The 118,409-nt window shown below is 39.7% G+C and overlaps 9 protein-coding genes across 9 annotated transcripts; 6 read left to right on the top strand and 3 right to left on the bottom strand.

The window, feature by feature from the left end:
• Nucleotides 1-9,094: 9,094 nt before the first annotated feature.
• Nucleotides 9,095-10,364, bottom strand: LOC108124344 (mitochondrial 2-oxodicarboxylate carrier). The gene is made up of 2 exons (XM_017239958.3): nucleotides 10,212-10,364; nucleotides 9,095-10,130 (listed from the first exon to the last, which is right to left on the bottom strand). Exons 1-2 carry the CDS (start codon nucleotides 10,224-10,226, stop codon nucleotides 9,177-9,179), a joined length of 969 nt encoding a protein of 322 aa, XP_017095447.2. The 5' UTR covers nucleotides 10,227-10,364; the 3' UTR covers nucleotides 9,095-9,176.
• A 29,113-nt stretch (nucleotides 10,365-39,477) lies between these two features.
• Nucleotides 39,478-59,428, bottom strand: DIP-zeta (Dpr-interacting protein zeta). Its single transcript, XM_017240405.3, has 10 exons — nucleotides 59,216-59,428; nucleotides 55,090-55,717; nucleotides 51,843-51,949; nucleotides 47,188-47,404; nucleotides 46,073-46,231; nucleotides 45,877-46,005; nucleotides 42,115-42,265; nucleotides 41,882-42,024; nucleotides 40,259-40,390; nucleotides 39,478-40,110 (listed from the first exon to the last, which is right to left on the bottom strand). Exons 2-10 carry the CDS (start codon nucleotides 55,376-55,378, stop codon nucleotides 39,878-39,880), a joined length of 1,560 nt encoding a protein of 519 aa, XP_017095894.1. The 5' UTR covers nucleotides 55,379-55,717; nucleotides 59,216-59,428; the 3' UTR covers nucleotides 39,478-39,877.
• A 5,886-nt stretch (nucleotides 59,429-65,314) lies between these two features.
• On the top strand, nucleotides 65,315-66,238 carry LOC108124354 (uncharacterized). The gene has a single exon (XM_017239969.3). The coding sequence runs from the start codon at nucleotides 65,447-65,449 to the stop codon at nucleotides 66,185-66,187; it is 741 nt and encodes a 246-aa protein (XP_017095458.2). The 5' UTR covers nucleotides 65,315-65,446; the 3' UTR covers nucleotides 66,188-66,238.
• A 7,527-nt stretch (nucleotides 66,239-73,765) lies between these two features.
• Nucleotides 73,766-75,136, top strand: LOC108124259 (uncharacterized). Its single transcript, XM_070276888.1, has 3 exons — nucleotides 73,766-73,986; nucleotides 74,046-74,744; nucleotides 75,133-75,136. The coding sequence occupies exons 1-3, from the start codon at nucleotides 73,766-73,768 to the stop codon at nucleotides 75,134-75,136; spliced, it is 924 nt and encodes a 307-aa protein (XP_070132989.1).
• Nucleotides 75,137-75,513: 377 nt separating this feature from the next.
• On the top strand, nucleotides 75,514-76,644 carry LOC138925729 (protein toll-like). The gene is made up of 2 exons (XM_070276887.1): nucleotides 75,514-76,502; nucleotides 76,579-76,644. The coding sequence occupies exon 1, from the start codon at nucleotides 75,514-75,516 to the stop codon at nucleotides 76,468-76,470; it is 957 nt and encodes a 318-aa protein (XP_070132988.1). The 3' UTR covers nucleotides 76,471-76,502; nucleotides 76,579-76,644.
• Nucleotides 76,645-80,504: 3,860 nt separating this feature from the next.
• Nucleotides 80,505-83,329, top strand: LOC108124258 (protein toll-like). The gene is made up of 2 exons (XM_070276885.1): nucleotides 80,505-80,649; nucleotides 81,057-83,329. Exons 1-2 carry the CDS (start codon nucleotides 80,505-80,507, stop codon nucleotides 83,327-83,329), a joined length of 2,418 nt encoding a protein of 805 aa, XP_070132986.1.
• A 5,647-nt stretch (nucleotides 83,330-88,976) lies between these two features.
• On the bottom strand, nucleotides 88,977-90,900 carry LOC108124301 (esterase B1-like). Its single transcript, XM_017239910.3, has 4 exons — nucleotides 90,873-90,900; nucleotides 90,541-90,817; nucleotides 90,330-90,480; nucleotides 88,977-90,274 (listed from the first exon to the last, which is right to left on the bottom strand). The coding sequence occupies exons 1-4, from the start codon at nucleotides 90,884-90,886 to the stop codon at nucleotides 89,085-89,087; spliced, it is 1,632 nt and encodes a 543-aa protein (XP_017095399.2). The 5' UTR covers nucleotides 90,887-90,900; the 3' UTR covers nucleotides 88,977-89,084.
• A 2,106-nt stretch (nucleotides 90,901-93,006) lies between these two features.
• Nucleotides 93,007-93,538, top strand: LOC108124302 (kunitz-type serine protease inhibitor homolog beta-bungarotoxin B5 chain). Its single transcript, XM_017239911.3, has 2 exons — nucleotides 93,007-93,165; nucleotides 93,226-93,538. The coding sequence occupies exons 1-2, from the start codon at nucleotides 93,084-93,086 to the stop codon at nucleotides 93,495-93,497; spliced, it is 354 nt and encodes a 117-aa protein (XP_017095400.2). The 5' UTR covers nucleotides 93,007-93,083; the 3' UTR covers nucleotides 93,498-93,538.
• Nucleotides 93,539-106,712: 13,174 nt separating this feature from the next.
• Nucleotides 106,713-108,526, top strand: Or30a (Odorant receptor 30a). Its single transcript, XM_017239986.3, has 7 exons — nucleotides 106,713-107,259; nucleotides 107,315-107,453; nucleotides 107,504-107,774; nucleotides 107,828-107,927; nucleotides 107,982-108,083; nucleotides 108,137-108,244; nucleotides 108,300-108,526. Exons 1-7 carry the CDS (start codon nucleotides 106,903-106,905, stop codon nucleotides 108,399-108,401), a joined length of 1,179 nt encoding a protein of 392 aa, XP_017095475.3. The 5' UTR covers nucleotides 106,713-106,902; the 3' UTR covers nucleotides 108,402-108,526.
• Nucleotides 108,527-118,409: the final 9,883 nt, after the last annotated feature.

Here is a 118,409-nt window from a genome sequence, read left to right as displayed (position 1 = left end):
GTTGCCCGACTGCCTAAAAGGCTGCAACACTTTTGCATGCCGAACATTATCCGACGTCCTCTGGTTGTTGAAGTTGTTGTTATAGTTTTTGTTTTTGCTGTTTTTGGTAGCTGCAGTGAGGCATTTAATTGATTGATTGTTGCCCGTCTATGTCTGCATCGATTTGGCCATGTTCACTCTCAGCCAAACCCTTCTACAGGCTCGTTTTGGATGTTTCATAACCATAGCCCGTGCAACACTCCCTAACGCCCATCGTCTCCTGCTATACCGTTATCAAACTTGGTGGCCTTTGCCACATGTTGGCATATTGTAGTTATTGTTGTTGCTGCCAATTAGTGTTGGTGCGTCATCTGTGCCAGTGTGTGTGTGTGTGAGCTCGCCATCAATTAATTTTTGTATTGTTGTAACTTTGTTTTTTTGTGGGCTTTTTTGCAGCATCCGGTGGGTTGCATGGGGAATCCCCCTTTTTGACTGATTGGTTTCTTTTCGATTCAATTGTTTCGTGTATGAGAGTGAGTGGAATGTGAAATGGGAATGGATGTGTTTGCTAAACAAAAGTTACTATTATGAATTTGACATCCAAACGGTGAAGAGTCTCGCCATTTTAGTGGAGACTTTGATGGGAAAAATATTTAGAAAAAATTATAAGATATTATGAAGAAGAGTACAATAAATTGGTATCAATATTTATTTTAACTTTAAACTACATTTTATTATATCAGAATTTGTATCTAACGAGAATAAGAAGAAACCCATCTAGAAGAAAACCAAACTGCAAAAATCAAAGCAACTCCCATTTAATCTTTAAAACCATCCCCATTTGTATAGTTTCCATGTCTTCCAATCCCCCACCCGGACCGAAAACTAGTTGGAAACTCCCAAAAACTAAATTAAGTTTAACTTCAACTACAATATGTACATTTGATTTATGCATTGAAAGACCATAGACCAAACCCCACCTTGGTCCCGACCTCAGATTTTCCCCCTGCCACCCAAAACGTAGACAGGAACCCTCTGATAACTAAGCCAAACCTATTCAACTTTCACGTTCGCATTGTTTGCACAAGCACGAAAAGTTATTAAGATGCATAGACGTGATTTTGCATGTTTTAAAAAAGAATACATAATGCCAGAGATGGGTTGGGGGACCAAAGACAACGCAATCGAGGGGATTGGTTTAGTTGAGACCGGGTCTGGGACTAAGACAGAGCCTGAAACTGGGATCTTGACTTGCACTTTAAGTACTTTTAATTTACTAAACAAATTTCCATCCACAACGACCCAAAAATGTTGCATTCAAGAGGCCAAAAGAGGCCCATTAAGTTTCCTCCATCCTCGAATCCCAAGCTCATTGACATGCCTGAGACAGGAATTGAATTAAAAGTTTTCGCTTCTTTCGAGGAAATAGAATAACGAGAAGTTTCATTGTTTGGCTTCATTCTAAAAAAGTTTGGCGCATTTAAATTGATTTGTAATTCGTGGTTAATACAGTTTTTTTTTTTATTATTATTATTCTTTGGTCATTTTTATTCAATTTCACATTGTTAGTTTCCATTTTTTCGTTCATTTTTCTTTGCAGTTTTCATTATTATTGTAATTTGGCACGAAAAGCAGCCTGACAGTTATTTGGTGGCTTTGGACGAACAAATGTGGCAAATTAAATATGTATTAAATTTGAACATTTTTTCACAATTTCTGCGGTGTGGGCTTGATGCTTTGTGAATTTTTAGAATGTAAATCAAAGAAAAGGCAATTTGTATAATGATAATAGAAAATTTAACGACCTGATTTAAGAGACTATAGCAATATTGTATATTTTGCATAAAAAAGGGTGTTTATTGAATAAAAAAACTTGTGTATGGATTATTCAAATTCCATTACCTTTTCAATACAAAGTTTGAAGTCGGAAAGCTATATTATTGAATTTAATTTGCATAAATAGGTCCATAGTTTTAGATTGAATAAATTGTTTCAAGTGTTCAAGTATTTTTCAGCTTTCATATTTATTTGAGAATATTTTTAAAAGAAAGTCGATTTGTCCTAAATTTTCATTTTAATATAAACCAATAAATCAAGAATAAATGAAAGGAAATACTTATTGTATTTAGGCTACTATGTAAATTGTCCTTACAAATTCATATTCTCAGAAAGGTGTCCATAATTTATGAGTGTCACACATAAAATGAAAAGTGAAAATTTCTTAGAACAGTGAAAATGTATTTAATCCTGCCTGAAATTCCTGGGCAACCAAATCTGTGCAACTACTTGAATATTATTATTTTAATATTTGCCTAAAACGTTTATCATATTGTGACAAAATGCCAAGAAAGGGTGGTGCTTCGCAAGCTTGTGGTTTTGTTGAGAGATTAGTGAAATGCCTTCAGTTTGGCCATTTTCTTATGGTTTGTTTGTAAGTCATTAAAAGGATATTTAGCCTATTTGCTGCTAATTTGTAGTCAACCAAAGGAACTTTATTAGAAAATGATGGTGTTAGGGAAAGTGTGCAGTGGTTTTGGGATTAAATAAGAACAATTTAAGGGCAATGTAGAATATCTCGGTGGAAACTCAATGCCAGACCTTTAGTGCATTAAATCAGGATATATTCTCTGCTGACACACCCCAACCCCCACTTCATTTCTACTTTCCATTCCCTGGTGCACAACTTGCAGAATTTATGCATGACAGCAGCATGACTTAATCCTTGCCAAGGCGCCAACGTGAGCTGTCAGATGCTGGGAGAAAGTGCGAGAGATTTTGCAGGGACAGGGTATTAGAGTGTGACGTGTTTGTTATTGTCAAACAATCGCTGAACAAAACACAACAAGGCTACAGTCTCTTCAGCCTGCTTATATTATTATTAACACTAAAACCTTAAACGATAAACACAGCGAGCGGCAGCACAATTTTATTCAATTCAAAAGAGGCAGTCTGAATTTCAAGTATATTGTAGCAAAATCAGTTTAATGTCTTGCAGCTTAATCGTTCGAGCTGAAAATTATTATTCACTTCGTCAAAAGTATCACTTCATAAGGTTATTGTTTTTATGCTTCTGCATTTAAGCACATTAAAAGTGAAATGCAGGAAAAAATTAAAATATTAAGGTTGAGAGAGAGGGGAAAAACATTTTATTGGAGGCGACAATGAAAAATCGCTGCCGCATATGTTCGACAAAAACCTGACATTATTGACTGTTAATATCCTGGAAAAGAAGAACAAAAATTTGACTGAAAAACGGAGGATTAAATGCACTTTTATTTAAAAAATATGAGATGATTTTTCAAAGTATTGTACGGATATTTATCTAAGTATATTTAGTTGTGCTTTAAAATAAGATTTTAATATATATTTTAAAGGTATTTAAATTATTTTTTTTTTACCCTTGTCATTATACCCATTCATAAAGTGTATATAGAAATCGATCTGGGTGCAACATTTCAATAACTGAAACGCCAATTAAAATTGTACAATGGGTTCTCGGCCAGGCACTGACTGCAAACATAAAAAACCAAAAAAAAGGATATGTGATGTAGGTCCGGCGGTCGGTGAGGGACAAAAATAACACTGGACGAATGTCAGTTAAACGAACAAACAGCAAAAAACAAACACATGCAGACATCTGCATTGACCGTGGTTGACACACACCCATGTGCATATATATCTATATGAATATGTGAGGGCTGGCAGGAAGCGCCCGCACACAAGTGCGTCCTCTCATATCCTCCAACCTGGCACATATCCTGTGACGCGCCGTTACGCGCTTGGTAATTGGTATTGTTTGCCTGAACGCGTGTCCACTCTCCGGGAATGGTTGCCAGAGCTGCCACCCACACCATACCCCATCCATACACAGCTTCTCTGGCAACCGAAAAATACAAAATGGAAACCAATGCAATGCACCACAGGCATGGGGAGCAAAAAAGGGCCAGGGAATGCATAAACAAGCAACTAGCGACTATTAATTTTCAATTATAAGGATGCGTCGGAGGATAAAGCAATTTGGCCAGCGTACAGTTGTGCTGGGAAAAGTCAATGGCCAACCGGAAGCGTGGGTCACTGGCCTGTCACTTTCGCTTTCGGTGACAGCTGTCAAAATATTTGTCCGAAAACGTTGACAGAACTGCCACGATATGGGTCAGCCAATGGACAGCAGATGGGAAAGGATTCGACGGAAATGGCTGAGTGACTCTGGTGATGCTTTCAAGGACTCTCAATGGAGAGTTTAATGGAAAATATAAATGTGGATTTTCTTAATTATAAAGCCCTGGGGGAATCTGTCGTGAGAGTTGAACATTTCTGGGTGTTGGCATCAATTATTTTCGCCCACATATCCAATTACCAATGGCCACATATGATTATTGTTACAGTTACATTAGGCAGTTACCGCCTACTTTTGACTTTTGGTCCTTAACAGAGGCAACCGAATGTTTGAGCCAACTTGTATGGCACGAAACATGCTCGAAGCTCAGACAGAACTTGGCTAAAACAAAATAAACGTTCAGTTCCATGGTGACTGCTTTTGGAACTGCCACCACTACGCAGGACTACGCTCCTTTTTAGCCAGACTATCATTAAAATTACGTAGTCCATGAGCTTATTTTTTCCCTGCCAAATTGAATTGTGGTTTGCTTTTTCATCGCATATGCTCCGCCCCAAAAATACACTTACACTCAGCCACCCAGCCAGACACATCCTTATTAAACCTCCCTTGACACAGACTTTCACATTTTATTTCATTAGCGCGTAAAATTCCATTTAATTAATATATATAAAATAGTTGTTGTTGGTCAGCAGTTGCTACGTCTACTTGCGGTTCAATTTGTGGAATACAGAGCCAGACATGGGCCGGCAGGACCTCAGCCTCCATGTCCTCCTCCTCCGCCGTCCTCATCCCAAATCCCCCCTAGGGCTCCATGCATTTTATTTCATTTTTGCTTGAGCATAAAATGTTGAAAGCAGCCGTTGCACGTGCGCAGCATGTTTAATTATCTCCAAATGTGGATGCGGATGTGTGGCAGTTACTGAGTGGGGCGACGGCGTCCTGTGGTTGCGGCTCATGTGGTCAGTGTTTCAAGTCCAAGCTTAATGACCTCGCCCTGGATCTGGGTCTGTTTAGTTGCCATTAAATTACACACGAACTAGCTGCCCGGCTGCAATTTCAAATTGTGCAGAAATTTCGAAATGGAATTAAAAGTTGGAGCTGAAGATTAACTTGATTGGCCAGAAAAAGGCAAATACGTGTTTAAAATTACTCATAAAGTATTTAATTTATGATATTTCCATTTAATCTTTATATTTCCATTAAAACAGCACTCTGCATAGGTTTTCTAATATTTAATTTTAATTTTTTGATCAAATTAAAAAATACTTTGCCATGCTTTGCTGGTAGAGTTAGGAAATAGACAGAAATAGAGAGAACGCATAGACTAGGAGTTTTATATACCAGATTAAATTTAAGGACTCTGTGACAAAATGTTACTTTAATTTAAGGATTGTCCTTAAAAAAGTTTTATTTTTTTTTGAATCTGAAAAAAGTGCAGAAAATTTGTATGCAAGCCTGACTTCCTAGCGTCTAAAGAGTCATTTTCCTGTGCTTTTGTTTGTTTTTTTTTTGACCAACCATATTAATATGAATGACTGTCATGGCTTGGTTTCGGTGTTGGTGTCTCTGCCTGGGTGTGCGTGTAATTATGGCGGTGTGCGAGAGTGTGTGTGTGCAACGGAACGTTAAATGTGCACGTGACAAGCGTGTAATGAGGAAGTCTTCAGTCTTGGCTCGTCTAGGATGCTAGCCAGCCAATATATAGTCGGAATGTGTACTATATATGAGGCAATGTCGTACCATGTTACGCATATATCCGACTCTACATATATTTCAATCATTTTAAGTGTGTTTGTGTTACAACGTCAGCAGGACAGAAAAGCCAACGCAGGACCTCCTTCCACAGTTCAGTGTCCTGGTGTCCTGCTGTCCTGGTCGTCGTTGTCGTCTGAAAATTGGACAATGATTTATGAGGCGTTAAGTCAAACTTCATATTAATTTCATTTCATTTTCAACCGCCCTCAGAGCTCCGCCCTCAGCCAGTGACTGCTTTAAAGTTGAAAATGAGCGCCACATGAGACACGTAAAATACGAGAATAAAAGCCAGTCAAGAAGGATAAAATCCTTCGGAACATTCGATAGCTAGGCGAGCGAAGGTGGTCCAAAAACGTGTTATGAATTTATGGAATGCCATTGGAAAAGCTTAAAGACGAATTGGTGATGCTCTAGAAATTAAATTCTAACAAAAAAAGAGAAGTATTAGCTACAAATGACAATTTTCTTGGTAAAAATTAGGACTCCTTGGCGTGAAGTGCTTGTAATTGTAAGGGATAGAGTATTTCAAATTCTCTGTAAACTTGAATAACCAACGATATACCTCTCAAAACTGAAACGAGCACACATTTAAACATTTGAAATTTGGAAGGGCGTGTCCTGGGTTCTGTGGGCCTTTTTCCCTCAAGCATAATCATATTTTCTACCAACAATTGTATAACATGTGTAATTTGAGCATTTCATTCGTTCATTCATACATTTATTCGTTGGCAGACATCCACAGACACATGAACATCCACCTACACCCACATACACACATCCTCATACCCATCCAACTGACTGGCTTCTTTGTGTGTGCTGTGCTGTGAAAATAACTTGTGGCATGCTTTGAGGCGTTTATGTGGGAAGCCAGAACTTTGAACACCATCCCCCCAACCCACCCTCGTTTCGCATTCTCCAGTGGTTTTTGCTTTTTCACACTCTCCGATGCCCCCACAAGCCCCCTATCCGTACTGCCCCTGACTCTGGTTATTGGCCACTGAAGCGTTAACCATGGTCAATAAAAAATTTATTTAGACAACCACAAAAGCAACACAAATTTTTGCTGTTTCCTCATAAAAAAAAATGTAGATTTTCCGTATATATATTATCCGCAGTTGGAAAAAATATTTGGCAGGCAGCACAATACGACGAGACTAGAGCTGAAAAAATACTTGTAAATTGTGCTTTCTCTCGTTGTGATGGTGTCGAGTTTTGGCATTTGATTTATTTGGGACGTTTAAATATTTCAAATAATTCATATTTTATTGACTAGACATGGCCGGTGGAAGGAGCGGATGGCAGAGGCTCTACACATATTTGGCCAAAACACTGGCCAAAGCAATTAAATTGTATTGTGCACTTTTGTGTTAATTTAATTTACTTTTTGAAAAATTTTCAAAGCAAATTTTGGGTATAGCCATTGATTGTGATAGGGAATATTGTGTATTTATTGGAGGTTTACTTTAAATGGGTTTATTAGAGAAAGGAATATATCAGTCTTACTATTTATAAATCTAAATGGAGCTAGTTCTATGTCTATTTTATAAAGATTAGTCCCTAACATCTAACTGTAATAAATTCAAATCCATCTACTAAATCCAGCAACAACCGAGAAACACTTGGAGCTGACAAACAATTAAACAAACCTAGAAACAAATAGCAAACAAACAGCAAAACAACAAGAGAACAAAACAATAAATGCATTTTGGGTTGCATTTTGGGTTTTCTGGGCAACGAGAATGTCTCCAGGGTCAATTTCAAATGCATTTACATAGCCCCATACACACACCACACACACACACAGACACTGGGGACACAAACACTGAGGCAGACGGCAGAGACACACAGACACGGACACTCGAAATATAGATTAGTGTAATTACTATACCATGGAAAATGACGTCGACATGAACATGGCAAACGGCTCAAGGGCATTTCCACTCCATTGGGAATGAAAATGATTGGGAATGGTTGGGTGTTGGGTTAGTGGGTGGTGGTGGGTGGCTGTGTGAGGTTGACGGAATTAGGCACGACTGGTGCATTGGATATTCTGCTTTTGATTTCATTTCATTACGCATTTGCAATTTCGACTATGAATAATTGAAAATGTGCATTGCATACTTTAAGGCCCGAAATTGCCATTACAATTGAACAGTTTGATGTTGATGTTGCTGTTTTTGTTTTTGCAATTGCAGTTACAGTTACGGTTGATGTTTTTGGCTAATTCAGCTGAAATATGCTTATTACGCATTAAAACTAATTAAGCATGAAACTCTATTTGTCAACCCCCTCTCTCTGGGCCTATGAATTTCAAAAGTTCTAGTATACCGACTTGTTTATGCCCAAAATTTGATTGATGGCAGCCAGTGCCGAATTGCCAGGCATTCATCATTGATTTGTGCGAATAAAGCAGCTTAATTGCCCTTTCGATTTTAGATATGATAAGGACATTGCTCCCTTCGCCGCAGCTTCCACTTTGTTTCACCTTAATGGCTCTTAATTGCCATTCCTCTGCCAACCTGCAGGACTCTTCAATTACCACGCAATTAGGTGCAAGACTCGAGTACAATAAGACCAGAAAAAGGAAAGGTGGAAGGACACCGCCAGTAGCTCACTTAGAGAGCGTCCGAGCAAACACTTGCCAACACTCGGCATAAATTAATTATAATTCCCCTTGTAAGTGCTCCGTGTAATTGTAATTGTTGTTATGGCTGGCTTATAATTGTCGGTCTTGTTGATGCTGTTTCAGTTACTGTTTTTGGTGTTTTTGGTCTTCCTCCTGCTTGTCGGTGTCGTTGTCGTGCTAAACAATTAAGTGTAAATTGTAAAACATGCAGAGCTGCGGTCTGCGGTCATGTCTGGGTCTGGGACTGGGTGTTTCGGAATGTTTCTGTTTCTGTGTTTGTTGGGGGCGCTGTGGGCGTGTGTCTCGGTAGCCACACCGCCCACCGGAAACGGAAGCTGAAACTGAACACACAACAAAACTATTTGAGGTTTCTCATTCAACCGAATTTTTCGATAGTCGACACTTTATTGGCAAAATTTGTATACAGAGTTCTGCAATCATGGGTTCGGTTGCTGCTGAACTGATTTTAAATAGTTTCTATAGAAAATATTTGCCTAATTGTTGCCCAAAAATGGATTTAATTGAAGAATTGACTTAAAGAGGGGTATGTCAATTGATAAAACATTTAAATTATATCCTTCCTGATAAAACTAATAAGTTTTGCTAGAATAATATTCTTATTATGTCTGTTACTTAAACACGTATAACAATTTGCACAATTTTAATAGATTGGTATAAAAAGTCCGTAATAATAAACTATTCTGCGAATGATTCAATAAGTATGTCGTAAATGTATTCATAGGCCACTATTAGGAGGGCTCCACCTGGAACAGCCCTTGCCAATGATGGAGCAAGACCTTTGAACAGTGCCCGGACACCCTCCTCCCGAATCGTAGTTCTGAGAGTTTGAACAGTTGTCCGATACTTGATCTCTCCCTTGACCGGCTGCGGACCCTGGATCCGGGATTTTGCCAAGTCTAAGGGCAGGCTCAGAAAGCTGCCAACGCCACTGGCAAACATTCCAAGAAAGCACTTAAATAAGAACTTCTCGATGGGATCCTCGGGAATGGTGCCACTGTGAGTGGCACTGTTGTAGATTCCAAAATAGCCAAAGTTGAAAATGGCATTGCGGGCCACGAGGGCATTGAAGCCGCGATATAAACCTTTGAAGCCAAAGCCTTGTTTGCGGATCGTGTACTTTACTACCGTCATGGAGTCCAAGTGCTTTTCCCGGTGTGCCTGCTGCATGATCTTGACCACCTCGAAAGGATTCGTGAGGATAGATTCTAGGCCGCCAACCAGTGCTCCTGTCATTGCATATGTCAGTGGTGTCGGTGTTGGGCTTCCAAACTTAAGGTGTGGCGTGATGGCCTCGTAGGCCAGGAACTTAAAACCCCTCTTCGGTGTTTCCACACAAATCGGCGGCACGATTCCCTTAAAAAAGGCGCTCAGCCCCTCATAACGATACATCTTGGCAATGGCGTCCAGGGATCCATGGTAGGTAATCTCACCGTGGAACGGCTTGTCTCCCTGCAACTGCATCCTGTTTTTGATCACGTTTAGGGGATGGAAAGCGACTAACTCTAGGAAGCCAGCGGTGCCGCCGGCAATGAAATGGAAGGTGGCTCGCCTTCCTGGCGGCTTCTGAAATGGCACGGATGGCATTTGATGAGCAAGAGGTATTTTTGAATTTCGCCCGCAATCATTTTGCTAAATCATCCAGGGGACAGATTGAAAAAGAAAGAAATTATGTGGAACTAAGTATTAAACTTATCTTGTTTTTTTTTTTACATAGTATTTTGTCATGAAGTTTATTATTCACAGACTCCTTGATTCGATAAAAAGTAAGTATAACTTAAATCTTCTTCTGCAGGAACAGCTCTATTTTGCTATAAATCTGCTTAATTTAATGAGAACTAATTGAGGTCAAATAGTGACATGCCTAGGTTTAGCTCGATTCGGATGGCCTTCCTTGTTATTTTTTGCTTCAGTCCCCATCACTTACCCTGGCCCACTTGATTGCCCAGTTCCAAACCACTCTCTAATGTATCTCAGAGTGCCATGTTAATGAATGTCAAGTGCACTCCGTGTAGGAACAACCCTTTAGCCCGGTAACCCTGCCCCCTTGGCCCGGCCGGTGTGGTGCGGTGGACTCCTGGGCGATCTCATAACAACAATTATGCTAATGTGGCCCAATCCGGGACGTCAATCCAGCATAATTGCTAACAAATTAGTCATGGTCGCACAGGCCAATTGCAATCCCAGTCCTCTGCTCTTTTGGTCCAGTTCATCAGTGTGTGTGTTAGTGTCTAAATGTGTGTTTGTGTGGAGTCCTTTTAGTTACCTCCCAGCCCCTTGGCCAGGCGAAATTTAACACGCGAGCGCTGCCAAGTGAGGCAGGAAGTGAAGGAAAGGCCAGAGTGGAGGCCAAGGGACTACCATTGTCTATGTCTAGGTGGCTAGGTGTGTATCCTGGCAATTTGCTTGTCACGCTCCGCAAATGTAGACCAGCTCCTGGCCGCAACCAACTGTGGAGCCTTCTGTGTCCTACAACAAAGCGATGTGAGAGCTGGAGCAAATGAGTTTCATTTCCATGTCCTTCAGCTGTTCCTTGACTTGCCTTGTTGGCCTCAAGTACCTTTGGCACCGGTTACCCAGGTCGTTGTTCATAAGTCAGCCAGCTCATTGCCTTTGGCAGCTCGTCCTCCTGTTCCTCCTGCTCCTTTGCTTCCTGAAATCCTAGCCCGAGGTGGCTGCAATTTTGATGAAGGGCATTAAATTCATATTAGAATATTATAGCACCGAGCAGAGCACTTAACTAACTCAAGTGGCGTCAATTTGTTGCTTAAGCTGGCCCATCTGGAGTTGGCCAAGTGACTAATGATGTGGCTATTAGGGAGTGAAGCTCTCTTTATTTTGATCAAGAGATGGGGTCAATAGACGCGAAAGAAACTCAACAAAAATATCATTCAATATTGGACACCTTTGAAATGAAGTTTCCACATCAACACTTTTGTTTTCTGGACATTTTCCACCACAAGCATGAGCAATGGAATCCTATCCTCCAGCGGGGGACAGCTTTCACTTGGACAGCTTGGTATTCCTCAAATGGATAGAAAAAGGGAAAGAACCCGCCCACAGCTTTCACACCCGCTGTCAGCTTCCCATCCAGACATCTCCTTGTCATTTTAAAGCCATTTGATGTATGACAAATCAAATTTGACAAACTGCCAACAGTTGTTTTGCATCTTTGCAACATTTTTCACATCAGCCACCCTCGGCAGTGGGGGCCGGTGGGTCGGTGGACTGGTGGGTGTGGTTCACATGTGAAATCAACTCCATACTTAATACAGTATAATGGCAGTGGGAACACCCCTATGAGGGATACACATTCGTTGTGAGGGAACAAAAAATTTACATACTCATGCTTTGCAATACGCCGTGTGACATGCAAAAATGTAACTCAGGACTTTGGAGATGCGAATCCCTATTCGTGCGAGGATTAGGTTCCTGCTCGACGCATGTTCATTTTAATGCTCTTTGATTAAAGACAATGATGTCGAAGTTTGTAAACTCATTTGGGGCCCAAGGAATTCCGGGGCCCACGTCCAAAAATTGCGGCAAACTTCTCGCACACACACGGGGGAAATAAAACGAGTTTTGCTCGCCTTCGGTCTTAATTTTAGGGCTTATTCGAGTATGCACTCCATTTCATATATTTTAAATAAAAAGTCAAGCGATGTGTGCACTCCGTCGTCTGACAGTCAAACCGAAGTCGGATACGGCAGAAGGACACAGACCTGGGAGAAGGATGTGGTGGCAGGAGAAGCCGGAGAAACGTGAGCTCAATCAAGCGCCTCTGACTGAAGCGAGAAAGAAAGTCCGACTGGGGAAATTTACAAGTCACACACGAGCGTACAAAAAATATAGCTCACAAAAAAATGGCAGCGGCAAAGGCAGCGCAGGGCAGGACAACCCACCTCCAATGCAATGCAATGCGGTTGGGTTTTCCCTCATCTTTTCACTTTGGCCATCGGGGGAATGAATTTTGCGAATCGGAATGGAAATGTCGGCGGCGGAAGGAAACTGCAGACTGCAGTCTCGAGTCTCAACTGCATATCGCATAAAAAATTAAAAGTCGCCAGCGTAAGAAATAAGAAATATGCAATTTGCTCGATTTGTGCATGATTTCTCATTGTTTGCTCAGTGAAAGGCAGTTGGAAAAAATTTGGGACCTCATGTTTATCAAAATTAAGCAATAATGGTATAAACTTTATTTAGCTTTTGACAATTAACGTAGGATGATATATCCCTTTCAAATCCTTTAAAATCCATATAATATTTTTAATATTTTTGTTGACTGTAATCCCTTGGATTCTTTTGCAACATATGTATGATGAACTGCAATTCATGAGTATCCTGCACTAGGAACCCCTTTTTTTCTTGACATAGACAAACTGTTATCGATACAACTCGCGCACTCTTCCCGAAAAAAGTAGACCCCAAGGACATAGTGTCAGTTTGGCAAGTTATTGCACTGCACTTGGTCCATTCCCAATCCCTAGCCAATGACCAAACTCATTTCCATGCCCATCTCCATTCCCCAAAACTGGCTTTTTGTCGGTAGTTCCAGTTGCCTTGGAGCGTCTTTGACTTCGGAAACGCTTTTTTGATTGTTGTGCTGCGATGTTCGACTGCCGTTTGACTTTGTGCATGAATGACTTTGAGTGTAACTTGGACTGCATCTGGCTGGCGGGGATTTTGGACCAGGGGTTGCTGCTAGGGGCTGCTACTACCTGAGCTTTGTACATTTTAGATGACGGTAAAGTTGTCCAGCGACGGGGTTCTAGACGCATGTTTCAACTTTCGTCGTTCTCGTTGTCGTTGTCGTCATGTTAATGCCAAGTTTGGCTGCCCCAAATCAAGTTATCTTCCTGTGTCTGGAAGTGAGTTAAGGGTGGCTAGACACAGTCTTAATTCTTTAACAAGAAATGGTAAATAAAATACCTCCAAACAAGCTAACATCTTTAAGTCACCTACATCAAGTAAAGATTAAATCCTGGTGGCTTTTTTTTTAATTTTTAAGATTTGAAAATGCATCATGCACCTCTTATACCACTTCTACTGTGTATAAAGTTTTAGGGCAAAAGTTAAGTGTGTGTGCTACTACTCCGACAAGTAAATTAGTAATCAATATGTGGAGATTGAAGGAGCTCCTCTCTGAGGTCCGACTCTCCCTCCTCTTGCCCTCCAATCCTTAGATGCAACGCTAATCCCATTAGTTGCACATGCTATGGAAGCATTCTGCCTCCTACACGCACTTGACGTGGCTTTAATAAGCTCCCGGCCAGGGCTCGGAGAGACGGACCCAAAAAAGAGGAACCCACTGGCTGAGGCACTCGAGTTTAATCAAAAAACTTGCCAGAGTCTGTTGATGGAATGCTACAAGAGCGGGCCACATCTACAAGCCATCTTTCAGCATCTTGTGGCACACATAAAGCACTTTGTATGCATGTCGGGCCGCCCTAGACGCCCAACCTCATCTCTTCGTCCTGGTTTCGTCCTGTGTGTTATGAATATAAATTTATTTCCCACGTCACAACACAAACACCGACACTGGCAAGGAATCAAGTGGGTGGCAGGACGCCGGACTCAGACATTTCACACATCGCGCATAATAATAATAATAAACGATAACGAAATTTACTTCCTAGGAAACCACGAGCACACAGTCTCTCCCTTCAAGGAGATACACTAAATGCGGATGCGGATGCGGATACGGAGGCGGATGGGAGGCCACAAAGCGCATCCTTCCCATTTCCGGCACGAGCTCTTGTTATGAAATTTTATGCCACCCAACTAAAGGAATAGGATAAATAGGAAGCACATGAATTGTGCACTCCTCGGTCATGGGTTTTAATTTCGCTAATGCAGGAAGAGTCCTTGGCGGATCCTTTTTCGGGGGCTTACACGTGTTAAGCCCCAGGCTGGTAAAACTAATTTTTACAGATAATCTACTGGAGTGGTATCTGCTTTTTATGGAATCTTAGTTTATAACTATAACAAAGGAGATTTAGTAACAATTTTAAAGTGGATGAGATAGAAGAGAACTTTGTTTCAACAAGAAAGTCATCAAAGAATTAAAAGGATGGTCTCTATTTAAAAATCCTTCAACAAGCAACTTCAAGGACCAATTTAAAGCTTTTCCCAGAGTTAGGCAATCGTATCTGGAATCCTACAAAAGGCGGGACCACATGTGTTCGCCATTTCTCTAATACTCGTGATATAAGTTTTCATTATGCGTCTGAAAGTTAAAGAAACCGGCGTGTGACGTGGCAGCCACCGTATGTCCGTGGAAGGGGCAATATTACGAGTAGGATGATGACGTTGACAGACCTTCGACGAACACCAGAGCTCACCAGACGACGCCCGAGATGGCTTAAAGATTCACATTTTTCCTCGATTCGGGCCTTGGTATGCGGAAGCCAAAGCTGAAGCTGTGAGCTGAAGCGACGAAATCGCAAAGAAACTCATCTAGAAAATTGTCAAAGTGACAGCTGTGCGAAAGTATTGTGACATGTGTTTAAATGAGCTGCATTTGCCAAGGATGGCCTAGTACTGTGGCAAAAGCCCACAGATACGGATACAGATACTGTTCTCTGGCGGCTTAGATACTTGTGGGTCCTTAAAGCCACTGTGGAGTCAACTTAATTTCACTTTGCATGAACTTTTTGAATGCCAAATGCAAACATTTGTACTGCCTGACAGACGTTTAGCAAACAGGCAAACAAACAAGCTAACATACACAAATGAGAGGCCAGAATAGCCAGGGATGGGGATGGTTGGATGGGTGGCTGGGAGCTGGGTGTGGACCACTGCGGACCACTGGTCTGTGGAGCTTGCATAATTTAAATGTTGCCTGCACAAAGTTAACTATTTTTGTGGCGTGCCAATGGATTTTCCGGCCCTCCATCATCACCCAAAAACCCATCCTTTTTTTCGTAAAGTTAGCGCCAATTTAAACAAGTTGCCAGACCTAGTTGGCCCAAAACAGTGTCTCTCGTCCCACCGTTTTCCATTTTTTGGTTATACTATATATAGTATAGTCCAGCCTCTGATCTCCTTTCCCTGTTGAGCTTTTGTTGCAAACTATCCGCCGCCAACTAAATTATCTGCATTGTTTGCATTTGTCCTTTGTTGTTGCCACTCCGGTTGCTTTTGTTGCTATTTTTATTGCTATTGTTGTAGTGGCTGTTGCCGCTGTTCTCGTCCTGGTTTACAGAAGGTCCTTGGTCTGCGAAATTCATTTAGTGTGTGGCGGCATAAATTTCATGGCTAAAATATGTTTCCCGTTTGGCTTTTAGTCCATCCTCCTTCTGTATGCACTTTTTCATGGCTCCTGGCTAGCTAGTTTTTTATTTTATATTTATTTTGGCTATTAAGCAGCCAGCGAGTGCGATGAAATCAATTAGGCTGAAAGGGAATCGGCCTTTTAAATTTAATGGCGGAAATATATTGGTGTTGATTGGCGGGGAATCTTTTAAACGATATTTTATGGGAATTATGAGTGTAAAAATCAAGACAAAAAAACCACTAGCAGTACAAGGATAATCACGCAAGGAGTCAGACATGTGCCCATTTGTATTTCGCGCTCCACACCCTTTGCCTCGTGCCACCAGCGCCCCTCAAGGCGACATTTAAGCGACAGCGGGCCGACACAAACAAGCCGAGGAACTGACAGTTAAATGACAGTCGGGAGAGATCAAAGTGGCTGGGAGGCCACGGAGGGTGCCACTGAATCCCAGACAGACAACAGGCTGCATAAAAATGTGCAACAGCCACCCATAGACTTTGCTTCCTCTGCTTTGCCAGAGTCTTATCCGATATTTGTGCACTGGCTTGAAAGGAGTGCAAGAAATTTCTTTTTATTTGGCCAAGTTCATTGTCTGTCTTCAGTTGCTTGTAAAATTGCATTTGTCGATTCGATTGATATGAAGCCGAATTAGTGGGGATGTGGAATAGATTGCGGATCGAGTTTCATATTGATTTTCCCTTGTGCCTAATTAGAAAGTAAATCCTTTTACAGTCACGTTTTTGGCTTTCGAAAACTTTCCCTCAACTATTTTAATTGCAATGGGGGGTTCTATTGATTTGTCTTCAAAGTTTTTTGGCAACCCCTGCCCTCAAACGGAATACCTGACAAATTGTTTGTCTCCCTCGGCTGTGCTCATTTGCATAATTTTATTGGCAAAGACTCAGCCCAAAGAATGGCCAAAACCATTTTAGTTCAGTGTTCGGTTCAGAAATTCACCTTGAACCCATCCACAAGTGCAGGAGAATAAGATGAAACGAGACGGGGACAAAGGTTGAAGAACTTCGGAGGCCATTTATCAAACGGTAAACCCTTTTGTCCTACTCAAGCCTTAACCTTTAGTCCTTTCCATTCTCCTCCGCCAAAGTCTTCTCTTGGGCCGCTTATCTGACCGGTTACACTTGACGTATACGTAATTTCTTGCCGCAAATGATTAACGAGCCGAGTGCCGAGTCGTCTGGTCTATGACTTCTTGACATTGAAATAGGATAAAGCATTTGTCGCCAGGGTCATACGAGTCCAGGTATAAACATGCATTACTATATAAGTCTTAAATAAACAGGAAAATTAATTATTATACTGAATGCAAGGAATGAAAATGGGAGGATCCTGGATTATTATGGGAAATTGTAATCGATTTTTTCGCCCACTGCGAAAGCCACAACTTTGTTACGAAGCATCCGATTCTCAAGCGGAATATCTTAATCGATTTGTAGATCGATTCTCCTTAAATCTGTATTCAAATATAGAAACAAAATATTTTTTAAATTTTTTGTCAAATTATAATATATAATTTGTGCAATATAATTGTTTATATGTGCCTATATATATTTGAGGCACAATATGGCCCACAGCGATGGCTATATCTTTGCCAATAACGATCCGATTCTTGAGCGGAATACCTTAAACGATTTGTGGATCGATTCTCTTTAAATCTGCATCAAAATCTACAAACGAAATATTTTTTAGATTTTTTGTCAAATTTTCTGATGGGATCCCTTGAAAATGGGGTTTTCACCTATAGGGCCCACAGTTATGACTATATCTTCACCAATTCTCATCCGATTCTCAAGCGGAGTACCTTAAACGATTTCGGGATCGATTCCCCACCATTCTGCATCAAAATCCACAGACGAAATATTTTTTAGATTTTTTGTTCATTTTTGTGATGGGATCCCTTGAAAATGGGGTTTCTCGCTATAGGGCCCACTGTGATGACTATATCTTCACAAATTCTCATCCGATTCTCAAGCGGAGTACCTTAAACGATTTCTGGATCGATTCGCCACCATTCTGCATCAAATTCCACTGACAAAATATTTTTTAGATTTTTTGTCCATTTTTGTGATGGGATCCCTTGAAAATGGGGTTTTCCCCTATAGGGCCCACAGTGATGACTATATCTTCACCAATTCTCATCCGATTCTCAAGCGGAGTACCTTAAACGATTTCTGGATCGATTCGCCATCATTCTGCATCAAAATCCTGAGACCAAATATTTTTTAGATTTTTTGTCCATTTTTGTGATGGGATCCCTTGAAAATGGGGTTTCTCGCTATAGGGCTCACTGTGATGGCTATATCTTCCCCAATTCTCATCCGACTCTCAAGCGGAGTACCTTAAACGATTTCTGGATCGATTCGCCACCATTCTGCATCAAAATCCTGAGACAAAATATTATTTAGATTTTTTGTCCATTTTTGTGATGGGATCGCTTGAAAATGGGGTGTTCCCCTATAGGGCCCACAGTGATGACTATATCTTCACCAATTCTCATCCGATTCTCAAGCGGAGTACCTTAAACGATTTCTGGATCGATTCGCCATCATTCTGCATCAAAATCCTGAGACCAAATATTTTTTAGATTTTTTGTCCATTTTTGTGATGGGATCCCTTGAAAATGGGGTTTCTCGCTATAGGGCCCACTGTGATGACTATATCTTCACAAATTCTCATCCGATTCTCAAGCGGAGTACCTTAAACGATTTCTGGATCGATTCGCCACCATTCTGCATCAAATTCCACTGACAAAATATTTTTTAGATTTTTTGTCCATTTTTGTGATGGGATCCCTTGAAAATGGGGTTTCTCGCTATAGGGCTCACTGTGATGGCTATATCTTCACCAATTCTCATCCGATTCTCAAGCGGAGTACCTTAAACGATTTCGGGATCGATTCCCCACCATTCTGCATCAAAATCCACAGACGAAATATTTTTTAGATTTTTTGTTCATTTTTGTGATGGGATCCCTTGAAAATGGGGTTTCTCGCTATAGGGCCCACTGTGATGACTATATCTTCACAAATTCTCATCCGATTCTCAAGCGGAGTACCTTAAACGATTTCTGGATCGATTCGCCACCATTCTGCATCAAATTCCACTGACAAAATATTTTTTAGATTTTTTGTCCATTTTTGTGATGGGATCCCTTGAAAATGGGGTTTTCCCCTATAGGGCCCACAGTGATGACTATATCTTCACCAATTCTCATCCGATTCTCAAGCGGAGTACCTTAAACGATTTCTGGATCGATTCGCCATCATTCTGCATCAAAATCCTGAGACCAAATATTTTTTAGATTTTTTGTCCATTTTTGTGATGGGATCCCTTGAAAATGGGGTTTCTCGCTATAGGGCTCACTGTGATGACTATATCTTCACCAATTCTCACCCGATTCTCAAGCGGAGTACCTCAAACGATTTCTGGATCGATTCGCCACCATTCTGCATCAAAATCCACAGACAAAATACTTTTTAGATATTTTGTTCATTTTTCCTGAGGATCCCTTGAAAATGGGGTTTTTCCCTATTTATCTGATGGGTCCGCTACGAAATCCTACGTGTCCCTACGAGGCGCACCTTAAACGAAAGATAATCGATTTTTAGATCGATACTACTCAAATTTTCATTCAAATCTAGAAAAAAAAAATTTGGTTTTGATTTTATATTTATTTGAGTCGATATGGCCCCAATCGGATTCTAGTTTTGGGGATCACATGGCGTATGAGTAATTTATTAATCATACGCCATGTGATCCCAAAACCTACAATGGCTAAGATTGGCCTTATTATTTCCTTTTGTCCACACCTCTGAATACAAATTCCCAATTTGCTGATTAGGACTGTTTCCCGAAAGGATCATTTCAATCGCATATACGAAATCTCCCATAGCTAGACCAAATGTTTAACATACCCACATTGGTAGCTGCAACTTAAACCTACAAAACAGGCACTTCACACATGCACACCCAAGTGCACATACACTGGCATGCCCTCCTACGGACACACACACTGGCATGCCCACCCACACACACTCTCCAGTAGAGAAACACACTCGTATAAGATTTGCACTCAACCGCTAAGTAAGTTGCCCAGAAGCCATGCCATAGTCTATAAGCAGCGATACGTAAAGCCCAAGGAGAAACTCTTACACAGTCTCCCCCTCACTCTGTACACCCTCGTTTAAGGGGTGGGTGGGTGTTGGCCTGGTTTCCATTGGAGCCATAAGTAGCCTGGAGCCTGTCGGATGCAATAAGGAGCCCGGAAAGCGAACTAAACCGTAGTGAGAATGACTGAAAGAAGGATGCTCGGGATGCATTTGCACCGCACGTGGGTATGTTTGTGAAAAAGTCCTTTCTTCGCTCACCGCCCATTACAAATGCTCAATATTTTGCAACATTTTATTGTGTCTTCTTCGGTTTTGTGTGCCTGCTGAAAAAAATTAAATTTAAAAACACTTTTTCCTCAAAACACAAAAAAAAAAAAAAATAGAAAAAAATCCAGAGAATGAAAAGAAAAAGGTCCTTAACAATTTACAAGCCCGCTGGCTACCCATGCTTAATCCTTTATGCCGCATCCTTTGGCTGGCCTCCGGCACGGCAACCGAGCCAAAAGAACAGAATGGTGGCAGAGATGAAAAAAAAGCAAGTTACCAAATACTTTGGCGCATTCCGCAGTCCGCCGCTGCTGGCAACACTCAAAAATGTTTGCTGGCGGCCCAATAAAATCATCAGGATATCCGCAGCCAGCCAGGACAACCAGACAGGACTTCTACACGGCCACTGCCGTCTTTCAATTTCTTCCTCTCGGGCTGGGAAAAAAATGCCTTTTGCCTTTCGCCCAGCCCGTGTATCCATATATTTTACTTTTTGTTTCTCTGCACTTGAAACATTCGCAACGCTTTAAAAAAAAGAGTCCTGCCGACTAGGGAATGGAAACTTTACAGACGACTTTGCATTAAATTGCTCCTGGTTGCATACTTGCCCTGGAGTTGGCGCTCCTTTGGCGCTCTGAAATGAAATTATTATTTTGATTTTTGGATGCAAAAATATTGCATAGAATTCCAACTGCGAATTCCTTTAATGCCGATCTCTTCAAGTGTCCTGTCTGAGGGTCCTAATTGGCCGGGATTACCTCTCCTGCTCTAGCTCTTAGTCTCGCTCTGTCTTTCGGCCAATTAAGTTTGGCCATGAGGCCAATATCCTGACACAGGAGCAGATTCCTGGGGCGCAATCAAGTTGAATCCTTTTTTTCACTAAACATAGCCATAAAAAGCATTGCCAGGACTCCCCACTAGTTGAGTGTTAATGCAAAGGATTGGATGCGGGGAGCAAAGAAAATCCTTGCCGAGTACGTGTGGCATTTTCGTCGCTCATAAAATCACAAAGTCACGTACCACGAAGAGCCCAAGAAGGGGACTCGACAGGACCTCGACTGGCCCTTGTCCATCACTGCCCCTCTCTGTGTCGGACCCTCAAACCTTATCCTGCCGCTTTTGTTTCGTAGATGTCCTGCCGTTTGCTAGGCTGGCCAATGTAAACGTGCTTCCTTCCAGCTCGCTCCTTTATTATGACAAGCTGCGGTTTTTGGGATTCCTGTTTTTGGGGAAAGCCCCCCTCATAAATGTCCTGAAATAAGTCACCCATGAATGCATATGTATGGGTGTGCTTATGTTTAATAGTTTGCTGTTGTTGCGCATATTTATGGCGATCCAAGGGATTCTGTTTTTCTTATCCAGTTTGGGGCTCCTTATTGTGATTAATACCTGGGAAAATACCGAACAATTGTTGGATAAGTTTTTGGTCAGACGGGAAGTTGCTTTTATTAAGTTCGGTCAAAGTTTTTGAATGGGTTATCTGAAAGTAATGCTTCGATAATGGGAGTTTAATAAAACTTAAGCATTTTTGTAATTTTAGACTCGATAGACTTCTCATTAAAAACCCTAGTTTACTGCAATCGCTTTGAAATTTTAATAAAAAGCTTTAGTTGATTCCTAAAAGCCCCCATAATTAATTGATTAGTTTTAATCCATTATTACAGAACAACCGCCATTTTAGCCAATTTTAAACTGTATTTAGTATTCACCCCCCAATTATTTTTTCGGATGGTCATTTGCAATGACCCCTCGAAGTCCCCACCATTTCATAGCCTTGTCAGGCACTTTATGGCCACTCTTCAACAATCTCACGCCTTCGTGATTATCGCATATATATTTCATGACTTTACACAAAAAATTTGGTTGGTACATTTCCAGCTTTTGTCTTTGGTGTTTGTGGTTGAATTTCATTGTCTGTTGCCTTTTCCTTTTGGCTCTTTCAGGGTCTGCCCATTGTATAATTTATGCAAATTTAAATTTCGCACTTGACGGCACTCGCGGCACTTTGCCTTTGCCTTTTTCACAGTTTTTGGGAATTTTTGTTTTATGGAACACTTGGCCGCTGCTCATTTTATGGCAAACAGCGGCTCCTTTGTCATTCGCAACAATGTTTTATTTACAATGTGATCCGATGCCACGCCCCTCTGCTCATTGCCTTCATAAAATCGGAGCATATGTGTGGGTGTGAGCCAACACACAGCTTTTGTGGCCCAAACACATATTTTTTTTGGTTGTTCGGGGGGTGAAAAGTTTCCGCAATTATGGTCCTTTGGTCAGGCATAAAACTTTAATGAAATATCTGGTAAATTTTAATGAAGCATTCAGAGAGGAGGTGTAAGGGCATACCAACCCCGATTATCGCCACAATTTTATTTCGATGGGGCATGGAGGGGTGGTGTGGCGTGAGAGCATCTGGCCACTTCATCTGACCACCTCAGACCAGATTTCACGGCTAAGCCAATTGTCGGGGTTTACACGGCCTGCTCGACTGCATCAAGATGTCTTTCGTGCGGCCAATTAAGCGCTTATCGATTGCGGCGACTTCTCTCCACTCGCTGTCTGAAACGCCGAGGATTTATGGCCCAAAACCCCCCTAGGTATGCCACCTTTTTTTCGCCTTTCCTTTCTATTCTCCTTCAATCTTCTTATCCGACTTCAATTAGGCGCTTGAGCGAAGGAACTCGCATTTTGTGTCTCTCAGTCGGAAGACGATTTCGCTAAAGCGCTGACTGTGAAATTTGCTGTTTGCCGTTTAAGCCTCTCATATTCATAACTGGCTTAAGTTGTCTATGAGAAGGTGAGTCGCGGTAGCATTCACTTAAAAAAATACAAGAGAGAGAGATTTTTTCCGGTTATTTATAAAATAGTCTGTGAGGGAAAGCAATTTCATGGAATCAGCTTCAGGTATCATAAGCACAGAAGTTTTTTTTTATAATTAAATATCTTTTGTAATCAAATCCAATATTGACTCACTTAATTATAAAAGAATGTCTATCTGACAGTCTATTACCCCTTCAATCTCTATATTCCATCACCAGAAATCATTGGAAATCACACAACTTAAAGTGCTGTAAAATAGTGTATGATTTAATAATTTATTCCCGGCCAGGGCCAGGCAGGACTAGTGTTTCGCGGTTCACTGAGCAGCTTGGCGGGCTCGAAGGAGACGTGAGTAAACATCGCTGGAAATCATTGCAAGGATATATATACAATACTCTATACTATATATACAGACTATAAGCACAACAGCGATGACTGCATTGTGGTAATGGCATTGGAAATCTCCCACCAACCCTACCCTTTTCGCCAAAGGGATCTTTGTTGGTGCTTCCAGAGACTTTTGTTTGTTTTTGCCTTGCCTTGTGTTTTTGGCCCTATCTGATGGCCATGGCAACCATCATTTTCATAAATTCTTAAAGTCCCAGCATCCATAGACGGTGGCACATCATTGAAAAATTGCCAGCACAACGGAACTTTGTGGGTGACTGAGCCGAGTGGGTGGGCTGAACGGTCTGAGAGGGTTGAGTGGCAACCTTTACTTTGATTTGAACATGAAATGCACTTTCAGGGCAGTCAAGTGAGAGTTGCCATCGGTGCTCTATCCGAGGAATCCCTGCAACTGGGAAATTGTGGAGCAACCTTGCAGCATTGAAATTCAACCTTTTGGCCATGTTAGTGTGTTTGTGTGCATTGTGTTAGGAATGTTTACTTAAAGTGGCTATAGTTGATGTGATTGAGCTGGATGGGGGCAAACGAAATGGATTACGAGATCAATATTAATCTGAGATTTCTGCTGTAAAATTGAATATTTTTCAACCCATTGGTAAACAATTTTCCACAGATAGCTAATACTCTTTTAATATCATGGAAATAATACACCTTTAATTTAAGTTTCATACACAAGCATTTAGGATCTCTTTTCAAAAAGGATACCCTCCGCAACCATCACTTCCTCATCATCATGGCCGTCATTAGGCTTCCAATTTTTTTTCCAGCCTTATCGCTGTCAGTCTGCATTTGCGAATTTTCATTTTTTCTCCTTTTAGCCAAGTCTTGTATTCCGGCTTCTTTTTTTTGGGTACATTGCACTCGACAGAAATCTCTCTCGCACTTTCCGTGACGCTGCAATTTGAACACTTTGAAGTCCGGTCGAATTTGGACGTTCTATGTGTTGGCCAGCGTTGTTCTGATCTTTTTTTTTCTAATTTTTCAGGCACTTTTTTTCGAGGTTGTCGTTTTGTTGGACGCTGTGCCCTGTGCCGGCCCTCTGGTCCTTTGCAACTCGTTTCCTTTTGCAACTATTTCAACAAAGCGCAGTGCAGTTACTTTTATGTTTTGTACGTGCCTCTGAGGAAAGCGCCAGAGAAGAGCTGGGAATAGGGCAACGAATCGCCATCTATGATGATGTAGCACGTGTCAACATCACTTGGAAGGGGAACGAATAAGGCATACACACACTCGCTCACTCACTCACTACCAGACCGCCTGTCATCATAAATGTCAGGCGGGACATGGCGGCACCTCCGGACATCCTTCAGATGAAACCAACACATGTTCCTGCATATCAAAGCTAGATGGGCCACAGGCATTTCGGTAACGGCCTATCCAATAAAGGATATGGTTCCTTACGTGCCAGAGATTCCCCTTTAACATGGATCACAATAATTAGGTATTTAATTAAAAGAAAAATCAAATAGAAATATTTAAAAATATTCCCATTAAAATAAATTAGTCGATAACTTTCAATAACACTCACAAGCACTAAACTTGAATAATAACACAACTGTGGGTAATCAAATAAATTAACCTATGCAATAGCAATCCCGATAATCGAAATGGATTTTCTGGCATTAGCTCCGGGCCTGAAGGGAAATGGATTTCCAAATCCCTGCCAGAGAGCTGCCACAAAACTGTCAGAAATTCAGTTCGCGTTGCCGCGGCAAACATAATTTCAATTAATAATCAAATCAGACAAACAGGCTACCCAACGAAACTGGAAACCCTGGTGCCACGTGAGTCCCACAACGGCGTCCGAGGACTCTCCAAATTGAAATTTTCAAGATATCTGTGGGGGTGGTGTTGGAGGAGATGAGGCTGCCTTGTAACTGGTAACCAGGTCATTATGGAAGCGACGAGTCTGAAATTAGAATTAAACTTTGTGGTCCGAAAGAAAAGCTCGGAATTGTGTTAATGAAAGCAGCCGTGGAGTCTGCTGCTAAAATCTTTATTATTTTCTAATTAAGTGACTTGTCACAAGTCTCGAAAAGTTGAGCTCCCAGAACGAAATACCAAAGTCCTTTGGTCACTTAAAGTATACATACATATATATATATTTATTCACAAAAAGAAGAGGACCGAGGAGAAACCAAGACGATGATGATGATGATAATTCTGGCAAAGAAATTCGTGTTGATTCAATTTGAAAAGAGACCAGCCGAATGGCTGGGAGGGCGGCTGAAAAGATAGACAAGTTGTGAACTTGAGTGGGTTTCATTCCTCTAAGTGGGTATTAGAGAGTCAGCCACAAGTTGACAGCTATTCAAGTTGTTTGCCTTTCACACAACTACTCAATCTTTTTATCCTTTCATCGGCTGAAAGAAATACACGAAATAATTATGCTCTTGACCTAAGAATTAGAAATTCTAACAAAATGACCTCAGACTTTGGGCTCAAAATAGAATTCAATGGTGGGTGTCTAGTTTTTAATTTGTAGGGATAAAAGGGCTCTTTTGAAAGAACGATTTATGTTTTAAAACTAAAGCATTTTTTTGAAATAATTCTTTTATGAAAAACCCAAATCGATGTGGATGTCCCCTCCTTCCTACTTCCGTTAAGAAAATCGTACAGCACGCGCAACATTTTATTTTCTTTCTTATCTGTAATGATAGATGCCACGCCTACACGCAACATGCCCCCTAGGCTTATAAGAGGGGGAAAAGGGGGGTACTCGTATTGTTCAGACAACAATTTACAATAAATGGAGTTAAAAGTTACAATTCGAACGGCTTCCGCGGGGCTGGCGTATGGCCGGATGGCAGGATGGCCGGGTGGCATGTTGTTGTTGCCATTTTAAACGTGCGATAAGCCGACGCAATTTAATAGGAAAAATAACAATAAAATACGAGACAAGCGAGACAGGGCAATTTAAGGGGGGGCTGTGGCAAGAGGGTTGGGACAAAGGAGACCGCCGGCTGCCTCCGCAAACAATCGAAAAATAAATGTCGCCAGGAACCCCCGAGTGACAAGGACACCAGAGAAGTGTGCCACAGCCGATGTCGTCGTGGAGCATATGTAAATATTTGCATAAAAGGCGACACCATCTCCCCCGAAAAGACAACAACCGGAGGAGTCGAAAATCTGGGCGACAGACTAATGTGGGCATAATAGCTTTCGATTATCGGGAAAAGAGCACGTAGGAGAAAGTGGCCTAGAGTGCCTAGAGCTAAAATCCTTTAAAGATGACAAAAAAAAAAAAAAAACAAAAAAATTGCAAGCCTTGTAAAAATATTTTCCTGCACCACTTTAGGCATTCTTTCATAAGATGTAAGTATAAAAGGAATCCAACTGCATTCTTAGGCATTACCATTTCTGTTTCAATTTTCAACAGCCAATTCCATGAAATAGTTGCACACTCTCCGGGCACTTGCCGGAAAAAAACAAACCAAATGCCAAAGAAAAGCATAGAAAATTCTTTATGCATTCCTGCCTAACAACACAGTTATGCTTTTCGCCAAAGAAAGTGGGTGTGGGTGTGTGCTGGGGGGCGTGGCATCCACATAATGAAGGAGGTTGGGGAAACATATGCGGGGTGTGGGTAAAAGTTTTTTATGGGTAACATACTTGGTGTATTCTTTATCTTCCATGGGGAGGGGCGAGAGTTTATTATGGAGAAGCACAAAAGAGTCCAAATATGTGAGGGGAGGGGCATTGGAGCAGGGGGGCTGAAAAAGTTGTAAGTGCATTTCGCTTAAATGGGAAATTGTTCAATTTATCGAAACAATCACAAAGAATCCAAACTGGGAACGTGGCCAGAGGAATAACTTTATGAAATTGAAAAGATAAATATTTTCTCTGTTGGTCAACTCGGTTAACCCCACAAACTTGGGGCCCAGACCGGCAGTAAACTGAAATCTGAATAAGCCAACTTCCGGCCCCCTCGTAATTGCCACAAATGAGGCATATCAAATTTGATTCGATTTGAGCATTTAAACGAACAACAACGAGAACAACAATTGGAAGGACGATAACAATCGAAGGACAACACTTAAAGACCAATAAATGGGGGACAAGGAAACGGCTACAGAGGAAAGGGAAATGATAAAAATATCAACAAGCCAACAATAAAACATTCAAGGAACCGAGGAGGATAAGAGATCTGAGCCAAGGCATCCAAGTGAACACTGCCGGAGTATTGTCCAAATGACATCAATAAAATATTTAAACCCCACCACCGACTTGGGCTAACAAGGGGAAGTGAATCGCACCACAAATGTCCTTGTGCCACGCCCCCTTCTGCATAAGGATGAAGCAAAAAAAATTCGAACTCCACTTGAGTAGCGCCGCGGCAAACGAGCTTAACAGGATAAACAAGAATAAGGATGTGCATGAAGACTCACTTGAATCTGGGAACTGGAGCTCCTCGTCTCGGTTTCGTCTTGACTTTGAAGTGGGATGTCGGAATTTGAATTCAATTGCAATCGCTAATCCTCCACTTTCTTTATATTTTTCATCCCCTTGGCCATTCAGCTTTTCTCCCTTGAATCATTTGTCGGGCCAGAAGCCTGCCGCAAACGGCTTAGACTTGTTAGCAAGGTCTTTCAGCTGTTTACGAGTCTTAGGCGGTTGAACAAGAAAGTGAAGGGTTGTGGTAGAATCATCTCTGCCATTCGGAAAAAATCGAGCTGAAGGAAGACACAGAAAGGGCCCAGAGATGGGTGGCCGATGATAGGAAAGCAATTCAGATGCTAGATTACAAAAGACCAATGAAAAGAAAAGCAAGGCCCTTAAAGGAAATGGCTGTCTTGGTTTCCATTTTACGTTTTTTGATTTCTCATAATTTGAGAAGCACTCTACGACTGCCTCCCAACCATTCCCAATCATTGCAATTTACATATTTTAATCAAAAATTGTGCGAGTCCCTAGTCGAGATATTTCATCTTTGATTTGACCAACTGCAATTGGGTCTTTAGGCTCAACTCCAAGGATACTTTAAAATGTAACTAATCCCATTTCAACGCCTCGGTTATCCGCCAAGGATTTTCCGGCTGTCAACTGTCCGCCGTCGTCGCGACCAAGGCTTAGAGAAGTCCTCGCCAGATGATAAATGACTCCACGAGGTCCTTTGTCTGTTGCGTTTTCCTAAATTTACATTTAATTTTAAAGTGTTTGTGTAACTTGCGGGCCACAGCTGAAGATGCGAAATTGGCCTGGCCAAGTCAATAAAATATCAAATTAGCATTTTGAGCCCACTGGCCTTTGTAAGCCTTTGATGTCCTGCGTCCTGCCTCGGGCATGACTTTTCCGCTTACGGTAAGTCATAAACTAGTTAGTGCTTCATTTGATGGCTCTCGTTGACTGATAATTGAATTCTGTTTACCAATTAAAATGGGTTATTAATTTTGCGATTAATTTTCATTTCAGTTAGGCCCTGGATCCAATTAGGGATGGCTAATAAAATAAATACATTTAAAAATGTAGACCAAATACTTTTAAAATTTGAGTCATTAATATCATTCCCTAAATTTCCTTTATTCTGAAATCCTTCCGAGTACTCCTTCACCAGTTTAATTCCCTCACAATCGCTTCCCTTCATTCCAGCCACATTGTTTTCCCCGGCTTTTGTGGGAAACCGTCAAGCAATTAATACAATTATCACATTTAATGCCCGTGCACAATGCATATGAAATTTTCCTCAGGAATTTCCGCACAGCCACCCAGGCCAGAGGGAGACGGTAGACGGGCTCCCGAGACAGAGACCGACAGACTGGGCTGTCGTGCTCCTCTCATTTGGAGTCTCGTGCCAAAAGCGGAAGAGCTCCCCCGGGAAAGCGGGTAAGCGGAAGTCTAGGCCATTCAATTACACCTGCTTGCGACGGAGGTGTGTATGTGTATATGAGTGTGCTTGAGTGGGTGTGTTTGGTGTCCCCTGCCTGCTCCTGTTTTTCAACCCCTCTTGGCACTCATCTCGCCTCGGAAGTTTGCCAACAATTTTATTACATTTTCGTTTGTCGACACTTCTGCTCTGATTTCGTTACTGCACAGAAATAAATTAAGGGTTAAATTTTAATAATATTAAGTATGAATAATTTTATAAAACAAGAAATTATGTAAATCTTTAAAATAATAAATTACAAAATCTTCCCTTATTAAATATTTCTCATGGTTCAATTAGAACTAGGCATAAATGGTACTGTAACCTTTTATGCTCTGTTTTATTTCTAAAGGAGTAGTCTCTTAAGGATTTCAAGTGTACTACCACTGTGGTTGCAGCTTCCTGTTGCGGTTGTTGCTTATTACTTAGTAGAAACAACGTCGCATCGGCTGGAAAGTGCCAACAACAATAATTGCAACAGCAAGCCACCGTGCCGGGTAAAGTTTTGTCAGCAAGTGCCAAGAGCAACAAGACACAAAAAAATAGTAAAAAATGGCAAAAAAATAATAACAGCGACATCGGGAAATGCGGCATAAAACATAAATGAATAACAACAACAATTAGCAGCTAAGAGTGCACAGAGACAGGCCTGATAGACTCCGTTCGCTTTTGCAATTTGGCAGCTGCATCTGCCGAACCAGGAGCCAGGAGGCAGGATCCAGGAGCCACAAGCCTGGAAAATCCGCCAAAGGAAGGAAGAAATCTACTCTAGCCCCGAAAATTTTTGGTTATTAAATTTTCAATGGGAATTTGAATTGCTCTCCAGCAGCCAGATCCCTTTAGTTGCCACCCCGTTCTTGGCCTGTTGTTTTCCGGCTAGACGCAAAGTGTTAAAACATGTTACCAGCCACTATGGCGCGAAAGAGACGGCTGCCAGCATGGAGAAAGAGAGGTGCAGTTCAGATCCTTTGCTTTCCTTGTTTGCCTGTTTTTTTTTTCCCGTGCAGATTTAATTAGTTTTTATTACCACAACACAGCAAAAAAAACACACACAATTTTTTGTTGCCGCATATGCAACTTTTCATGGCTGTCTGCTGTGCTCGTGCTTTCTCTTTCCATCGCCCGCTGTCTGTCTCTGTCTAATAGTTTTATTTTATGTTGTTTACATTTTAAGGTTGTCTAGGTTTTTTTCAAGTTTCTTCTTTGGCAGCTAAAACGATTTAAATGCATTTTTATGACACAAACAGACATGTTTTAGGGATATTTAAATAGAGTTTACCAGAGCTAGTTAAAATTTTACATTAAAGGGGAAAACTTCCAATGATTGTACATTTCTGTAGCAATTATACTTACCACAACTCGGTGGCCCAATAATCCTGATTATCCTTTTCTGCTGGCTCAGCTCCAAGCTGCCAAAAGCAAAGTTTACCGCCCACCAACATCCAAACAACAATCGGGAATGCAAAATTGTGTACAGAAATGATTGCAATATTTGTCTAAGCAGTTTATCATTTTCCGGTTGCCCAGCGAGGAATCTCAGCAGGCGCAATTTGGCGAAAAACAACAAATATACCAACAATCGAAACAAGGATTGGAAATGACAAAAACAACAACTACATCATCGTCCTGCAACAGCAACAGGAACAACTCCAAACGATAATGAAAAAGTGGCAAACACAAAATTGATGCGAAACTTTGCCACTAAATTCACAAATTGCTCAAGTTTTAAAGTTTCGACAGGAGCAAGGGGTTAGATTGTGTGGGCGGGCAGGCTGTAGGAAACTATTCAGAAACAGAGATTTGCAGCATCCACAGAATTCAGGATGGGAATGCAGATTTGCTTAGTTTGGCTGCTACTGGGCTGATGCTGGTGGTGATGCTGTTACTGTTATTGTTGCTGCCTTCATTTAACTTCCCGTTCAAGGATGTTAGTGCTCCTGCCACAGTGCGGTTGTTCTGCTTGTTTTTGGTTTGGCTTAGTTGAGTTATTAAAAAGCAATTTGTGGCCATCGCTAGTTGGGGAATGTGTGTGGCAGCAGATTGAGCGGCAGCTGCCGGGCTAAAAAGTTGCCGCCAGCAAAACTTGTTAGCACGCAGAAGGCCATCAATGGGTTAAGTAAGCAGCTCAACAGAATTGAGCCAATCAATTGGCTGAGAAGAAGATATAGCCGAACGGATTCCAAAGGCTTAGAGCGACTTTATTACAATTTAACTATGCTTTTGAGGGCTTAGTTTTTTATTAAGATATTTATGAGATTTTAAGTATGAATATTTACATAGATTCGATTTAATTTGGTGACTGGGAGACTGACTGATCAATCACAGAGCACAGAAACACATCCTTTAGTCTCCAAAGAACTATTCATATAATTAATCCCCCTTGTAAATTTCCGTTTTGAATACAAATATTGGGGAAAATCAATGGCATTTACAATTCACTCTTTGATTACTAAAGTTCGTACTCAAAGGCAGATTATAAATTTTTGTTTTTCCCCCTTTTCCACTTCATCCAGATTTCAGCTTTGGCGTGGCAAGGATTTCGCCAGGACCAAGTTCATTTGCTGAGCGCACAAAAGTATGCTATAAATTCCGCACAGCCACCAAACCAACTCGAAAGAAAACTAGAAAATCGTTAAATAAAAAAGTAAACCGCATAAAAGGAAGAATTCTAGCCAAAAAAAAGGAAAAATATTGCATGCAAATAAAGCGAAAATCATTATCTGCACATGAAAATCTGGTTAACTTTGTTTAGCGCGAAAAAAGCGAGAATAAGAGGGCGCACACTATAGAAAACTTTGTTCAGGTACGAGCAAAAATGCAAACATTTTTCAAAATGCAGTCAAAAAGCCAACAAACAAACACAGGCGGGGACTAAAATGCAAATTCTTTTCCCGAAAAGTGCTGCCAAGTGGCGGTCCGGGGGCTGCCAGTCGGGGAAAGTACTAGGTGCCAACAAGTTAGCAGCGTTAAAAGTTGCTGAAAGGGGCCAACTTTCATCATGGGGCGCCAGCCGGCGGGTGTGCCCCCGTCCCGTGGGTCTGGTGGCTTCCCATATATTATGTTAGTCAAGGCAGTCCTGCCAGCAAGGCAGCTGGCATCTAAAACACCAAGAACAACACTAACAACAGCCTCTATGGCTGGCACTCGCATTAAATAACGGAAATGAAAACAAAAGACTTCAACTTCCGGCCAGCGACAGACGAAGCGGGAAAGCAAATATAAGCAGGGACAGAAACAGGGCTGCACTCAAGTGAAAGTAGAAAGTGGCAACTAGCAGCAAGCAGAAAGCAGCTAGCAACTGGCAACTGGAAAGTGGCAATGTGGCATTGTGGCTTTTGTTATTTGCCTCTCACCATTCGCTTTGATTGCACTGCCAGGTGTGTTTCCCTTTGAGACTGACTCTCTCCCACTGTGTGTGAGTGTGTTTGTGGGGCTTGAGGTGCTATGGTCCCCCATGTGGCATAAATAATTTGCACTCGGCGGTAAAACAAAATGCAAGCATAGTCGGCACTTGTAGCGCTTTAGTTTTAGGCTCTCCTTCCGAAGAGGGAGACACCATCCTTCGGAAATGGAGGTTGCTTGCCTTTGTTGTTGCCGACTTTTTTCGCTGATTGCATTTGTTAGTCCTGCTCAAGTGCAAGGACATGGCCCGGGCCCAGGCCCAAGTGCATCCGTTTTCCGTTGACTACACAGGGGATTCCTGTGCAGAGTATTGCGGTCTTCGTATGCCCTGTCAAGGACAATTGAAATATGAAATATGTGTTATAAAAGACAAGGTAACAATTTAAAGGACATTCATTAGAAAGTTTGAGAAATAAATTTCTTATTAATTAAAAAACAATTTTAACTTGATTTTCAGTTGATTCAGAGCATTCTTTAGTCTATCCAGCCTTTAATATTCGCTGCAGCCATTCTACTGCCTGATAGTTTTATGTTCTGCTGGGCAAAAATGCTAAATAATGTATTCTGGAGCCGGACGGGAACTCCAGTCTCCCGCCGAGCAGCTGCAAGCCGTAGTACATGTATGAATAAGTGGACGGGCTTGCTTGATAACAGCTGAAATTTATAGGCAATACAGCGGGTCTGGAAAGCTGCGGCTGGCCCGCTTAATAGAATTGCAGCAGGACAAAGGCTTAAAGCCCCCAAAAGTAACTTAGTAAGGCCACAGGATAAAAAAACAAACACAAAAATAAATAGAGAGGCAAAGGCGTGAAGTTCAAGTTGAAGAACAGAACTAGAAGCCAGAGCAGAAGCTTTCAGTAACTTGAATTTGTATTTATGATGACATTAAATAGCCGCCAAAAAAAGGGAGCAGAGAAAGGGATGAGCAGAAGGCTCTTAACCAGGCCAAGATAAATAGGAAAACAAAAACCACTCACAGAAGCGTAAATTGAGGATCCCCCCGGCAGGACTTTGAAGGGGAAAACTTTTCCGCAGAACCAAAATGCCACGGCGGTCAACTGTGGCGGTCAGACCCAGACGACGGACAGCGAAGACACTTGGCAGAAATTTCCTCTCCTCATTTTTTCCGCGACTTATTTTCTTATTCATGTTTACTATTTTATTGTGGCCAGGCTGGGACCAGAACCAGGACCTCACCACAACAACAACACCAACAAAAAAAAAAGGAAGCAGCGGCCGGAGCAGAAAACTTAGCGTTAAATTACTGCGAATACTCGAGGGCATAAAACCGAAAATGGAAATTTATGTCCCAATTGCATTTTCGGGTTTTCCTCCTCTCCTTATCTCGCTCTATCTCTGGCGCTATCTCGCTTTATTATACATATCTGTAGGCATCCACAAAGAAAGTTTTCCGAGGCAGATTATTGGTTTTCCAACCTCGGCCCCAAGCCGCCCCCTCGTTTTCCGCTTTAAATTCGACGCTTCCGTGCCCTGGCCTAATTGTATTAAATTTGCATTAAAATTCTGAAATTTCCTGAGCACATTAACAGGCCACAAACAGATTCCGGGCCCACTAAAAAAATTAACATAAGTACACAGGAAAATGCTGTAAAACACTTAACCTGACGATTTTACGGCATTGGCGAGGGGACTGGGCAGTTGGGTGGCTAGCTCATTAAGCCATGTGGCATATTAAAAGGTAATTTGATACTTTATTGACTCTCCGTATTCAGCAGGGGAAGGGCACCAAAGGACTATTAATAGAAATCCACTTTAAAACGAATTTCCACCCAAGTCATTTATCATTTCGCGGTGGACACCTTGGCGGCCACTCAGTAGACTTGGGGATTAGTTCCAGTTTAAAGCCAGCCTAAAGCTTCCAAATTCAAGCACTAAATTGCAAATGAGATCCAGTGAAATCAAAGATTAAATCTCCACTGGGTCTGGGGCAGAAAGGGAAACAGAACCGTAGCCAGCAAATTGATTGCCGCTGGGAAATCGACAATTTCTGATTAAAATATGTAAATTTAGCCCACAAAAATTGAGCAAGCGATTCGGGACTTTCAAAAGGGAATGATTAGGGAGATGGAATCGACGACCCATGCTCAAATTATGAGAAATCAAAAAACGTGAAATGGAAACCAAGACAGCCGAGTTCTTTGAGTGGCCCCACAGCCCCCGTCCAATGGTCATTTTCCCAGCCATCGCAATTGCTGTCCTATCATTGGCAACCCATCTAGGAGTCCTTCCAGCTGCTGTGCCACTCCTTCCCCTGATTGCCCTTCGCGATTTCTTGAGCGGATCAAGGCGATGGCAAAACAAACCTAAGCCAAGCTGCCCCCCAGCTCCTCCATTCAACCGTCTAAGATCCGTAAACAGCTGAAAGACGTTGCTAACAAGTCTAAGACGATTGCCGGCGCCTTCTGGCCCGACCAATGATTCACGGAAAACCGAACCGGAAAATCGTAATAAAAAAAAGATGGAGTTAAAGGGCTGAAGCAAGGATTCTATTGCAATTGAATTCAAATTCCAACTTCCCACTTCAAAGTCAAGATGAAACCGAGACGAGAAGCTCCGACAGAGGACGTAGTTCCATCTCCTGTTCCCATTTCCAGATTCAAGTGAGTCTTCATGCACATCCTTATTCCTGTTTATCCTGTTAAGCTCGTTTGTCGCGGCGCTACTCAAGTGGAGTTCTGCTTTTTATCCTTGTGCGAGAGGGGGCGTGGCACAAGGACAATTGCGGTGCGATTCGCTTTCTCTTGTTAGCCCTATTCGAGTGCTGGTTGTGTTGGGTTTAAATATTTTATTGATGTCATTTGGACAATGCTTCGCCATTGTTCACTTGGATGCCTTGGCTCAAAATTCTGATTCCTTTGCTCTCCTTGAACATTATATTGCTGCCTATATGATATTTTTGTTATTGCTTTTCAGAAGCTTTTCTAATGGCATTATTTTTTGTACCTTGTCCTTGGATAAATAACAATTAATCTGTATCGGTTAGAAAAAAACAAAAATAAGTAGTAAATTTTTTTCAGTATTCACATGTTTCCCTTATTCCATACGGAACTATCTGCGAAAAAAGGAAATCTCTGTTCTTAGGCTCGTTCGGCATTCAAAATGCATTCTTTTCCCAACTTTAACTATTTTTCTTTTTTTACAAAACCGCCTAAAAAAGTATGGAGCCGCAGCTGCATCCATTTTGGGCCAAATTTCTAGAAGTTGGCCAAAGTTTACAACAATGGGCGATGAATAAAAGAGCCCGCAGCGAATGCAATGGATTAATAATGGAACGAGTTCTGTTGCCAATTCTTTAAAAATTTCACAAATATTTGGAACAGATTTGAATTGGATTTTCTTGGCCATTTATTCTGAGGTTAATTTAGTTCGTCCTGCCCTTTATTTTGTTGGCTGAAGTCCTCAACTTTACATAAATTTTGTGACATTTTCCCTAACCACTTGCAGTGCATCGCGGAAATTGTTTTGAATACTTCATTTCTGCAGTTTTTCCTTGAATTTATTTATACTTCGTTTTTGCCATCATTCTGGGCGAAAACTTTGTCCAAGCAGATTGCAATTTCCAGAAAACAGAATCAGGAAAAAACGCAAACAGGAGTGGACGGAAAAAAGTAGAAAAAAATAATTTCCCTTTTATGCAGATGAGTCTCGTTTGCAGTGTCCTTTTGCGTAATGAAATTGACATCTTATGTCGCGATTTCGAGTTGATTCCGTTTTTGTTCCGCTCTCCAATGTCATTTCCTTTTTTTCCTCATCATCTATTTTGGTGCCTTCAATTCAATTTCCGCATTTTGTTTGACTTTCTTTTCTGGGATCACCTTGCAATTGCAACTGAATGGATTAGGGGACTCGTAGTATACAAACTGTAGTACTTTTTGTGGGAAAAAGGTATCGAAATAAAGTGTCAAATGTGTTATTTACAAAAGAAATTATCAGATTGTGAAATCGATATGGTGCAGTGCAATTATCCGTGAACTTATCACGATCCCCCACATCCGCTGGGATGGCTCATTAACCATGGCAGTCCGGTTGCACTTTCAAATGATTAAAAATTGTAATGAAATATTCATGCTAAAGTTTGGTGCTTTTGTCATTGAAATTCAAGTGACACGCCGCCGCTGCCATGCCGCAATCCCAGCCGTTAAACCCCCAGACATCACACGTCCACATAATAATTAAATTGAATATGGCAATTTTACGCAATTTTACTCTTTTTTTTTTTTTGCCCGAGTTTCTGTACCACCGTTGTTATGGTTCCTGTTGCTGCAATGCGTATGAAAAATGGATAAAATAAAATTGCATAACGAATAAAATGCGGTCAGAGTGAATTGGTCGTTGTTCTTACCAATTCCAGCCACTTGCTAGATCAGAGCTGGGGGGAAAAACAAGTACAAAACAAATGCAAAAAAATTATTAATAACTGCAGCCAGGTTAATTGTTTATTAATGTGTTTCGCAGTTTTTCTTCTTTTATTTATATTTGTAATATTAATGTTTGGCATTGTTTGTCCGGGGCGTTGTTTAATTTGGTGCTAATTAAGCATTTAACACATAATTTTTGTTCCTTGCTGATGCATTTAATTTGTATTTCAATTGCATTTGTGATGCCCCTTGCGATAGCCCCCTCAACCAATTGTATGCTGTATTTTGTATTTTTCAAGATTTTTATTTAATTTAATGCCTCAGTTACAACTCATTTTATATGCTTAAATACATGTTACATAAGTGTAGTTCGTCTATAATTGTATATAGTGGTATGTATATGTATATATATTTTCAGTGTCTTTTTAATTGTGTCCATAGCTCTGCATTCAAATATATTCTTCCTTATTTAACATGCTTTTTTTTGTTTATTTTCCATTTATAATTAAAGCAACACATTTGGTATTTTCATTACTTTAGCTTAATTTTTTAACACTTTACATTAATATTAAGCTTTTAGTTACATGTTACTTAAGCAGGTTACGTTTAACATTGAAAAACATTAATAAGAATCCAAAAACTAATTTAAAAAAGAGGTTTTCGTTGTTAAATCTGATTCATTTAATAATAAAATTATATTTTCTTTATTATTTGACCACAGAAGGATAAATAAAAAGTTAATCTCCTAACTTAACATTGCTATATCTACAAAAAATATACTTTCTTTGCTTCTGGCATTTAAAGGCTATATATGTAATACTTAAACAATTTCCATGATCGATATGTGTGTGGGCTTAGAAGTCTAAACTTGGTTTAATCTGCATTCAACATTGCAATCCTTAAGGCGTCTATAGCATAACTTTTAGGGGTTTTTGTAATCCTATATGCAAGTGTGGGTGTTGGCAGCGTTTAACCACTAACCATACAGCATATAGACAACCCATTTCATACAACGAAAATGGACGCGAAAATTTCTTGCTACAGGCCCCAGCAGGCCCCAGAGCGGATTTCTTACGCTCTCTTACGCTCATCGTTCGTTCATCTTACGCTCATTCTCGCATTAAATGTTTTCTGTTTCTCAGTCTCTAAACGGAGCGCGATGAAGAAGGTTGGCCTGCGCTTCGGTTGATCTTTGTATGTATGCGTGTCACACATTCACATACATGGGTGTATGTGTGCGTGCGATTTCGTTTCGAAGCCAGCGCACAAAATTTTGATTTTTCTTACTTTTAAGGCTTGCTACCCTAACAAAATTCGGGTATTCGTTATTTGATGAAATGACGAAAGAAATTATATTATTTTGTATATTATATTTTTTTATTATTTCAGCATACATTTTTAATTTATTTAGGAATAAGATTAAGTGTTAGTAGTAAAATGTTTTCTGTATATATATTTTTACGAATCATTAAAAATCAATATACTGAGAAAGTGTCAGAGTATATTTCGGTCGGAGTCACTTAAAGCGCCGTTTGCTTTTAAGTTTTTGTTGTTCTGCAAGAGGCTTGTGCATGCCTACTCTAACGATGGAATGATTTTTAGGGGAGGGTGAAGACGGGTGAAGAATTAAATTACTTTTTAAAGTTATTATATATAAGGAAATATATATAAGGAAATTATTAAATTAACGACAATAATTTAATTAAATCTCACAATAACCCAAAATATAATAACAAGTGCCTGAAAAATTGTAAACAAAAAAGGTAAACAAGTCCATCAGCTGTTTTCGTGTCTTCACCCTCCCCTAAAAATCATTCCATCGTTAGAGTAGGCATGCACAAGCCTCTTGCAGAACAACAAAAACTTAAAAGCAATCGGCGCTTTAAGTGACTCCGACCGAAATATACTCTGACACTTTCTCAGTATATTGATTTTTAATGATTCGTAAAAATATATATACAGAAAACATTTTACTACTAACACTTAATCTTATTCCTAAATAAATTAAAAATGTATGCTGAAATAATAAAAAAAAATAAAATAAAAAATAATATAATTTCTTTCGTCATTTCATCAAATAACGAATACCCGAATTTTGTTAGGGTAGCAAGCCTTAAAAGTAAGAAAAATCAAAATTTTGTGCGCTGGCTTCGAAACGAAATCGCACGCACACATACACCCATGTATGTGAATGTGTGACACGCATACATACAAAGATCAACCGAAGCGCAGGCCAACCTTCTTCATCGCGCTCCGTTTAGAGACTGAGAAACAGAAAACATTTATTGCGAGAATGAGCGTAAGATGAACGAACGATGAGCGTAAGAGAGCGTAAGAAATCCGCTCTGGGGCCTGCTGGGGCCTGTCGCAAGAAATTTTCGCGTCCATTTTCGTTGTATGAAATGGGTTGTCTATATGCTGTATGGTTAGTGGTTTAACGCACGAATATATAGAGATGTGGGTGTATGTATATATTTATATAGAGTGTGGCATATCATGTACCAATTATGTGATAGTAATTATGAAACTTTCTCAGTTTGAAGCACAGCATTGAAAGCAAAATGAAATTGCATTTACCCTTTGGTTGGTTTTTTCTTAGCTCCTGAATATCTGATAATTGTGATTGATGGATATACATATGCGTACCAGGCTCAGTAGGGCCTATGTAGTATATATATTCTTGAATATATATGTGGGGAAGGGCGGATTGTATTTAGGGTCTGGTTTCTCTAGGGGCTATTCGATTAGACATATTTTATTTGCAAACATTACCGTGAAGCCTTACAACTAATCCCATACATAGTTAAATTATGTAACTCTAGGCTAGAATCGCGTTAACTAACATAGACTTAACCTAGGGCTAGAACCAACCGCAGTTCGGATTGTTAACAACAGTGTCGGTATGGTGACCAACAGCCACGCAATGGCCACCGAAGGATTCTGGCCACCGCTGGATTCCGCATCCGCCCCGTTGCCATTGCCATTGGCCACCAGCGGATTCTGGGTCTTATCTAAGAAGGATTTTTGTTCAGATAAACCGATTTCGTTCAAATTCGATTGGTATCGCGTATCTGAATGGAGGGCCATGAAATGGTGGACATGAAATGAAATATAGTTCGAGAGAAGCCGAAAGAGTTGTGTGAATAGGAGTTGAGTGACAAAGTGCTCGGGATATAGCGTGCTTGGAACTCAATATAGGATTTTCGACTTGCTACTCACTTTTGTCCGGTGCATAAATGGATCGGGTCGAATCGGATCCGCCGTATGCATAGTTGCCATTGATTCCGTTCTCGCTCCAGTGCGAGTCCGTGGAGTAGATTCCAGTAGATGCCGTAGTTGGAGGATAGGACACTGAAAAAATACAAATTAAACAGATTGTTTAATAATAACATCCTTAATCTGGATCCAGCCCAACTTTAATCACACAAGTTTCACTTTAATTCCAACACAAGCATTTAATATTGTGACCTGTGAAAAATAACAGTTGACACTTGTATTATATTTTGTGACTATCCCATGTTTTGTTTTCATTTACTTTGCATTTGTTCCTGCCAACAATGAAATATATTCTTGTTTTTATAAAATTTACATTTTTCAATTTGGCATTTTCTGCACGTCTAATTTCATTTGTTCTTCGCAGTGAGTGTCAGTTTTACTTATTTCCCATTATATCCAGTCCCCGTGTAAGCTTTTTTATTCGTTCTGAATAATTTTTGCAGTTGTCTCTTTTCGGTGCTTCATCCGCCTCAGTGGCTTATGCAAAATGCTAATTATTTTGTATTTTCATAATAATGTGTCAATATGCATATGTATTTTTACACGAACCGCGCTCTCCATGATTAAAAACCCTTCAGGTGGGCCGGTGTCCATGTCCGTTTATTGAAATTATAATCGGAGTGATGCATTTTGCATGGGTTCATTCCGGAAAATCACAGCTACGGTTTGCGACATTTATTTAAATTTTTTAAAATACCACGTTAGCGTATGAATTTTTATTCATATTTATTGATAATTGAATTATTTATTTACCAGCAAGACAAGGGTGCTCTGATTTACTTTCCTATGACTCAAAAATATAAAGAAATATTTACTCAAATTTTAAGATAATTTTTTAAAATATGTTTGAGAATGGTTTTTAAACTAAAGCCCTAATCGATAACTGAGCCATTTTTTCCCTTCAAAGAACCCATCACGTAATTAAACTAAAGACGTGATATTAACTTGCAACTCAGGACATGCCACACACATATACGCAACTTTAAAGTCAAGTTTCGCCGCTGGCTCATATGAGGCTGAAGGATCCCGAGGAAAGTTAGCTGACGTCTAAGCCAAGTGCAAAGCCAGACTAGCCTGGCCAAAAATTCCACACCTTGGTCGAGGGACGTGACTTGATTTCTCACTGGCTTGATTATAGACGCTCAACGAGCATGTCCCAACCCATTTTGGGCTTTCCATGTCGGTTCATTCCGGGCAAGAACGGGTATTTTTTTCGGAGAGGAAAGGGGCAAGGGAGTCCTTCTAGCCAGGCAATTAAGTCAGGCCACGGATGTGGCCGAGATTTTTTTCTCTCCCGTTTCATTTTGGCCTTTCATTTGGCTTTCAGCCCGGCACGGACCAACATCTAAATGGCTTAGATTTGTCAATTTGTGTTAAGGCCAATGCAGTAGTTTTTCAATGCCTCGAGTCCTTTATTGGACCCACTGGATATGGAGAACTTAATTAGTTGGGATTGAACTGGGCATTGGACGAACTTAAAAGGGATAATTTACTCTTTTGAAGAACAAATTAAAGTTATCTATAGAAATGTATGTGAATATTTTTTAGCTTCTAGCTATGACTTACCGTATAATCGAATTATGCCGTCGGTCTCGCCTCTGGGATTTTTGGCAACACATTTGTAAATTCCATCATCGCCGCTGCCCACATTAATAATGGTCAGTTTCATGTGAGTTTTGTAAGCTGGCAGTCCCACGCTAGCTTCAACTCTGGAATTAAATAAAAGAGTTTTTTAAATTTAGTAAACAAAGCTTTCGAAAAAGATTGTTCTTTAAAATTTAAACAAGACTTTAACTTACTTGTACTTGTGCGAATCGTGAATGATTGGTCCCTCGCCACGTGTCCAATAGTTCAGAGATGTGGGATGTGCCTCTGTAAAGCATTCGATGGTGACATTGAAACCTTCTGGAGCGCCAACCAATTGATGAGGTATGAGCAGCATAGGTGGAACTGAAAAAGGAATTTATTAAACATATATAAATACAAATTATTAAAAACATTAAAAAAGATTCATGCATACAATGAATTTAATATTTTTATTTTATTCAAATTGGTATTTCAGTTTTGATTTAAGCAGGAATTTTTCCTCTTCATCCTGGCACGGATTTTCATTTAAATTGCAAGTCAGGACAACTTCTTGAGCCTCAAGAAGCTCAAAAAACTCGAGAGTAGGGTAAAAAAAACTATTTTCTTTTCAAGAAAATTTTATGAATAGCATTATTCGGTTTCTGGCTGTCTTGAGGTGACTGCCAGCCTGCACAGCGACTGCACCTTTGTAATTATGTGCGAGGACATCTTTGGAAATCCAACCTTTGCCACCGCGAAAAAACAACATAAGAAATCCTCACACTTCAGGCGCATTTGGCGCACATTTTTAATTAAGATATTAAATGGGAAAAATGTCGCAGAGAGTGAGACTAATGAACACTCCAGTGGTACGCCATGATTCTTCTATGGGTATTGTCAGCATCCAGGCATCTGAGTATCTGAGAATCCTCATCATCATTAAGGGGCACAATGGATTCTTTGGTGTATATATTTTTTTTGCGGTTTGCCTTGTCATTTGTTTGCCTCTTTTACCTTTTGTTGATTTATGTCCACCACGAGCTGGCAATTAAGCTGAAGGCTTATAAAAATGGCTCTGAGGGACGGGGCCAAGGGGCTGGCCCAATTGAATTTTTAATCAGCTCGGACACAAATTAGCGCCAGTTTCCTGGCTCTTTTGTATGTTTGATGAGCCCACGCCATGACAAGTTGGGGTATAATCCTTTACCACAAAAATATGCTTAAGTGTGATGAAGTGAGCAGCTTAATTACAGCTTGACAACGAGTTGGGTCAACTACTGGGCCAATTAGCCAGCCAAAATAGCTGTCTGGCTGAAAAGAACACAAAATCCAATTTGCTATCTCTTTGCTTCATACTTTCCAATCCCATACCGATAACATTTTGATTGGCACATAGATACCCCAGCATAAATATAAGCATTTTCTTTGATTTTTCGAAACTTATATGAGGAAACACAGAGACAGCCCGAACAATTTGTTAAAACAACTGTGACAGCTTGCATATGTCCTTTACGTATAAAGGACACTCTTACACAAACACACACAGAGACAGAGCAGGAGAGAGAGCGAAACACACGCATACGTTTATTTTTGTGGCGTGCGTTGCCTAACAAGCAGGAAGCAACAAATTCAGTTTCTGTTTCCGGTTCCATAGAGAAAGCGGGGTTTCTTATATGTATGTATTTCTGACTGCATACTGATTTGTTGCCTTTGTGCAACCGAAACTGAAACAGAACGGTTACGGGTACTGGTACGGGCTATGGAATATAAAAGTTCGCCGGCAAAAGGGCAACATATGCTGCAAACGACCCTTAACCTATGCCACTCCAACGAAAAGAAAAAAAAATTAAAGGAAAGGAAAAACGTAGCATTTCTCCTGCTAATTTCGTATGCAGTGCAGATATTCTATATTGATATAATTTCTGTTGATTTTTCCCCAGACAACTTTTGAGCAGAGCTTAAGCGAAAGTCCAAAGGAAATCACCTTGAAGTCGTTGTCGTTTGCTTTCTTTTCATTCATTTTAATTGCCCACAGTGAAAAAAGGAGAGCCGAACTCAAGGACTCAAGTTGCCAGACCGGGGGCCGGCAGGACAAACATTTGTCCGGGATAACAGCTTCTTCCACTCCTTTCGGCACTGATTTAAATTACAATTGAGTGGCGACAATATTGGCGAATGTCGGCAAAGGAGAAAAGCTGCTAAGTGCCACAAGGACTCGCGTTGAGTCAACAATAATTTAGCCTGGTCGGGGGGAGCAAGAAAGGATACTGCCTGGACATTGAGTGACATTCTTTTCTTTCCGCCCGTTTCCGTTCTATAGAAAATTGCTGGAAAAAAAGGTGAGTTGCTCGGTAGTGTAAACAACTCGAAAATTAGCCGTTAATGAAGCCTTGTCAAGGGGTTGGGAAATGGCCAAGAGGATTACCGTTCAAGTGGCACTATTGTTGAACAGTTGCGGACCATTGATTGCACTGCCGGCGGACAATCTTGGGGAAATATTTGCGGACTTAGTGTGGGTCGAAATGGCAATGTAGGGATTGACTTGATTGTCGGTTAAGGGATATATGTAGCTTAGAAATTGCAGACACTCCTTCGACCAATTGTAGTGGCTATCAATGGATTGAAAATGGCTCTGGTCGTTTATGGGGATTTTCAAGCAATTGAAAAGACAACAGAGCTTGCAATTATCCTGTAAACAAATCAGGGAATCAGAACCTGAAACTTTAACTAAAAATTACCGAGCACTTGAAAAGAATATTTTCATTTGAACGAACAAAAACACAATGAATCCTTTCATAGATACTCATTTGAAAAAATCCATTCTATCCAAAGGATCAACCCATGTACAAACACCAGCCAATTTCTTTTTTGTGGAGGACATTTGAAGCAATCAAGGTATTTTCGACATTTCTGTTTGCGTTTTCCCAATTTTTTTTGTGTGACTCCCTGGCGCAACTACAATTTGTATTGCACTTTTTGCTGGTCAGGGGTTAGCAACTGCCAACTGGCAGCTACCAACTGCCAACTGTTAACGGCAACTGGACCTGGTCAGCCAAGTTTGGTTTACTGCTGGGAGAATGGGAATGGCGGGGTAGCCATTGGAGCGTTCGAGGTTTGTTTGGTTACAGCGGCGAATGTCGTGTACGAAACAAAAATAGATTTATGCTTGCGGCATTTTTAAGTGACAGCATACGAGCAAATTTCTGTGACTACCATGACCACGACCACGCCCACATCCCGCTCCGGGTTCCCTGGCTTCCAGCATGACAGCACTTGACAGCGCATGTGATGTGTCTGTCGCCTGTAATAAATCTTAAAAAAGTGCACCGCAGCAAACGCAGTGATTTGATTCCATCATTCTTTTCCTTGTATTTTTTTTGTGGTGCAGCTGTTCGTTTCCGTATAAGCCACAAACGGCAGCAGCTACAAGTGAGTTTGCAATTTCAAAGGCCGTAACCATGGGCCCCTATTGCTGCAAGGGATTTAAAAAAGGTTTTCCAAAATAGTACATTTCTTAAAGAGAAATTTATAAAATATTTAAACTAGAATATAAGATAGAAAAACATCTATTTAAGGTCAAGTATCACTCAAAGCCAAAATGGTAGCTATAGTCCAAAGTAGACTCCTCTCAATCGGTCGCAAAAAACATTTTCTGGATGTTCGACTTTAATCCGCAACTGCCAAATGGAAATATGAGTGGCAAAAAATCACAATGTCTTTAAAAAAAGAAAAATTGCTAACCGAAAACTTGGCAAACAAACACAATTTCTAGTGGAAACGTTACCAAAAAATAAATTGAAGCTCTGAATGGAAAAATAGAAAATATAAACAAGTACAACACTGTTTGTATTTAGATTTTTGTCAACTTTTGTGGACACGTTATCGAATAGTTAACCGAGCTCTGGGGGAATCAGTGCTGAATACTGGATTCGTCACTCCATCAATTTTTTTTTTTGAAGGGTCATGAGGACATGACTTTCATCTTTGGTACTCACAGTCCACGCTGACTTTGATGCGCTTGGAAACCGTGGGAGGCACCCCGTTGGAGGCGATGCACAGATAGGCGCCCATGTCCAGCCGGGAGATGCGGGTGATCTCCAGGGTGTCGCCCTCCCACTCGTTCACTGCAAGGAGGAGAGATGACGACGTTAAATGATTGATGCAGTGCCTCTCCCATAGTGCTGCACTTACCTATGTGATTCTTATTGATGGCTATGCGGGAGTTATCATCGCGCTTCCATTTGATAATGGGTCTGGGACTGCCGCTGGCCCGACACCTGAGCGAAATGTTGGCACCTTCCCGGACAATCACATCGCTGGAGCTCAACGAGTCGTCGATATTGGGGGGAACTGTCGGAAATCGAGATAGAAAAACAAAATAATAATGGCTTATCTACAGTGTTTGCTAAACTGTTGCTCTGCGGTAATCCGCTTAAACTGATGAAGTCAATACCCATTTAAAATTGAACTCTGCCACCGCATTTATGCATGACAAATATTTGTCCACCAAACACCAAATACCGCGCTCTAGTTTTTCGCCTCAGCGACAGGAAATTGGTTTTAATATGAGCCTCCAACTGTTCGCCGGCAATTATTTTCGCATTCATCATTATTCGTTCAAATAGAAGACCAATTTATTGGCCATATGTATTACGGGCATGTCCTTTCCTTTCCTTTTTTGAACTCTACAAACGTGTTCATATCATTTTTAAATCCACAGCCAGGAGCCAGGTGTTTATTTTTTACGATAACACAATTACCTAGGATGCGTTTTCCATTCAGCCAGCTTTTTATTCAAAATTAAATTATAAGAATAACGTTTTTGTACAGTTTTTTGTTTTCAAGTTTGATTCTCTATCTTTTATTGTCTGTTTATTATTTCGCTTGTTTCCTGGAAATTTTTTCAAATTAAAAGCACGCGTATTCACTCCCTTTAGCACAAATATCGCATGCATTTTTAATAATTTTTTGTTTGTTGTTTGCCCAGGCAGGGAAAATAATTTCGCCTGGGCAAAGGATTCACTGAACTGTGCTCCATTCGCAGCCCTGGCCCTCGTCCTTAGTCCCGGATTCTGTTCTGGACTCACGGCTCTTGTGCTGGCTTTCTCCTGTTCCTGGTTCTTTGTTTTTACTGGCCATGTTTGCACTCAGCTTAAAGGGACATAAATTATTTTTTAATTCGCCGCTTATTTGCACAGGATTTTCGTTGGCTCCTGCCACAAACGAATCCCGCGAATCCCTCGAATCCCCCAAGAGCGCTACTCTGATTAGATTCCCCGCAACAGGAGGCAGCTTTGGCAACTCACCCACTACGTTGAGGTAACCAAACTGCGTTTTGGCCGTCACCGTATTGATCTGGCACATGTAGCGACCCCTGTCCTCCTCGTGTACGTTGTTTATGTGCAGGTACCAGGTCCTGTGCCTGTCGTGCTTGTCGTGCGTGACACTGATGCGCGGATTGCGCGTAATCACGTGATTGTGAACGGTCAGGATGGCGGACTGTTCAAAGTGCATCCAGGCAACCTGATCGTAAAGGTAAAGATAGGAGATTAGTCAATTTAAAATGTTAAAATTATAAATATTCACACCCTTGCAGAGGGTATTATAATTTTGATCACATGAGTGCAACGCAGTAAAGGAGACATCTTATACTCTACAAAGTGCATATGATATATTCTTGATAAGGATCCCCTCCTGAGCTAATATAAACATGTCCATCTGTCTGATTCTACGCGAACTAGTAACAAAATCGATCCAAAAATCGATTAAGGCACTCTATCCGCTTAAGAATTGGATGAGAATTGGAAAAGATATAGCCATCACTGTTGGCCCTATAGGGGAAAACCCTATTTTCAAGGGATCCCATCACAAAAATAGACAAAAAATGTAAAAAATATTTTGTCTCAGGATTTTGATGCAGAATGGTGGCGAATCAATCCAGAAATCGTTTAAGATACTCCGCTTGAGAATCGGATGAGAATTGGTGAAGATATAGCCATCGCAGTGGGCCCTATAGGGGAAAACCGCATTTTCAAGGGATCCCATCACAAAAATGGACAAAAAATCAAAAAAATATTTTGTCTGTGGATTTTGATGCAGAATGGTGGCGAATCGATCCAGAAAACGTTTAAAGTACTCCGATTGAGAATCGGATAAGAATTGGTGAAGACATAGCCATCACAGTGGGCCCTATAGGGGAAAACCCCATTTTCAAAGGATCCCATCACAAAAATGGACAAAATATGTAAAAAATATTTTGTCTCAGGATTTTGATGCAGAATGGTGGCGACTCCATTCAGAAATCGTTTAAGGTACTCCGCTTGAGAATCGGATGAGAATTGGTGAAGATATAGCCATCACAGTGGGCCCTATAGGGAAAACCCCATTTTCAAGGGATCCCATCACAAAAATGGACAAAAAATCTAAAAAATATTTTGTCTCAGGATTTTGATGCAGAATGGTGGCGAATCAATTCAGAAATCGTTTAAGGTACTCCGCTTGAGAATCGGATAAGAATTGGTGAAGATATAGCCATCACAGTGGGCCCTATAGGGGAAAACCCCATTTTCAAGGGATCCCATCACAAAAATGGACAAAAAATCTAAAAAATATTTTGTCTCAGGATTTTGATGAAGAATGGTAACGAATCGATCCAGAAATCGTTTAAGGTACTCCGCTTGAGAATCGGATGAGAGTTGGTGAAGATATAGCCATCACAGTTGGCCCTATAGGGGAAAACCCCATTTTCAAGGGATCCCATCACAAAAATGGACAAAAAATCTAAAAAATATTTTGTCTCAGGATTTTGATGCAGAATGGTGGCGAATCAATTCAGAAATCGTTTAAGGTACTCCGCTTGAGAATCGGATAAGAATTGGTGAAGACATAGCCATCACAGTGGGCCCTATAGGGGAAAACCCCATTTTCAAAGGATCCCATCACAAAAATGGACAAAAAATCTAAAAAATATTTTGTCTCAGGATTTTGATGCAGAATGGTGGCGAATCAATTCAGAAATCGTTTAAGGTACTCCGCTTGAGAATCGGATGAGAATTGGTGAAGATATAGCCATCACAGTGGGCCCTATAGGGGAAAACCCCATTTTCAAGGGATCCCATCACAAAAATGGACAAAAAATCTAAAAAATATTTTGTCTCAGGATTTTGATGCAGAATGGTGGCGAATCGATCCAGAAATCGTTTAAGGTACTCCGCTTGAGGATCGGATGAGAATTGGTGAAGATATAGCCATCACAGTAGGCCCTATAGGGGAAAACCCCATTTTCAAGAGATCCCATCACAAAAATGGACAAAAAATCTAAAAAATATTTTGTCTCAGGATTTTGATGCAGAATGGTGGCGAATCAATTCAGAAATCGTTTAAGGTACTCCGCTTGAGAATCGGATAAGAATTGGTGAAGATATAGCCATCACAGTGGGCCCTATAGGGGAAAACCCCATTTTCAAGGGATCCCATCACAAAAATAGACAAAAAATCTAAAAAATATTTTGTCTCAGGGTTTTGATGCAGAATGGTGGCGAATCAATTCAGAAATCGTTTAAAGTACTCCGCTTGAGAATCGGATGAGAATTGGTGACGATATAGCCATCACAGTGGGCCCTATAGGGGAAAACCCCATTTTCAAGGGATCCCATCACAAAAATAGACAAAAAATCTAAAAAAATATTTTGTCGGTGGATTTTAATGCAGAATGGTGGCGAATCGATCCAGAAATCGTTTAAGGTACTCCGCTTGAGAATCGGATGAGAATTGGTGACGATATAGCCATCACAGTGGGCGCTACAGGGGAAAACCCCATTTTCAAGGGATCCCATCACAAAAATGGACAAAAAATCTAAAAAAATATTTTGTCGGTGGATTTTAATGCAGAATGGTGGCGAATCGATCCAGAAATCGTTTAAGGTACTCCGCTTGAGAATCGGATGAGAATTGGTGAAGATATAGCCATCACAGTGGGCCCTATAGGGGAAAACCCCATTTTCAAGGGATCCCATCACAAAAATAGACAAAAAATCTAAAAAATATTTTGTCTCAGGATTTTGATGCAGAATGGTGGCGAATCGATCCAGAAATCGTTTAAGGTACTCCGCTTGAGAATCGGATGAGAATTGGTGAAGATATAGCCATCACAGTGGGCCCTAAAGGGGAAAACCCCATTTTCAAGGGATCCCTTCACAAAAATGGACAAAAAATCTAAAAAATATTTTGTCGGTGGATTTTGATGCAGAATGGTGGCGAATCAATCCAGAAATCGTTTAAGGTACTCCGCTTGAGAATCGGATGAGAATTGGTGACGATATAGCCATCACAGTGGGCGCTATAGGGGAAAACCCCATTTTCAAGGGATCCCATCACAAAAATGGACAAAAAATCTAAAAAATATTTTATCTCAGGATTTTGATGCAGAATGATGGCGAATCGATCCAAAAATCGTTTAAGGTACTCCGCTTGAGAATCGGATAGGAATTGGTGAAGATATAGATATCACTATGGGCCATTTGTAATCTCAGTAAAAAGTAGAACCTCTTAGTATATACATACTTTGCCTTCGTAGATCACAACTCATACGCAGGGTTAGTTGCTACCCATATTTCTTTTCTATTAGTCTTGTAAGAAATAAAGTAAGTGAATATAACGAAAGTCCTTTGGTTAAAAAAATTCTTGTCCATAAATATAGTCTTAATAAAATATAAACATCAAAGAACTAAAAAACATTGATATGTAAAAAAATAATATAAATAAATTCTTGTATGAAAACACTTTCTAATTGCACTTGCTTTACATGTAACTGGAATGCTATCTTGTTACTAATGGTACTTAAAAAAACCTCAACTTTTTAATAACATCCTAACGGCATTTTTCTCTTCCCATACCGATGCACACACACACACGCATTCAGTCACACGTAGTGTATGGAAAAGCTCGCAATTTCACAGCTCAGCATCAGGAGTCAAAATGGAGGATAGAGTACAACAAAAAAAAAATGGTTGCAGTGGCACACAGAGAAAGGGAAAGGAAGACATGGGAAAAGAAAGAGTGAGAGGGAGAAAAGCGGAAGCGAGAAAATTGCATCATAGTGTCGCATATAAAAATAAACGCAACCGGTTACAAGTTCCTGAATGTTGGCACTGGGAAAGGACGAGACTGAGTCCTGCGAGTGTGTGTGCATGTGTGTGGTGATAGCTATGAATTACATGAAGCCAATATATGTAACGGGTAGCGTTACTTACAAACGCCCAGCTACTTAAACATGCCATCCGACTAAAGCTTAACCGAGTCGCTTTCTCGTTTTTCTACCTTTGACTAGGAGTCTTCCATTTACTGTATGCAGTTCACGTTCAACACCAGGGATTGGGTTTCTTGTTGCTCTCATTTACACCTCAATTTGATTCTATTTCCTACATCCTGATGACTTTTCGTTGGCTTGCACACTAGCCAGGTCCTCGGCGTTAGCTACTTGAGCTGGGAATAGTGTTCCACCATTCATGCTAATGATCTGTTTAAGGCCTTCTTGGTTGACTGGCCCATCATCATAGCTGGCAATGCGAACCGAGATAGCTTTCAAAGTATTGACTTGCATTCGAGGCTAAATTAATTAGTTTACTTGTCCCTTTGGCTTCAGACGTTATCGCATTGCAAGCTCATTGACTATGCATTCCTAGTCTTATCTTTTTGAACACAGTTTTCATGCCAAGTAATCAAATCATTAGCACCCATTACCAGCTGCTTAATTAATAAATCATTTCACGTTCTCTTTGCTTTCCCATTTTCCATTTCCCTGGCTCTGTTTGGATTTCTTTCTGGCTAATGATGCATAAAAACTAAGCGAAACGATGTCAGCACTTTTTCGAAACCCCAAAAGGGAATTTCAGTGCGGTTGTAATGGACTTGTGACAACATATTCTCTACATTTTAAAGATGAAAAATATTTAAATCTCACCTTATATGAGCCAAGATTCTTAACGGAACAGCCCAGTTTAACATTACGTCCAGCAGGTACGGTTACATTTTCGATGTACTCGGTAAATTCGGGTTCTTCGACAACAGCTGCAAAATATTGAATAATTTAAATATGGGTTGAATTTAATTTATTTAAATGAAGTTTATGAAATATTTATTCAGTTTTATTCATATTTGACTTAGTTGTTCTATGTCAATATGCCACGCATGCATTTGCATAATCAAATAAACCATAAAAATCAATTATGCGCACAAAATTAATTGTAAAAATGTTTCGAAATCAGCCAACTTTTGGCGGGCGGTGGGTTGAGAATCAAAAAATTGATTTGGGGGGGTGCAAAATAATTATTTCATTGATTTTTGCATTGACTCATTATTGCTTCTGCTCTTTCGGTTCCGCCGGGCCGTCGCCGGGAGGAAAAACAAACAACAATAAATGTGTACCGATATAATTAAACACATGTTGTTCGCACACACACACCGCCCAGACTTCCCCTGCTTCCGCTCAGTTCAATATTTGCCTGAAACATCAACAAGTTAAATCCTTTTTTTTCCCCATTGGATGGAGAAATTTTCATTCGAAGCTGCTGCTTCTGCCACTGCTTCTGTCGAGTCGTTCATTAAACTTTTAATGACCATACAATGAGCAAAATGCATTTAATTTTGACAATGACTGCCAGACTCCTAGCTACATTTTCTTTAATATGCACTCAAATATTGACACTTCATTTGGGGTCAATGGAAGAGAAGGAGCCTTGGCTTCAATCATTTAGCTGCTAATTTGGTTGAGTCGGACAAATATTTAATATAGAAATTCAATTTTTGTTTGCTTTGAGCCTGGATAGCCTAACGAAAATGCTACGGCAATTCAATTAAGCTGTTTGAGTTGCAATTATTTAATCGCATTCCTAAAAAGGCAACAATTATGCATAACAAATAACTTAATTTGAATGCAGTCATGATGCGGCTTATTGGAATGGTCAAAGAATTTGCTTATGCAATGCAATTTAGTTTGCAGTATCAATATTCAAGTGATTATGTCATATAGTAGAGGTAAAATAGACAAAAATAAAATGATAAGGGATGTAAAAATCATCTTTTTTTTGAATTGTTAAATTTTAAGAGCATTTTTTGGGGTGTAGTTTTGAATTTTAAATGAAAATAGAGAAGCCTCATTTTAATTAAAATGTATGGCTGGTTCCAAATACGCGCCTTTCCTAAAGCTTAATTAGCTATTTATGATGTCCGAGTGCCTGCCAGCCATGACTGTATGGATGTTTGTAATATGAAACTCAAACACTCGCCCCGGCACACAATATTCAGATTGAAATGTGCACAAGTCAATAGAATTTGGCCGTTTCGATGGGGCCTTGGGCCATGCAAATAATGGGCCACCAACTCAACAACTGGCTTTTTGACATGGCCAGCATTTTGTCCAAGCCGGACTAATTACGGACAATAACAGGAGTGGCCTAAAATAACACTTCTATTTCTGCCTGACTTAATTATTCCTTTTTTTCTATCCAGTGATAGAAGTTCATAGCACAAAAACACTATCCATTTTGTATTCAAAAATAATATAATAATAACTTGTTTTTTTAAGAAAATATTAGGATAATATTATGGAATAATAAGTCATGTTTTTTCATTAGAAAAATCAACATTCATAATTTTTCTCGCGGTGAGAATAGAGTGAGAAAATGTGACAAAAAGTAGATGCAAACACTGTTGCCTCTTGTTGCAAGTCAAGCGAGCAACGTTTACGCAGCGGGGGAAAATTCTCTGCATAATCATGGGATTTTATCCAGCTGCAAATTTCGCGCCAGAGTGCGCGTCTGCATATAAATTCTGCGTTGGGGGCACCAACCATTGGCCTCTACGCCCACACCGCCACGCCCCTAAGAGTGACACAAACAATAAGACTCAGAAATATTGTAGATTTGTCCGAGCTTTAGTCTGATATTGGCAGATAGGATAGCATTACAATATTTTTCAGAAAAACATTTTTAAAATGCTGCATCTATTATAGAAGGCTATCCTTTCATTTCAGCACTAAGTACTCCTTTAGTATTTAATATTTCGTTTTAAATATTAATTTATTAAATTTCCCTTGCCTCAGAAAACCAAGGATGCATGCAAATTTATATAATAGCCTCCTAACTAAGTGCTCGACACGCTATTGAAGTTGATGTACCATTTTTGCTGACGTATTTAAGGATCTCAACTCATGAATAAATTCACAGCTCCCAATGCATAAAGCACGCTTGGCTATGATATTGGCCATCGGCAGTTGACGCCATGGAGCTGAATGGGGGCTACCGGAATGGAGTCAGGGGCGTGGCCGGGCGGTTCTGAGGATGATGCGGTTGATGTCGCCTGTTGCAACATGAATAGCGCTGCCTGAATGAATTTTGTGCACAGTTAAGCGACGTTATTGCTGTCGGTGGTGTTGTTTTTGTTTCTGCTCCGGCTGCACCTGAGAACAATGACAGCCGGCATTTGCAGGAGTTGAGTGGCGGATTGCAGGTGGGTGCAGGGATGGGTGGTGTTAACCCCGGGGCTCTGGCACCGTTTCCAGAATTCCTTTTTATCCGCCACACTGATATATGGGTACATTAAGAAAGATTTTGTTAAGAGAAAAAAAGGTTACCAGGCCTTACTTTAAAAATATTTAAACCATGCCAAGAAAATGTATATTTAAATATCATATAATTTCTGCATTAAATTTTGGGATAAATTTTAAAAAAGTGCGCCAGTTCCTTTCTTAAAGTGTACAAATATATCTGTGCAGCTACTGCTTTAGCTGGCTTTCAATTTTTGGCATAAAGCCGTGTACCGCGTATGCCCCGAGGCACAATTTTGGTCATTTCGCCCTCCCTCCTCTTATCCAACTGTCTATATACATACATATATTGTCCCCGGATTCCCCCCTATTTGTCTGTGCAAATATGATTGGCTGTTAGGGCGTTGGGCGCCTCTGAGATATCACCGTGTTATTGATGGCATCAGGCAGCGGGAAGTCGGAAAGCTGCCAAAAGGCAAATAGGGATACTGATAAAGTGCCACTGCACTGGTCTACAAAATTGAAGGCAAAGGAATATTTAAATAAAAGATAACCATAAAAAATACCTTAAAATATTTTTTTAACAAATTCAATTCTTTACTTTAGCTTTTATCCAGAGTGTAATTTTAAGTGAGTTTATTAGATATGCATCCGATATACTTACTGTTTAAATTCGAGGTCGGCCCATTGGCCACGCCCCCGGAAACAATCACGCCATTGCTTCCGACCACCGTGTTTCCGGTGCTAACCAGAACTCCTACGCCACTCGCCGCGTTGCTGGGATTCGGGCCCAGGACCACCGTTTTGGAGCCGGACGGATGCTTGCCCAAGGCAATGCCGCCGCTCCCGCCGCCGTTCAGAATCTGCGGCAAGATGATCTTGTTGGTGGACTCCCCCGCTGTGGCCGTTAGCACGAGGAGGGCCCCAATTAGATGCCAGGACGGGGGCAACATCAACTTGCCGTTGCGGTTGACTCAGCCACAGCCAGGAGCCCCAATGATGGCCTCGTCTCCTGGCCAAAGTACATCCTCTCGTCTCTACTGTTCCAGTTTTCCCCACCGCTCAGTCCTTCTAGACTTTCGAACTGCCTGGGGTTTTGTTTGCGTTGGCTTATATTCGGGATTTTTCACACGGCTCTATTATCGGAGAACTTGCCCCATGGCCATGGCTCCAATAAAAAAAAACTAAAAAACTGGTAAATGCTTTCAGTTTTTTATGGGTTTATTTTAGAAAATCGCTTCACAATTACGGCGCTCAGAAGTCAAACGTTTCATCATTTAATTTACAAAATGCTGTAAAAAAGATAAAAAATAGTTATAAGTTTTAAATTGATAAGAGAACAGTTCATTTAAATAAGTCATTAAGGCTTAAAAGCTATTTAAATTAAAGTTCAGTTGAGATCCTTTTTCCAGTACCTATTTCCTCCTATGTATTATCTTATAAGTAAACGTTTAGATCGATGAAAACTTCTTCTAAAATTATATTACCCTCTAAAAAAGTGAGTCAAAAAAGAACAGTAACTCTAGAGAGTTTTCCATTTGACTTTGGCGTCCATAAATTTACTTTCAATGCACTGGATTCTGCGATTCCATTTCCCCGCCCAATTGTTTGCTGTCTAGTAACTTTCAACGCATGCACCCAGATGCCATGCAGATTTGCTGGGGAATTCAATAAAGTTTGGCAAAATATTATGCCATAGAGCCGCATGCTTTCTGCCTGCCACGCCCCCCTTGTGTAGGCGATCTGCACGTGTTGCAGCAAAGTTTTGGCCGCATAAACGGAATGAAGGGCCAACGAAATACCCGAAAAGTCATAAAGATTTCCCTCTGAAGCCGGAACTTTGGAGCCCTTTGGCGGCCGGTTGATAAACGCTCTTGGTTCCCATATCAGTAGACAAAATTAAAAGTCCAAAAAGGATATAATATTGTATATATTTGTGGCCAACCAAAAGCACTATCATCTGCAAATGTTGCTTCGGTTTTAATAAAGAATTCCACTCACAAACATATGTGCAGACAGCCAATTAATTTAAATATTCTTTACATTTTCTGTTTATCTTAAGTTTTTATTTACTTCTCTGGTCTTTTTCAGAGGACTTTATTTTTACAGAAACTTTATAACTTTTTTGCATCTAAGTAAGTCGTTTTTTCCAAGAAATTGATGTGGAATATGATTGGTAAACAGTGCTTATTAAATATATTTGTTCTTCAACATTTAAATAATATTAAAAAGGTACAAATTTTTATTTAGAAAAGACAAAATATATTCTTGTAAATTGTTTGTCCACCATATATGTTAAATTTTCCAAAGCACTGTCTGTTTCGTTGTTCCTTCTTGGCCAGGACATCTCTAGCCAGACTTCTACTTCAGAAAAAAAATTTATTTTTTATGGCTTTTAAGCATGTTGCCTTAAACTTTTTTGGGGGTCCACACGCAGCTTGGCAAACACTTATACGGACACGCCCCTCTATACAAACACTCGGTCGCTCAGAGACAAAACTTTTTCCCTTACGATTCGCTTATGAAATTAAGCAATTTTTGCTACCATCTCCCCCCCACTTCCTTGCCCCATCGAGCAGCACACATGATGAAGCTTTTTTGGCATAGACCAAAACAGATTTACCATCAAAAACGAGAACAAGTAGACCAACAAATTTTATGCACTTTTTTATGAGTTTGGCAAAGTGTTTGTAATTAAATTAATAAATTGCTGGAGGGCACAACTTCGTTCCCCATGTTAGTGTTTTTCTTTTGTTTTATGTGGGAAAATTAAAATTTAATGAGGCTATTTAGTGTTTGTTTGGGTTTGGCTTGCAATATTTTTGGTAACTTTGCCAAAACAAGTTGGCTCGAAGTTTAGATGTGACTACACGAATTAATGGATGCCAAAAATTAGTAAATGGCAGAAGAAAGATAATCCTACTCATTTAAAACAAGAAAGAAGTATTAGAGGCAATTATTAGTAAGAGAACAATTTTTTTTCTTTTAGTTAAGCTGAGCCATTTTTAAAAGGAATTGTGTAAACAATAATAAGCCTTGACAGTCTAGACTCGTCCTTGGCCAAAGTCACAAGCATAAATGGTGGCTGCCCGCAAGCGTTTCATTTTAAGCTGCTTTCAGAAAATGGTGACAGCTTTCACCTTGTCATTATGCTAGGATAATTGAACCAACCTGGAACTGACCAAAACTTGAAACAAAAAAATAAGAAAAAAAGGACAACAAAAATAAATTTACAAAAAATGGCTTTGAAAATAATATGCAAACATTGCCTCAGTTGAATAAATATCTGTGATTTCTAACTTTATCAAAAAGTTTTAAATCAAATATTGAAATCCTTGCCAGCATCATCAATAGCACAATATTTTTTCACTTATTTGTTTTTTTCTCTACAAAATTTGTAAAGTTAGTGTGGAAAATAGCGAAACAAATCCAAACAAACTTAAAAAAACAAACGACAAAAAGAATACCAAAATGGATAGATAGATGGAAAGATAAATAAAGAAGCGATAAGAGTTGGCGACAAAAAGTTCCAAAACAGCTGACATCCAGGAGTTATCTCCAATCCCTTCCTGCCCTGTTTGTCTACGTGTCTCAGTGGCTCCACATGCCAGTGCCATTGATCTGCATTGATGCTTGAATGCAAATCAATCGAATGCCACAGTAAAATCTCAGTATAACGAGCGAGAATTGAAGGTTTTTACTTTTCAGAGAGAATTTTAGATAAAGAAATTTTTTATTTTGATTTTGGATTATTTGAAAAAGTCATAAAGGCCTACATTTTTAACAATCGGCTTTGCAGGAAATGGAAATAAAAGCTCTATTTTTTTTAAAACGGTCTCCTATATCCTTTAAGCCTAACGGGCATATCCTTAAACGAACTTTCACTGTAGCCACATGCTCTCAGTGCCGCTCGCACACCCATTACGTATGCAAGTTTGAAGCAGTTGGTAGCTGTGCCTGCCCCAGCCCCCACTCTCCACGGCTGCAGTGGGTTAATGTATTTTTAAGCTAAATTCTTTGTTTATATTTGCCTTGCTGTTTTCGGTTGTGTTTGCCTGTTGTGCGTAGCGTTGCAGGGGCATCAACGGCATTCAGCTCTTTGCCGATTCTTTCCCCTATGTCTCTTGAGCTTCTTTTTTGCGAGTTGTCCCAAAGTGAACTCTGGTGCATGCATTTATTCGCTTATAAGTTTGTTTCGGCATTTTTCAGTGATTGAAGTGCATTTGAGTGAGTGCCGGCAGGTTTTTGTGGCCTGGAGCTTTGAGGACTCTGGAGCTAGTCTCGGTGATTGTTTACTTTTTGTTGGCATGAAATGTGCATTAGCAGAGTTAACAGTTAATTGTTTACCCATTTCAAGTGCTTCACAAGTGAGCATTTGTGTCTGGAAAGCTCAAGTGGCTTAACAATGGCGTTAAGCCAAATTACGGTTTAAAATAATACCAATTTATAGAGGAATTCGATTTCCAAAAATGTATTTCAGCGGAAAATATTTCTTGTTGTTTATAGAACTACTACTGCATTTTTAAAGATCCAGTTAATAAATCTGAATTGTATTTATATTATTTTAAAAAGTGGTTTTTAAGACTATTGTATATATTTACTTTCCAAAAAAAAATATAAGGACGAAAAAACGCAAAACTAAGATCATTTGCATAAAATTTATATTTCTACAGCGTTTGATATTTTACTTTAAATTATTTCTCTACAGTTGTATCGGATTCATTCAATCGGATCTATCGGATTCTCTCAAAAAGAACCTGTTTGTTTAGAAAGGACACTGATTTGCTCACCTTTTGGAATGAGCCTTTTAAAGAACACTCTCACAATAAACAGTCAAACTATCTAACTCCACACACAGATCGTTTGGCAAATAATTTCAATTCGCCTTCAGTCACTTGAACACGGCATTACGCTACTCGAGATCCTTCAATCACGTTTTTATACCAGAGGATGACAAAACGCGTCCGCTTCGCACAGAATCCGCAGCGAAACTGATTCGCCGAGCACTCGCATCGCTCGCCAGAAGCCCGGCTCCGGAATCGACTCCGGCTCCGGTTTTCTGCCCCGGATACAATAACAACACAGACAATGGGTAAAAGAAAAGAAAATTCAACGAATGAAAAATGCTGTTACGTATACGCCACGGTGTACGAATGATAACAGGCCGACGGCAGCCGAGGGCTGACGGTGTGAGCCGAAGCCGTCCGTCGGTCGGAGCCAACCAAAGGACGGGAGATCCTGTCCATTGGCAGTTGTTGTTGCTCCTCCGGCCGTAGTGGGGCTTGTAGTTTGCGTGCAACCGCAACCACGACAACAGACCGCAAAACACGCGACAAAAATGTTAACAGAGCCCCCAACCCCCCAAACGCCAATAATGTTCGAGTTGCAAGTCCAGTTCGCCGTCAAACCGAATGGTTGGCATTTAGTTCGATGGCCAAGGACCTAGGTTGAGTATCCGCCTAGTGGGCCGCATTTTAATTGTAATTGAATTAAATGAAATTAAAAATAAAAATCAAAACACATTTTTGTCCCTTGCTGTGAATGAAAATTTTGTTTGCTGCATATTGCATATTAGAGCCGAACTTTTAATTAGACAAGTTAATTAAATTTATTTGCATTCTATGTGAAGTCTTCATGTGGCAGATTGTTTTGGTTGAAAAAACTCAATTAATTTGAGATATTCAATTTGCACGCAATGCTTTGCTTATGCGATTTTTGCTGACGAAGAGGCAACTAATTGAGGGTGATAATTATATTTATAGCTGACTGAGTTTCCACAAAAAAAGAGCCTCAATGGCAAGGAAGTTTATTTGTTGAAGATAAAATTATTGTAACTTTTTAATTCCACTTATTTGGATTCATGACTGTTGAAATATTAGTAGATTATATATTTTATTATCAAGACTATTTTTATAAAGACAAAATCATCATATTATACTCAAATCTTTAAGAGGCTCTTGTTTTCGAGGTCCTTACAATCATTTTTAAATGGGAGTCGTTGGTTGCTGTAGTCTAGGGGTTGCCTTCTTGGGGATACTGGCTAATTAGCTTTCATCATTGGCTTCAATACCAAATTCCAAACAACAGCGGACAGCAACAAGCTGCCCAAAAACTTTTCGCCAAACGAAGTAACAAAACAAAAGCAGCCCACTTCCTTCCCTGCCCCGTTGGCCATACTAAACAAGCTTAATGAACTCTTTCAAATCACAGGCATCGCTCAATGCCAAAAACATTAAAACTGACAGACTAGACGGTAGACAAGATGACTGCTCCTTGACTCATCCACGCACTCAAATACACTCACACACACACACACAGGAAATACGTGCAACGTGGTGTGGCAAGTTCATTGTGCGAGATTGGGGCATTCCCTAGAGGTCCTGAGCTTGGGGGAGTGGGCGTGGCCTACTGTTGCGCCAGCATGTGACCAAAACAAGACGGTAATAGGTGAGGGGTCCAAGCAGGCGGCGGAAGGCCACAAAGGTCGTTGCAACACATTCGCCTCGTTGGGTCAAAAGTCAAGCTGTGGGCGGGTGTGCCCATGGCCCGCCATTACAACACTTTGTTGGATGCTTTGTAAAGTTTTTCCTGTTTTTTTCCTCAGTTCCTAGCTTTTTGTATTTTTCACGCCTTGTCCAAAACTTTTCTGGTTTATTTTTTTTCTCACTTGTTTCCGTATTTTCCTCGCTACTGCCGTAACAATGAAATTTTTGACTGCTGATTGTTTGCTGGTCAATGTTATTCTTTCAGTTCAATGCGACTTAAAGTAGACAGAGCCCCCGTTCAGGAGAGGGCGAAACAAAAAATGGAAACCAGAAAATGTTTCTCTGGTACTTAGCCAAAGTCTGCAGCAAATTGAAAATGGAAAGTTTCGTTCCTGTTTTCCCGTAAAGATATGTATGTGTACATTTTTCTTTTGCACTTTGTCTGCGACTTTGGTTAAGTATTCTTTTCACCATAGTCTACGGGCTAAGGAGTGTCCAAATGAGGTAAAATAGTTTGGGGAATACTATTTCGAAAGTTTTCAAAGTCCTCGTCCTGTCTGTAAAGATTTATACTACAGATATTCAAGTTTAAGACTGGCAAACTAGATAGAGTAATAAATTAAGATTTGAGGCAGGAATCGAAAGCTTTCCCTGTTAAAGAATTTAATAACATCACGTATTGTTAGGGTTGAGTAAGCCACTGCACTGGCTGACGTCACATTTCCATCGCCCCACAGCAAGTTGAGAAATCAAAACTTACTCCCAGTAAGCATGCATTCATTTTTCCAGCAATTTTCACACTCAAGCTGGCATGCACTCTGGCAGGACCCACATCCCTCAACTCCTGCTCTTTGACCCCACCAGCAGCCACGTTATCTGACAGCTGCACTTACGCAATGTTACGCATAAGTGCCATTTAGCACCTAGAAAGTTCCCCACTTTTTACTTTTACACTGAATGTCCTTGATCAGGGTTGTATTATTTCTGCAAGTATTTAAAAAAGTATTAATGCTTAATATTATCAGGTCGATATTTTAAAAATTGTATTATAATCGAGTAGTATAATCCCTTTTAAATCATCTGTAACATTTAACGAATGTGAAGAGTATTTAATGAAACGAATTACTCTCACATTTGCATTTTATGATCAAATTTATTGAAAGCTTCTCGCGAACTGATTCAAGCGAACACCGACAAAAGAATTGCATGCCATTATAAAAAATAAAATGTGTGGAAAATGTTGGGGGAATTCCTGTTAACAGGAAGTCAGCCAACCGTTGAATACAAAAATAAAATAAACTGGCGTGAAATGTGTTCTGTCATTGCTACCAAAATGTAAATTTCCAGTTTTAGCGAGGAAGGTGCCAAAAAAGTGTCCGCACTTTATTACCAATCATGACTAAGCGCCATGGCGAGGAAGAAAGTTTCCTTTTGACTGACAAATTGACTTGCCACATGGCCTAAAATCAGCTGCCACGCGGCCTGGCTAATAACTCAATAAAGGAAGTCATGGCCTCCTGCTTAGCGGCGTCAACGCTCTGCGGATTTCCTTTCGGAGTGGAGGCAGGTTTAAGCCGATTTCCGCTTGTTTGTCACACAATTACAATTTGTCAGCTGGGCTCAGGTCGTGGGTCGTGGGATTGCCTTTGTCCTTCCCACGTCTTGATTGCTGCGAAAGCTAATATATATAGCCAAGTCTAATTAGGGATAATCGCAAGAAAAACAATACGGCAAGGACTTGCTATATTGTGGAAACCTCTTTTGTGGTAATATTTTTGATTTCTGGCTATATTTAAAAAGTTTAATTTTACCTACTAAGCCAGAATCGTTGAAAGAACATCAATGGGCCGTACAAATTGCTATTGTTCGGTTAGAGGAGAACGCCTACGGGACTAATGACCCCACGTAGAACATCTTGTCCTGCGGTCACCATAAATAACAGCAAACCGCATTTGTCATACGACCCCGCCCCGCCGATATTCTCGATTCTGGCCTCCTTCTATTCACCTTTCGGCAAACTGCACTCCTTGGCTTTTGTCCTGGACGTGTTGGGCTGTAAATCAGCTCATTAGTTAAGTTGGCAGCACCTCAAGCTTGGTTAAGACCCCTCTATGGGTAACACGTACCAGCTAGTACAGTGAGAAAAATTGGGATAATATTAAATCATATGAAAAATAGGAGCTTATAAAGTTCTGGCTGTTTTTAAAAGTGTAGTTATTTGTGGCTTGTGCGGTCGCTCGTTAAGCTTCATTTAATCAAAACAAAAGTTGGTCTGGTGAAAAATGAGCGCCCAACACTGGAGGTAAGCGGCAGGCTAAAATGCCTCTTTGAATGCTAATAAATCTCGTTCGGTGCGTGGTCCGTTGGCTATCGACTATCAACGCTTAACTGTAACCTTTGGCAGCGGGAAATATAATTTAAGCGGCCAAATATCTGCGAAAGTTGTTGGCCCAAACTTTCTGCAAACGGTCCAAATCCGAATCAGAGTCAATGGGATTTTCTTTTTAGTTGATGATAGCCGATAGCCGGGGAGTTAAGCCATTGAAGGATTGTATTCGATTGATACGGAAGGATGAGTGTAAGGGTGTGTATGGGTGTATGGAAGTTAATGAAGCACGCCGAGCCGAGGGTTCAAAGTTCAAGAGAGAAATATGGCAAGTCAGCTGTCGATTGAGTTTAGTGCTTGATGATGATTGTTCCTCGGGGGTCGTGACCCCTTGCTGATTGCCCGAGTCCATTTTGAAGTGAGTATTAGCTGCGTACTGCTGCTGCTACTGTTGTTGTTTGAAACTAATCTTTAAAGATCATTAGCCCTGTTCGGCCAAACTTTTCATAACAATAATAATTTGCGAAATACCCTGGAGGTGATTGGGTCAGGCTCTACTCAGGGCACTCCATAACGAGGGACCTAAGTGTAAAGAGCTCAGGCTTGAAGGATGCTCTGGCCATAATGACGTCAAAGTTGTCAGGAAGCTTTTCATATTGTTACGCTTAACATTAACCTTACCTTTTCGGGGCTGGCAGCATGCCCCTTTCTCACTATGATAATGATAATGGCCACAAAAAAGGCTGGCAGGGCAGGGCAGGGCAGGTGAGAGACTTGCTGATGACTCGGAGCTACTTCAAGTCCGCTAATCTTAATTACTTTTGTTTAATTACTTTGACGTTCTGCCCGCGACCATGACAAGGCAACTTCCTTGCCGGTTTTCCGCCATTGTTTCCACTTTGAAACGCCGCGGGTTATGCAACGGCTTTGCAGCTTCCTTTAAAATAAATAATGTTTGCTTATTATTTCTGGTTGCCACAGAAAGAAGGTTGGAAAAAGACAAATATTCCACAGGAGGAAAAACTTTGCGCAGTTAACAAAGGAGCCCACCTCCACACTCTGAATAATATAAAGGCCATATGCTTTTAGGCGCTTTGGCAGCCTGATTGTTCCTGTACCTGACCTAAGGCATATTGCTGGGAAAAAAATTCCCTCCCAAAAATTATTCTTACATATTTTGTAAACTAATTTAGTGATTAAAATCTTGACCCCACTGAGAAATGCCAAAGGGCATGTCCTCCGCCAAAAAGCCCAGCCAATTAACATAATAATGTTGATTTTTATTGCTGCGCCAAAAAGTTTTGTCATTGACTTTCCGGTCAATGTTTGTTCAAGTCCCATTCCCCCCGGGACATGCCCAAAGTTATGATAATTTAAAGTTTATAATTTAAACTGCTTCACAAATTTGTAACACTTAAATGTCAGAGCTGGATGGTCCTTGAGAATCCCATGAAATTGTTTGATTGCACATTAAGTGGCTGCATGCCACAAATTTTGCACTAAAACTTGTCTTCTTATTTTTGTTATTGCCGGCCACAAATTATTTATGGGGTCAGTGAAAATCACACAAAGTGAAACCAAAAAGATGCCAGAAAAGTGCCCAATATAAATTCCAAAGAAGCCAAGCCGGATGTATAATATTTTTAATTATTTGAGGATGACTAGTGGATACTCTTCAGCATTGGAAATTAAACTATTTTATTCAGATTTCGATAAAGATTTCTACAAATTTTGAAGCTAAAAGTAAACATTTGTTTTAAGTATTCTTCAGTGAGGGTATTTAATGGATTTCTCCTGTGCCACAGGATTCATGCCCCAATTTGGTAAGGACGCCTTTCACCTACACCACTTCAGAATGTGTTTTACAGGCCATGGCCCTCAGAAGTATGCAATAAATGTTAAGGCCATCCTGAGCCGGTCAGGCAGCTGGAAAGCTTATGACGTGTTTAAAAGCCAAGAGAGCTTGTCCTGAAAGTAAAAATATTTCAGTTCAAGCCCAAGGCAGGTGAAAAGAAATTCCCAGGTGGCTTTTAGTTGCCTTTTCATTTAGTTTCGATATGATTTAGCGGCTTGTTGAAATGACAGTTAATGACAGTCAGTTTTATCAGTCAGACTTGTAACAATTCATAAATTTTAGAGAAAATTTATAGAGCTAAATCTTTTTTGAAAAAAAAGATATAATAAGAATAATTCAAATTAGTAGTAAAACCATGGTGAGTCATACAACGATTGCGGTGGCTGGAGTGATGCAGATTTTGGGCGTATCCATTTTTGTGTCCAAGCCAAAGGATCACTGCTCACCGGCACCCCCTATAAGCGCAAATATCTTCCTCACGGCCATCCTGTTTTTGTTATGGAACGGAGACCTGATACCCAAGCGGTACAAGAAGACCTCGCCGTGGCTATTCGCCGTCGTAGAAATCCTGGCCACGGTTTTCATAACCGAGCTGATCATGTTCGTCGGCTGGTGCGCCTACGAGCGAATGGCTTTCAAGACGGCGAGGATGATTTGCCGTCAGCCTGGATGGTGCGAGAACGGACTACTTTCATTCACCACCATTGGGGGTGCTCTTATTACCACGTTCATTGTGGCGGTGGTGTTGTGCCCGGTCAAAATAAAGGACAGCATGGGGAGCATCTTGGAGAGCATACCCATTCCCCCGTGCGCCGGACCACTGATCGATCATATTCAGGACATCAGGAGCTATGTGATGGGAGCGGTTTTCTTCAGTCAGTTAACTCGGGAGCAGCGTTTTCAAGCAATTCGTGCCTTTCAGATGCAATTGCGCCTTTCGGAGCTTCCGAATCAGGAGAGCCAAGAGTCAATGTGCCAGGATGATCCAGATGAGCAGGCCATAGGGACAGAGGAGGAGGAGGACGAGCTCGAAGAGAAGCAGTTGGAAGCCGAACTGGAAGCAGAGTCCGTCCAGGTCCAAGAGTTGTACTCGTAAATTGTTTATTATTTATACAAATTTATGCCAACAGCTGTTGCTATTGCCGGCCTTGTTGTTGTCGTCGTTCTTTCTTTTCCAAGAGGGCTTTCATTTTTCGATTTTCCGGCACTCGGGGTCCGGTCCTTCCTTTTGTTTGCTTTTCATTTTTTGCTTCAACTGTTTTCCTTGCGGTGGCCATTTTAATTTTCTCCTTTTTTTTTTGGTTTGCTTCCCTCCCGACCATGGTTGTCCTTGCTGTTGCCATGTTAGCCGCAATTGATTTGCCGTAAATTGTATTTTTAATCTGTCCGACAAACGCTCGACATTCGATTTCATTTCGGAATATGTTGAAAGCGATTCTGTTTGTATTTCTTTCCACACCACGGCACCGGCAATTGGATCCTGGTGATCCTGGTAGAGGGGCGTGGTGGTGCTAATGAGTGTGTCAGGAGTGTCATTTATGTGTGACGTATTGGCCCTCCAGTTTAAAAGAGTTTTTTGGCTTGTGTTGGCAGCTTTTTTCCCACCTATTTTCAAAATAAATATTTCAAGGCTTATCTTAGCGGCCTCAGAGGTCTTTCCTTAAATTTTAAAACAACCTATCACATTTCAAACGAGTTTCACCTCGTGGGCTTACAAAAATATTTACTATCCGTCACTTTATTTGTAGATTCTGCCATGATGCAATCGATTAAATTGCAAATTAAGCTGCGGCCGGGCCATCAAAGAGCCGGCGAATAAAAAATAAAGTGCCAGAAAAACAAGAGCCGAATGGTATTTTTGGGCCATTGCTTTGGAAATACAAATATGATTGACGGTTGCCGGAATCGCATTAATGTCACTCGCAAAACACGTTTGCCTTTCTCGCCAATGTTGCTCCACTTGAGTAATTGAATTTGTGCTTGTGTTGATTTGATGTTGATGTTGATGGTGTCGAGATGTTCAATGGGCTTGGAATCGTAGAACAAGGGGAAAGTATATTAAATATTTCACATGTCAGGGGAGTAGGAACTGGGGACTGAGTATGGTAGGACAACCTGAAGGACTGTATCTGTGTCAGGTTGTTGTTTGTCTAAAGAAAAGTTTTTACAAGGTGATTGTTAGCTCTTCGAATTGGATTACCTGCGACATCAGGAATTTTCTTCAGCTTTTACTTCTATAATTTTATAGTTTTAAGATTCGTAAAGTATTTTAATGGTCTGCACTTTCTTGGAGCTTATTTACCCCAAATAACCCAAAGATGAAATCAAAGCTGTACGTATAATGCTTAGAAGATTATCTCCAGGCACCGCACTCTCAGCTTCTTAGCTCCCGCAATCCCCCCAAAAAAACTTCTAGAATCCCTTATTCCCGAACCCCAGCTTGCCATTATCCAAAACTTAACTGCCAACTGTCGTTAGACGTTCTCTCCTACTAGCTGGATACATGATACAGGATGCAGGACGGGTGATGGGTGATAAGATGCGAGCTTCAGAGGGTCTGTCAACGCAGCAGCCATGGAAAGAAATATGTGAGCTCCTGGCAGGCTGCGTACATATGTTAGCACATTTTTAAATGTATTTGTGTCAGGCTGGAGTCGTGACTGCAGTAAATTCCTCACTACCCGAAAATTCCCAGAAAACGGAAAATGGCAAACTCGCTTGAAATGAGCATTTCAACATTTTCAACTTAAGCGGGAAGAAAAATAACAAGTAGGAAAAAAAATATATATATAGGGGGACAAGGAAACTGGCAATGCATGCCTGCAATTTTTTAAGCAAACATTTTATTTGCTCAAATGCTAGGAAAACACAAACAAAAAACAAGACTGAAGGAGTGGGAATAGAACTTGAGACACAACCCACATCAAAAGAGCAACTTCTGCATTTTTCCTTAGTTCGTAGTGTCCTTGTTGCTGGTCCTGTTCCTTGGTCCTGTTTCTTCCCCAGTGCTCCTCCTGTTGACATTTTGATACAAATCTTCAATAAAATAAAAGCAGCTCAAGTGGTCATACCGTAAACAACCGAAATGCAAGGGGATAACTAAGCCAGGCACTCGTAGTAGTTGGGGGAGACATAAGGCATAACCATAAGTGGCATTGTAAAACCCACTGCACTGGCTTGGCTTTCCTGAACTTTGACTTGATGAGAGTCAGTTGATTGGTACTATGTTTTCGAGTTATTTGTGAAAATGTATAGAAAGAAGATTATGGTGAAATCAAGAGAAACAGTGTGTGATTCTATTTTGAAATGCACATAAAATCATTTTTGATTTAGTAAACGAGGCAGTGGTTTAAGAGGTTATTTTACTAGCGTGATGGTATAAATATTTACAAATTATGTGTACTAGAAGAATGTTTTTTAAACATAATGTACCTTTTTGTAGCCTTTAGCAATACAAATCCATAAATGATTGACCGTGAAAACCCCTTTTTACATTCACACCTTCATCTAGTTGGCAAATCCTTGGAATCGTCGGTCTCGTAAAACATTTCTGGCAGGCTGTTGAGCTATCCTTTTTGGCCGTGTCCTTTTTTTGTGTGCCTGTGGTCAAGCATATGGCACACAACACAGGACAACATGCCGACTAACCGCAAAAACCCACACAAACACACACACATACACTCTTTGTCGGGCAATCACGTAACAACAACAACAATAAGAAGAACAACAAAGAAAACCAAGCTGAACAAAAAGTTGTTAGCCAATTTACTAAATGTCCAGTGTGTGTTGAATTGTTGAAGCTCGTTTGCCGCTTTGTGTACTTTTTCGTGTTTCGTATTGAATAACAAATTATTTGTAGCATATGCTTAGGGGCGCCGACATCGAAGGACCAAAACAGGACCAAAGACAGAAGGAAAGCAGCCGAGTTTCTTAGTATCTGAGTATCTGAGTGGGCGTTAAACGGCTTGTTAGCCAGTCAGTCATGGATAGTCCGATGGTCCGACAACTTGTTTGCCAACTGAAGATGGTAATAGAAACGGAAAAGAGTGAATAAGTTAAAAACCGGAATTAGTCCATTTAGTTTTGGGGCTTAGTTTAATGCTCTCCCTGTTAAGTTAAAGTTCAGGAATGTGTGCAGTCTCAACTTTTCCGCCTCTTTGACCCTCAACGACTGCTATCTTTTGGTTCCTTCAGACGGCCGGCTTTACTACGTGACTAATTTATCAATGAACATAAAACCACAAAAATAAAACAATTTTTGAGTGCTTGGTAAAATAAAATACAATTTGTAGGCACTGGCCCGAGCCCTGGCTCTTCATTAGATTTGCACTTTTTTCAATTTCTTTTTTATGGCTTTTGCCAAAAACGAAGAATTTATTGCCACAAGTTCAAAGCGCTTCGATGGCTGGCATTTTTCGACCTCGACACGCTTGCTGCATTTTCAATTGCATCTCCAATAAATTGTTTCAAGCCCCAAGTAGTTCCCCCAAGTAGGAGAACGACTCCTCCTGATTTCGCTAAATTGGCGAAAATAAAAAATTAGAGCGAAAATTCGCGTAGCATTTAATTTTCGAATGGCCTCTGTGAACTGCAAGAGAGAAATGCATTTAAGGTTATAGGTTGGGTGGCACTGGGGGCCGCCACGGAGGGAGCCACGGTGGGGCGGGTCGGGGCCGGAAGTAATTAGGCGCTGTTAATTAGGTCGTAATTGGAGTTTGTGAGAGAAGCTAAAAACCGCCCAGATTCATTCAAGGGTTACACCCCCGCAAAGACATAAGTTGGGCATAATAAAGGGGTGTTATAAATGATGGCTCTGAGGCGACTTGTTCGCTCAGACAGCAATGAAATCTGTTGCGTGGCTCTCGGGGAATTTATGGATAGGGTCTTTGCTTAATTGAGTGAAGTTTTCATTAGAAAAATTGTATTTTAATCGTCGAAGCCATTTAACACCATTTTAAACGAATTTGACTTTTATTAAGTGCATATTTAGTAATATTATTCTAGGTGATAATAATATAATATTATAATTGTATGTAATAATATATATAAGTAATACTATTTTTTATTCATTAGTAAAGTTATGTAGGGTCAATATACCTTAGAATGTGTCACCATTAATTATTTCATTAATAATTATTCGACACATAATTTAATTGTGTATTTGTGACACATACTGCCTTTATTATATTTTTTTTACTGGTTAGACTTCAGATCCTCTTTAAATGTATAACCTGATGGACCATTATCGTATTTGGCAACATTGAACATTTTCTTTAGTATTAATTTCATTAGTAGTTATATTCTTAAGTCCACTTCAGAAGAGCTCCTTGTTTAGAAGCATAACTTCTTTGTATATAGTGTTTTTGCAATGTTCATCCACCATTTTTTTTGTTTTATTCTGTTTATTTCTATATATACTATGTACTTACGTACTAATACTAACATATCTATTTTTATTTATTTAAAAATTTTTTTTTATTCTAAAATTGGTAAATTTTTATGTTTTGCTTGAACCTATGTATATTAACCCCTCTACTAATACCATTAAGCTAACTCATTATTTTGTAAAATAAACTGCTGCAATTCTTGAATATTAAAAAAGTTGTTAGCCTTTAAAAAAAAAATGTTTTTAACTATATAAGTAAATTTAGTAAGCTATCAAATTTGTACGTATAAAAAAATCAAAAAATTCATAAACTAATCAATAAAAAAAATCGCAAAACTATCTTTTAAGTTATAGTCAAAATGATCTGACATTTAACTTCAAATTTGTCAACATTTTGTAATACAAATTCTAATGACTTTGAAGGAGTCACTTGAAAATCATTATATTAATATCCCACCAAGAATAAAAAACACTCGACAAGCTTGTAAGATTTTATTCAATATATTTTAAATTTTACAAAATATATCACCTTAAGTTAAGGTGCAAGTCCTTGTGGCTACCTTCCGTGAACAGCATCCTTTAGACCGGGCTAAAAACCAACTGAGCCTTAATTGGGCACGTACTGGTCTTTTATAATCTGGCTACAGCCAATAGGAGCCAAGATGTTCAGTTTCTAAACTAAGAAGAACCCGAGTGGCTTTTTTAGGGGTGGTCCAAAAAATTATAGCTTTTAATATTATAAAAGCTGAGAAGTGAAACTTGGAAGCTTGAACATTAAGAACTTTTCACAAGGGTGAAAATACCGTTATTTTGAGGGGTGGATTTCAAAATCCTTTTCTTAAAATTAATATTTCACGGAGAGAATGTAAACTTAACATGGTTTTTACAGGCTAAGAGAAAGTTCTGTTAATAACAGCAAGGTTGGGGAAGTATGTTAAGATATTAACAGTAACAGGGAATGTAAATGCTACATTATCTTAGAAGAAATGTTAATAATTTTTGTGATTAGCTTAAAATAAAACATGTATTATTGGTAATTATCTATTGAATTTTGATCATTTTGCAAAATTTTTATCTATGGTTTCGTTGACTATTTTCGTTTTAAAGTAAAACTAAAATTTCATTTGAATTCCCATCCGAAATATCCCACCATATCCCTTTACGTAGCACTGAAAGCGCCGAATTGACATCCATTTGGCATTCGATACTTTGGCTTTTGTGGTTAAAACAAATTAAGTGGAATTAATTTGACTTTCTCTGACTTTTCACCTGTGCATCCGAGAGCACTGCCAAGTGTGTTTGTGCATTTATGATTTCGGAAAAAGGCCTGGGAAACAGTAGGTCGGAAACACAAGCCTTTGTTTGTAATGCTCGCTTTGCTTTTTCGCTGTTTCTGACATTTCGAGTTACCGCTGCCCTCTTCCACGGCCCCCCTCTCAGGCTACCATTTGCCACTGATTTTCTCCCATTCCTGTGCATTAAATATTCATCATGGAAAAAGCCCTGGTAAGCAGAAAAAAAACGTTAAAAACCATATATACGTATAGCCATATATCCATATAGGAGATGTTTATGGTAATTTATACTCCGGTACGGAGATTGAAATTCATGTAAATAAATTGCACCTGTAAAAATAATTAAAGTTGAAATCGCTCGTACTCTGGCAATGGCTAAAATATGAACCTTTCACTTGCCGGTGCATAAATTTACCCACATACACTCTGCCATTTTTATCTGGGCTATATATAGAGCTACTCTTGCTATTTGTTATATAGTGGCTAACAAAAAAAACCAATCCGAATAAAATAAAGTAAAAACTTTCCGCCAGACGATGGAGCACTTGAAGTTGTGGGACCTTCGCCCCCCAAAGTGCGGGAACGTCGCTTCAAGTGGACTTCAGACGGCTAACAACAACAACACCAACAACAATAACAATAACAGCCACTCCAATAACAAGGACGATCCACGTGCAAAAATTCTTTTGCTATTTTTCAGGTAGCTCTCGTGGGCTAGCTTATAGGGATGGGGGGCGCGGAGAAAGTGTGGGCCAGGTGGGACACCAACAAATATTTTTATAATTTCCTTTTCGTGGAAATTTGCATTTTTCTGTTGGGTTGCGTTGTGTTGTGCCTGCCATTTCCGCTTTGCGCTTTGCCACTTTGCCATTTCCGGTTTTGACGGCTCGACGGGAATTTCCTACGTGGCAAACTTTTCGAGTATTTGTCGTTATAAATTTGACATCAATTGCCACGGCATGTGGCCATGGCCAACGAAGCTCTGACAGTCTAGGTGTGGTTTGCTTTTTCTGAGGAAGAACCCACTGAAGTGGGAATAGACATGGAAGTAAGGAAAATTGTAAAAAATCTGTTCTCTGTATAAGCGGAAACGAGATAATGTCTCGGGGCAGAACAATATTTAATGTTTATCTTGTATTCACATGCAGGCTTAAAATAAATAAACTTGTTTACTAAAAAATATTTATATGTGTGGGTCTTGAAATAATCTTAAAAGTCAAAATCAAAAATCGAAAAAACAATAAATAACAATAAATTCATTCGATTTCATTACTTTAAAGTTTTTATACTTATTGCTTATTATAAACGATCAGTAAGGGAATAATATTTATGTATGGCTTTGCCCTTTTGGGAAATACTTGTCGTCATTTGGCGGAAATAATATAATGAACATATAAACAACACGAAGTGGATATTCCAATCATTTCAAATTGAAATAAGCCAGAGTTCGGACGTAAAAATGTTAAAGGAACTATTTACTATCGTTTTCTTAGTTTTTTCAAGAAATACCCTTGTCAGCTCATCTAGTCAAGAACTTTCTTCAATAATCGTGAGAGAAGATTACTGCGAACTATATTGTGGAGGTCCTTGTATTAATGTATCTTCAAATAAGACGTGCAATGTATCAAATAATAGAATTACTACCTCAGAATACCAAATTGAACTTGAGGGTTCGATTATAAAATTGAATTGGATTACCAAAGACTTTAACCAGTGGAATATTCAAAATATTTCCTTGAAAAACAATATTAAAGTTGATCAATTATCTGTGACGGGACTACCAAGTGCGGATGATTTAAGATTTTGTCCTGGAGTATACTATCTTGAAAATCTTGGCATTTCTGAAGCTGAAGGGTTTGAACTATATTCTCCATCCCTAAAAATAAAAGAAACAAAAATTCGCAATTGGTGTGGACCGGAAGAGCTGTCTATTGAATTATATTCAAATATCCAAATGGAGTCGTCGATTATCAACAACTATATAAAAAGAACCATGAACAATATAACGCAACTTAAAATATTTTCCGGTTACATTCATTACAAGCTGACTCTTCACATTGGAGAAAATGTATTTGAAGGAAAGTCGAAATTGAAGAAACTCGAGTTTTATTCATTAAAAGTCAAAGGCCTAACCGCCGAAAGCTTTAATGATCTACCAAGTTTGGAAGATTTGGTTTTTGATGATGTCGATTTTGAAAGTTTCCATTTTTTTCGGTAAGTAAGGAAAATAAATTTCAACTTAATTACTTTCTTAATAAAAACCATTTTTACAGATCGGGAGTTTTGCGAGATACTCTGTGCTATTTAAGGTTAGCAAACATAAACGGAATGGTTAATTTGGAGTACTTTGACCCATACACCGAATTGAAGATAATTGAATTTGATCGTCGTTCATATATACCGTTTGAAAATTTAACCGCTTTTATATGCTTCGAAACGAAAAATTTCTGTAACTTTACAATTGGCATAAATTACATACCGTGCCCCCCTATGTGTCAGTGCCTATATTACCGAAGCTCTAATGTATTTTCAATAAATTGTTCCTGGAATGAATTGCTAGACGTACAGCCATTACCAATTCCAATCAATGGAAGCACATCCCTAATACTTCAAGGCAACAACCTGACCCAGCTGCCCAATAGATCCTTGCCGGGATATAGTATTGTGGAAGAACTCGACGCGTCCTATAATAAACTAACTTCTCTGGAAGTAAGTCATTTGCCCAACTATTTGGAATATTTCGATGTTCGATTCAATCATTTGCATACTCTTAGCGAAAACGTTATCCACTATCTCCATAAAGTTCCCTTTTTCTACCAATACGGCAATAAATGGAACCACTCTTGCAAGGAAATGGATCTGACATTTTTCTTTGAAAGAAAATCAAACATTATTCGAATACATGAATCTAAATTTGATCCTATATTCGAAAATATGATCAACATTAATAGCAAATTTAATATTAAAAAACAGTTCCAAAAAACTAATTCATATTTTTTTGCCAAGGAAGATAATATAATAAAACGCTTTCCAGGAAATGAAATTTTAATGGCACTGGAATATCTCCATAAAAATATTTCGTATTATTCAGCAGAATATGATCCAATTTTATATGATAGTTTAAACACTTCCTGTCCTTATAGATGCTCGTGTTGCACTTATAGAAACTTCTGGATTGACTGTAGAAAAAGGAACTTGAATTTTTACCCGGAGCTGCCGTACCCAATTCAAAATGATGCTACACTATTTCTCATGAATAATAAAATAAGCACACTTCCAAATCCAACTTTTTCAAAGGGGCACGCCTCAATGAAATATTTGTTAATGGCGAATAACTCTTTAATGAAACTCCCTTTGCAGTTGATCCCCAAAAACATTACATACATGGACATCAGAAATAATCTGTTGTTATCTCTCGATGATGATGTTGTTAAATTTATCTGGCATCGGGAAAACATCACATCGGTGTCCCTGTCTGGAAATCCATGGGAATGCAAATGTAAGGCAATTTTGTTTCTATATTTTCTTCGAAAACAGGATCCCGCAGAGTACGAAAAAGCTCTACAAATTAGCAATTTAACCTTGGGAAAATGTCCTGAATCGTGTGTTTGCTGTGAGGAAAAATCACGCTCAGCATCTTTTAATATTGATTGCAGTGGAAGGGGCCTAAGGGATATTCCACCATTACCCTTGCCGACTACAGGCCAAACAACTTTAATTTTTGATAAAAACGAACTCGAAATGCTGCCCAACATTTCCCATCCGGGCTTCGAAAATGTGGCACATCTTTCCTTGGCAAACAACAAGCTGACCTTCATCGACCAGTTACCAAGTAAACTCATTTATCTAGACTTGAGTCAAAATAATATTTCCGTACTGAATGAAGATATACGTAACTTTCTAATTAAAAGAATACACTCTTCCCAATTGAAGTTGTTTCTGGAGGGAAACCCATGGTCGTGCAGTTGTGAACATAAAGAGTTCCTGAAGTTTGTAAGGGGAAATGCTGAGAATATTATTGATTCTGCAGCAATGATTTGCGGGGAAACAGGACATTCCCTAATTGGCGTAGAAGTGAGTGACATTTGTCCATCGGCTCTAATATATTATGCAACTTTAACCGCCTTCCTAATGATTCTAATTTTGGGGATTAACCTGTTGGTCATCTTCAGGCAACCCATTTTGATTTGGTTCTATGAACACGAAATATGCCTCAGTCTGGCTGTTCGTCGGGAGCTCGATTTGGAGAAAAAATTCGATGCCTTCCTGTCCTTTACCCACAAGGACGAGGAGCTCGTTGCGGAGTTTGTGGAGCGTCTAGAAAACGGGAGCCACAAGTTCAGATTGTGCTTTTATCTTCGAGATTGGCTAGTCGGTGAGTCAATTCCCGAGTGCATTAACAGATCCGTAAAAGACTCCAGGCGCATAATTATCCTGATGACAAACAACTTTCTGAAGTCCAATTGGGGTCGCCTCGAATTCCGATTGGCCCTGCACGCCACGGCAAAGGATCGCTGCAAGCGTCTGATAGTTGTCCTCTATCCGGATGTGGAGAACTTTGATGACCTGGACAGCGAACTGAGGGCGTATATGGTGCTCAATACATACTTGGCAAGGGATAGCCCGAATTTCTGGAACAAGCTGATCTACTCAATGCCGCACGAGAAGCTCACAAGGCAGACTCAACCTCAACACTAAGAAATAAGACTGCTAAAATTTTTACATAAATGGTATTAAACGCATTCTATAATTTCTGTATTGTCTTCAACATTTATATTTTAAATTTTTCCGCCCTATTTTCCCAAGGCTCTAAACAAGCTCAGGAATACGACACTCTTTTTTGAAGCATTTTTCATCCCTTTCAATCAAACGGAACTACCAGAGTCCTGGAACTTATATGACATCCCTGAAGGAGCTAGTTCACTGGAAAGACTATTCAAAGGGATGATAAGCGTTCCGTGCAGGGATGTCATATAAGTTCCAGGCAAAAAAACTAATGGCGGAAAATTGAAAAAACAAAATTTTGTCTTTAGCTTACAATAAAATTTTAAAAAGAAACAAACTTTGTTTGTATACCCTTGCAGAGGCTATTATAATTTGCGTTAAAAGTGTGCAACGCTGTGAAGGAGACATCTCAGACCCTATAGAGGATATATATTCTTTATCAAGATCACCTCAGGAGAATTCGGGAATCCCTGAAGGAATAAAGGGGATAGAGGGGAAACGCTGTCCATACAAAAATGGACAAAAAATCTAAAAAATATTTTGTCTCAGAATTTTGATGCAGAATGGTGGCGAATCGATCCAGAAATCGTTTAAGGTACTCCGCTTGAGAATCGGATGAGAATTGGTGAAGATATAGCCATCACAGTGGGCCCTGTAGGGGAAAACCCCATTTTCAAGGGATCCCATCACAAAAATGGACAAAAAATCTAAAAAATATTTTGTCTCAGGATTTTGATGCAGAATGGTGGTGAATCGATCCAGAAATCATTTAAGGTACTTCCCTTGAGAATCGGATGAGAATTGGTGAAGATATAGCCATCACAATTGGCCCTATAGGGGAAAACACCATTTTCAAGGGATCCCATCACAAAAATGGACAAAAAATCTAAAAAATATTTTGTCTCAGGATTTTGATGCAGAATGGTGGCGAATCGATCCAGAAATCGTTTAAGGTACTCCGCTTGAGAATCGGATGAGAATTGGTGAAGATATAGCCATCACAGTGGGCCCTGTAGGGGAAAACCCCATTTTCAAGGGATCCCATCACAAAAATGGACAAAAAATCTAAAAAATATTTTGTCTCAGGATTTTGATGCAGAATGGTGGCGAATCGATCCAGAAATCATTTAAGGTACTTCCCTTGAGAATCGGATGAGAATTGGTGAAGATATAGCCATCACAATTGGCCCTATAGAGGAAAACCCCATTTTCAAGGGATCCCATCACAAAAATGGACAAAAAATCTAAAATATATTTTGTCTGTGGATTTTGATGCAGAATGGTGGCGAATCAATCCAGAAATCATTTAAGGTACTTCCCTTGAGAATCGGATGAGAATTGGTGAAGATATAGCCATCACAATGGGCCCTATAGGGGAAAACACCATTTTCAAGGGATCCCATCACAAAAATGGACAAAAAATCTAAAAAATATTTTGTCTGTGGATTTTGATGAAGAATGGTGGCGAATCAATCCAGAAATCGTTTAAGGTACTCCGCTTGAGAATCGGATGAGAATTGGTGAAGATATAGCCATCACAGTGGGCCCTGTAGGGGTAAACCCCATTTTCAAGGGATCCCATCACAAAAATGGACAAAAAATCTAAAATATATTTTGTCTCAGGATTTTGATGCAGAATGGTGGCGAATCAATCCAGAAATCGTTTAAGGTACTCCGCTTGAGAATCGGATGAGAATTGGTGAAGATATAGCCATCACAATGGGCCCTATAGGGGAAAAGCCCATTTTCAAGGGATCCCATCACAAAAATGGACAAAAAATCTAAAAAATATTTTGTCTCAGGATTTTGATGCAGAATGGTGGCGAATCGATCCAGAAATCGTTTAAGGTACTCCGCTTGATAATCGGATGCGAATTGGTGAAGATATAGCCATCACAATGGGCCCTATAGGGGAAAACCCCATTTTCAAGGAATCCCATCACAAAAATGGACAAAAAATCTAAAAAATATTTTGTCTCAGGATTTTGATGCAGAATGGTGGCGAATCGATCCAGAAATCGTTTAAGGTACTCCGCTTGATAATCGGATGCGAATTGGTGAAGATATAGCCATCACAATGGGCCCTATAGGGGAAAACCCCATTTTCAAGGAATCCCATCACAAAAATGGACAAAAAATCTAAAAAATATTTTGTCTCAGGATTTTGATGCAGAATGGTGGCGAATCGATCCAGAAATCGTTTAAGGTACTCCGCTTGAGAATCGGATGCGAATTGGTGAAGATATAGCCATCACAATGGGCCCTATAGGGGAAAACCCCATTTTCAAGGAATCCCATCACAAAAATGGACAAAAAATCTAAAAAATATTTTGTCTCAGGATTTTGATGCAGAATGGTGGCGAATCGATCCAGAAATCGTTTAAGGTACTCCGCTTGAGAATCGGATGAGAATTGGTGAAGATATAGCCATCACAATGGGCCCTATAGGGGAAAAGCCCATTTTCAAGGGATCCCATCACAAAAATGGACAAAAAATCTAAAAAATATTTTGTCTCAGGATTTTGATGCAGAATGGTGGCGAATCGATCCAGAAATCGTTTAAGGTACTCCGCTTGATAATCGGATGCGAATTGGTGAAGATATAGCCATCACAATGGGCCCTATAGGGGAAAACCCCATTTTCAAGGAATCCCATCACAAAAATGGACAAAAAATCTAAAAAATATTTTGTCTCAGGATTTTGATGCAGAATGGTGGCGAATCGATCCAGAAATCGTTTAAGGTACTCCGCTTGAGAATCGGATGCGAATTGGTGAAGATATAGCCATCACAATGGGCCCTATAGGGGAAAACCCCATTTTCAAGGAATCCCATCACAAAAATGGACAAAAAATCTAAAAAATATTTTGTCTCAGGATTTTGATGCAGAATGGTGGCAAATCGATTCAGAAATGGGATGGGAATTGGGAAAGATATAGCCATCACTGTAGGCCATATAGGGGACTATATCCTACAGCTGCCATAAAACTAAACAATCAGAAAAAGTATTTGGTTGTCTTCAGAAAAGAAGTTGTCTTTCCTCTCTTGTTATATTACACTCCAATTACAATTTCCAGAAACATTAAATTTGCAATATCGTTTATTTTTGCATGCTTTTGGTATTTTGTTTTAATTGCGCAAAAAATACATTACGGCAAAAAGAACACAAAAATACACATGAAATTATAAAAATTATTTTGATAAGCCTAGCCATTTCATTTTCCTTATTGTTCCTTTGGTAATATGTAGTTTAAATATAAGCATTGTTATCTTGAACTGCACAGCAAGAAAATTGTATTAGTTGAAAAAAAATATTAATAATTTAAATTAAAATTAAACACAATAAGAAGAATAATTTGCAATAAGAAGTTGATTTACGTACATTAATTTTTCATTCTAGACAATTATATAATTCTTAAATTTTTTTATTCCATTAAATTTATGTTTGTTTTAATGATATTTTCAACGATCACTAGGGAAACAATCCGTTTTCCTGTGGGAACATTTTTTATTTGGTAGGTATAAAGAAACCGAAAAATTAGCTTGCCAATCATTCCGATTTTAACCAGAGTGAGGTCAAGACAATGTTTTACAAGATTTTTATAGTACATTTTTTGGTTTTCTCAATAAATATAATTTCCGTCTTCCCTTTTCAAATTTTTCCATTCAACGTGAGAAATGACTACTGTCTACTATATTGTGGCGGTCCTTGTGAAAATGGTTCTTTAAACAAAACTTGCAAAGTGTTCAATAATATAGTGACTACCACGGATTATAGAATAAAAAATGATTTTTTAGTTACCAATTTCCATTGGATTGCCAAAGTCTTTAATCAGTGGAATCTTCAAAAAATATCGTGGAAAAAGGATTTTGAAATTTATAAATTATCTGTGACGGGACTAGAAAATCCGAATGATACAAGATTTTTTCCTGGAATAATTTATCTGAAAAGTCTTGGCATTTTTAAAGCTAGAGCTTTCATATTAAATTCTCCATTCTTAAATATAATGGAAGAGGAAGTTCATGACATGGATGGACCGGAAAAGCTGATCATAAAATTAGTGTTAAATATCAACATGGACTCTTTGATTATAAAAAACTATATACGAAGTGCCGTGAACATAACAGAACTTAAAATTTTTTCTGTACATAGTTATCATAAACAAACTCTTCGCATTTTGGATAATTTCTTTAAAGGAAAGTCGAAATTAAAGAAAATAGAGTTTGATTCATTAAAAGTCGAAGGTTTAGCTGCCGAACACTTTAATGATTTGCCAATTTTGGAATACCTAATTTTCGAAGATGTCGATTTAGACAATTTAGATTTTTTTGGGTAAGAGTAAAATAAGAATTCAGTTATTATTTTTTGTCCTAAACATTTGAAAAAAATTTCAGTTCGGAAGCTTTGCAAAAAACTCTCAGTTGCTTAACATTTTTAAATACAAATGGATTAGAAAACATGGAATACTTGCCCCTATTCTCAAAACTAAAGATAATTGAATTTGATCGTCTTGGACAAATACCTTTTACGAATCTAACCTCTTTTTTATGCTACCAAGGAGAAAAGTTTTGTAACTTTACAATTGGGATAAACGATATACCATGCCCGAAACCATGTCATTGCCAATACGAGCGAAAGTCTTATAAATTTTTTATAAATTGTTTAGGAAAACATTTGCTAGAGGTACCGCCTTTACCAATTCCAATTAATGGAAGCACATCCCTAATACTTCAAGGCAACAATCTGACGCAGCTGCCACACAAATCCTTCCCAGGATATAGTATTGTGGAAGAACTCGACGTATCCTATAATAAACTAACTACTCTGGCGATAAGTCATTTGCCCAACAATTTGGAATATTTCGATGTTCGATTCAATCATTTGCACACTCTTGGCGATGACGTTATCCACTATCTCTATAAAGTTCCCTTTTTCTACCAATACGGCAATAAATGGAGTCACGTTTGCGACGAAATAAATATGATGTATTTCTTAAAACAAAAATCAAACACTATTCGAATACATGAATCGAAATTCAACTCTATATTTGAAAATATGATTGATATTAATAGAAAATTTAAAATTAAAGAACATTTCCAAAAAAGTTCTTCATACTATTTTGCCAAAGAAGATAATATAACTAATCGCTATCCTGGAAATGAAATTTTAATGGCACTGGAATATCTCCATAAAAACATTACGTATTATTCAGCAGAATATGATCCAATTTTATATGATGATTTAAATGCGCCCTGTCCATATAGATGCTTATGTTGCACACTACAGAAATCAAATCGTTTTTTGGTAAATTGTGAAAATCGGAATTTGCATTTTTACCCTGAGCTGCCAAACCCAATTCCAAACAAAGCTACATTATTCCTCAGGAATAATAATATAAGTAACCTTCCAACTCCGACTTTTTCAAAGGGCCACGCCTCAATGAAATATTTATTTATGGCGAATAATTCCTTAACGGAGCTTCCTTTACAAGTGATCCCCAAAAATATTCTTAGTTTGGACCTAAGAAATAATCAGTTACAATCCCTCGATGAAGATGTTGTCAAATTTCTCTGGGATCGAGAAAATCCCATATCGGTGAGCTTATCAGGAAATCCCTGGGAATGTAAATGTGAGGCAATTTTTTTTTTACATTTTCTTCGAGAATACGAGCCATTCGAGTATATAAGAGTCCTGAAATTTAACAACATAACCCGAGGAGGATGTCCTGAATCGTGTATTTGTTGTGAGGAAAAATCACTTCTTAATCCTTTCGTCATTGACTGCAATGGAAAGGGGCTAGAAGATATTCCCCCATTACCATTGCCAGCTATTGGCCAAACAACTCTACTCTTTGAAAACAATGAAATCGAAATGCTGCCCAACATGTCCCATCCGGGCTTCGAAAATGTGACTCATCTTTTCTTAGCCAACAATAAGCTGACCTTCATCGACCAGTTACCAAGCAAAATCGTCTATCTGGATTTGAGTCACAACAATATTTCTGTACTTAATGAAGATATACGTAACTTTTTGGTAGAGAGAATACGCTCTTCGCAAATGACGTTACGTCTGTCGGGCAACCCATGGTCCTGCACCTGCGAAGATAGAGATTTTTTGAAATTTGTCAAGGGACAAGCCATGGATATTATCGATTCTTCCTCCATGACTTGCTCGGAAACAGGCTATTCCCTCATTGACGTACAGGAGAGTGACATTTGTCCTTCGGCTCTAATTTATTATGCCACTTTAACCGCCTCCCTAATGATTCTAATTTTGGGGATTAACCTGTTGGTCATCTTCAGGCAACCCATTTTGATTTGGTTCTACGAACATGAAATATGCCTCAGCCTGGCTGCTCGACGGGAGCTCGATTTGGAAAAAAAGTTCGATGCCTTCCTGTCCTTTACCCACAAGGACGAGGACCTCATTGAGGAGTTTGTGGAGCGTCTGGAAAACGGGAACCACAAGTTCAGGTTGTGTTTCTATCTCCGAGACTGGCTTGCGGGTGAGGCGATTCCCGAATGCATTACCAGATCCGTAAAAGACTCCAGGCGCATAATTATCCTGATGACAAACAACTTTCTGAAGTCCAATTGGGGGCGCCTTGAATTCCGATTGGCCCTGCACGCCACGGCAAAAGATCGCTGCAAGCGTCTAATCGTTGTCCTCTATCCGGATGTGGAGAACTTTGATGACCTGGACAGCGAACTGAGGGCGTATATGGTGCTCAATACATACTTGGCAAGGGATAGCCCGAATTTCTGGAACAAGCTGATCTACTCAATGCCGCATGAAAACCCCAGCCGCACGAAGACAGGCGCAGAAAAATGATATTCAAGAATCAGTTCTATAAAATGGGATATAAGTAATTTCGAATCCCTGAATATAATTTCTTCTTATCTCTTGGTATTATTATAAGATACTGGCCCAAAAAAAAAAGGGTATTAGTTCTTCAACCATATTCTTTATACAAAACTTTAAAAATTATCAAGTTTTAGTTTCAAGGAATTTTATTTTTGGCTTCTTGCTTATTTAATCTTTTAAATGATTTAAATCTGAATATAAAATTAAATTAAACAAAAATATCAATTAAAATAGTTCTTAAGAATATGTACATACATGTAGTATGTCAAGACCACAAAATAATATTAGTAAAGCTTCAAACCGTTTCAACGCGCTTTTAGTACAAAGCTTAAATCCTTAAAGCGAATAAGGAAACCGTTCCAAAAGCCATTTTAGTCCTTGAACATCTTCACTTTTCAACGCTTTTTATATGACATTTTATTCCTTTTATGTATTTTATGTAAATAATAAGAATAAATTTAATAATATTGTGAAAAAAAATATATGTATTTTTCAGTTGAATTGGGAAAACTATTTAATAATTATTATTTAATACCTTTCCAAGCATGACTCTAAACTCGTTAGAACCGCATACATATTTTTGAATGCCCCGCATGTAATCGGTTCCGGCTCTGGTCCTGAAACAGCACTTTCCCCAGGCTAATGATGTGTGAAATTTCCTCGGAAATCCTAGCCAAAGCTACCCTTGCCAACTCAAGAGACATTTGGCCACTTAACATGGAATTCGAGCCCTCTTTGCACCCCCAATCATTCACTTGAGCTGCCCCCCTCGCTTTTTCAATTTCTCGCGCCTGGCTGAAGGACATAAACAAAAGTGCAAGCGTTTCATGTTGCTCGTGCCTCTTGGGCAGGTGCGAAGTGAAGCTGGGGTTGGGTAGGGCCAGAATCCAGGGGCAGAGATAGGTGGATGCAGCTCGCACCTGGTTGGATCCGGATGATGGGAATGCAGTCGACGTCAACCCCGATTTGAAATGCTCATCACGTTTCCAGCCACTTTTTTGGCGACAGGCGGCAGACTAAGAGGAGAAGCGGAGAATTGTGGTTGGGGTGGAATCGCGTGCAGACTATCCATGGCACGTGCGGCCCACCACCACTTACCACCCACCGTTCACTAGTGGTTCCCATATCAATCGTTATACCCTCTATGGGTGAGCATTTTAAAATTGCATATCATTTTTTACCATATTTTTTTGTGCATCATATTAATGTGACTATTATTATTCAATCAGCAATGACTGTTACGGAAAATTCTCAACAAAATAACAACATAGTTTCATTGGAATGGTAAATAATTAAATGGGCAAATAATTGAGGTCCTATTGTCAACCTAAATAAGCAAAATTATTCACCATTATTTTCGGAATTTTATGGTTTGCCCAGAAAAAGTTCCCAAGCTTTTCGTAATTATATTCTCTTGGCACATAATTACAATTGGCACATTTTATTGTTTACTTTATTTCAAAAGTTGTCTGAGTAACTTTGTGTTCCTTTTTTGGCACATGTTGGAGCCAACTTTTCGCATTTGGCCAGAAACTCTACTAGCTGGTTAAAATTTATGAAGACAGTTTGGAAAATTATTCAACCTTGTTTATTCTCTATAGATGACTATGATCTATGAGCCATAAGTGGGTCAAAATGAAAAATGGTAAACATGAGAGTAGGTTAAAATAATTGTACTTAACCAAATAAGTTTCATATTTTATTCTTTCTAGAAACTGGATTCCAATATGCGTCATGGATCCCTTGGGTGCGGCTTCGGCAATAGATCATCATTTGCCTGTCTTATAAATGTTCCACACATTTTTGGCTAAAAAACAAAGGAAAACCCGGAAAACTCTTTAAAAACATACAGAGGGAAGTACTCAATTGAAAGAAAAAATAAAAACCGCAAGAACACAAAGAATGAATACGGAAACGGAAAAGAGAAAGCCACGGGGGAGTGAGTCGGGTTATAGGACAACACTAAAAAGAAGGCAAATTTTATTTGCATGCGGCTTTTCAATTCCTCTAAGAACATAAAACGCTGGGGGAGACCTTCGGGGAACCCTTTCGATGATGGAAAATAAAGTAGAGTTGTAAAACGAGAGCCGGGCGAATGAACGAAGGAGAGGCGCGGCGTCTTAACAATTTCCTGCCAACTTCTGCTTCATTGCATATTTCCGTTTCCTTCTGTCCTGTCAGACTAGTCCTTAAACAGCCCAGACCCCACGTTTTCTTTTTGTTCCAGAGTCCTTGCACATATGGAATAGGCGACGACAGCCGCCTGGAAAAATTCTCGTTTACGATTTGCAATTATTTTTGCTCATTTCAGCAGAAGCAAACATGCCCGCCATTCCTTGAGGGACTACAGACAGTCCTTGGTCCTGTCAATACAAATAGTGCCAACTTTCCCCTGCCTGCTTATACGAATTTACATAAGTTGATATTTTTCGAGTTGTTTCACTTTGACATTCCTCCAGCCAGGCTTCGATTCCTTCGTGTTTTGTGTGCTGCTCAGTTATTTGTCCGCCTGAGTGGAGTTCCCCGAAAACTTGTGGACTTACAACATGAAAAGCATTTTAGACCCAGACATATCAGACGACTGTTGCATCCAGTCTTCTCCTTTTTCTCATCCTGTTTTTGAAAGGACATTTTTGCTCTGGGGAGGTAATGACAATTGTCTTTGGAATCCTTAACAGAGTGACTTATTAATTCCTTTAAGTGCTTCAAAAAGTCAAGGTTTAGGGACGGATTAAAATGTTTTCGATTACAAGTCAATATATGAGAGTTTGGCTAATGAAAAATTTATTATGAAAGGTATTTTAGAAAGTCTGGGAAAGCTAGAAAGTCTTAAAAGTAGATTTACTATCTCTTAGTTCAACCTAATTTACTTGATTAAATTTTAAAGCCCCCAAAAGCAGAAAGCTGTCAACATGTGGCGTTAACCCTCATTTCCGGTTAACCAAATCCTCCGGCCCCTCATTTCGCTGCCTTAACAAAATTGGCCACGTAAACAGCGTTGAAAAGCAGGAAACTCTTGGTAAATGAAAATTGAAACAGAAACGGAAAAAGTGGCAAAACATTTGCCTTTGAAGAGGATTCGGCCAGACCACCAGACCGACTAGACCCATCGAATCGAGCGTGTGCAGAAAATCAAAATAAAACGCTTTTCGTTTCATTTGCAATGAAATTTTCGCAAGTGCTGGGCCTGTCTTTGTTTTGTCTGTTTGCCAGCAGCCATCGGTATCGAAATCGTTTTCCAATACAGTATTGAATACAGTGAATACTATGCTATAAAGGGAGTATCCCCCCGGAGGTAGCTGTTGGAGGCATTTTCTATGCACGTCATGTGGGCAATCAGCGCTCATGTCCATGGGATACTTCTTTTTTTTTTGCCTTTTTCCCCCCAATCGGCCATGTTTGGGGATATCTATTTTCGGTTTTATTTCTCACTCGGCTCATGAATATTTAACTGCCAACAATTGACTATGATTGTTATGTTTGTTGGTGCCTTGTGTTTTACAATTAGAAGGGATCAAGGTGGCAGGCCCGTTTTTTTCGGATTTTTGTAGATTTAAGATTGATTTTCTCTTTGGCTTTTTATATTTTTCATTTATCAACTTTGGTTTGCGTTCTCTTAGCCTGCCTTGGCAAAGAAATTGCAATTTTAACGCATGACAGGGCATTCTCAATGCGCTTCCAGCTAAAAAATAAAATAAAGTAAAAAAAAAAGCTGCGCTCCGAAGCACTTGAGCCATTCTCTACTTAGACATCGTCGGGTAATCGAATATAAATTGAATTTTGCACAACAAATGGATTTTTCTCAAGAGTTTTTTCTTACCAGCTTACCTCTCGACTTCATTCAAATGAAATAAGCATGAGATTAATATTATGCATTAAATTCGGATAATATTTTATTTTCCTTAACTCTAACGAGTTACTTTATGCTTTAAAAATGCAGACTTGTGCACATTCTTTTGTATTTCTATTTTGTATTTTAAGCCTTTTTGAAAAGCTTTATTTTGCCTTTTCAGCCAGAATTTATATAAAGAGCATATTCAATGTTTTCACACATAAGCTGCTTTTATTTTTGTATAAGTATTTATTCAATTCCCTGAAATATCCTGATCTTTGTATTTTGTATTTCTATTTGTCTGGACAGCTCTAAAAATATTTCGCAATTTTTAGCACGCATTTTTTCCCGTCTGATTGAATATTTTGTTCATACGTTTTTGCATTTTAAGCTGTCGCACGCACTTGTACATATTTTTTTTGCCTCTATGGCGTGTTTTGCACTTGATGCATACACATATACATTTTGCATTTATGGTGGCCAGACCGAGCTTAATGTATGCTCGTCACGTCTAGCCACTTGTGTCCTGGGCCCTGAGTTCCTACCTCGCCAGGATTTCCCCTTTCTGTGGCTCGTGTCTTCACATTCACTCGAAGCACGGCTGTGCTAAACCTCTTTTGCATATTGATATGGAAACATACGAAATCCACTTGTTCCTTCCGACTAGTGCCATATCAAATTAAGACCTGTATATGCTGAAATTCGAGTTCATAATTCGACTTTTCAATGTCAAAGAGATACACCATATAGTGGATACTCCCAACTTTTAAAAAGCGTGTGCTCAAGTACATATGCTTTCGCCTCTAGACGAGTTTCTCCTTTTCCAACATATTAATGGAAAGTAAATATTAAAAAACTGACCAACCCTAAGGTAAATTCCCAAATATAATCCTTTGGAAGTTGGTTGCAAATCGGTTGCTCGTGTTTAATAAAACAAAGCATAAAATAAAATAAAACGAAGCAGGAGAGCTTTCATCAGACTTAGAGGAAGTTGATATACCCTTGAAGTTAATACAAATTTTGAAAAAGGCGGCCTAAAGAGTATAAAAAGGAAATATGAATGTTAAGATTATAAAAATTATAATCAAAAAAATTTGATTCCACACTTTTGACTAAAATAATATTACCCTCTGCCAGGGTATAAAAATAGGGTGAAAAAAACAAGTGGCCCTAAACCAATTTCCCAAACATTTTCACATGGCACGCTAAGCAATTAAAGTGGCCCTCCCCTTTAAGTTGCATGTGGCAACTTTTGGCGCCCAAATGGCGGACATGACGACGGCGGCGCCTCAATGTCAGGCCATTAAAGTTTAGTGGGCGATTTTGCATAGCGTTTTGCTGAGCCACGAAAAAGCCGGCGAAAGAAAACTGGCCAAGTAGAAAGGATTCAGGATTCCCAAAGTGCAGCAGACGTTTTTCTGTGGCCACGCCCCTATCCCCAAAAACTTCTGGCGAAGCTCATCAAGCCGAAAAAGTTTTCGCCGGCGATAAATCAAATTCCTTTGGTTGCTTGTTAACTCGTTCACTTAAATTAAGTTGAACATTAAGGCGCAACCGGGGCGAGGCCATGAATGGAACCTAGAATTTTATGTAATTTGGAGAATTTCCTTTCGCTAAAAAGAAAAACATTTTCTTGGTGTGGGAAGTGGCGTCTACCCAGACACCTAATGAAAATATTTTCGGGAAACGGTTTGAGCAGAAGCCTGAGTGTTGGTTAATTAGCATTATTTGCTTAAATCTTTCAAAAGAAAAACACTTTAACGAGTTCAAGGCTTAGACGACTTTATTATATGGATAAGAAATATTTTTAGCACACTGCTCTAATAAAACAAATTTCTAGTCATAATAATTTTTATTCCGATAAGATTAGCTTGATTTAAAGATGGGTCATTAAACAAGTGGCACCCCCGCTAGACGAAATAAACGATTGTAAAACTCAAATTTTGGAAACTCTGGCTGTGGTATAAACTCCAGTTCTTCACCGATGTTTAGGACCATTCTAGTTTCTTCTGGACTTACAGGCATCCACTCTACCAGATCCTTGGTAAGTGGACCATTTGGATTAGAAGTGGCTGCGAAATGAACCCACATATTAACCATTCTACAGATGGTTGTATATTCTGGTCGGGATGTATCCATCTTAATGGTGGCTGGAATAACGAACATATAACACAACTCATCAACGTGACAAGCTCCTCGGCGATCATTGGCAAAAAATCGAATTCTGTATAAATTTAAATCAGGCGAATCAAAATCAAAACGATAGGCATATGTGTCCGCTTGGGCGTAGGACAATCTGGATTGGATTAGTCGATCCTGGGTATGTAAGATATTGTGAGTAAAAAGCTTAGACAAAGCATAGAAATTCTCCATTGTCAAGTCCTTTCCATGGGCCTGGCAAAAATGATCCAATAGTGAGATGGCCAGCTCACGCTGCAGTTTCAGATCGCAATGGTTTTTCAAAGTGGAAGTCAAAATGCGTTCTGGATAATTCTGAAACAGTTTTAGATACTGATCAGGATTTTTATACAAATCAGTTAAATGTATTAATCCATCGCTGCTGGGGGTACCCAACATAATGGGAATACGATTGCTCCAAGTGGTCCGAAGGAGTTCTCTGGGCTCCGCCAGTATTACTGCCTCCGGTGTAGAATACGGCTCTACGCATGGAACAAAGGCCATGGTATAATTCTGAGCCTTTTCCATCTCCGTGAATATATTTGCAGAAGCCAGTTGCGATCCATCTATTTTAGTTAAAAACTCGTATACTTGGCTATCGACATTCTCGCCCTCGTAACCGAAGTGTTTGGCCAATCGGAATTCGACGTAAGGTAGTCTATTCATTTCCATAGAGTATCCAGCCATTAGGATGGCTTTGTGGAAGAGCCCTTTGGTCTGGGGACTGGCCAGGAGTATGTTTATAATCATTGCTCCAGAACTGTGACCAAAAATTGTAATATTATTAGGGTCGCCATTAAAATTTTCGGCATTTTTCTTGATCCAACGGAGGGCCAGAATGATATCCTTCAATCCGGCATTTCCAGGAACCTCTAAAGAAGGATCTGCAAAAGTTAGGAAGCCTGAAAAAAGTAACTTTTTATATCAGCTTTGAAAAATATTAGAAAATATTCTCACCAAAAGGCCCTAGACGATGGCCTATGGAAATAATAACGACATCTTCTTTCATAAAATAGTCTGGACCCCAAGCACGTCTTGAAGCATCGCCACCCTTGTGTTGACCCCCATGTATATAGACCATTACAGGTAGAGGTGACTTGGACTTTAGCTTAAGAGAATTATAAAGATTAATAAAAATAAAATTTTTTAAAACTTAAATTAAACCTACCTTTTTTACCGAAATATTCAGGTATAGACAATCCTCTGATCCTTCCACCTGTTTTGTATAAGAACTAACTTGGATGCATTTACTTTGGGGCTGGAAACAATCAAGAATTCCGGTCCAGGCTTTTATTTCCCGAGGTGCTTTGAATCGTAGGTTTCCCAGAGGAGGCTCTGCATACGGGATTCCATCAAATCCATAGAATTCTTCGCCATAAAGGGCTTTCAGGAGAATTCCACGTACTTTTCCGTGGGTGGTTTGCACAACTGGCGAAACTTGATCACTAAAAGCAAAGTTTGATGAAACATTTTTACTTTTCCAGAAGAATAAAATCGTACTACTCAGCAGACATCTTCGTTGGAGACCTCTAAGTGAACTGTGAACAGAGTCCAGTAATGTATTCATTCCGAAATGCATTATCTTTTTCAGATACCTTATCTTGAATTCAAAAGAAAACAAAAGTTGGGTAAAATATTAATAAAATGCCATAAAGAGATTTGATAAAACATGAAGATTGCCAGGGGGTAAAGACTATATGTGCATATATCTTAGAAAGTTCTGAAAATAAGTAATATTTTTTTAAAAATATATTTAAATATTTCTCGAACGTTATCCGGAAATGTAAACTTGACTTGCCTCGAGAGCAACCCCTTCACATTCAAGACTCCCCTGGCATCCATCAAATCCAAGCAATCCGACATCAGAGTCAGCCCCTAACAGGTCAACAGCCCATTTCATGTGATTACTCACAAAACACAGCTCTGGGAGGATATCCTTTCCCTTGGCTTCCCTCCAGGTTCAGCTGCTGTCCTGAACTAATCACAACAACACCAACAAGTCCCAGGGCTCGGACCGCTTGTTATTGTCATTGTTATCAACGCTGTCATTGCAAAACGGCGACACCAGCCAGCAACACCAGCAACACAAACAAACTGGGACAGGACACTCGGCAGGTCCTGTATTGTGTCTCGTGTGGGCATATGTTAAACATTTTGACACTTTTGCGCTCGGTTTAACCCACAGTCACAGCAATCCTCCGACATTCGCTAAACTTTGACATCCTGGCGGAAGTTGATGAGGGTTCTCCTGCCCCCATGGAATTCCACTACCCACTCCCACTACCTCTCATTGAAACTATTTAAATATAGCCAAAAAATTTGTTACGTTTGGCATTCGCATCGGCGTCGGTTTGTGTAATTTTTGGGCTGTCACTGCGAGGATAATCAGTGAACAGAAATCAACTGCAAAAAGGGTACCTCTTGCTACAAGCCAGTGAACTGCGGTCAGTGGACCGAACAAACCACTTTAGTGGTTGCCACTGAGCTTTGCTGTGGCGATGGTTTGATGATTTTGAGGATAGCACACAGGATCGAGTAATATTGAAACTTAATTAAGTGTCGCGTCCATTGGCAAATGCAGTAGTGTCGCCGCCCGCGGATAGGGATTTGAAAATTGTGGCAGTGGTTGCTGACAAATGTTTTAGTTTTTCGGTTTCTGGTGGACAACTGTGGGCAGTATTTGATTTTTGGGATTCACTTCTGTACTCTAGAGTCTAAACTCTAGAGTTAAAGTTCCAGCATTGTTTCATTCTTTTTCTATCATTTTCCTAACTCCTATGACTTTATCCATTTCTCCATCGGGTGGAAGCTCCATCATCTGCATTAAAATTAATTTAAAATTTCCATTGATAGGATCAGCCTGTCTCTACCTCCATTTCACCTTGAACACGTAATAAAAAATTATGCCGAGACAGTTAATACCCGCGAGACAAAGAGCTGCCTGGCTTATCTGGGCTCTTGTGTAAAACAATTTTCGAATCGCTTCCTCTGGGCTGGCAAAGGCATGGAGTTTTTTTTTGTATTTTTGGGGGTAAACTCCATTGGCAAAACATTTTCTACCCCCCCATAGGCTGATGCCAATTTACGTTATCGTTTTCAAATTGAAAATTTGCGTAATCACATTTTAAGTGAAAATCGCTTTGCAAATGAAATTAAATCGATTTCTTAAAGAAGATAAAAGTGGGCGGAAGCCAAAAGTTGGCAAAGCTTGTAAATATACATTATGGTTTTTCATTTCCGTTTCCGTTTTGGCCCTAGGAATCTGGCATCTGGTAGCTTTAAGCTCAAAAATATATGCAGTTGCATCTCAAAGGACCATCAACGTCATCAAATCGTTAGTCAAATAAGGATGAAAAAAAATGTCAAAATGGAATATATAAAGTTCTTTGCTCTTCTCTTAAGTCACTCTCGTGGCAATAAAAATGATGAAGTACTCGGCGAGTTGTAAGTGCGACTTGCTCACATTTTTGCCCAAGGAAGTGAGATGGCATTACCCCAGAAGAGAGAGATGGAAAGGTTGAGGGCCCTGAGAGGATAGACGTGGGAAAATGCTGGCATTTCTGGCATAGCTTTGGCTAGCCTATACTTTCTAAAAGAGTATTTGAAAGGGTAAATTAGACTTGAGGGTAGTTTCAAATTTCTTAAGCCATAAGCTTTGGGTTTTGTGTCAAAAAAATATACACTGATTTCCAAATAAGTTTTAAAATAACAATGCATCTATTTTTTGTAATTTTGTTGATACTATTTGATCCTCTAGCGGCTGTTCGCCCTCAAGGAGTGGTTTTAAGGCAGCGTAAGTTATATTTCTAATCCTTTAAATATGTAAACACTTAAGAAATATATGTGATTTCAGCCAAATGCTGGTATCCAGCCAATCCAGGCCCCTGCCAGGATAATGTCAAAGTCTGGGGCTATGATTATCTGACGAATCGCTGCATCTTCTTCTACTACGGAGGCTGTGGAGGAAATCCAAATCGTTTCTATACCAAAGAAGAGTGCCTGAATACTTGTCGGGTTCACAGAGATCCTGACCGCATCAAAAGATCAGATGAAGAGGAGGATGACGTCGAGGAGTTTGAGGAAGATATAGACGACTGGGACAAGTGGGACAAAGATGAATTGTAAACCTGTTATAAAGAGTATACAGATATCGGCTATAAAAATAATATCATTCATCTTTTGATTTCTTAAGCAAACGCATAATTTCAGTTTCAAAGACGAAACTTTCCGTCTAGTTGCATGTAATGCGTTTTCTTTTAGCCGTCTGCCTGGCTCTTTTTTGTCTTGACTATATATATATTTCTGTAGACGTCTGTTTGCTGCCAATCTGAGCATCGGCCATTAAACCAAACAGTTTGAAGCAATCCACACAGCATGGATCTGTTTTTCCTCCACCATCCACTTCCGACGATTATTTATCAACAATTTCATGAGGATAGAGTCGCAATGTGACTATTTTTGACATGCAATTTGCAATTTGCCATTTGCTGAATTTCGGGCTTTTGCATTTCGCCGCCGGCAGCAATAACTTTTGGCAACGAATGCAGATGAGGCTCATGATGAGTTCGCTATTGTTGATGTTTTCCGAATATCCGCAGGGAAAATTCAAAAACAGTCTGGCGGTTCGCGTTTCTATAGCTTCCAAGTTTCCACTTTAATTTCTGTTTTTATGGAAAGCAGCCGCACAAAAGAAATATCTTCCTAATTGGAGAGAATTTAGTTTGCCTACCTCTGGGCTCTTGTCAAGGATCACCGCTCGTTTAGCTTAATTAGCAATCATAAAAGTTGTTCCCGCATGTCGAACATTCTCCAATTTGGTCATATGACACTTTTGGCAAAAGTATCCGTAGTCCGGACCCCAAGGTGGAGTTGGAATCCGAGGCGAAGTTGGAGGTGTCTCCCTGCCACCTATTTTACTTGCCGCTCACGTTGTCACGGCTCTCATTCTTTCCCCCAAAAGACTTTTATGACTGATTATGCTGTGTTTCGGCCGTTTAATTGCCACTTGGCCCTGGATGTGACTATTTTTATGGTTAATGAGCAACTTGTGGTAATTTAGGGGGACTCGTGGAGGATAGGAATCAGGTGTGCATACCTTCAAGGGGTTGCTTTTTGGGGGGATGGAGGCTGAGCCAATTAAATTGGTAGTATTACTTTCAGGATGGAGGGATTATATAAATTAAAATGAATAGCTTAAAATGGTCCTGGACAAATTTTAGAAAATATTCTTTAAAATGTCTAGGTTTTGTTTAGAAGGGTTTTAAAATACTTCTGCTTTAATTTTTATTTCTTATACCATAAAATTCCGGACATTCAGACTGCCTCCCTTATAGTCGCTTAAAAATCTGACATCATCTGTTGCTGGTGTCCAACATCATTTGACTGCTTCTGCCAGCTCAACGATTTGAAAAATCTTTCACAATAAATTAAATTTCAGTCAAGCTTGTTTCCGACTCGACACTCCAGCTCAAAATTTAAATAGGTCAAATATGCATTTAATTTCCGCACGAATGAAACGAATTTGTCTGGCGCAGAGCAGTCTTTCCTCTTAGCCAGGCCTACAGCCTGTGTCTACAGCTGTCAAATACAGAAAACACAGGCCTTGGCTGCCTCCTCCCAGTCCATTTCCTTTTGCCAAGGATCCTACATTCAGAGTCTGAAGAGAACACGTGTTTGGGCCACCTTCTGCCTTCTGGGCCCACGGACTGCTTTGCACACTTAACTTATTTGGCTCCATTAAAATCTTGCTAAATAAATATTTAATGCGCGAACAACTGGAGAGTCGGGGGTGGGGCTGGACGATGGAGCAGTGGTATCCTTGGCGAAGGAGCAACAGCCCGGCCAGATGATTTATGACCTTCGCTTGGTCTGGCCCTTTTGTGTGCCTCTCTGGGCCCGTCTAATGGTTCATAATTGATTTTTATGCCTATTGTGTTGGCCATCTTGGCCCAGTTCGGCCATTGTTGTTGGCCCCGTTCAAATGGCGCGCACTTAATGCGACACACTGCACCAAGGCCTCATTACAGAGGCTGTTTGGGTTCGGGGGCATTATTAAAAACTTATAATTTCTGGTATTGGCGGTGTACATAAATTCATTTTATTACCACAGAATGTTGGACTTAATGAAGCGGTGGAGGGCAAATGACTTTTTCCATGACTTTACCAGATTTTAAATGGAAAATAGATTATCCACAGGGTTTGGTTTTTGTACACAAAATTAAACATTTAGATAAATGGTATTAAAGGGTTTTATGAGTATTTCTTCTATATATCAATATATAATTTTTAAGTCATCAGTCAGACACATTTCCAGGTATATATATTTACAAACCCCACTTGATTTAGTAATACAAATAAGAAAACCCTAAAAACAAACAAAACCAACCCCAACTCCAACTCCCGTAGCCCCCTGTTGTCTTCAACTAAAATCTAAATAAATAAATGTCCATTTCGGACACCTATAAACGTGCTCCATGGTATTTTCATGGCTGAAGGGGGAGGATTATATAGTAGGGCCATCCATGGGCAGTCACCTTTTTGGAGGCGGCTGGGGGGAGAATTCCTCTGGTATTTCATGCGTTTGCTTTAATAATGCGCATAAATTGGGAGTCGTGTTTGGACCTTTTGACTGCTTCATTCCTCAGCTTCACAAAATATATGGGGATCGAGTGTGGAGAAGCGTGCCACCGTTTCATTTAGCTTTTGTTTGACTTGGCCCCCAGCCTTCGATCCCCGACTCCTGTCTGCCATCTGCCAACTGTCTGCCAGTCTAGTCAGACATTGTTTTTGGGGCGCCCCTCCAGCGGACTAGACTGACCCCGAGAATATTTTTGCCAGCGTTTAATCTTTAATTTGCCACCACTACTATGTGGGGAAGCTCCTCCTCGACTCGCAAACCCTCCAACGCCTGTCTGTCCAACTGTCTCTGCCCCAGCTTCCAACCCTCCGGCTCAATTTATTTGTTTCCAGCTTAGCTTCTGCTCGGAGTGGTATTTTCGGACGGGCAGTAAGGTGCGGGAATGCCGCATTAAATTAAATACTTAGTCGCTATGCCGGGCACCGCCTGGTTGGGTAAAAATTATGCCAGCGTTTAAGTGTTTAATATCCGCCGGAGACTGTTTGGGGACCGCTCTGGATATTTATTGGTTGATTTTAATGGAAAAGCCCCGGCAAACACTTGGCATACATAATTGCTCAAGACTGTCACATAAAACTACAGATTTTTTTTGGGGCTTGGAAAAATCTAAGGGAGAGCTCTGTAATTTAATGCAAATTTAAGCCAAGTCTAGGCAAATGTTTTTGAATGATGAATAAATTAAATAGAGAGACTTTATTAAAGAAAAAATAATTTCTAAGAATCTAGAAAAATAAATAAAGATGAATAAGTCTTAGAAAGATGTTTGATAAGGAATAAAATTGTATTATTTATCTTCTTGAAAATTATGCATTTCTAATGCAATTTCTAGACATGGCTCCCTAGACTACTTTAACCTTAAGCGAACTCTTTATTTTCTCCATAACCATTTTCCTTACCAGGAGAAACCCCAATGGATCCCGGTATCAACAGAACTGCACTCAACACAACTGCAGCCAAGAACCTGAGAAGTCTGAGACCAAAAAGGAGTCCGGCTGCAGACTAGAGGCGAACCCAAAGTGGGATCCAATCCATTCGGTTGGTATCTCTACTTCTGCCTCTGGTCTGTGGCCTGTTCCTGGCAGCAATTGTTAATAAGATTTGCACATCATTTCACGTGTCTCGGCCAACTGTCTGGCAGTCCCAGAGTCCGTTTGGTGTTGTGTTGTATATTTGCATGCAATAAAGCCGCAAGGAGTTGTCGAGTAGGTCCTGGCCATCATTTTCCCACACCATCCAGTGGCTATTGTCTGCCTGGCATTTTATGGCGTACATTTAAGCCGGAAACTGCAGTTGGCAAATATCAAATGGTAGTAGACTGGCCATTCAACCTGAAATTCAATTTTCGGTAGTATTTAGAACTATTAAAAATAATTCTCATCTTAAATGGAAAACATGTATAAGTAATTTAATTTAAAATCAAACTTCATGTCTCTTTTTTTTAACACTTTTCTAATAAAATATTTGAGATGCAAGAATGACTCTCAAATGTCTTGATTTTAAATATTAATACACTTTTGAAGAAAAACAGCAACGTAATCGGGCAATTTGTTATAAATAAATAACAAAGCTCTCAGTTGATTTAGATTTTTTTATTTCCTTTTCGGAGGAGCCTTTTGTCGCTCCCTTTTTATTTATTTATTGCAGCAGAAAAGAAAATTAAATTGCTATAAAACAATGATTTGCGTATTCCCATAGAGGGTCTCCCAAAAAAAAACTGAGATAAGAAAGGGCGAAGGTCTGTGAAGATAGAATGCGACAAATTAATTGGAATTTATGGCTTGGAAGCGTGTGAGGAACTTTTCGGGGGAACGAGGTGTCGTCCTCGCCCTGGGAAGATGGATGTCGATTGAGCGTTAGAGGGGATTTAATGAACAATTAGAGGGGATTAGTGGGGGTCCTGGTTTTTTATTTAGGTTGTCTGAATTTGACACATGTTAAAGGTCCCTAAATCCGCAGCAAATGCTTTCACATTTTTATTTTTTATAAATTTTGTTTGCACAAGGAATCCTGTTACGTGTCTATAGATTTCCCCTGCGGTTAGATTCATACACAATTCAAAAAGCAAATTCAATGTGACAGGCTTCAGGCTACGGAAATTTTCTCGATAGCAAATCCATTAAAATATCAACAAAACTCAACGATGTAGGACATCAAAATGTAATTTTCAGCTTGGGTACAGCTTGTGCATAATAATGAGCCTCCGCCTGTGGTTGAGGTCTCTTTTGGCCCTAAGCCTTTTACTTTTTGGCCAAGACGCAGGTGTGCCGAGCGCATAAGCTTCGGGATATTTTCATAATAATTATGCATAGATTAGATGTGCTTGGAACAGCTTATATGGTAAATAAACATGTTTGCAACATGGCTAGAGTAAAGTTGCTTTAATGGAGACACTTTTCCGAATTTTTAAACGATTTTCTGTCTCTTCCTGAGTCCTTTGCTGAAATCAGAGATGGGTAGAGGAAAAGCAAAATCCGTCCATTGATTTTCATTATGCCAAATGGAATTTCCGTTTCCTCTCAGAATTCAATTTACTTCTGAAATCCAGCATTTTCCAATGCCAGGGTTAAGCCTCGTTCAAGCTCAAGTTCAAGGCAAAATAAACACACAGAATGTGACTCTCATACCATGCAATAAGTATGCCAGTTCAGGCTTTACATTTTCAGGAGAAATATTTTCGCATCCTGCCACAGCCACTGACAGCAACTAATTGCAAGTTATTTTCTCCTGCCCTGCTCCTTTGTGGCTTTAACTGCTGTCCTGGCCTGGTTGTGGAATGGTTTTACATTATTTTATTTCTGACCAAGTCTGCAGTGGTTCCTGGTTGTCGTTTTTGTATCCTTTCACACGTAAAAATTATTTTCTTTCCTCGAGGCTGTCGGCACTTGTAAATACAAAAGGATAACAGTTGAATATTCCTTACAGCTTACTTATTTCTTGCATTTTTTTGTTCTGTAGGGATTATTTAAAAAGAAAGAACCAAACTGTGCCACATTTTAAGCACCACCATCGAGTAAAATCTTTAAGACATCAAGTATACGACGTGTGGTGCGTGCTGCTGTTCCCTGAACCCCCAAAGTCAATCTTTGCGCCCTGCTAGCTGTCATTATTAATGCGTATAATTAGCGCACTTGATAAAGATTGATTGGTGGGGCTTTGGCTAGGGGAAGAGCCAAAAAGGAAACGCACCAGACATGAGAAACTCGCACAGGAAACCACAATGTAAGCAAATAATACACCCACGCACCCATGCTCTCGGCCACTTTTCCAGATTGTGGTACTTGTTTATGTGGCAAACGCATGACTTGAGCGTAATTTCTTTTATTTTAATATAAATAACAAAGAGAGTTTATTTCTGTCAGGCTAGGATGCGGGATTTATTGTTTTATTAAGAAAACACAGCAAAGTTATCTGGCCACCGAGCCAAAAACTCGACTAGCCAGCCACTCTACGAAGGAGTTGCCATAAACCATTCATTGAAATAAAGTGTTCTCAAAGGTACATTCGTGGCTTCTCGTTTATCTTTTAGTTTATCCAGAAAACGTTTACTTTTGCTTCACTTGCATATTTACGATTATTGTGCTCACACATTTGGTTTTATTCTGCGGAATATCCAGAATCTAGATTTAGTTAGAGCGGTTAAAGCAAAAACGAGAGATCACTCTATTACTCGAGTTCATTATTTAACCAGAGATTTGTGGTTAAGCTTTAGGTACCCTACACAGGATTGGTTGAGAGTTGAAGAATACAAATAAAATATTTTAGTAAAATATATAGTTTATTTAAGGTTATTTTATTATCAAATGTAGACCTTTTAAGAGTAATTTTAACCATAAAAAAATAATAATAAGAAGTAGCTCCTTGCAGAGCCTTCTATGGCCAACACTTTCTTACACTTTTGCTGTCTTAAGCGATTTTCTTTGTATATATTTCTTTTATTTGCAGCTTAGTCTATGCCTACTCCTACTTCTATTTCGGGAGCTTCGTTTATTTTCTTGGCCTGGCCAAATAATCCTGACCAGGCCAACGCTCACATGTGTTTTTTTTTTTTTCTGCGGTTTTGTTTGGCCGTTTTATGGCGAGGCATTTACACTAATCATGCAATTCTTGTTACACTTTTATTGGCCACTCGTCGGGGCCAAAAGCGAGCTCATTAGCACGTTGAGTGCATGGCTAATGAGAGTGGTATTCTGGCCAACTCTGTACTCGCTCTTGAACTAATCCTGGGGAATTTAGGGGCCAAATTAGCATTTCCTGGTTAAACAAAATCAAAATGAAACCAAACAATATACGATGCTGGCTAAAAATAAAACAAAGCCGAGACAATGGCCAACAATGGGAAACAAGAAATTGAGACAATTGGCTCAATTGTCTGGCTCGACAATTGTCTCTCGGCCCCGGGGGAAGTAATTTTCAGATTTTGTCAACTTTCTGTCGGAAGTGGAAGTGGAGCTGTCAGAGTAATAAGTACCAAGTGGAACTTTAAAGTTCTCACACCGCTCATTCTATGCTGCAAAGTTATCCTTTGTTCTTCACTGAGTTTTCGCTTTCATTAGTCAATGCAAATTATTTGGCAATCAAATAGAAGTCGGGAGCTACCTTCCATTAAGCCCGTAAATTAAATCACAAAAATAAAAGCAAACCGAGTTCATAGCCAGTTTTGCGGCATTCAAATGCAAAAAAAAAAAGTAAGCAAACCAAAGGCCCAGACTCCTTGGCTTTGTACGTCCCGTCGGTTTCTGGGCCAGTTGTATGGCATTTCATCTAAATGTTAATAAGTCTTCTGGCCCGGTTGTCTATCTTCGGCTAACAAGGTGTCAGAGGGCGCTGTGCCAAGGCATTTTCCACTTGGCCGCCCTGATTGAGGAGTTGGGCTCCCAGTTGCCGGGAGGGTTGAGGCAAATCCTGTGTCTGCCTGCGCCTTGGAGCATACATCCTGTTTATTGGACTGGCTTATTGATGAGCTGCCTTGGTTTTTTCCTCTGTTTCTCTATGTACTTTTCTTGTGGATTTAGGTTGACTAAATAGTTGCGCCCTCAAATATGTTGTATAAGTGGGACAGAAGTCCAGTCCAGGCCGAAGAAAGTACTTGACACATCGGATGTGTGCGTCTGCCTCTGGCCTGATATTGATTGATTGAGTTCGGAAAATCAGATTCTAAGGTGTTGGCAGATCTTTAAGATACATAGTGAGTTTTTCCCTTGAATATTTCACTTTTTCCATGCCCTTTAAAAGCTATACAGATGGGCTAAAATATTTGCCCTGTCAGCTGAAAAATTGTTCCCTGATTCAGGCTAATGAAAAATGCATGTAACTAATTTAAATGCATGAGAACCCACCTGCCTGCACCTGAGTCTGCGCATATTAAACAGGGATTGAACTTTTTTTTATTTTGTAAAATGTTTGTAATTAAATTATATGCATAAAATATTTACCAACCATTGGTATTTTGATGGAATTTCAGGCAAAACTTTTAATTGCTAATGCAAATGTTGCAAATTGATTTATTGCTGCATCAACAGCGCCAGTAAAGTAAACAACTAGTTGACAAACTTGATTAAAATTTATTAAAAATCAGTTTCTATTGAAAAAATTCATAAAAACCAACTAAATTATGCATAGCTTTAAATTGGAAGCTCAGTTGGCAGTTTGGACACTATTTTTGAAATACAATCACCGCTCTCGGTCTTGATTGACTGACTTGCGTAGAAAACTGACGTAAAATCGACACGAAAACGAAGAGTTTGTTAGGCCCTCCCTCAGCTTTTTCTTTCTAGGCAAATTTTTGTATTTATGTCCTTGGAATGTGTGCCAAGGCGAAAGAAAACAAGGACAGAACTAAGCTAAAAATAAACATGATTTCAGGCCTTTTCGAATCAAGGAAGTTCAACTATCGATTTTTAAGGAATATTTAATAGAGGATTTCTTTCGAAAAAAGCTAAAAATTTGTGGACTGCAGTAAGCCGATTTTAAACCAGGTCACCACATAAATTTTGGGTCACTTTTTGTGGCTGTCTTTGCCAAAAAAAAAACGTAGAGAGAAAAGTGGAAAAAAATGTAAGCCCCTTTCGAATTGAAATGGCAAATATTTTCCTATTGGTTCAGCAAACAAACGCTTGCATGTTGACAGTTTTATGGGAATTTTTAACCAATAAAAAAATGGGAAAATATAATCTCAACGGTGGATAAAAGTTGTTCAATCCCCGAACCACGACCTGGGCCAATTACAAGACGGGGCGCCATAAATTAAACACTCGACTCGAATTGCATGAAAAACACTTGCAGACTACTGCACTTGACCTCTTTGATTGTGGTCGGCGGCTGGTCTCGACATTTGTAATAAGCGTCTGGGTGGCAGACAAAACATGGAACAAACTTTTAATTGCTCGCCAGATAGTACAGTAAGCCCACACACACACGCAAAATTGAAATTTTCAAGCCTTGGAGCTGGAAGTTATGCGGCAAAAAGTTTTTGTTATTTTGCATAGTCATGGGCATGTTTGTTTGTTGAAAGTGTTGAGCTGAGCTGATTTGATGGCCAGCCATCTGCATTAATGGCCGCCCAGGATGAGAGTCTGTTAGCCACTTCACCGCTTTGCTCCCTTTTCGCCTAGCTCCCTGCTACTCGTATTCCCCTCACCAATACTCGCTGTGCCAAATTAAATGCATAATTACTTGATAATTGGATTTGTGGTCGGCTCAACTGGCTGTGCAAAATTTTCTAATTAAAATGTTTAGTGGCAGCAGGTCGCTACCTCACGATCACGCTCCTTGCCTCAGTGCGTATATTCCAGTCCACGGAGAGGTCCTCGATTGCCACTTGATAGCCCCAAAGCCTCAGGCACGTTCTCTCTCGGTGGGGTTCCCGTCAAGTAGCTGAACTCCCGCCCCGCTGAGAGGGCTTAAAACCAGAGGTACCTGTTACCTGTCGATGCTGGCTTTTAGCTATAGGATGGTTTGATTTTAAGGATTATTTTTTTTAATTTTGATGAAACTCTTAAACCATTTTTTAGCACAAATTAAAAAAAGATTTTTGCGGCTTGAAAGGTCTTAGAAATTTGGAAAAATCTTTATTTATAGGGTATCTTAATTTCTATTCTGTTTCTACTTCTCTCCACAATTTTTTGCTATCCCTACATCTCGAAAGAAGTCGGCTCGACCCCTCTTCTCCAAAGTTTCCCAGGCACTGCCGCTCTAAATAAGTAATAAACACCTTGACTGGGCCTCCTCCTGCACGTTTCCTGGTAATAAATTTCTATTTTGCTGTTGTTCGGCATCGTAGTTGGTATAGGGACAAGAAACTAAGGACTGAAACTGAACCAGTGCTGGAATGGAAGCAATCACAGCCGGGTGCATAGTTTGGTGGCTTTTAAAATTTTCATAAGGAGCGCCGACGTAGCATTCGTAATACAACGAAATTTATTGCATACACTCAGGCGGCATAGCCTGCTTACTTATTCATATGAAATTGCCTGATTACCGTTGGCCAAATCGTTTTGCCCAGGTCTGTACATGTACGTAGTACCTCCGCCTCGTATTGGTACGTGTTTGAATTATATGCCGGTCATGCTGTGAATCGGGATTTGTGTTCAGAATTGGGGTCTCCATACTCCCCCAAAAGTAATACCCACCTCACTCTGCTGTAATGCGCCTGTTTGTATGGCAATTGCTGCTCTGGGCCGCATTTTTTATGAACTGTCCGGGTCATGACTTTTATGATTTGTACATCCATGGGTCCATGTTGGGGTGGTGGACTGTGGGGGTCACAGTACCATAAGTGCGTACTCACATGTGTGTAGTTTAAGTCACTAAACTCATTGAATTAAGTAAAATGATGAAATGACAATGCGGCAAAAAGAAGGGGAAAAATATATATGTTCGTGTGGAAGCTCAGATGTGGATGTACTATAAAAATAAATTTATAAAAAGAGGGGAGGATTGTGATTCAAAAGTGTTTAGTTAAAGTTTTTGGGCATAAAATTAAATGTAATGAATTTTAAAGATATTGAAAGGCTTCTAGGTGGATATGAGACACAAGGCTTTCCATATATGTATTTGGTTATTCACATAAGAAGTTATAGAGGAATACCTTAAAAAATGTATTTGTTCTCAAGAATCAATATTTTTAATAAAATTAAGTAAAACTTTTAAAAAAAACATTGCTTCCTCAACCAAAAACATTTCTCTTGTCTTTGCCAAGCTCTTGAGGCAGTATCAATATTTTGTTCTGAACGACAATTTCCACTCTGCTTGGGAAAAAAAATAAAGAAGAAAAAAACCCAGAGCTCACAAAAGTGTGAAAGCCTTGAGGACTAGCACGTGCTCGAAATCTCAGCAGGCAACTCACACAACTTGCTATATAAACACCTTGCCGAGCACTAAAATATAACTTAATCCCAACGAAATTGATATGAAATTTTACAGACACCAGCGTCACACGGGGCGTATGAGTAACAAACATAACAGGCTAACAAAAATACCCAGACAAACACACATACAGTTGGTGAAAGGAGAGGAAATTCTTTGGGACAAAAATTTAAATTCCACTCATGAGGTGAGAAAATGTTTGTTATGTTTCGGCTCGGGAAAGTTTTTCCCGTGTCCCTTTCATGTTGACAGTTTTTTTCCCGGTTGGCTCTTCAGTTTTCCTACCATTTTGCTAATTTGTTGAAGCTTTTTGCTCCTGTATCAACTTTGATGTTTACTTTGATAATTTTAGATTGAAAAAGTTTCGTCACATCTCTCAGCACGTTCTATATGGAAGGCCAAAAAAATGGAAATTCATTCTCTTAAAGGGAGGAATGGTTATGAATTTGTCTTTAATTCCGGCCGACACTTTTGGCCGACTCTTGGCGGAAAGACTCAGTCTAATTACCCACATGAAGAGGCGAAGAAACCTTGTTCTACATTTCCTTTGTGTCCTGCCGAAAGGAAACGCATCTCTAGAGGCTGTCAAGCCACGCCTCTTAGCATACTTTACAATTACTTTTAGCCAGCCCGCTATACCCACACGCATGTAATTTTATCTCACTTATTGCCTCGCCCTCTTGGCGCTTAATTTTTACACTTGCCGCCTGAAAATGACATCCCCCGAGGTTTCCTTGAGACTGGGAAAAACATGAACAAAACAGTGAAAAGAAAAAGAAAAGTGGAACAAACTTTCCTCTTTCTGGCCACCCTTAGGGCTGCTGGCCACGTGAAAGGCATAAAAATTGCAGAAACTGAATTTAACAAAAACCCATTTTCATTTATTAAATTCTACAAGGTTTTTGAGGCAAATGCTTAGCATGCTCATCCCGCTTAGCTATACAATTCATAAAGCAAACCTCAAGAAATGCAAACATTCGTAGTTGGTTTCATAAACACGGTCTGAGGCAGTCTGAGGCGTCTTAACCGCAACTAAACAAGTAATTTTGCGCACATTTCACTTGTCATATGACACGTAGTTGCGCCCGTTCTACTAGTTTTTTAGCTCCTGTCTGGCGCTTGGCTGTCTTGGAGCGATTTTCCTACTTAGCAGCTAGGAAAAGTTGCAAGTTTCTTGCATTTTCCACCTCGGCCCTTGGCATCTCCTCATAACGCGTGTTAAGTGCTTCCCCGGCGTAGATCCCAGATACAAGATACAAGCTACGAGCTGCAAGCTACAAGTTCAACTGTTTCGTCCTTTTTGTGCTTGTTAGTTTCCGGTTTCGCAAAAAGGTGTGCCCTGCAGCTTGTTTTTCTCTAATTCTCCTTTATTTTTTTTTTGGGTTGAAGAACACTTGAAGCATATCGGATAATATTAAGATATTTTTCCGGCAAGTTGTGAATATTTGAAGCCATTTGCAGCCTTAATGCCTTTTATAGTTGGCTCCGTTAATGGCCACGTTTTGCCAATTAAAATTATAATTGGCAGACGTAAAAACTAACTGCCAAATACATGGCGTCATCGTGCGAAGAGCTTCCTTTAAGCCATGAAAACTTTTGTTCAGTGCACTTTTCACACAACGACTAACTAACTAAGTTTCGTTTTAAGACAGCTGCCAGACAGGCCACCATGAGGACGGGGGGTCGGTGCCCATGAATCATAAAGCAAATCAAGCGTAAGTAACACCTTGATAGTAAGCTTAAGTGACAGCCAAGCTCCGGGATAAACAACACCAGGGCGTATACGCAATTTATCTTTGGAATGTAATTAAGACGAAAGTTTTCTTATTCTTTAATAACTTGTGTGATTGATATCATATTTACTGTGCCATTGTCCACACTACAAATATTTTCCAATTGCAACTCAATTAAGATTCGCAATCTTGGCAATAAAATAAATTCCTTAGGTGCCCGCCCGTCCAGGCAACTTAATGACAAATGATTCGGCTTCCATCCCATAAATACTGGGATGCCTTCTGTGCTGTGAGTTCAAAGTTCAAAGAAGTCGAGGGTCTACAACTTGTAATTGGCACTCTGAATTGGGAGTCTGCAACATGTGTAGTTGGTTTGTTGTAGGGTCGTCGATGAAAAAGGTTGGCCTTCGAAGGCCTTTTGTTTGCTTGGGGTTGGTCTTGAGGTTTCTGCCTTTTCTAAGGGTTCCTTTGGCCAAAAACCAGACAAATTGCCAGCGATTAAGATTTTGTATCGGACTACGAAGAGGCGGCCATGAAAAATGAAGTTGTTTAGTCTGTTATTCCTGCGGCAAGCTTTAAATAGTTACAAAAAGTTTTAATTTAAAGCTGGCTTCAATATCCATCTCCCCTTTAAATTCAATTGTCGTACAAACACCTCTAATAACTACACTCAGGGCACTAATTAACACATATTCCCGCCCTCGATAACAACGTAAACCCATTAATTAGGGCCAATAATAAAGCCATAATAAGGGGTGGCTTGAATATCTTCGGATATCTATAAAACAAAGGTGATATGTTCTGGGTAATTCACACCTCAGAGGACCTTACACCTATCAGTATGGACTTAAAATCGATGGATACTGTGAATATGCCTCTTTTTGGCAACACCTTGAAGCTCATGAAGTTCTGGTCGTATCTCTTTGTTCACAATTGGCGTCGCTACATGGCCATGGCTCCCTATATGATCATAAACAGTACTCAGTATGTGGACATATATCTGAGTACTGAACCCTTGGATTTTATCATCAGGAATGTATATCTGGCTGTGTTGTTTACAAATACTGTTGTTAGAGGTGTTCTATTGTGTGTCCAGCGGTCGAGTTATGAGAAATTTATAGAAGTACTCAAGTCCTACTACATTCAGTTATTGGTAAGACATTTTAACAGTTTTTTTTACTATCCTGATTATCCTGCCAATCTCTTAGGAATCTGATGATCCTGTTATTGCCAATTTAGTTGAGGAAACTACTCGAATGTCTAACTTCATAGGAAGAATAAACCTTATGATGGGCACTTGCACTTGCATAGGCTTTGTAACCTATCCCATTTTTGGTTCAGAAAGAGGTGACTATTTTCCCTGTTTTATTTCTAGTTATTAATATTCATTTTTTTAGTTCTTCCCTATGGAATGTACTTGCCCCTAATTGATGAGTACAAATATGCCTCGCCCTTCTATGAGGTGTTCTTTGTAATTCAAGCCATTATGGCTCCCATGGGCTGTTGCATGTACATTCCCTATACCAATATGGTGGTGACCTTTACCCTTTTTGCCATATTAATGTGTCGAGTGCTGCAACACAAGCTGAGAAGCTTGGAAAAGCTGAAAGAAACACAAGTTCGAAGGGAAATCATATGGTGCATAAGATATCAGCTAAAGTTGAGCGGGTAAGCTTCTTAACTACTCTTAATTTTTAAAATTATTAAATCTATTTTTGTAGATTAGTAGACTCCATGAATGCCTTGAATACTCATCTCCATTTGGTAGAGTTTCTATGCTTTGGTGCCATGCTATGTGTTTTACTCTTCTCCCTTATAATTGTGGGTATAATTACTCGTTTGAATCAAAAAACTAATTAATTGGCATCCTTTCAGGCCCAAACCATTGCCCAGACCGTGATTGTCATTGCCTATATTCTTATGATATTTGCCAACAGTGTGGTGCTCTACTATGTGGCCAACGAGCTATTCTTTCAAGTAAGAATTCCCCAAAGATTTCCTTGAAGGAAACCAATTGAACTTCCTTTCAGAGCTTTGAAATTGCCATTGCTGCCTACGAGAGCAATTGGATGGACTACGATGTGGATACACAAAAGACTTTGAAGTTCCTCATAATGCGTTCACAAAAGCCTTTGGCGGTGAGGTTCTTTCAACATCTTGAGATTGTATTATTAGCCATTATTTGCTTTTCAGATTCTCGTGGGGGGCACCTACCCCATGAATCTGAAAATGTTGCAGTCGCTGTTGAACGCCATCTACTCCTTTTTCACCCTACTGAGACGCGTTTATGGCTAAGAAAAACTCGATTACAAGGTTAGACCATCCTTGGGCAGACTTAAAGGGACGACCAATTGCCACAATTGATTGCATTTAAGTAGTAAACGTCCTGCACTAAAGGAAATTGTGTTTGTAGAAGGGGCTTGGGGGACAGGATGCTGCAATTGCATTCGAGCTAGAGCCAGCACTGCAACACGTCTCCGAAATATTCCAAAGGACCAACGACCAACGAAATAAACTATAATAAAATTGCTTCTGCGGATCCTTTGTTGGCCTTTTGGCCAATTCTCTGGGCCCTGTTGTCGGCCACTGACCACCAGCGCCTTCCATTGTTGTTGCTATTTTCTTATGCCCGGCACGTGCCATTCAGATAACTTCTATTTAAGCAAATATAAATCTAAAGTGTGCTAAATTAGATTAAAATGTTCTCGTAAAATAAACGTTGCCCAGGCCACTGCCAGCTGGCTCCCTTTCTCTGTTGGCTATTGTGTCTGGTATGGCTTACAAATTCCAGCTCCGAGTGCCATCCAAACCAATTGTTAATTAATGCTGGAAATTGGAAACTCGATTGTTTGGCCCAAAAAAAGGAGGGTAATGGAGCAATGTATGGGGTTGTTGTGCAGCGTTAGAGCTTATAGGAAAGTGCCAAAGTAAGGCAACCTGAAGTTATCGATTCAATTGAGTCTTGGTGCAGTTTCCATTAAGCCACGTAAGTATAGATTATAAAATTTCTAATCCTGACTTGAAACCTATGCTTTCAAGACATCATCATTATTTATGTAGCTTGTTTTCCCGATTTCCTCCGAATATTATAGCTTCAATTTTCCTAATCAGCATTAACTTTCACTTCGTGGCCCCATCATCATCATTTGACTCGTCTTCAAATTGACTTTAATTCAAGAATTTTTTTATATGCCCCTCACAGCTCAACCAGTATCCTGGCATCATCCACAATCCTCAGACTGTAGGCTGCTGGGAAGCAGAAGTCTGGGGGCAGACTTACAAATGGAATCGCTTGACGAGCCTTCAGGCATCTCTGTCTGTGTCTCCGTCTGATTCCGAGTCTGTTTAATGGAATTTACCTCCTTCCCAGGCTCGTTTTGGCTCCGAGGCTGAGGCTAAGACCGGAAAAAATGCTGATGCGACAATTATAGTTATTGTCTGGCTGGTCTGGGTAGGGGGAACACAGCTCGGAGGCTCTCGACTCCCCCTAATTCCATCAATACGTGAGTCGGGCAAACACCTCTGGATTTCTGCTTCCGCCTGGCAGCCCTGGCAGTCTTGAAATTCGGCTGGTACTGCGCCTGTTTTATTGCTAATGTAAACATGTTGTTGCTCCGTCAATGTCTTTGACGCCAAATTGACACATTTCTAGGGCGGATGGTATACCCGCATCCGCATTCGCATCCCAAATAGTGTGCTAAAATGTGGTACGTGCCAGCATGAAGCTTATCAAACACTAAACAGCCAAAAAGCAGAAGGGAAGGCTGCTCCGGCGGCGGCAATCTTTAATTTTCCAGGCAGGTGGTGGAGTTGCAAAGGCATTTGAAATTTATCAAGGCTCAAATCAATTTACGTCAATTCTCGCCTCGGGCCAAGTTATGTGAGAAGATTGCCAGAGTGGAAATCATGACTACTGGTTCTGCTGCTGCTGCCGCTGCCGGAGTGTCTAATGAGGCGACTCAGATCTAACCCTTTATATTTTTGCGGAAATTCTTGGTTCTCCGCCCCCACACGTGAGTTTGCTCTCATAGTTCTCGGGCCCTCGACTCCGGGTTGCTTGTTTTATGCGCATCATCCAGAAATTGCCTACGTGTTGGAATTTTTAAAACATTTTCCTTGTCCGCCTTCGCTCATTTTTGTTGACATTTGACTTTTGACCTAAGGGTACAGGACAGTCGACGAAAGTCGTTGATCCTGCTCTGGTTGGGAAATTTAGGTCAGGCGGTCAAGTGTTTTGTGTTTTATTCTTTTCTGTCCTAAGAGGGTGGCAGAAGAAAACCTTTCAAGGGTTTTATGATGTTTGCCTGCAGTGGCAGAAAGTTCTGACGGGGGTGGACAAAATTGTACAAAACTAATGGGTTCTTTTTCTTTATTTAAGAATTAAATTAAAGGAAAAGTTTTTACTTTAAGGGGGCCACTTTGACTTGAATTGCTTTAATGATTTATTAATCCCACAGCCTATCGTTCGACTCTCTCTTCTACTATGTATTTCTAACCCTGGGAGTTGACTAAGTATCAACATTTTCCATTAGAGCATATCCTGAATATTCAATTGATCATTTCGGTTTCCAATGCAAGTGTAATTGAAACTAAAAGCACGAACTGCACTACATCCTTCATAATTGATGGCTCGCCAGCTTTGTGTTTGGCCAAATCAAATTTAATTAACTGGCTAAACAGCTGGTCTACGAGAATGTTGTGTATACAGACTAATGAAATTAGTTAAGGCATTTGAATTGCAGCAGGAATTTCGACGAGCTCCATTCAAAGTTCCAGAGCCTACCTGCCAATCAAAATCAAAGTGGCTCGCAAATTCTCCAATAAAACGCACTTAATTCTGCCCCGGAGCGCAGATTGCCCGGCAAATTGCTATTTATGGCCCGGACAGGTCGGCAGGATCTGCCAAATGCCATCAGAGTTGCTGCTGCACAAATCTGATTAAGATTTCAGTTTGGTAAGCGATTTATGAATGCCAAACGAGAGTGCGTGACCAGGCAGAGTCGGACCGAAAAGGTCCTCCTTTGGTAGGCACTGGGTAGACTCTTGTTTAATTTTCATCGTATTTGGAACAGTGTCGAGTTGGCTGCTGGCCAGTTGCAGCATAAAAGGTTTTGAAACTCTGTAGTAAACGGATAGGATAGGTTGTCTAGGATTGTGACACTCCAGAAATAAAGGCCTTTGGTCAAAAGGAATTATACAACTGGATTGGATTGTCCGAGTTGACTTTAAGTTGGATTCTAGAATTTAAAAGAACTCCTTTTTTTTAAGTAGCCACTTTGTGGTATTGTTAACCAAATGAAATCAATGTTAGCCAATGTTCCCTGCCTTAAATATATTCTATTGCCAATCACTTTCAAAGGCTTTTCTTACCACACTTTCTTTTCTCTCCTTTCTTGGAGTTACTTTGAGGCTTTCCAATTTGATTATCATGCGGTTTACTTCTCTCTACTTGTTTCCTACAATTTTTATTATGCATTTCATTCTCCAGCCGGTTGTCTAACAAAATGTTGGTTATATCTTTTCTTCCTGGCGGTTGTCTGGCAGCTTTGACACTTTGTTGTCGGCTGTCGTTTTGCATTTTGTCCTGGCTCCTTCCTTATTTTTTCCCAGAGCCTGTTTAGTCTCTGGGGTAGATTATCACCGTCATGGCCAATGAGCCTGGTGCCGTTTGCTGGCCTCCGTGCCTTTTTAACATTTCAATTCTAATTTAAATATTATATTGAGAGGAGCCTTGGGCTAAGAAAAACCTAAAAGTAATGTTCACACTCCAGTGTTAAAGCTACTTTGGAGCTAAGGCTTTAAGGGTTTTAATAATAACTGGCTAATCCTTATCTGGCATATCATAAATATTTTTAACAGCTTTTGCATGCTGACATTTTCCAGCTCATTTTGTCACGCCACATTTGGCCAATTAGCTAATGGTAACCTTGAATTCTCTCAAAAAGGGTACAGTCGTGTTAGCTGGTTGTTAATTAACATTTTTCCACCATTTTTTCTTTGGAAGGAGTTGGATTTTAGTCCTGAATAGTGCGGTAAAACTTTTCACCAAATTATGAAGCTGTCAACTGCTGCCTGATGTTTTTTTGTTCATTTCGGTTTGGAGCTCAGCATTTCGGCCTTTGTTTTGTTTACATTTTATTTGTCTGGCTGTCACAGTCGCTGTCACATGTCAAATGTCAAGTTCACTTTTTTTGGTCCCAGCTGCTGCTGGCGAAACTATTTTGCATTCCGATTATTTTGCACTCTCTGTGGAAATTTCACTGCAGCAGTTTGCCAGTTTGCCAAACACTTGACGTGACTGCTTATGATAATTCACTTGCTATGTAAAGAGATGTCTATATATATAAGATGGAAAAAACGTCCTTACATACTTGATCAGGGTAGTTTTTTGACTTTCTTAAAGAACCCTGCAATTTTAAAGAGCTGCCTAAAGTTCAATAACTTCTACACGTCCACATTTTAGGGGTTTTTTGGCTCTTTTCCCGATGGACCCCCTTGGAAATCTTGAAAAACAAAATCTTGAGAATTGATCTACAAATCGTTTAAGGTGTTCCCCAGTAGAATCGGATGATTTTTGGCCCAGATATGGCCATCGCGGTGGGCCGAACTGTGCCCCCATGCATTTTTCAGGATTTTCAAGGGGACCCATCAAGAAATTTGACAAAAAATCTAAAAAATATTTTGTTTGTAGATTTTGATGCAGGTTTACAGATAATTAATCTACAAATCGTTTAAGGTATGCCTCAGTAGAATCGGATGATTTTTGGCCAAGATATGGCCATCGCGGTGGGCCGAACTGTGCCCCCATGCATTTTTCAGGATTTCGTAGGGGGTCCATCAGAAAATTTGACAAAAAATCTAAAAAATATTTTGTTTGTAGATTTTGATGCAGGTTTACAGATAATTAATCTACAAATCGTTTAAGGTATGCCTCAGTAGAATCGGATGATTTTTGGCCAAGATATGGCCATCGCGGTGGGCCGAACTGTGCCCCCATGCATTTTTCAGGATTTCGTAGGGGGTCCATCAGAAAATTTGACAAAAAATCTAAAAAATATTTTGTTTGTAGATTTTGATGCAGATTGGCAGAGAATTGATCTACAAATCGTTTAAGGTGTTCCCCAGTAGAATCGGATGATTTTTGGCCCAGATATGGCCATCGCGGTGGGCCGAACTGTGCCCCATGCATTTTTCAGGATTTTCAAGGGGACCCATCAAGAAATTTGACAAAAAATCTAAAAAATATTTTGTTTGTAGATTTTGATGCAGGTTTACAGATAATTAATCTACAAATCGTTTAAGGTATGCCTCAGTAGAATCGGATGATTTTTGGTCAAGATATGGCCATCGCGGTGGGCCGAACTGTGCCCCCATGCATTTTTCAGGATTTCGTAGGGGGTCCATCAGAAAATTTGACAAAAAATCTAAAAAATATTTTGTTTGTAGATTTTGATGCAGATTGGCAGAGAATTGATCTACAAATCGTTTAAGGTGTGCCTCAGTGGAATCGGATGATTTTTGGCCAAGATATGGCTATCGCGGTGGGGCGAACTGTGCCCCCATGCATTTTTCAGGATTTTCAAGGAAAAATCAAGAAATTTGACAAAAAATCTAAAAAATATTTTGTTTGTAGATTTTGATGCAGATTTACAGATAATTAATCTACAAATCGTTTAAGGTGTTCCTCAGTAGAATTGGATGATTTTTGGCCAAGATATGGCCATCGTTTTACTTTTAAAACTTTTTAAATGCATAGGAAGAAATGTCCTAGATTGAACAGCATATCCCTTCATACATTCCAGTTGGTTGCGGAAAAAGGAAAAAATATTACTCATACGCAGTGTGTAACTTTTCACAAAGCAGAGGTACTCTTAAAATTTAATTTGCACCCACAGTTTGAACATCTACCATTAAACTATAATGCAACTTACAGCTTAGATTACTTTTCCCGGTGATAATCTCCTCAACGCCCCCATAAAAATATACATATTAGATGGCTGACGTATAACTGTAAATATGGTTGAAGAGTGGTCATAAACATCTCACTCATAATTCTCTAAATGAACTATAACTCTAGATTCATTCATCATAAAAATATGACTCATACGCACCGTGGGACAAGTAAAGGCCTAGACCGTGGAGCTGGAACTAAACGAGCCGCGCCAAATGGCGCATAAAAGCAAGGAGAGTGAGAGGCTCATAAAAAACAGAGCTGAGAAAAAGCGTAGAACAATGTAAACAGGTGGAAACAGGGTATCCTTAAACTAAAAAACCAAGAAATGTTGCCATAAAAATGATTTAATATGCTTTTTATATGAGAAAAGTTTTGCAATTTTTGCACATTTAATGACAGACACTCACTTGACATTTGACGTTGGGGCAGACTTGTTAGAGTTTGCTCAAACTTTAAGACTGCGTATTCTTAGTTAATTATACGCAGCAGCTACCTGACTAAGTAAAAGTTTGAGTCTGAAGTTTTGCTTTTTTCTCCAAGCATTCCCCAGCCTCCTCCCATTCATTCGCTTCCTTTCGTTTTGGTTCGTTGAAAAGTTGCGTAAATTAAATCTAATTGAATTTACAACTTCCATTTGAGTTTGGCCAAATGTGATTACAATAAGGGTTCGGCCATGGATATGTTAGCCCAACCGACTTGGGAATTATTCATGTCACTTGCTGTCTTGACACGCCCCCAACAGGCTCCCAACAGGCCGGAGGATGTGGAAGCTACTTGGATAATCAGCGGCTTTGTTGTCGACACTGAAAAGTTTCCCTTTGCTTTCTCAGCTTTTTATTGAATTTCGAATTTAGAAGTGTGAGCACAATGTTTCGCCTGTTTATTAGAGTCTTGGCTGAGGGCGGAGTGCATTGAAATGCCAATCCTGACACTGGGATGTCTTTTACTTAAAAGGACTTGGCCGGATAAGACAGTAATGCGACATACATAAACAATGCCAACGATAAAACGAAAATAAAGAAAGTTTTTAGTTGTCAATCGGACCCATAAAATAAGACAAATAAAAAATCTGCCAAGTGAACAGAAAAAGTTATATGTTCTTGGACTTTTTAACCAAAAGCTTGCTCTATATTAAACTAAAAAAGTTTAATGTTTCTTCTGCCCCTGACTACTCTCTTACCAATTTACTAGCCATTTAATTTCTAGTTTCCTGATTAATTACAGTTTCTAGTCAGTTTCTGATGCTAGACCTTTCTGTAATTCTTTCCGAAAACCTTTGGAAACTTCATTTTCATGCTCATTAAATGCTTCTTTGCTTCTCTTTTTTTGGTAAACAGAAAAACTCATCAAATAAATCAAATTTCCTTGTTAACCCTTCATTGAGATTCTTTTCATTTTCTGCTCACCCGACCAACAAAAAAAAACTTTTCCCTTTCTGTTGGCCTAAAGGGGTTAACGGGCAAGTCAGAAGAGAAAAAGTTGCACCAAAAATGGCGTTAAAATGTGTAATCAGAGAAACGACACGAAACGGGAATCAGCCAAGGCCTGGGGGGACTGGCCATGGGATGGGGATTCCTCAGAGGGGCCCAGGCATGTCAGCAACTGTCGATGACGGCGTCTGACTGTTAATGAAAATTGTTTTGGCTACGAAAAGAAAAAAAATGGCCAAGCAGCCTCGGATTTGCTGATGAGTGGAAAGGGCCAAGGAAACGGAGTGCTGCTGTTGTAAATGATTGGTGAAAGTCGCACGCCCGCAGCCTTACCAAACTAATTAACGCCAAATGGAGCTGAGGCCTTTGAATGATGGCTGGAAGGCTTTCCCCAAGAAAGGGGATAGAACATGAAGGTCGAAAAAAGCAGGAAAGAAAAAAGGGCTCAGAAAAAAATGTCTAGAACTTAAATACACTTATCTGAGAGGAAAATTAAATTTAAATTTTAAATTTAAATTTAAGAAACTTTACTATTTTCAAACCTAGTCATGAAATATCTAATTTCTTTTTTTGGCTCATAAATAGAGTGTATTGAAGAGCTTCCTCTAAACTTCTTACTCCTTTAATGTTTACTTCTTTTGATTTGCTTCGTTAAATCCCAATTCAGGAATGTCTGGAATGCCAGACTCTCAAAGATCGCTCACTTTTCTGCTTTTTGCAAAAAAAAACCCACAACAAATAACAATGACTCTGGTTTAGCCATGGTTTCCCATCGCTCCTTCCACCTAAGCACTCCTGAAAGCCTTTCCAATTACTCACTAATATTTACCTTGCTAGTTGCAAAGCGAGTTGAAATTTATTTCATTTGACATTTGCTGGCTGAACAGTCTAGACAAGCGGCACTTAGGCACGCTTCTGGGTCCCTGCCACGCCCCGTTTGATGGTACATCTAACTATCACGTTCCAAGTTTTCGTTTAGCTGAACATTTCTGGGTGGGGAATATTATCGGAGACCGCCTAAAAGTGCATCTAGCCGAATGTTTGTCATCCAATATTTACGGCCACTTAAAAGTATGCCATGAAATTTGAGAATTTATTGCAGCTATCTTCGAAATTGGCAATTGAAACTGCATCGAAACACGAATTTGTATCTTTCAAAATTCATTTTGTGGTTTTTGTCGAGAGCGATTAATCAATTATTCAAAAAAGTCCTCTTGCTGTATCGGCATCATCGAAGATATTATCTCCGTCGCTTTCGGGGAACTCATGAGTCATGAGTCAGCCTCTTCGGACACCTTTTCAGATGTCAGTGGCCAGTCGAAATAAAAAACAAATTATTATTGAAAAGATTCAATAGACTGACGGGCGTCAATATCAGTGAGAGACTAAAGGAATGCCGACGAACACCGAAATCATTTTAATGAAATGAGAACCCTTTTTTCTGTCCGAATCCAAATTATTCTCGAGCCTCGAACGAATTCTAATAAGATTATGAGAGTTTTTCATTGAGTGTATCTCGGCTACCTGTGAGCCAAGAATAGGCAGGTAGGCGGCCAAGGAATGCGAGTTGGTATGTGAGGTGTAGATACAAAAGGTACCCAAATAATAAAAAAAAGGAGTAGAGCAGTAAATAATGTCAAGGTTGTAGGTGAAGATCTCGGCTTCCACAGAACAGAAGAAATATAATAATAAGAAATGATATGCTCCAGATGAGTTACTAAGTAAGTTAAAATATTAAATAACCTATCCTATTTATCTTGAGCCCCTATATAGTCACATACAATTAAATCAAGTTCTCATCAAAACCCACAATCAAAGCCAAGCCTCTCTGGCTAATGGCCAATAAAGTTGTCAACGCCGATAAAGTTATTAACATTGCTTGGATTAATTAATCTAATTTTTGTTGGACAATTTACACAGCTAATTAAAAGTGACCCCCGACTTCCCCCGTGGTGTGACGGTCTCTTTCAAGTCCCCAAGAAAAGAATGCGTGTTTTTTTTTGGAATTTCTTTATGCTGGCACTGGATGGGGGCACACGCGGTATATATATGTATAGGGAATGCGACCCCAACCGCAGCTATTAGTTTCTATTACAAGCGCCGCACGGCTACTAATTGCCCATGGTCAGTGCCTGGAAATGCCTGAGACCGCATCCGCGGAAGCTGGTAGGCGAGTCGAGAAATTCACAATCTACCGACAGCAACAAAGTCATATAAATTAATATAAATGAAAAGGCTGTTTATGCATACTTCGACATTTTATCAGTGATTTATGGTGGTTCTCTGTTTAACGAAGAAAAAACACGCCATCAGCCTAGCAAGATGAAAAATGCAATCGGAAAAATATGCGAGTTGCTTATAAAATTTAAATCAATATAATATTGGAGGGTAATTATGAATAGGAAATGCTCTAACAAAAATAAATTTCCTTACTAAAAAAAAAAGAATAGTATTTATATGTAAGATAGTAAGTATTTTGCAATCAAAGACTTAAGATTGGTTATAACTCATAAATCAATTACTAAGTATTCAAAATGAATTTGGGTATATAATAAAATTATTTATTAGGTTTTAATATATCTTATTTTATTAAAAAAACACTTTTTCCTTTGCCACATACCCTTTCACTTAATAGAGAAATTGTGGAAAAATAAAATAGGAAGTTCTGACAATCATCTATTGGAATCGTCAGCCGGCAATCAGAGCGCAGTTTGCTCTTTTGACTCGACTTGGCTTATTCTTTTGCCTTATTATCAATTCGTTAGTGGAGCTTATCGGGTAATCCAGTCAGTCTGCTGGGGGAGTATTAAAAAGCGGAATGGGCCGGGCAAGGGGATTGGGACTCGAATCAGCAATCGGCAACCAGCATATTGGGAGCCAGAGCCAGAGCCCAGATGCTTCTTCGGCAGCTGATAAGAG

Source organism: Drosophila bipectinata, chromosome 2L (assembly GCF_030179905.1).
Source record: "Drosophila bipectinata strain 14024-0381.07 chromosome 2L, DbipHiC1v2, whole genome shotgun sequence".
Taxonomy (NCBI): Eukaryota; Metazoa; Arthropoda; class Insecta; order Diptera; family Drosophilidae; genus Drosophila; species Drosophila bipectinata.
The sequence above is the reverse complement of the archived record's forward strand: the minus strand, read 5'-3'. Positions and strand labels throughout refer to the sequence as shown.

Excerpts from the sequence above, each read along its gene's own strand:
- Or30a (XM_017239986.3), top strand. The coding sequence starts at position 106,903 with ATGTTCTGGGTAATTCACACCTCAGAGGACCTTACACCTATCAGTATG. Across the intron at positions 107,260-107,314 it reads CCTACTACATTCAGTTATTG|GAATCTGATGATCCTGTTAT; the intron begins GTAAGACATTTT and ends CCAATCTCTTAG. Across the intron at positions 107,928-107,981 it reads TACTCTTCTCCCTTATAATT|GCCCAAACCATTGCCCAGAC; the intron begins GTGGGTATAATT and ends GCATCCTTTCAG.
- LOC138925729 (XM_070276887.1), top strand. The coding sequence starts at position 75,514 with ATGCTGCCCAACATTTCCCATCCGGGCTTCGAAAATGTGGCACATCTT.
- LOC108124354 (XM_017239969.3), top strand. The coding sequence starts at position 65,447 with ATGGTGAGTCATACAACGATTGCGGTGGCTGGAGTGATGCAGATTTTG.
- LOC108124259 (XM_070276888.1), top strand. The coding sequence starts at position 73,766 with ATGAACAATATAACGCAACTTAAAATATTTTCCGGTTACATTCATTAC. Across the intron at positions 73,987-74,045 it reads GAAAGTTTCCATTTTTTTCG|ATCGGGAGTTTTGCGAGATA; the intron begins GTAAGTAAGGAA and ends CCATTTTTACAG.
- DIP-zeta (XM_017240405.3), bottom strand. The coding sequence starts at position 55,378 with ATGTTGCCCCCGTCCTGGCATCTAATTGGGGCCCTCCTCGTGCTAACG. Across the intron at positions 46,232-47,187 it reads TGGTTACCTCAACGTAGTGG|TTCCCCCCAATATCGACGAC; the intron begins GTGAGTTGCCAA and ends GATTTCCGACAG. Across the intron at positions 42,266-45,876 it reads CATCAAAGTCAGCGTGGACT|TTCCACCTATGCTGCTCATA; the intron begins GTGAGTACCAAA and ends TTCCTTTTTCAG.
- LOC108124301 (XM_017239910.3), bottom strand. Across the intron at positions 90,481-90,540 it reads TGAATATTTCGGTAAAAAAG|CTAAAGTCCAAGTCACCTCT; the intron begins GTAGGTTTAATT and ends AATTCTCTTAAG. Across the intron at positions 90,275-90,329 it reads CCATCGTCTAGGGCCTTTTG|GCTTCCTAACTTTTGCAGAT; the intron begins GTGAGAATATTT and ends TACTTTTTTCAG.
- LOC108124258 (XM_070276885.1), top strand. The coding sequence starts at position 80,505 with ATGGAAGAGGAAGTTCATGACATGGATGGACCGGAAAAGCTGATCATA. Across the intron at positions 80,650-81,056 it reads TAAAATTTTTTCTGTACATA|GAGAAAAGTTTTGTAACTTT; the intron begins GTTATCATAAAC and ends TATGCTACCAAG.
- LOC108124302 (XM_017239911.3), top strand. The coding sequence starts at position 93,084 with ATGCATCTATTTTTTGTAATTTTGTTGATACTATTTGATCCTCTAGCG. Across the intron at positions 93,166-93,225 it reads AGGAGTGGTTTTAAGGCAGC|CCAAATGCTGGTATCCAGCC; the intron begins GTAAGTTATATT and ends ATGTGATTTCAG.